Source organism: Cinclus cinclus, chromosome 1 (genome assembly GCF_963662255.1).
Source record: "Cinclus cinclus chromosome 1, bCinCin1.1, whole genome shotgun sequence".
Classification (NCBI taxonomy): Eukaryota; Metazoa; Chordata; class Aves; order Passeriformes; family Cinclidae; genus Cinclus; species Cinclus cinclus.
The window spans coordinates 112,429,351-112,573,529 of record NC_085046.1 but is presented as its reverse complement, the minus strand read 5'-3'; the positions used below and the strand labels follow the sequence as shown (position 1 = coordinate 112,573,529).

The 144,179-nt window shown below is 36.9% G+C and overlaps 1 protein-coding gene across 4 annotated transcripts; it reads left to right on the top strand.

The window, feature by feature from the left end:
• Positions 1–68,457: 68,457 nt before the first annotated feature.
• Positions 68,458–133,118, top strand: RB1CC1 (RB1 inducible coiled-coil 1). Of its 4 annotated transcripts, none has more exons than XM_062488959.1 (24): positions 68,458–68,617; positions 81,072–81,184; positions 83,061–83,188; positions 85,552–85,678; positions 85,943–86,113; positions 96,071–96,273; positions 97,389–97,824; positions 101,827–101,997; positions 103,805–103,989; positions 104,943–105,129; positions 105,211–105,292; positions 106,097–106,158; positions 107,159–107,262; positions 109,625–109,751; positions 114,810–116,725; positions 119,919–120,078; positions 122,287–122,395; positions 122,516–122,756; positions 124,352–124,403; positions 125,473–125,520; positions 128,244–128,302; positions 130,048–130,175; positions 131,734–131,804; positions 132,153–133,118. In XM_062488959.1, the coding sequence occupies exons 3-24, from the start codon at positions 83,118–83,120 to the stop codon at positions 132,228–132,230; spliced, it is 4,788 nt and encodes a 1,595-aa protein (XP_062344943.1). In that variant the 5' UTR covers positions 68,458–68,617; positions 81,072–81,184; positions 83,061–83,117; the 3' UTR covers positions 132,231–133,118. The 4 variants fall into 4 exon arrangements, with proteins under 4 accessions (XP_062344943.1, XP_062344935.1, XP_062344948.1 ...); XM_062488951.1 differs by having other exon boundaries at positions 130,048–130,184; XM_062488964.1 differs by lacking the exons at positions 68,458–68,617; positions 81,072–81,184; positions 83,061–83,188; positions 85,552–85,678 and adding an exon at positions 91,532–91,586 and having other exon boundaries at positions 85,985–86,113; positions 130,048–130,184.
• The last annotated feature ends 11,061 nt before the right edge of the window (positions 133,119–144,179 follow it).

The window sequence follows — 144,179 nt, the reverse complement described above, 5'->3', positions numbered from 1 at the left end:
AAAATCTTCCTTTCAGTTTATCATTGGTTGAACAGGGAACCTTCTCCCCAGAAAAAGATCCCCTAACTTTAGCAATAACTTTATTCCGTGGAGTGACTGTCTTGGGTTTTTTAACTGTGCAGGGTCAAAAATGCAATTCTAATAGAAATCTGACTAGGAAGAATCTGTGTTTTCTTTCTTTCCTGTACCTGAAGAAATAGATTTTGGGCCTAGTAAATCTCTGATGTGTTTATATGAACTGCTGTCATTACTGAGGGAATTGTCTGTTCAGCAAATATATATAAACAACTTGCCTCTATTATAAGGTGGTCATTGCTGATATTGGTGTAGCATTTGAAGGCATCAAAAGATATTGGGTCTCATACACAGCAGTTAAAGGAATTATTTTCCCCTTTTATAACATGAGTTTCTCAGAAAGGCAGTCAAAGGGTTTTATAAGTTTATAGCTGACTACTATTAACTTAGAAATTCTGTTTTTGTGTGGGTAGGTCCAAGCCACAGCATGTAACTCAATGTCCCAGCAGGTGCACAGACCATCTTCCGTTCAGCTGAAAGCAAAGAGAAATGAGAAGTGTTAGGAATAACCTGACAACTTATACAAGGTGAGGGTGTTTGGATTGGAAAGTTTAGACTGATAACCACAGCAGATTGTCTAGGAGCCACTAAAATCTGTAGGCCAATGCTCTTGGCCAATGAAGCATGACCCCATTACCTCTGGCAGAACTGTGCCTGCTGACAAACCAGATGGTCATTAGGCATGTTCACAGCATATGAGAAAATACTGATTTGTAATCATTCTCTGTGCATACAGAATATCTCTGACTGTGTTTCCTTCTGAATACTTTAAGCAGTTCATGATGTCCAGGTTAGAAGTCATATATAATTTTCTTTGAGCAGTTTAAGTCATAATTGATTCTTTGCTGTATTTCACTATCATTATCTGGTGACCTAGATGAGCAACAAAAGAGAAAATGACTTCATGAATTGCCACTAAGAGCTGAGATTTCACCATAATGAGCCTACAAGTCTTGTACCTTCTCTATTCAATTGATCCATATCTGAATTTCATAGTATATCCTTTCCTCCTGTGGTCTAAATCCATGTATGAAAATCCATTTTTTACTAAATCCATTTTAGTAGAGAACTGGGTCAGTTTTAAAGAACTTCCATCACGTCAAGTGGGGAAAAAAGCGGCATGTAATTCTGTTTTCAGGACAGCCTCATCAATCAGTACAGAAAATAGCTCAGCTGTGGAGCAAGGGTGCAGCTCTGCAATGCACTAATTTTCTACCTTTGGCACTGCCTTGTTTACCAACACAAAGTGCAGATGGGGAGGACTTAAAAAATATTTAATTGAGAGGCTCCTTCTGTGCTCCTCCTGCCCTTGAGGGAGCAAAGATGTTGAATTAATAGATCTATTTATTAGATGGATAGGAATAAACTTGTCAGGTGACATCAAGATCAGACTTCTCTACACCAGTCTTCACAAATTCTGTCAATCTTTTCAGTCTTGCATTAATTCTTTCAAATAACATCCAGTGATGGCAGAACCATGGCCTCTTCAGACAATTTGCCCAATAAAATCTGTACTTCAAACCATGACCTTTTGTAATGATTGTAAACCCTTTGGTTATTTCCCTGGCCCAAATGGAAGCTGGGAACAGAACATTTTCTGTCTATTGTGATGATCCATGTGTGAACACTGCAAGGTCTTCTCTCTAGAGCTGACAAAACAAGTTCTTACTATCTTTTCTTTTGCCATATCTGTTCAAGATCAGAAGACCACTTATTACCATTCAGTAAAATTTTTTTAATGTTTTTTTGGTGGTGTCTTCTATTAGGTTTTTTTGGTATTTGTTATCTGTCCTTTTTTGTGATAGTGTCAAAGCAAAGTTTCACATCAGTAAACAAGGCCTGTGGCAAAGCTTCAGGTTGTTTTGATTTAGCCAGGGTTTGCAGGTTTCTGTGAACTCAGTATTTGGAGAAGTAAAGAGTCCTGTGAGGTAGGACTGGAGGACAGTGTCTTTTGCACTGCATTACTCAGCAAGAAATCAACCTGTGTCTATCACATCTTACTGGTTTCAGTTCAAAATCACCCCAGTAAAATGAGATTGTGTCTCACAGAATGAACTAATCTCTCTGCCCTGTGCTCCCTGGGAGCAACTGAGCTCTGGCACAGCATCAGTGTGAATAAGTGTTAGACCTCAGTGTGCTGGATGGGCAGCTGAACCATGCAGGCCTTAGAATTCAATTCTAAGCTTTTTAAAAACATGATTAGTACCAGGAACTTTTTTTAAAACAAAAGAAGAGGCAGCTTTTCCAGCTTGGTCTAAAGCCAAGTACATATATATATATACATGTGCACATGTATATATGTATATATATATATGAAGTTAATTAGTACATTATGAGTGAAGTATAACAAGGGCAATTGAAGAGAAGCAAAAGCAGTAGCCGAATAATAAAAAAAATAAATTCAACAAGAAACCCTATGTGCATGTTTTTCTTGTCTTCAAGGTATGGATTTTTTGGTAATAAAAAAAAATCACCAAACTTCAATGTATTTATCACATTTATTGGTCTTTTTATTCCATTTGTGAAATAAACTGTCTGGCCTCATCAGTCTGATGAACTTAGCAATTTTTAAAATCCATTCATTTCAGTAGGTTCTTATAAAGGTTTTGGGCTTGTATTAGATTCTGTGCTTGCTATATTGGGAATTAGTTCCATAAATCCTTCATTTACTTTGCTATTCGAATATTTGAATTGCTAGGGGAAAGGAATCCACTTGCAAGACAAAAAATTAGCAACAGAACAGAAGTAACTGCAATACAAAATGCAGCTGTCCAAACTTGATCAGAACTTCTGAAAGACTTTAGTGCTCTTCAGCCTACAAAAGCTGAAATAAAAATGTCTGCTTTTTACCTCCCTTATTAAGCTCGCTAACTTATGTAGTTATTTTTCTCCAAGGCTTTTTTCTCCAATGCAAGATCTCCAAGATCTTTAATAAAAACATAACAAAACTGTGAGATATTTAAGAGCTTCTGGGTAAGCTCCAAAAATCTGGTTCAAAATTTTATCTTTGCCATGGTAAGACATTGTAGCCAATCCTAATTCTTACTGTTTTCAATACACAGTGAAGGTTTCCTGGGCGAGCTCTCTGACATTTAAAAACCATCATAGAGCACAATGAAGTTTCTTCTTATATACCTAGTCTGTCAGGGTGCATCACTCCTCCTCCTAGCTGATGGAAACACAGTCCAGTTAATTTGCTTTTTCCTTCTGTCAAATTTGAGATTGCATTCAAGCTCACACCCTTAAACTGTTTCTCATCTGCTGCTGGTTTTCTTAGCCCACTATTAAAGCTCTCAGATTACAGGACTGAATTAGCATGCAACTGTCACTTAAACTTTGTAATTCTCCTTAGAAGAGTTTTGTGACTGAAATGTGGAAGCTATCTGGTAAAATTACTCCAAAAATGTGATAAACCTGAAGATTCACTTCAGCAATTTTTGAAGCGCAGTTCAATAATTGATAGCATACCAGATCTTCTTTCTCAACAAGCTGCTTAAATTTCCATAGCACTTTGGTTTGTCTGTTATTATTCACAGCTGATGTCTTCAGTCTAGAGTGTCACATACATCTTTTTGAATTTTAAATTGGCTTTTATTCCACACATGTCCATATGAACTGAGTATATAATAAGGCACCAGGACCAAAAAAGTCAGTACATTGCATTAATGAAACCAGTGTGGTGTGTTTTGGATTCGTCTTTTCAAAAGCAATCTGCAAAAGTGGGGTGAAAGGTAATAAAATCTCCAGCTGTTAACCTTGGAATGATGATCAAACATAGATGATGGTACATCCTTTTATACATGGGTGCTACTACTACTACTAAGATTGCTCTAAGTTAATAAGTAATGAAAAGGAGTATGAAAACATGTGGGAGCAACCTCAGGTTCAAGAACATCCTTTCAGAGATAAAGCATTGAAGAATACATTCAGTGTAACCTTCGCAATATTTGGAATTTTATTATACAAATATACGATAAGAAACAAAGTTGTTTAGACTGGAATTGGAAAAAAAAATCCATATATACATATACATATACATATACATATACATATACATATACATATACATATACATATACATATACATATACAAATACATATACATATACATACATGTAAATCTTGCTAGAAAGAATAAATAGAATTTTGTTAGACCAAAAGAATGTAAGTGTGTCAAATGCAAATATTGTACCAGAGCAGGGAGGGGAGTAGCTAATGACTTTCTTATTTGTGGGAGAACTAAACTGGGAAATACCATTCTGAAACACCAACATGTTATGGAATGAGAAATAATTTGGCTGCAGTTACTGAGCTTGTCCACGTATTTTGGAAGCAGTTGTGTTATTAGGTTTACCACCTGTGTAAGCCCCATATTTCTGTACTTGCTGCATTTGATGTCTGTTTCCTTGATGAGTCCCCAAGCAGTCCAGTAGGTGCCAGCTTACATCCCCTGTCAGGGCTTGTTTGCTTTTCCAAGCAGGACATTTAAACCTCAGTTTCCTGTGGGACAAGTACACAGCTGCCTATGAGGAAAGGCCTTCATTCAAACTATCTAGAAACTCCCCATAAGTGTTTAAACAGTGTGTTCCTCTTTATATGGGGAAGATTGCACCCATGTCCATAGAGCTCTAAGCAGTGGTGCGTTATCTCAAGGTTCACAGTGTGCAGATGCTGCCTGCAGCACAAAAGCCAGCCTGGGAGGTCTGCAAGCTTTTCTCTTTTGTCCCAGTCAGTTCTGCAGATGTGGCTGTTTCTTTATCTTTTGGTTTTCCAGTAAGTGAAGTTCCCCACAGATTCCTACCACTGAGCTACATCATCTTTAAGGGCAAAAGCCTAAATTAGGCCTTTTTGGAGCTGTGGTGTCCAACTGCACACTAAGCAGAACTGTTGGTAAGCCTTTGCTCTTAACCATTGACTCACTACATTAAACATGATATATAGAAGGAGGGAGACATTAGTACTTCATATCTAAATAAGTAACTTTGCAGGAGAAAAGTTTTGTAATTGCTGACATTTATTTAAGAAATAGTGCAAATAATTAATAATATATTTTATATATACACATAAAAAGGAGATTCAAATGGGAAAAACCCCCCAAAGCATCAATGGGAATGCTTGGGGCTGAAGGTGAAGAAAAGCTTCCTGCTGCAGAAAAACTTGTTGAAATAAAAATCAGGGAGCTGGGCAGAGTAGCAAATACTGATTATTGGATATAAAGATGAAACTACATGGTAAGGGTTTTTCTCTTCACAGAATTCATCAGACCAAATGATCGGTCTCAGGGAGAGTGCTGGTTTTACTCTGGGGGGAGGGCACACTAGGAAGTTTTTCTCCATGAGAATTTCCTCTGTGGATTGATGGGACCAATTGGAGGCTGGTTTAGTTGAAGCCGGTTCGCTCCGTGAATCACATTTGAAGCAAGTAAAGCCTGGGAAAGCTGTCTTGCTTTTCTGGCCTCTCACAGTGGGCACTGGCCTAGCCCGGGTCCTTCTAGCAGGGCCCGGCCCAGGCAGAGGGCCAAGCTCCGGAGGCGGCTGGGCCCCGTCTTTAACCAGGGGCCCCAGTGGCCAAGAGGAGGAAAGGTCCATTGCTGGGATTCTCGCCTTTTCCTGGTGTGGCCCTCCCTGCCCTGCCCCGGCTCGGAGCAGCCCTGGGGTGGCCGAGCCCGCCCGGCCGCCCTCACGGGCTGGGGGGAGGCAGCCGGGCCCGGTTCGGGAGAGCCCCCAGGGCTTTGTGTGCTGGGCAGGGCAGAGGGAGAACCCCCGGGCTGCGGCTGGAGCTGGGGGCGGGCAGCGCCGGGGGAAAGCCATGGACACACGGCCTTGGCACCCATTTCTCCTCTGCGTGCACTTTGCAGTTTTCGTCCTGCCCCTCCAGCGTGGCCTGGGCACCCTGAGATCCTGACACAGCTCCGGCATGGCCTGGCACAGCCCCTGCAACTTCTGTGGGAGATTTTAACTTTTTTTTCCAGTGCTCAGATAAGACTTACAGACTTAAGTCTTTCCTTGGGTGAGAGGAAGAAGAACAGACAGGATACACCAAAGTCAATGAAGTAAAAGCTAAGTTTCTAGGCGGAAGGAGAATGAGGAGACGCCAGGAAGGTTGGCAGAAATATCTTTTTGTAAGTTATAAAGGTGGACTGTACTACCCGAAAAAATTCCTTTAAACCATGGAAAAATGGACACTGGGGGAAGTGGAGTGAAGTGTCAAGTGTTTGGAAAATCCTTTGCCCTGAGGAAAAGAGAGGGATCTCTGTTCCTGGGAATAATGTATGAACAGGGAGAGAAGTGAGCTAAAAAGAACTTTCGCCTTTGAGTAGCTCATCCTTAAAAGTAATACCCCATAACTTTTTAACATGGCCTGCAACTCAGTTCTGGAAAGGCTGTAAAGTGGGAGTTGTTAATCATGAAAAAGTGGAGTCAGGAGAGAACTGGTGATTTCCTCTCTTGGTGAAAGATCCTTATAGCTAAACAAAGAGAAACTCCTCTCCCTAAAGTGAACTGAAAAAGAATATTTAAGTAAGGAATTGACTGAAGTGTCCCTGTATGTTAAGCTGTAACAAAGGGGGAAAGAAGAACTGGTCTGAAAATCTGTTATGAATTTATTATTATTCTTTCTGTTGTTAAAGTTTTTTTTCTTTATTCCCTTTTTAAGTTTTAGGCCTGCTTTACTTTTACTCCTAATTCACAACTGAAGGTAAATATATTGGCAAACCCAAATTACAGAGGGACAGGTTTTCCTTCATACCTTTTCTATCCCACTGTTCTCCCTTAGTTAAGTGTTCCAGTAAAATGCTTCCAAGTGTTTTTTAGTCTGTGAACCACCAACATCTGGCACTTTGTGACTTGTTTTGTTCCCGTTCCTGAGGCAAAGACAGTCATCTGTGCTGGGGCAAAGCCAGCTCTGGTCTTGGGACTGCTGCTTGGCTTTCATTTCCCTTAACCACGATGTGTTTATCACCACAGTCAGGCTACAAAAAGCTTCCCCAGGATGAGAAACATTGTCAGAAAGCCCATGCTATTCAGATCATCACAAAGCATGAAGAACAACTTGTAAGGCAATGCTCTGGCAGTACAGTGTAGGTACAGAAGACAAAAAGCTCTTGTAGCCTTTTATCTAGAAAACCAACCTCAGAGATGCTTAAAAGAAATCCAGAGATTTCTTTTCTGGACCACCTCCCAAAGTAAAATACAATTTTTTAAAAACAACAAAAAATGCCGCAAAACAAACAAAAAACCTCCTCAAAAACCCCAATTCATAGGTGGAGAGGACTGGAAAAAAATGGAAGAAAACATGTCTATGAAGTTATCACATACGGCCTGATTTCTGTGGGGTGGGATAGACAGATGGTAGACTTTTCAAAAGACACCTACTAAGAAATAATTTTGAAGAGTGAAATAAATGAAGAAGCAGCACCTACGTCTTCCGCAAATGTAAAATAGGACAATAAATAAGGAAGGAAAGCATGCTGCTTTTATACATACATAGGGGGACACATACTCAGATTTAGTCCCCATTTCCTCCCTAGCTTACTGCTTAGATACTGGCTAATGAATGATTTCTGTATTTGAGCTGAAATACAAGGACTTCCTGGTGCTTCACTCAGAAAACGAAAATAATTTCTTCTAAACTCTTCATGTAACCTTTAAACTTTGTGCCACACAAATAACAAGCACACTACTTGTTTTATCATGCTTTGCTTGTGCATGAGCTGTGGATTACCTGTGTTTCCAAAACACTGAAGTTTTGGAATGCTATTACCTATTTTGTGATGAGTGTCCTTGACTGAAAATTTTTTGTTGCTTCTTGACTATAATTGTTTCTGTTGTCTGTCTGTGGCTTCAGCCAGGCAGTCCTAAGTTTGATTGCCATGGCAGGTGACTCATCTATCTGTGGCCTGAGGCCACTTTGTAACTAGGCTCACAATAGTTTTCACCTCTTTGACCACTTCTAGGTCTATGCCAAGCCTAGACACAGGCTGTTCTTCTTCAGCTTGCTATATATTCATAGGAACATTGACATTCTCTGCTGCTGGGGGCTAGGCCAATGCAGCCTTGTGTGCATGACAATGATTTTAGGCAAACTGTGGCTTATATGGGATACCTTTATCCCAATCTGCTGTTATTCCCACTTTGTGTAAACACAGAGCCATATGCTTGTTGATGGACTGATATACCTAAATAGCTGGAGTGCCCTAGCCCTGGAATCCTTCTATCCCCTCTGTCCTGGGACATTACCTGCCCTGTCATTTGAGCAACATGGAAGGTGTCCCTGCCCACAAGAAGCAGTTTGGAATTAGATGATCTGTATTTCCAATACAAACCATTCTGTAATTCTGTGTTTAATTTTAAGATGTGTTTTCTAGGAGAACAGATTATGTGACATAGGGATCAGGGATGCAGCTGTATAAGACAGGTGAACAACATTGAAGGAGAAGAAACATGGAATGCAGATGTGTATTTACCAGCCACAAAAGAGTGAAAGGGCACACAGGTATTATGCATGTGAGGGAAAAGAGTATAAAACATTGTACTGGGAAATGTGGAGGAATTTTGGGCCAGTGAGGCTGCGGAGAGCTTGCTTTGCAGTGTTGGGATAAATTGGGCTATTTTAGTGCTAGCAAAGGCATGCTGACCTTGGACTGAGAATAAGAAATAAACAGGTGGCAAGAGTGAGAAAGCAAGCCAGGATGTGTTAATTGCAAGAGCAAGAAAGTAGAACATAAACAAAAAATGCTGTAACCAATTAGTAGGGTAGTCGCGGCACATGAACAGTTACTTGTAGCCAATAAATATTAGTATTGGGTGCATGAGCGCATGCACGTACGTTGGAACTTTATAAAAGACAACAATAAAGTTGAGCATTCACCATAACTCTGAGCGTTGTGTCTGACTCCGGTCGCTCCTCGCAACATTTGGCGCCTGAACAGGGACGCAGCGCGGTTGGACGCCGTTTCCTCTGGAGACGCAAAAAGGCGTTGAAGCGGGTTCGCTAATCTTGCCACGGCGTGTGGTGAGGCAAAGTGGTAAAAGGAGCGAGGGACCGTCCCTAAAGGAGGTAGGAAGAATCGAGCGCTCTCTTCCCGGTCCTGATTAAAGGCAAGCATGGAAAGTGAATGTGCTGCCGGGTTGAAGCTACTGCTTGGTATACTCGCTAAGCGAGGGGAATCAGTAGCGGAGAAGACCCTCACCAAATTGGTGAAGTGGGCGCAAGAAAGCGGGTTTCTCGCTAGTCCGCCGCTTGTGTTTCAAGCAGAGGCTTGGCGTGCTCTCGGTGATCACATGCGGGACATGATGATCACGAGCAAGGACAGAGAAATGAAAGACTTCCGTACTACCTGGCGCACGGTTATTAACACCTTAAATTATATCAAAGCCGGGGTAAAGATAGTTGTTGCCGCTCTTGAGGCTCTTGCCCCGCCGGGGGGAGAGGCGAAACCCCCATTGCCGGTTAAAGGGCTCGGACTTTTTTAAACGCCTTTTTGGGACAACATGGGCAAGCACCAGTTAAAGATCTATCGGCCCCTCAATTCCCGACTGTATCTGATATGCTTAAACGAATGACGGCGGGGGATGTTTCCGCGGTACCGTCTGCCCCGCCGCTCCCGGAGCTACCCTCGGTCCCGCCGTTGTCTACGGCTTCCTCAAGTGCGTTTACTGAAAACAACTCCGGAATGGTTATTGATAGCTGTGCTGCAGAGTTGGGGGGTCCGAGCTGCCGATCGCCACCTCCCTACCCCCCCGCCGCCGTGCCGCTGCCCGAGGGCGATGACGATGCGGACTGGGAGGGCCCCTTAGAACCGGGTCCTAAAAAGCCTAGCCTAGCGCAGCTCGCCGAGCAAATGGCGAAACTAATGCAAAAAAATGGATGAACGCACCCAGTTGACCGCAGCAAAATTAGTAGATGTGGTGCAAGAGTTATAAGGGAACTAAAACGAAAGCGAGAACAAAAGCCAAACGAGGAAATAGCTGTACGACCCACCGTGAGCCCCGCCGTTCGGGGAGCCGCCCCCGGCTCCCGCAGCAGCGCTGAGCGCCGCATCCGCACCATCTACCCCAGGGCTCCCGGAGCCGTCCGAGCTCCGCCGCCTCAGCGCCCGCTGCCACCGTGTTGGCCCCGGCCCGCCCCCGGCCCCGCCATCGTCCGCAGTTTCCTCCTTGAGTTCGCAAAAGGGAACGTGTACCGACAGAAAGAAGAGAAAAAAAAAAGAGAGAAGGGCAGAGAAGCGAAAAGCAGGCAAAGAAGCGCGACGGGTCCCCGCGCAAGGATAGAAGTGGCCGGCCCAGTGCTATCCAACAGCTTCAACTCCCTGCCACAAGAGACAGTTTGGGAATCGACTTGGAAGCAGCAGTAGACATGACTCTGTTAGGTAATAAAAATCCCAACAGGAGTAACTGGACCTATTTATCATGAAGCCAGCGCTTTAGGTACCTTGCTATTAGGGTGATCTTCGACTAGTACAGCAGGACTCATTGTGCTGCCCGGGACCATATATGCTGATTACACTGGCGAAATCCAAATTATGACATATGCAATACAACCACATGAAAGGTGGACATGAATAGCACAGCTGCTGGTGTATCATAAAGAACCTTTAGAAAATTATATTTTTTGCAGGTGCCTGCCAAGACAGGATCAAGGATTTGGTTCCATGGGTGGAGCCATGGCCACTGTCTAAAGAGCGATTTCAAATCACACATGAATTAGTATAAGAACAGTTAAAAGTGGGCCAAATTAAGCCGTCTACCAGCCCCTGGAACACACCAATATTTGTAATTCCGAAGAAATCTGGAAAGTGGCGGCTCCTACATGATTTACGAAAAGTCAATGACCAAATGTGGGCTATGGGGGCCCTCCAAACAGGAATGCCTCTGGCAACTATGCTACCAGAAGGTCGGCACATCATAGTTATTGACCTTAAAGACTGTTTTTTCACCATTCCATTACAACCTCAAGACACAATGGCATCATCATCAAATTATTGGCTCTCAAGATGATTCCCTGCAAACCTTGGAATTGAAAGCTGTCCTTTGGGCACTGGGACAATGGAGACATCAGAACTTAAATATAGTGTCAGATTCCCTATGTGTAGTAGGAATCGTTCAAAGAATAGAAGATGCAGTGTTATGGCTGCCCACATGCAAAATCTTGGGGTGACTATTTTTACAGCTACAAAAGACTATTAATGAACGATCCACCCCCTGCTGCATTCTTCACATCAGAAGCTATCAAACAACCTTGGGACTTGGGGAAGGGAATGATAGAGCAGATCAGTTAGTTTCAATTGTGCACAAAGGCCCCATTGATTCTTTTGCCGCAGCAAAACAAAGTCGTAGCATGTTCCACCAGTCAGCAAAAATGTTAAAGAGACAGTTTCAGCTGTGGTAGGCAGATGCCCAGGGGATAGTAAAATCATGTGATCAGTGCAGTCATCATACAGGATCACTGGGGCTAGGAGTTCATCCCAGAGGTCTCCAAGCCTGTGAGCTATGGCAAATGGATGTTACACGTTGCTGAGTTTGGCAGGCAAAAATATGTGCATGTGACAGTTGATACCTTTTCTCACATGATTTGGGCCACAGCCCAGACAGGGGAGCATGCAACGCATGTTATATGACATTTATTAGCCTGCTTTGTGGTTTTGGGAATGCCCATACAAATAAAAACAGATAATGGTCCTGCCTATAAGGGTGAAAGAGTAGCAAAATTTTTTTGCAGAAATGGGGAATTGAGCATTTACTGGGAGTCCCTCATAATTCCACTGGCCAAGCAATAGTGGAACAGGCAAACAGGACCCTCAAAGAACAATTAGCCAAACAAAAATCATCAGAAGAATTGCTACCCCAGAATAGATTGCATAAGGTGTTATTTACACTAAATTTTTGAGTCTCTTGGTGAGGCTGAAATGCCCCCAGCATTAATGCATTATGGAAAATGTGATAAATTACAATGATCAGAGGTTTTAGTGTGTTATAAAAATCCTGCAGACGGTTCCTGGGAGGGCCCTGTACCCTTTTATTCACGGGAAGAGGGTATTCTTGAGTTTCCACAGGTGAAGGACCTCAGTGGATTCCAAGCAAATGGACTCGAGCTGCCAAGCGGACTGATAAGATCGACAATGAAGAGTGATAAATTCATTAATTAAGCACTATATAGACAACGTGTGTTTTGAGGGAACGTTGTACACCGCTTGTTATAGTTAGAACCCTGTGTTGTTTAGTTCAGATAGTGTAGTTGTGTTACAATAACCCGTATATACTCCACAGGATCACGGGGGTGAGGAAGCATTTAAATTGGCATATGCAATTGGGGCAATTAAAAGAGCAATATGACGGGCCCAAAAAGTAAAACAGGGAAAGGTGCTATCCGCATTTTTTTCCCTCTGCTCACAAGCATTGTCGCTTTGAGCTGGGAAGACCAGCATTGGGCAAATCAGTTAAATAAAAGAACCAATGTTTGACTTGATGGACGAAAAATGAAATTAATTTAACCAGTACCATTTTAGATGAATTATCCCAAAATGTTAGTAATATAAATCATGCAGTTCTGCAAAATTGGGCAGCAATAAAATTTTGTTAGCACATAATCATGGGTGTGAAGACTTTGAAGGTATGTGCTGCATGAACCTATCCCATCGTTCTGATTCAATTCATAAAAAAGTACAGAAACCAAGAGATCAATTAAACAGATGATCCTTTGAGAGATTGGGTTTCACAACTTGGTATTATGGGTTGGATTGAATTGTTGATTAAGCTGGGGCTTGGGATGCTTTAAACTATAGTTGTAATTTTGCTGCTTGCTAGCTACGCTATATCATATGTAAAATAATATGCTTTTTAGAAAAATTAATAATGCCCGGCTTGTGCAAAAAGGGGGAATTGTGGAGGAATTTTTTGGACCAGTGAGGCTGCAGAGAGCTTGCTTTGCAGTGTTGGGATAAATTGGGCTATTTTAGTGCTAGCAAAGGCATGCTGACCTTGGACTGAGAATAAGAAATAAACAGGTGGCAAGAGTGAGAAAGCAAGCCAGGATGTGCTAATTGCAAGAGCAAGAAAGTAGAACATAAACATAAAATGCTGTAACCAATTAGTAGGGTAGTCGCGGCACATGAACAGTTACTTGTAGCCAATAAATATTAGTATTGGGTGCATGAGCGCATGCACATACGTTGGAACTTTATAAAAGACAACAGCTTGTATAATAAAATTGAGCATTCACCATAACTCTATGAGTGTTACGTGTCTGACTCTGGTCACTCCTCACAACAGGGAAATAATAAAGTGCTGAAACCAAATGCTTGAAACCATTCTTGGTGTCAGTTGTGTGTCTGTTGTCAGTGCTTCTTCTTGTGTCATTTGTTTTAATGTTTAAATAAAGCTTAATAATTTTCAAGGCAGACTGGAGAGGCTTGCAATTGACTGAGAAAGCTGCAATAACGTAGAGAGCCAGAGGAGTAGATTTGAATTAGTATTTCACTCAGACAGCTTGAAGAGGAGGACCTGCCTCAGTGCCCCAGCCAACCTCCTGATACAGAAGCAGGAGCATGTTCAACTTGTATGTTGCCCTTTCTGCTGCTAACTCTTTTTATAGGATGACGAATGAGATGGTTCAAGCACTTCCATCTCTAATCATGGTAGCACTAACACAGATTGAGTTTCCCAAAATAATTTGTTTCTTTTTTTTCTATCTCAGTAAAAAAAAAAAAAAGAGAAATTCATTACATCCTCAACTCAATCTGGATAACACTAGGCAGCCAGAAACTCTCCTGGAAGGAATATCTCAGGCTAGCAGGCAAAGAATTGATTTAAATCTGTCCCTTGGACCCATAATGTTGCTAGTCAGTATAAAGAGGGAAAAAAGTCAGGCTTGTGGGCAAGACTGTGAAAAATGGGTACATCATGAACTATTCTGACTTGCAGTAAAACCTAGCATCCAACTATTTTTGCCTCATATTGAATACTCATGTATTGAATACTCATTTTTTACCCCTAAGTGCTAAATATTAAACTTTAAATTGCAAAATGCTATAATTGGAGTATTGCTGTATCTGGAGTTATTTATTACTTTTCAGACACTGAGGCCAGTAAGAATGAACAGTGAGCCTCCTTAGTGCTAAATCTGTCTCCAAATCTCTGGTTTGAGGGGTGCTGCCTGCTAAGAATGATTCTTGGCCTCTCCTGATCAGTGCCAGGGAATTGCTTTGGAAAAGTGACTGGCCCAAGTGGACAACACACCAGGGAAAATTCAGATTGAAAAAAAAAATTTGGTGGAACTATTTCACCTTCTAAAAGGAATAATTCACTTTGATGTGATTACGGTTTTCCTGGGTGCTGTTTATCTTATATGTCTATGTGTGTGTGGAGCCATAGGCCTGGAGTCAATGTCTGTCAGTAGTGAACCCAAGAGAAATCTGACAGTTCTGTCTCTTTGCCAGCAGAACTTTTTCCTTGCAAATACTTTTTGCTTTCAAATAAAAGTCACAGGGAATGGGATTCTTGTATGCCTGTAATATGTTCATGTCATACTTGAGCATTGCAAAATAGACAATATTAACTTTTCTTTCATTTTTCTGTGATGAACAACATAATAATTATATTACATCAATGGTGTATTGCTCAGTAAATTAATAGCAGAATGTTTTTTGAGGTTACTTGAGAATGCTTGTGTGAACAGCTTAAAAACAGCTTGAAAATTTTTTAGGGAGTAGCTAATGGGAGCAGCTTGAACTCTCAAGACCCAGGCTGGTCACAGTGTGGGAAGCAGTTGGGATTATGGAAGAGATGTTATGAAAAGTTTTGGTGTTTTTGTTGTTGTTGTTGTTGTTGTTGTTGCTGCTGCTGCTGCTGCAAATGAAGCAAGTTGAAGGCAGAAGAGGAGCCAGAGTGTCTCAGTGAGGGAGGTGGGGATATAGGCCAAGGAGGAACATGACTGAGAAGGAAAGAGTATTTATTCCAGGTCCTTCTCTCCAACATGTCCATGGCTGTTGTTCTTGGTCTCACCTTCTTTACCTGCTGTGTGAAACTTAAATCAAAGTCAGTGGGAAAACTAAGCTGAGTTTCTCTGTGAGTCTTGGAAATGCTTCCTTCACCTCATTTTAGCACATCTTTATTTATTTTTTTAATGTGTGTTCATGTATTCCATGTTACTGAGTCTCAAGTTTTTACATAATTTCTAGAACTTGGCTTCAGCCTCCACCAAGTGATCCTAAGGAGGCTATTCCCTACTCCACACCCTCAACATTGCCATAAGAAACTTCACATTTTCTCTGGCTGCTAAATCTGACCAGTAAGATTTACTTACAGTCTTTGGGGCTTCACCAGGAGCATAAGAGAACCCTGCAGACTTCTGAGATTTGTCTCAGAACAAGTGGAAGGATATAGTATACCTTCATAAATATTTAAAAAATCATTACTTTATTTCTGGCACTTTTCAGCCACATTCCAACAAGCCAGAGTTTTACAGGCATGTTCAGCTTTCAGTTCTGATGGAATTTGATGTGAAAATTCATAAAGAAGCCCTTTGTTGCTGTGTAGCTTTGGAGACATGGAAACAATACCCTGCCCAGAAGGGCTGTTGTGTTGGTCTGGCTGGTGCCCAGCATAGGGAGTGTCAGTGCTCTGATGCTGCAGGGTGTGATCTGTCCAATTTGGCAGCGCAGACAAAACTCTACCTTTGCACAGATGCTCATACCAAGTGCCTGTCCCACAGAGCTGCTCATAAACTGGCATGCTGTGAACTCAAGGAACTGAAGGAAGATGGCAGGGCACTTGGGTTAAGGTGTGGATGGAAAGTGGGGAATGTGTTCTGTTTAGTTGAAGCTGGGGATTTGTTTTTTAGAATAAATTAGGTCTTAGAAGGGAAAAATTAAGCTAAGATGGTAAATGCCAAGAAAGCTCTTCATTCCAAGATTATGTCTTTTTCCCATGGTCAGGATGCCAGTTCTCAAGGAATCTTCAAAAAGTATTGCTACTTAACATGTCCACTGGGGCATCATATGTATCATAAAGAAGCAGATGAAAAAAAATCCAGCATTTTTTCTTACTTTTTGGCAGATTCAATATGAAAAGACATCTGTCCCATTAGTACTGTTATCAGCCAGTACACATTTCATATGTTCACATTTGGCAGCTGCAGAATGAGAATACCAGTGAATAATCATTTTTGTTGCCTGAGTATGTCTATTGCATCTTAAATTTTAGATCCTTTGGAGAGTGTGAAGGTAGGGAGAAAAAATTTGTGTTTTTATTTAGTTTAGTGAAAAAAAAAATTACTAATGTCTGTGACTTCAGTGAGGCACAGATGAGCAGGTACAAGTATTTTCTCTGAGCTTCAGCAATGGGGAAAATTCCTTTTTTGTTTAATCTACCAACCAAGCCAGGGTTTCCAACACAGGCTTGTAGTGACTTTAGGGCCAACATAGACTCTTCCAGAGGACTTCTTGATGATAAATTATCAATTATGATAACAATAATAATAGCAATAATAAAAGTGTATTTGAAAAAAATAAGGCCATAAACAGCTGACAAAATAGTAATGAGCACTGGCCAGTATGCCTTCATACAAAAAGATTAATAATATGCTTTTTGAAGCTTAGTCCTAAAAGACTTCAGCAGTTCAAAGCTGTTTAAAAAGCTTACCCTGAATCTACTCTTACTTTTCTCAAGAACCCATTCTTACGCTTGCCAGTCTTTAGGAATGAATAGTAGAATAGGCTTATACAATCCTCAGTCAAGGGGAGAAAGGATGCAGCCTTTAAGACTTGTGGGATTATTGACTGGTGGTTAAAACATGACATTCTATTGTCTTATGATTTTGATCAAATAGTGTTATGAAATGCAGAAAGACAGTGGCTAAGAAATAAATCCACACAAATGTATTAATCTTTGTTTATAATACAGTAAAATGTTTTTTGAGATGGAACTGTTAAAGCTGTGATTTCTCTGGCTTAGAGTGCTCTACAGGTAGAAATATTAAACTGTGGGCCTATACATTGTCAGCTTCAGATATCACACTAATTCCAGATAACAGTTAATTTTTCTTAGGCAGACAAAATATTACAAACTGCTTGTTCCAAATATTTGTTTACATATTTGAATATATTTGCCAATTTCTGCATTCTGCAAGTCATAAATTTTAGTGCTTAGGGGAGAAAAATGGTGAGGCAAGTAAGAATAAGATACATCTGTGAACCCCCACTTTTATCAGTACCATTGCATGCTTGAGGACAGGGGAATGAACTGCAGTGCTGAAAAGGCCCAGGATGCAGCTCTTGTTTCTCTTAAACAACACCAGTTCCTAAGGTTAATAATAATGATAATGATACTGATACTGATAATAATAATAATAATAATAATAATAATAATAATACATACCTAACTGCACTAGGTGGTGAGCACATTTAATTTGGACTAGAAAATCCATGAGATTTCAGGAAATATGGGAATCCTGAAGAGCTGTGCAGTTGTGCAAATATTCTTACATTAGGAAACAGTGTACTATGCTGGCTCCTGTCAGTAAAATTTTGAAGGAAGACATCAGACCCCTTTAGCTTCATTAGCAAAACTACATCTCTTCTGAAGCTAGACTTTCTGTAAACTAATTAGACATTTCTTAGTAGTTCTGAAGGTATTGATTTTCACTTCTTAACCAAATCAAAACAAAAAGCCTTAACACCTCCAAAGGAGAAAGTATTTAAAAAATACCCTTTTAAGGGTGCAGTGACCATGAGCATTCTGTCACTGGCCATCCTTATCACCTTGCATTTGAACTGATGAAGTGTTTCCACAGTTGCCTCCCAGTACACTATTAATCCAGGATGAGAACAGCCAGATGCAATGTCCCTCATGGCAAGTGATTGATAGTGACATTTGTTTACCACATTACCAAGCCCCTTTTAACATTCTGCAATTTAATTTTCTGTGGGTTTTTTATTGTCTTCCACTCTGATTTATTAATTATTATTTTTATATATTCTCCTTGATGTTTGTCTTCCACAGAGGCAAATAAACAATGATGGAGACTTTTAGGTTTTCAATGTGTCTTGAGGAGGGTTAGCCTTAGATACAGATAGATACTTAGTATCAGAATGCCACTTTTTTTGGGTGGATTTCAGACTATGGCCCATTTATGTCTCATTCACCTTGCACAGATGCTGCACAAGTACAGTCTCTTTTCTACACCAAATGTGATGGAAATGAAGTCTGCCTGCCTTGGAATGCACTGTGATGTAAAAGACTGTGTACAGCTGGTAAAGCAGATAAGATGGCCTGTGTAAATCTGTCTGAATGTCACAGTTAACCATGCCATGCGTCCTGGGATTTGTATTTCCAGGACTGGAAGCAGCAAAAGACCTGGAATTAGCTAAGTCAATGTGTGTAAAAGCACATTGCAAAACTTGTCCTTGGTCCAAGGCAGCATGAGACTAACCTTTAAAAATTTACTTTTCAGTGTATTGTACCTCCTCTTGTTTTTAATACATCGGGGTTTTTTCCCCCCCTTTATGAATAAAATAGTGAGAGAATCATGGTATTAATCATGCCCAAACACAGTGCTGTTTGCTCACAAATAACAGGTTCTACTTTTTTTCATTTGGATAATTTATATTAGAAATAAATAATACTCATGTCCTGAAAAGATTGCAAAGGAAGCTCTCAGGTGCTAAACCCAACATTACTCTTTAGCAAGAAGCAAAGTAGTCCATAACTGCATACTGTTGCCTGGGACATGGGCAGGTTTGCTTTTATTCTTTTGGAATACTTTTTTCCTTCTGAAAAATTTTCTATGTCTCATATCCAACTATTTTAACATAAAATCACCCTTTTAAATGTAAAATATTATAGTCCACAAAAATATAGAGCTCTTCATAGGAAGTGTTTCTGTTTCTAGAACGTCTAGATTGACTTTATCCAAACGAAGCAACACTTAGTGTTAATTGGATAGAGCCAACAGTGAGTGCAACGATGAAAAAATGGATTCCCAAATTTTAAAGTTAGCATTTGATAAGTATAGAATAATCTTTACAGAGAGATCAGCTTGTGGGTGTATGGAATGGCTACTAAAAAAGCAGTCAAATTTAACAATAACATATTTTCACAGGTCCAATTCTTTCTGAAAGATACATGCTTCAACTCGGAATGACATTTTGGTAGTCTAGATCCTTAGGTTAAGACCCTCCAAAAACAAAACAAAAAACAAAACAAAACAAAACAAAACAAAACAAAACAAAACAAAACAACCTCCCCACCCCCCCCCAAACAAACAAAACCAAAACCAAAATAATATGACTAACAACAGCAAATCCCAAACAAGCAAACAAAAAAGCCAAAATAGAAACAAATTGCAGCTGACATTAACAGAGAGAAAAGGTTCCTGTTCCCATGAGTGCAAAGACCTCACAAGTCAGGTTGTTCAGACACCAGAAAACAAGAAACATTGATGGAACAGTCTAAGGTTCTGTTGGTAGCAATGTTTCAGACTTGTTTTCTTGCTGTACTTTATGTACAACAGCTTCAAATGCAGAGCCACTGTGTCATCTGGAACAGAGAGCTATCACTGGGGGATAATCAGATCCCCTGTTAATGCCACAGGCTTGTACTAGGAAGTCACTGGTTTATGCTGAGATTTTGTAAATCACACTGTAACAATGTATATTTTTAGTAAATCTTGCAAATTAATAGCAAGAATAATTTTGGCAAATGGAAATTTTTAATCTAAAAAAAAAAAAAGTAAAATTATTGAAAAGCCTTGAAATTCTACCCTCACCCTCATACATCTGGGTTTTGCCACTCACCATGTTGAGAAAAATAATTTATTCTTGAGGCTTCAGGAGATGTAATTTTTTTTTCCCCAAAGAAGAGGTAATTTATCAGGTAATTTACACTTTTTCCTCAAAGAAAGTATAATAAAAGTGACTGTATTATGAAAGGAGTAGGTATCCATGGTGATCAGCAATTTACCATCTTTTGTTCTGAACTTTCACTTAAAAGAAAGTGAAATAATGACTCACTGTTTTGCCTAATGGCTATTTTCTTCATAAAACAAGATAAACTGTAAAATGTTAGAGCAGGGTTATAAATTACTTGCTAAATTAGCTGAACTCATGTCTGTCAAACCAACATCTTCAATAGAATCATGTTATCGATAACATATTTTTGTTATTTGTTATTGATAACAAATAATATATTGATAATATTGATAACAAATATTATTCCAAAACTACAGAAGATGCTGCAAGTAAAATAGAGTGGTTTTCAATAGAAATTAAAATGACGTTTTATTTGATTTATTAATCCATGATTTAAAGAAATTTTTCTGTAAACTGAAAATGAAAATGTAAGGAACAAATACTGCTCCCCTTGATGAAGCCTAGGCATAGGACTGTGTTCTTGAGTCCAGTACTGCATTCTTGCAGGCTGGCCACTCTAAATTAATCAGCCTCCTAAGTACAAAAGGTAGAGTGCTGGAAAGAAAAGACTATTAAGTCTGTACTGTCTGGCTTACAACTCTGAATTCAATGTCTGCTTTTCGATAAATGGGACTACTGGAACTTAAAAAACTTTTTGCCACCCAGAGACATGTTTCTAGCGGAACATATTGGTAAATAAATTGCTTTTCAAATGAAATGACTAGTTTTCTCTCTCTAAAACAAAGATAAAAAGGTAAAGATTCGTAAAAGTCCAGACACCAGATTTTAGTGTACAATGTCTCTGTCTGCACTTAGATTACATTTTTTTTCTAGCCCTTTTGTTATAGGGTATTTCAGTGCAGTTTTGATTAAAAGCAATTTGCTTCCTTGCTCATTCTATCTGTGCAGCACATGAATGGTTCTCTGAGCATGTGAAAAGCAAGGAGAGCAAAGCTTTTCTTGAATGTTCTTTGTAGAGCCCATGGGAGTTCCACAGGCTGTAAGTTGTCAACACAGATTGGAGCTAAAGGGGAAACCTACCCCCTCTCACCCGTAGGCCATAGAGAACAATTGCCCATCAATGAACTGTGGATAATAAATATTTAAAATGGAAACCAGGTAAATAAAAAGGAGACTGCTCTATGGTTAAAAAGAAAACCCTTTCCTTTCAGGTTATTGTACTGTGATAGAACTTAAGCCAAGAGCAGTTTGTACAAAGTGTCATCATTTCAGTTTGCTTTTCTCCAGTCATGCAAAATGTCCTGAGTCCAACAGCAGCACCCAGAGTGGGGTTGCTGGAGGAAAGTTTTGCTTCCACAGCCTTACCTGCACATTGATGCAATATCTAGGCATTCAAGTGATGCTGGCAAATAAAGAAAGGAGTAATAATAAAGTCACTGAAAGGCTTTTTCCCAAAATATGTTGACAAAAAAAATGAGTCTTTTATCTGGTTTGATACTTCAGGGAAGAGTGTTGGGATGCCTAACATGAATGAATGGCATATTTCTGTACTCAGGCATCAGAACCAAAAAAATAAATCAATTGCTCATTTTTACAACAACAACTTGTCAGATATAGCCTTCCTATTGTGGAAACAAATTACTGATTTCTTACGTGATTAAAAATTAAAAACCTTTGCCGGAAAAGAATATTAATTTATTACACTTAATGCCAGAGCTTTAGAATGAGGAATAGTTCTGAGCCCTGTGAGGTAACCAATAGCAGATGTTTGCTAGCAGGAAGATGCTGAATTTCTCCTTCAGCTTCATCAGATTATTTGCCTGAGCTTTTTTTTTCTGAGAAGCATCATATCTGTAGCTAGGTGAATGCACAACCCAAGCACTCATATGGGAGTAGAAGAGCCTGAAAGTTTGGAATTTCTACAAGCAGTTATCTTAACTGGAGACTCCAGGCAGAGTCAGTAAGTCTGGCTGCCTTGGTGGGGCTGCAGCCAGACTTACACATAGAACCAGTCAATAAACCAGTGCTGCTGCTTTTGAGCTGGGATAGTTCATTGAGATCTTCCTGCATGTCCTGAATTCTCAGCGAGTATCCGTCATCAAAGTAGGCATTCTTCTGAATGTTAACACTACTTTTCTCAAGGGATCACCTGAGCTTTTCAGGATAAAATACCTGCAGTATTTTTGGCTGTGGCAAGAATATAACATCATAATTTACTCAGATACATATTGGTCTGTTACTACATGTGTGTGTCTTTCTAGTCTATTTATTGTTCAGCTATAAACTTTTATATTTACAATATTTCTTTGTATCAAAAATGACATTTAAAGGTACTTCCTGTGAAACAGAACACCTCACTGTAGCTAGGGCTTTCAGGGACATTCTGTCCTTTCTGTGGAATAATTCCTATAAACAGATTTTACAATATGACTTCCAGGAACAGGTTGGACTTTGTTGTTTGAGGAAAAAGTAAATTCTCTATTTAGAAACCAAAGTAGCTCATGGGATGAATTTAAAAGTTCTGTGAAAAGCATCATTGGGTGCTCTGCTAAGACCTATTGCACTCCCCTCAGCTAACCTGAAAGTTATGGTGAAATTCTCATCTCAGCACTCAGAGCTCAGGCGCCAAACCATCATTAGGTTTAATATCACCAGAGCCCCCATGTATCAGAGCCCACTGTAGGGATGCACAGCACAGCCACACCATCTCCTGCTCCATAGGTCAATAAAGTTACTGCCTACAGGCACTGATTTACCATGTTGTTATCCTTCACTAATTCAAAAGATTCAGTCATGTTCTCAAAGGCAAACAGATTTGTTGCCAGAGTTTGATATTGTTTTCTAAACCCTGTGCCCCTGCAAAGTATAAACTCAGCTCAGCTTTAAACATTTATACTTCAAGCCTTTCTCCCTTCTGGGACTAGACTGTCACTGGGGAGAGACTTGCACAGTTTTGAAATGGCAGGATGATACAAATTGGCATAAATTGAGCTAGTGGCTTGAAAGAAGTGTCTGTGAGTGATGTAGCATATTTTTCTCAGCATTTTAAAAGTTCTGGAGTGTTTCTTATTCTGAAACAAGAAATAGAAATACGTAATTTTCATGAGACTCAACTACTTTGGGGTCATTGTTGTGGGAGTAGTGGCATTAGAAATAACTTTTGTTTGTTATATGTCAATATTAAAATTCCAGAATAAGAATTACAAAGTATCTAATGGGACAAAAATTGGAATAACTTTCTCATTATTTCTATTTAATTATTTTTCCAATTTAGTCAAAATTTACATACAATAAATCTGAACAACTCATGTTAATATAATTTTCATCTTCTTACAGTATTGTGTCTATCTTTGTATCTAATATAGTCATATTTGACATAATAAGTACTTGGAGACTGTATATTACTGGTGATCTTTTGATCTAGGCTGTAGATACAATATAGCTTTATTGTCCATTCCCTTAAAATCTGAAATTTTGTATGTGTGTTAGCTTGCATGTTAGCTAGGCATATATCCCACATTTCTTGAGACTTGATTTCTATGGCTGGACATCAGGAGCCAAGACCTAATTCTCCCTGATCTATGCTGCACCATTAGTTGTACAGTAGTCTGTGAAATCAGTGTCACAGCAAAAGAAGTCCTTTACTGCATGTCAAAGAATCTTGTTAAAACTTAGGGAGGTTAGAGGGGCGTCTCAGGACCTTTGTCTACTTCTAGGCATCACAATCTGCTGGAGATCACAAAAGTAACACAATCTCTCTGAAGTCAAGCAGTCAACAATTGAAAAGCCTGTTTCAACTCACATCTCTCTTGCTGGTAGCTCCCCAATTCTGTGTGTATGATCCCACCAGGGAGCAAAAGGGGAAGCATGCATTTATCATCTGTGCCCTCAAAGCAGTTTTCTGGCTCTTTTCTCTCAATTTTCGTTAAAAAATTTCTCAACTCTTATGACAGGCTTAGCAGCATTAGAGCAGAGAGCCCTAAAGGGTTTTTGAATTTGGGACATCAGGAATTTCAGTCTCTTCAGTCAGCATTTTCAGAAATGGAGATTTCTGATGTGTGCAAGAAAAATATTTTGGAAATAAAAGAGGTCAATCACTGGAGCAGGTGATCAGAAAGATTGTACAGACTTCATCCATTTGGATGCTGAAACTTGGCTGGACATGGTCTTGAGCAACTTGATACAAGTTGTTTGTTTTCGTTATCCCTGTTTTGAATGGGGAGTTCTAGTGAAATCCTCATTTTTCTTTAATGAGGTGATCAACTTCTGCATTGAAACTCTCACAGTTCTGCAGCAAGTTTAGAAGAATATAATAGATTATTGAGAAATTATTATTGCATGCTCCATTTAGGTGACTTTGTATTTATATGGTACATTTAGAAAAATTTAACCTTTTGGTGTGTCCCAGTTTTCATAATTCCCACAGTAGAGGAGTAAATGCCAGTATATTGTCCTGTTATCCTTTTCAAAAAACCATAATATAAGGTCCAACTTTTTAATAAATGCAGTGTCTGGAAAATTCTGGGGCTCCACAAGTTCAAAGTTAATTCCTGTACCTAATAAGTGGGTCAGAGTTCTGTGGGATATCAGATGATTATGTCTGCCTGCTCTGCAATTCAGGTGGTCTGGTTTGTTTTCTGTTTTCCTCTGGGTTGATTTAATCATAGTGAAAATTCGCTTACACGTATGGCAGCACAAAACCAAAAGTAGAATTTAAAAACCAGAAACAAAAAACAGAATTTAAAAACCAGACTTTTTGACCTTAAATACTGATTCTTAATCCCACAACACTATTCAAGCATATAACTCACCCTTCTTTTAATAACAACTGAGAGTCTTCACTATACTGGCAGTACTTTCTGTAAAGAAAAATTATAGTATGAAAACAGAATCAGGAACATAACTGAAAATGGAAAATATGTATAAAGCACATTATGTACACAGTATGCTATAAAATATAAGGTTCTCACGAGGTTTTAGGTTAGTTTTTTCCTTGTTTGCTTTGGGGTTTTGATTTTGTTTTTGTTTGTTTGTTTGTTTGACTCTTTTTATTTCCCCATCCTGCCCCCCCTGAGCTAATTAACTGAATTCTAAGACAAGTACATTGAAAACCACTGAGGACATCTAGTACTTGATAAATCCAATGCATTAATCTGGAGACAGTGAGAACTGCAGACACACTCAGACAAAATGATAGTGGCAAACAGGCTTGGCCATCTCTTGTGGCTCAAGTTGGAATGTGGAAAGACCTAACGTGTAGTAAAAAGTTGCTAATTACTTTTCTTTATTTTTGACTAAAGGATGTAACTTTGAAGCAAAGTACATCCCTGGAGTCTTTACAAAGTTCTTTAGCTTCCAAAAAGGCCACTGGAGAGTCCATAGGAAGAATTTTGTATCTACACTATAATAAGCATTGATGAAAACTTTGAATTAAGATCATTAACAGCAAAAATAACATAATTGCCTTTGAATAATCCTTTTTTGATAGAGGGTAATAACTTTGACATTTATGCAGTTTCCTTACAGATTGAAATTCCATAAACCAGAGAGGGCTCCATGGTAAAAACAAGCAGGACTGCAGCTCTCACCTACTGTTTGGGTACCCACTGTAGAATGGGGAAAAAAAAAAAAAAAGTTTCAATGCTTTAACCAAGGGATAATTAGCATAATTTTTTAAAATTAAAAATATGTGAATGCATTGAGGAAAAAACTATGGATCCTGTGACGTCTCATGTTTTTAAATAGTTGGTCTTATTATTCAGCCTCTTAAGCAGCAGGTGCCACAGCAACAATGCCAGTATGCATAGCTTTGAATTCATAGAGGCAGAATTACGGGGCCAAGCTTTATTATGTTGATTTAAAAAAAGGTTTCTCAGTTCTGTTCCTGGCCTTGGGAGAGAAATTCTCTGCATCTGAACAAATTGCAGAACTATTCATTATTGATTTTACCCCTCTTTTTTTCTTCCCCCAGATATGAGGAGGTACCCAGTGTAGAAAAAAAAGTGCGCTTTTAATTTTCCTGTTGTGTAAGCCAGATATTCAGGCAATCAGTCATAGGTCTGAGCCTCAGAGGAGGACCACATTCAGGAAGAAGGATTATTTCAGGGAGAAGTAGGGATAACAGTACTTTTGAAGGCTAATCAAACACATTTGGAGGGAGGGAGCTTGGATGAGGGAGAAATGGAAAAAAAATCTGGAATACACAAAAGACTCTGTCTAATCTTTATGAAGTGAGATTTTAAGAACTTCTCCTAGGAGTGTGAACCGAACTGGTTAAAAGAGAGACTCAGCATTAAAGAAGCCATTGATTTTTTTGGCTGCATACAGATAAGGAATCAGATAAGGACACATGTAGTCAAGAGAAACGGAATTGCAGAAGATAGACAACCTTTTTGTTGTGGTTAAAAAAGATGTGATGTGTTTCATCACTTTGGACAATGCTCTTCACCTTTTCTCTCCTTCATCCACTTTTAATGTACTTTGTTACAAACAGGGAAACAAGTGCATGTGTTACAGCTCGATCAGCCTATGCCGTCTTCAGACATTTTCAGTCAGTTTTTACATTTGTTACTGTAATAATCTGTCACCTAAATAAAACAAGGAAGCTCTCATTCTGTCTGTGCTATGTCCAGAAGTAGAGATGGCTGGCTTCAGACACAGAAAATCACAAACTTAAGTAACCTTATTTTTCTCCTTTGTTTGTTTATACAAAGCATTTGCCAGGAAAATATCAGAAGAAATATTTTGAGGATATCCTTATTGTTGCTCACAGCTGTTATTAACATACAGATGACTTATTTCAGCTGTGTCAGTTTCTGTAGAAGAAAAATACACTGCACTACATTACACTACTAAGTCACTAATAACCTCCTATTATTACTGTTAAGTCACTACACCTTTTGTGAGCTCTGAAAGCACACATAACCCTTTGAAACAAGCTTAAATGAGAGAAGTATTGCATTCACTTTGACACCAAAGGTAAATATTACTCTTTCATTTTTTTAGCATGTGTTTATTTTGATTAGTAAATTATATCAAAGATTTTGAGCTAATAAACATTTTGTCTCTGTTCCAAGAAAAGTTAATATCTTGAGCAAATACTGGAAAGCTTGAATGGTAAATATTGACAAAATAGAATAAATTACTTGTGAAAAGTGGCATAATGCTGTAATCAACAGAAAACTGAGAGGTGTTTAAGAGGCCTGCTTGATGGAAAACAAATGTCCAGAAATTCTAATGGGAAGACTCATCTGTTCAATGACGAACCTCACTCTCAATATCTGAATACAACATTTGATATCTGAAGGACAATATTTATTTTACACTTTGAAACACAGAATCAAGTTTGAAGGTTTGAGTTTCAGCAACATGTAGTGTAGTCATATTAGCCTTGAAGGAAATAACTTTCAGATACAACTGTGTGGGAGATATAGATGTCTGCAGGACAGATGGAGAGATATTGCAGTTTGTCATTTTTAGATGAAGAAATGTGTTCAAATATTCTATTCTAATTGTATTTTTAAGGCTGTTACAGTAGATCACTTATAAAGGCACTTTCTGTATTTTGTCAGTCTAGCACAGCTTGATTTTACTGAGAAAAGTAGAGAAGGCATGAAGAAAGCTGTGATATCATTTAATATTTGTTGAATAAAGTGCCAGAAGGAAGATTTAACATCTTTCCATGTGTCTGTTTAAAAATGCAAAATCATTTTGTTAGCCATTGATTTCCAGAGGAGTTAAGAAGCTTAGTTAAAGAATATGAGGTCGGTTACTGAATGTAGAAGGAAATGTGAAAGTAAGAATGTAATAGGATAAAATGATTTGAAGTTCTGAATGGAATGACTGTGCCAGGTTGTCTCTGACTACTTGATAACAAAATTCTAGCTTACAGGCAAAAAAACAGATCTATTTTTTTACATCAGACACCTCTTTTCAAACCATTGGACTCTCAGTTGCATATCCAATTTTTTGTCTTCTAAGACTGTTGTGAAGTTGTCAAATGCCTATTACAGCTGTGGCACACTAAAGTGATTCCATATTGACCACAAACTTCAAAATGTGGATCAAGCTTTTGAATACTCTTGGTCCCAAATATTGATAACTTGGCTTTTTTTTTTTTTTTAAGAGGTGGTGAGATGGCATTTATTACAACTGCTGTCAGTGTGAGATCTGAATTTAAGTACTGGATTTTGAAGAAAACTTAAAGAATTTTTTTTTATTTGCAGTATTTCATAAGGCCTCCAGCTTTTCTGGTTTTTAAAAGCAAGTAAACAATTCTTAAACTTCCTTCCCTAAAATCTACAAGATGGGATTTCTTCATCAGAGGAACTTCTTTCAAGTGGAAAACTGTGTCATGTGTGCACAATTGAGGTCATACACATCTAATTGTTCGCTGCCTTGAATAATGAGTAAACATTATTGGGACCCCTGCTTGTGAAGGATAATTACCTTCATTTTGCTCTACTTGCACACCTTGGTAGTGTGGTTGTTCCTTAGATACTGACTTGCAAAATATGGTTTGTCTGGAAATTCAATTTGACCTTGGCTACAGCTCAGAAAAAAAAATTCAGCACTCGTAAAGGTTACTAATGATGAAGTTTTGATTTTATAAATTTCTCAATACTGTCTTACTAGATGGAAGTGCCATTTTTCCAGCGTAAAATAGTTTATATCATCTTGTAGGTAATTTAAACCTACAGGCTCACTGCTTCCTAGATAGATGAGATTGATTACCTGGGAGGCTTTTCTCAGAAAACAGAAAAAAAAATGTATTGGGTTGCCTTTTAATGTTGCTTTTAAAATGTCTTGTTAAATTTCTGCTTTCTCTCTGTCCATGGTAAATCCTAATATAGTTTTTCATTATTCTATCTGTGGGTATAATGAGTGCCTTTTTTAAAAATTATTTTTGTCTTTTTTTTTTCAAGTGGTTAAACATTCTGCAGTGTTTAAGGGATTTCCTTTATTGCTCTTAATGTGAATATTTCAACAAATAAAATGGTTATTGTTGTCTTTTATAACACTTCATACAGTAGTTTTTAACTTCATTTAGGCATATCAACTCAAAAGTACAAAGATTTAATGAGTTTTAAGAAGCACCTGATATAAAACCTATCCATTAAATTCAGAATACAATTACAGATATGCACAATGCAGGTCTGAGGCCTGGTTAAACTGATGTTGAACCTTCAATTGCTTAGATTTTAGCATTTGGACTGTCAATTAAATTATGTTAATTACTCTGCTTAAAATATTTTCCCCAGCTATTGTGATTGTTAAAGTCATAAAACCTAGTATCCTGTTGGTCAGCAGCCATTATTTCCAGACCAGGCTAATAGAGTATCAGTAGCAGCATTTGACACAGAACCTAAATCTGTTGCAGGACTCCAGAGTGTAAAACTGCTGTATGCAGCAGCAGCTTATCATGGACTTCCATACATCACGCTGTTTACTTAGAAGTTGATAAATGTGGCACTTCAGCTCTCTCTTCTGCAAGGTGTCCATCTTTCTCTCCTCCTCTTCCCTGCTTGGTACACCTTCATTCAACTACAGGATAAAACTCCTGCAGACTTGATCCCGAAATGAGCCACTCTGAATTAATTGCCATGATTTAAATGCAGCTCCTGAACATTTTGGTATTAAGAGTGAATGTCTTGATGGAAGATTTGGTTCAATAATTACAGCCTGTTGAAGTCAGTGGGATTTCTGATAGAGCAAAATCTTACTGAGCATTATGTAAATGAGCCCAAATCATTTTACAGTTATTAAGTGACTGTGTGCACCAGGAAGGAAGAAAAACCATTGGTGACATATGATTTTATAAATGCTTATAATTAAAACCGATGGAAAGAAATGGAGCAAAGGGTAATCTAGGCTGAATGCTAGAAAAAATGGTTAATGGTAAGGTCTATCAAACTATAAAAGTTCACTGACTAATGGAAGCAATTTTCAGTTATTACACTGAACTGGACAAAGAACTGAAATGTGTTCTAGGAAATTTTTCTGACATAGTGAGCTGAATAGTGACTTTTCAAAATATGTGAATAATTATTTTCTCTGAAAATCTTGTGAGCTAGGCTGTAGGTTTGGTCAGTAGCTTACTTACTGCTTGAAGATTTTGTATTCTGAGTTGCAGGTGTAGGGAAATATGTTACTTTCAAATATAGTTCTGGTTGTGTGACAGGTACAAATTTCCCATTTGCCTTTAGAAAACAAAAACAAGGGTTGTTCAGGACTTTCAGGAGAAATCTAGACTGAAACATTTCATGCAGAATTGAGAAATGGGAGAATGACCACAGGCTAGACAAAATTGTATTTAATTCTTTATTGTTTCCAACAATCACTGAATGATTGAGGTTGGAAGGGACCTCTAGAGAGCATCTGGTCCAATCAGCTTCTGATTCTCTCTAGGGATGGAATCTCCAAAACCTCCCTATCAACCTGTGATTCTCCTTGGACATCTCACAGTCAAAAAGTGGTTTTTGTTGTGCAGAAAGAACTTCCCAAGTTTCAGTTTATGTCTGCTGCCTCTAGACCTATCACTAGGAAAGCAAATTACCTGGTTACTAGCTAGTGGTGTTTTTTTGGATGATTTTTGCTAAAAATGGCCAAAACCTACCCACATTATTTTTTTCCCTTTATTTAATTCCAATTCCAATTGCCAGTAGAGAACTCTTTAAAAAAAAGAGAGTTAAGTCTGTAGCTGTGATTTCAAACTGTAATCATCTGGTCTGTGAGAAGTGAGAAAATGTAGATTGTGCATGGTTTTCATATTGTCTCTGTGAGGTGATGCAGTGAAGCTTGAGAAGAATTCTGAAAAAGTGGAATTTGTAGGCCTGAAGTCTGAGTTGCTCAATTGTGTTGTTCAGTCCTTAAGAAGCTGCAAAATACAATCCATCCCACCTTAAAAAACAGACTGGTTATACACAGTCTGCTACCTTCCTCTTTTATAATTAATGCTTAAATTGGAAGCATCCAACATTCCTCACTTAGATGGCAATGAAATGAACAAGAGGTTGGGATAAGAAATCTGCTACTACCCGAAGAGAATGCATGTCAGAAGAAGGTTTCACGTGACACTGTTATTAGTATAGACCTGACATATAGTCCTGTCTTAGGATTTTATGAGTATTTTTGCAGAAGATTCAGAAGAACAAGTTCAGTCCAGAATCTACACAGACATGCTTGTGTTCATTTGCAGTGCAAGAGACCTTGCATACATACTTTACCATAATTATCAAGATAAAAATTAATCACCACAGAAATACCCTGAGAAATTCAGTAGGCAATTATTTCATAGCAAGAATTTTATATATGAAGATAAATACTTATTTGTGAATAAATATGCAGAAACAATTTCCTATGAACTGATTTATTATTCATAACAAATAAAAGGACTTGACAGTAATTCAAACACAAAATAATACAGAATAACTTTTTTCAATATCAGTGACAGATGATTTTTAGCTTAAGGTGATATGAAATATTGGAACATGACTTGGGTAGCTAACACATAGCTGCTAAGATTTAATGTTGCTGAACAGCTTGCTTGGATGCCTTTGCAATGATTTGCAAAGCCTTTACAATTTCACAGTGATTAACTCTACCATATGCTTTTTTTCAAAGGCCAGTTTTGCCACACCATCAGTTTATATGCAGATTAAACTGGCAAGTGTGACCAAACTTTTAGAATCAAGTAAAGTAAATGTTAATTGCTTGCAACTACTTTTAGTTTTCTTATTGCAATTCGAAAGTTACAAAATGAGGAAGATAGAGAGGTAATAAATGAAATTCCCATTTTGGGATGACAGCTGGAGTAGAAGAAAATTATCCTGTTGTCATGGGCTATAGCGACCAGTTATTTTACATCTAAATCAGTTATTTCACTCATCTCTGGATGGCAGGATTTCTTGGCACCACCAATATTTGCAGTGGCTGATTCTCTAAGAGAAGGCTGAAAAACACCTTCCTTTCTCACTGCTTATGAATTATTTGTGTTTGGTACCAGAAAGAAGGCAGATTCTAAGTACACAGTAGAGGTTTTGGGCCCTGGAAATGGACAGAAAGAGGCAGGTATGAATAAATACACCATGAGATTAACTCAGTTGGTTAGAGCACAGAAATTACACCAGGACCAAGGGATTAATCCCTGTATGGGCCTGTCACAAGGATCTGATAATCCTTGCATGTCCCTTCCATCTAGAATATTCTGTGATTTAACTAGCAAGGAAGGTAGGTAGAGAAACTGTCTTTCTGCAGCACCCCAGAGTGCAACAAGAAGGTAACTGTTGTTTCTCTGGCCATAGACAATGAAATGAAACAGGAGAGATACTGGTTTGTAGGAAAATGTGAGGTGTCTGCCATAGTAAGCTTCAAACAAGGGTCAGGAATTCAGTAATCAAAAAATGCACTTTATTACCATTGTCCATAGCTCAATTTAAAAGTCCACACACAATCTCTCTCTCTCTCTCTCTCTCTCACACACACACACACACACATCTATCTATCTATCTATCTATCTATCTGCATGTAACATAGACTTACAATTTATAAATAGGTTGATGGATATTCTCCTGTTTTTGTCCTGAGATCCCAATCTCAATCTGCCAGGAACGAAAGAACATTTTGCTCTCAGAACAGTGATGAACTGCTTGTATCTGGTTATAGATGGCTTCACTTAGACAATATTGTTTTCTTAATTTATGGGTATGTGAGGAAGTTTTCCCAAGTAAAAAGTTAAATTCAAAGTCCTGACTGATTTCTGCTCTCAGAAATCTCAGTGCTATGGAAAGGGACAAGTCTAAAAAAAGTGCAAGGAGAGATTTAGGTTTAGAATTTACCTGTGCCCTTGGATTGCAGAACCCTTCAAGTGTGTCAGAACTAAGGTTTATGTAAGAGCAGACACACAGAGCTGAGCTTGTGGTTAGATGACAAGGGACGTAACTGTTAGATGACAAGAAGGGAGAGAACTGACACTGATACTGATGAAATCTGCAGCTTGTTTTATTTCTGTGAACCTGTTCATTAAACCTTTGTAACTTTATTGTCTAATTCTAGGCATGGAAATTAATTACTAATATTTGCTTACCCTATGTTCTTTGCAAACACTAAAGCACGTAGATAACTGCTTAATAAAACTTCCAAGGGTATTAAGGGAGAACAGATGCATGCTCTTGTTTAGAGGAACTAAAACATCCTGTACTTGTAATACAGCTTCTCTGTGGTGGGAACATCTTCATATGAACAGACTCTACAGTGACTCCCTGATGAAGGGAGAAATCACCAGAAATTCAGGGGTTTACAGAATGTTTGTAGATAACTTCCTGCTCTTTTAGACTGGAGATACCTAGAAGAGGTACTGAAAGCAATCCTGGTTTTGATTAATAGATCCTGGCACTAATTTTTAAGTTCCAGGAAAAGGTTTCTATGCTGAACAGGTAATGCACATTCAGAATTAGGGGAAGAATAATTTCATTCCCCTTAACCATATTAGTAGCTACCATGGTGAAAAAAGTTAGCGGGATCTTAAAAAAGCACCACAGGTATTCAGTAGGATGAAGTATTTTCTGGAGGGGAGATATGGGAAGTTCAAAGACTAAAACAGATACCATATCTTAGAGGGGTCAAAAATTTAAATTAGAGGAGCAAATGAACATGGAATAAGAAAGAGGAAATTAAGACGACAATTTAATGGATAGAAAGGAAATTGAAATATTAGCTATAATTAAACACTTATCAGGGGGAGACAGAAAATTAAGAAATACTGAAGTGAGGAAATAAGTGATTTACTAATCAAATCATCGAGGAAAAATCAATAAATGCATCAAGGTGGTACATCCTGGAAAGAAGAAACTGCTTCACCATGAATATAAATCACTCAATAAGAAAGACTATCCATAAATATCGAGAGTTGAAATAAACAGGAGGTAAATTATATGTCATTAAAGGACAGGTGTAGGAGTACTTGGAAATATTGCCCATACTGATCATTTGAGACAATATACACTTACCATGATACTGGTGAACAAAATCCATTAAGGAATGAAATTGGACACAGGGATGAACATTTCTCAATTTTTAAATCAGGTTAAATAATAAAATTAGAATAAGTTAGATGTCAGACCATGTTTAGAGGTATATATCTTAAAGAAGTAAGTAACCTAGTTAAAAGTTGTAGGCTTCATTTTGTCTTGAGAAAATATGCTGTAAAGTGTAAGAATTTGCCACACTTCAAGAACCTTTAAAGGACTGCATTTTTTATTTTTAAAGGTATTTTTTTCTTTGAGACCAATCCTAGGAAAAAAAAAGTTTAGTAGACTAAAATGGGTTATGAATAAATAATAAGAATATAATAAAATTAATAAAATATTTCAGCAATTCTTTCTTTGTTGGACCACAGAAGCTTTCTTGGGGTGACCAGAAGGTAGAGAAGGAAGGTTACTAACCCTGAAGAAACTTTTATTGTATGAAGGAGTTGACCAACAGAGAAGGAAGGTTTCCCAAAACTATTTTGTGGAGACAATATAGAAGAAACCATGAATGATGTGGGAAACTGAATTGCTGACCTCAAGATTTCCATTTTACTTACGATATCTGTCAAGTAAAATGGAAACGTTCTAAATCCTTTGGAAAGTTTTTTCCTTCCCGCTATGGATACACATGCATACAAAGACAAGACAAGACACTTGGAAATACAGTAGCAAGAAAAAAAATATATGTAGAAGAAAAATATATGTAACAAAATGCCAAGGCTCATGGACATAGTAAGGAAATAACTGAATTGCCTTTAATCAGTTTCATAATGTTAGCCCTTGTGTTAGAAAAATGTTTTAATGAATTTACTGAAATACTGCCTCTATTTTGGGTTGTCATCTTCAGAATAAGGGTTAGAAAATTCCCTTTGTTCCTGCCCCCTCTTCTCCCCACAGGAGAGGTAACCTGAAAGCACAATCTAATGCTTACTGTGTGCTTTTACAGGGATACACAGGAAAAAAATCTTCCATTCACACTGAGACCTGCTTTGGTGGAAAATGAGTCATGAATATAGAGCCTAGTGTAGCCCACACGAAATTTGTTGTCTGGTTGGTGTTGCATATTAATCTTAATCTAATCAGTCAGCATCTTGAAAAAGTGGATGTGTCTGAAATAAAATTCATGTAATACATTGATTGTAGACTAAATAACAGGAAGTCACTTAGTGTGACAAACACAAATAGTTAGATGAAAGGTACCTATTTTGCTGCTAACCCTATGAAGACAAGACAGGTGAGATTGCTAGAAAAAAAGAAGAACAATTTTGATTCACTTTAACATTGACCCTAAAAGTTTTGGTGATCTGGAGGTATGTTTATGAAAAAGCATCCTTATGATTTCTGATACCATGACATGTCAGGTGGGTCTTGATGTAGAAGTTAAAATCACATCTTCCTACTGCAAAACATGGAGATAATCTTCAAAACAGAAGCACAAATGTAGGGCTTCTCTATTTTGCATGCCCCAAATGGCTGAGGTTGGGAGGCAGCTCTGGAAACGAGTCCATCCAGGGCAGGATGCCCAGTACTACAGGTGGGCCCCTAAACCCAGAGCTTATAAACAATGTTGAATTTCTTTCTTCAAAGTTCCACAGTTGGAGATAGAACAGTGATGTGTTTTTAGGGAAATAACATATCATGTAACCACTTTGTTTATGTGCACACTGGAAATCTGGGAGGAGTAACAGTAATTAAGCAGAGGTGGTAAATAGACAATTTTTTGGATTATTTCTCCAACAAACATGTTAGAGCTTGAGGCCAGCTATTCTAGACAGAACCCCTCTGGGAGAGAAAAGATTCCCTTGTGGCTCTCCAGCTTGTTTAAATATGCTAGTTACTTGTTCAGCAATGTTATTGGTGGTTATTAATTCTGCATATATAGCAGAGAGGTATCTGTTGAACTTAGGAGGCAGACCCCCTCCCCCACTTCCAGCCTATTTTTATGGAATCAGAGGTTCCCCAGGGTGAGATATCAGCTGGATGGAGGTTTCTGGGGTTATTTTGGGATTCAGGGACAAAATTAAGTCACTCCCTTTCACTTTCAGTGCATTTTTAATTTGAGCTTGTTGCTGAAATACAGTTAGGTAGATGGCACCATAATCATCAATAAAGTCATTCTTTGCCACAGTGCAGCTTGCCACTCCAGCTGATTTGTGCATGATTTACTCAGAGACAATCTTCTGACATTTTCTAAGGGCCCTGAGAAATGTGTGGCTGAGCACCCAGCTGACCTCCCTGCTGCACTGGGTAAAGTACAGGTTGGCTGAATGATTTGTGATCCCACATCTCATTGCACTTCATTTAACTGCCTGCTCAATTAGTTGGCCACTGGTGAAAGGGAATGAAATGAAGCTGCTGAGCCATCAGCTAGGGAAGCAAGGCAGAAGCATATGTTCCCACTTCTTGTATCACTACAAGGATATTTCCTTAGGGATGGGACAGAGAAGATTTCTGTCATTCTTGAGTTGCTGAAGGAGATCTTGGATCACATATTTGTGTGCAGAATAAGAACAAGAATCAACTGGTAAAAATTTTATTTGCCTCTCTTGAAAGTAAAGGGATATTAGTACTGAAGGAAGGATCGGAGTTATTCCTGTTAGTGTATCAGGTCTGAAACGGAAAGATTCAGAAGTGTCAGTCCTTTCCTGCTGTTTTCTAGACTGGGTTAAGAGCCTTTGTTAGGGAGGAGGATGTGATGACCTGCAGACTCCTGCAGACCAAAGTAATAGGTGACAATCACAATGAGGTCAAAGTAAGCGAAGGTTCAGGGTGAGATTTGTTCAAACCCCTGGGTGCAGACTTCCATAGCTCAGTAACATGAGTGGTGCCTTTTGTTATGCGTTATCTTATCAGGCAATGGGCTGGAGGGAGGTAAGATAAAGAGCTGACTGATATGATTGTCCTGAAATCCCTGTGTGTGTGTGTGTGTGTGTGCAAATACATGAAGTATTATTCTTGTCAAGTATTCCTCTTCACTCAAAATAAAAGAGTATGTAATTTAAATGGAATATATTTTTTTTCTACTTTGCCACTGTTATAGGATGAAAAGAATGGAAACTGTAGAGCAGCAGTCAAATAGAAAATATGGAAATAGCACAAGGACGGAATGGTTTTAACTGCAAAGAGGAGAAATTTAGATTGGATGTTAGGAAGAAATTCTTTACTGTGAGGGTGGTGAAACACTGGCACAGGTTGCTCAGAGAAGCTGTGGATGCCCCAGCCCTGGAAGTGTTCAAGGCCAGTTTGGATTGGGCTTTAAGCAACCTGGTCTAGGGGCATCACTGCCCATAGCAGGGGAGTTAGAACTGGATGATTGTTAAAATCCCTTCCAACCCAAACATTCATTACTGTGATTTTATGAAATATTTTGATTCAAGCTGAAAAGAAGTTTCAACACAATTTGGGAGGAGGAAGGAAGGAAAAGAAACTCATTGATTTTTGGATAAATTTTGGTTTGGTTTAGGTATATTTGATAGAATCTACTGTCCTTTCAACTTGATAATTTGAAACTAAATTTTGAAAAGATTTTTCAATTCGAAAACAGCTTCCAAGCCCTTTTTCAACTACCTTTTCAGAAAAGCAAAATTCTGGTTTCATGGAAAAAAGTGATGTTCCAACTCTTGGTTTTCTTCCACAAGAAGAAGACTAAAATCAAGAATAAACTTTATTCAGAAGCAGCTGAAACCTGTTATTTAGACACAAGTTTAAGATCCCAAGCCTTTCCTGCTCTCAAATACTGCTTTCTGAACCAGAGAAAACATCTTCTTTCACTGCTGTTATTATTTCCATGATAGAAGTTCACAATAAGTCTGTTTAGAAATTTGATTTTTTAAATTACTGATGTAACCACCACATAAGTGCCATTGTAATATAGCATATGTTTTATTATGCCAGATATTTATGGAAATTCAATTTCCTGTTTTATTTGCCTATTTCTTACTCATGAACTTAACATATTTCAGAGCACAGCAGGACTGCATAAAATAAAAGGGCTGGGTATTGGTTAATATGGAAGGCTATCATTAGTGAAAATTGAATTAATTGTATTACTCATTATTTGCTGTCGGTTTTTTATGAAAATACTGGAACAAACCAGCAGGATTTCTTAAGAAGGGAAAAATCCTGTAAACAAAGCATCAAATATCTCACCAGGAAGCATTAAATTTCTGAGAACTAGAAAGAAATGAACCATAATTTCTAGCCTAATGGGAAGGTTAGAACCACAGTCTCTAAAATACTGTCTGTTCTTTCAGTTCACATCAATGACTTTGCTTTGTCTTTTTATCTCACTGCTGGCAAATTCAGGTAGTCTTATGAATAACTTGTTTCACACCACAGAAAGATTCTTCAAACTCTGGTCAGCTGGACAGGACTGGATCATTTTTAACCACAATGTCCATATTTGCCATTTACTTCATTTTGCTTGAGAAATTATTGAAAATTTTTAAAATCACTCTTTGTTTTCAAATGATAGAGAAATCTGCCAAACTAGATTGCAAAAATCTGGCAGAAGGAGTTGTTCTCCTCCATCCAGATTAACTTTTAAAATTTTCCTTTTTGTGACTGTGTGTGTAATTTTGTATTGATTACACTTATATTTAATTGATCCATGAACTTTTAGGAAGATAATTGCTGTGATATCTAGAATGTCCATTAAATAAACAGAGGTTAGTCAAGCTTGCTGTTATCCACCAAATATCCACAGACTCTGAAACATATCCCAGTTGGGTTTTTCAGTGTAAGGGCATAGATTTTGTGGATTACATTTGTGCAGTGCCAAAAAAGTCTTTTTAATTCATCGCCAGACCTTGCAGCCTGTTCTAATCTAGAGCCTGAAAGCTGCATTCAGCATAAATCTCCCCTGAGTATTTATAAATTCAGTTCTATTTTTAAAAGTTACCACAAGGAAAATTACCCCATATGAACACTTTTCCAAACAGTAGAGAGCCTGAAGCATGTATTCTTATTTTTTTTTTTTTTTTTGGTGAAGCCTTTAATCCAATATTGGTAGGTAATATTCACTAAAATGTCAAAGTGTAAGTATCTAGGCCGTATACAATGAGGTGTTTATTAAATAAAGTGGTCCTTAAGAAAATAGAAGTACTGCATTAATGCACTAATGTGTAACTGTTTGCTTGCTTAGCTAACTTCCTTGTTCTTTACAGGTGAGAATTCATGTAAACCAAAAATTTTATTTTAGTAATTTTTTTCACAGGTATTTAATTTGCTGCTTCACTACATTGCACTGCAGATCAGTATGAAACAAAATTTTATATTTTAATGGAATAATTAGATGAGCAAGAGTTGTTCAAGTGGAAAAACAAGCAGTTAGTTGGAGCAGAAACAGAGAACGACTCTGAGGAGTGGCAGTGATGCAGATAGAAAACAAGAATCTGTAAAACCAACCTTCTGACTTGCATCTGTGGAGTGAACTTGGAGTAAGAGCACTATCCAAGACACACTGCCTAATGTGATGAAAAGTAGGACAGCTGGCCAAGGGCTTAGTTTTTGTGTAGGGACTGATATTTCAAAGAAAGAAAAAAGAAAAAAAAAAGAAAAAAAGAGCCTTTTATAGAAACAGCCAAATCACTGACAAAATGTAGTTAGAAAGCTTTAAATCCCGTAGAATTCAATGAAATAGTTTGATTTTTAATTTTTTTTTCCCAGGTGGCTAAATTGAAACGAGAAAAGCAAAACTTCCAAAAGTAAAATGAAAATTATTACTTTGCTGGAATTTATGGTCACCAAGAGAGGTGCAACAATAAGTACCTTTAAAAGTTTTTGATTATTAGGTTTCTGGTGTTTGTGGGAGTGCTTTTAAAACTGTTTTGAGGCTGATGTAACACAGAAAAGTGGAGATGGGATGCTGTGCCACATGGTTTCTAGTGGTATCATAGATTAAAAAAGGAAAAAAACCACAAAACCTGACAAATCTTATATCTGTTTTTTATGGGTCTTTCTAGGGAAAAAAAAAATATTCAAATGAAATAATTCCTGCAATATCTGTTTCTTTCTGTTTCCTTAGATCCTGTTGAGCAGGATCAAGAGTGGCAAAGGTAGCATCTGAGTGAAACAAATGAGTAATAAATATCCCTTGTAAGGTTCAGAACTAAAACTGGTCTTTGAGAAGGGAAATGCTGGGGCATTTTCAGCATCTTCATAGGAACAATAGGACAGAGTAACACTACTTCAATAATATTAATTCAGACCCAGTGGGACCATTCCTTGCGGAGGATGGTAGGATGCTCTTGTGCACAGAAGCATGGACCTCTCAGACATCTTTGGTATTTTTCTCTCCCTTTCTTGCCATTGTAACTCTGATGTTTTGTCAGTATCCCTTATTTTGAATTTCATTAAGCTTTTGTCTTCACTACCATTTGTGACAGCTAATGACAGCACACAGGACATTTGCTTATCCTGTGAAAATTACGGTTTCTGCTGTGAAATGTAGATTTGGTGCTTCTGGTTTCATGCACTGGCTAGGGATTCTCACCTTGGCATTTCAGGCTTATCTAGCTTTCTTTAGGTGTGTTCAAAAACTCAGTGTATATGCTTTTATAACTACCCCACATACAGGCAAAGCTTGTGTATCTATACTGCCTTTGACAAATAACTTGATGTGCGTCCCTAATTTGCTCCCCCTAGAGGGATTTAATTTACAAAGCCTTTGCAAGAAAGAGACAAGATTCAGCCCAGAAACACTGCATGTGCTTCGGTGCACATGCCTTCCATGCCTAGCTCAAATAATAAAAGGCTGTGGCACTGTCTTGGAAAACACCTTGGACAAGGGTGTTTAAAGAAGGCAACAGTCACACAAAGGTTATTGTCACAGTATGCTTCTATTGCATTTCCATGCCAACACAAAGGTAATTTTATAAAACATTTTCATTACATTGAAGCATAATTTCATTTTGAAATTGCATCTTCTTTTGATTTTAATTCATGAAAACACAAATGCATTTACATTCAGCTTCCTTTATTATCTTTTGGGTAGATAGGAAAGGCTGGCTTGCCATTCCTTGTTTTTGGAGGCTGACTCTCTCCTCATGCTCATGGTGATAACACTACACTTACAGATATAATAGTACTTTACCAGATGGATGAAAACAGATGGGCTGGTTCTATTTCTTCTTTTTTTTCCTCCCTCTTAGTCTCAAAATAAGGCTATATTTCTTGCACCTAGTAAATTGCCCCTACTTTTGTACAGGAAAAATCAGATCTTTCATAAAGTAATTATTTAGCCATAATTAGCAATTCATGCCTGAAAATTAAAAAATACTCAGAAGGATGTTCATAAAAATATGCAAAATCCATAAGTCAATACAATTCCTCCACTGAACTGTAAGAAACAATTCAAATGCAAATTCTTTTATTATTAAACTTTTTTTAAACTTCTGGCTTACAGTATCACCAATGCATTTCAGAAATTCAAATGAGTACTTAATTTTATTAATTCTTAACAACACTGTTTAAAAGGTAGGTTGTACAAAACTGTGTGCAACCTAGCATTTTTGTTGCCTTTAAATTCAGGTTTGTGCCTATGAAAATATTCCTTGGTCTTCATTTTAATCTTCAGAAGGAAAATAAAATTAATAACTCCTTAATCAAAGACATTTCATGCACTAGTGAAAAGCTAACAAGGTATGTACAGTTTCAGACATATTAGCTGTCTGTTTCATAGGAAGTACCATCTTCTAAAGAGAAATTTGACTGATTGTCTGCTCCAGCCAGCCCAGACAACTGGTGTGATGTGCTTGGTACAGGGAAGATGAGGGCAGAGCTGCAGGGAAAGCAGTCACTGACCCAGGCTGCCTCTGCCACGGTCTCTCTGGGTGAAAATACAGTTCAGCTTCCTGTTGAATGAGACAGCTGAGCCTGAAACATCCGTGACCTCGGATAAATTCTGCCTAAAGAAATAACTAAGCACGCAAAAAGAAGCTTTCAGTAAGGAGGCTGAAGATAAACACAAACTGGGGTTTTTTTGGTTTTGATTTGTTTCTGTTTCAGCAACAGCATGTTTGCAACAAGCAGCAAAGCCTTGCAAAATAATGTGTAGAAAGGGTTTGTAGCTACAGAAAAATTCCATAGCAAGTAATTAAACCCAAAGCCTCTTGGGAAGATTTACAGAATCACAGAACGATTTGGGTTGAAAAGGACCTTTAGATATAATGTAGTCCGACCCCACTGCAATGAGTGAGGACATTAACTAGATCAGGTTGCTCAAAGCCTGTCCAACCTGACCTTGAAGTCTGCATTTATTGCCTCTAACGTGCTCTCTCTGGGAGAAGCACAGGGAACTTGTCAAGACTTGGATTTGGCAGGCACTTGTCACAGCTCTTCATTGAAGCAGGTGGACACATCTGGGCAGTCTCCTCCTGTAGACTGAGGATCTTGTCCCTCTTTGGGTGTCAGAAGCTACTGAGAGGAAGCAAAGAGGGCACATTTGCTGTGATATGTAGTGCTCCTCTCCAGGGAGGTTTTAGATCATCTGAAGCTATGACTGGAAGGTCAGTTCTGCTGAGAAGTATTTTAGAAAGGCTTGAAATGAAACTGAGCCTACTCAGGCCTTGCTGACAAGGTTTTTACGTTTTAATAATAATAATAATAATAAAGCCCCCCTACAATGAATCCTTCACTAACATTTTATTCTCTTGTTTTCTTTTGGAGAAACTCACAAAACATCAAATATGTCTTAATCATGGGACTTGGGAGGGTGACACTATGAATGAGACTAAGTTATAAATGAATACTGTTATGCAAAATCTACCTACCCATCAAAAACTGAATAATGGCTTTTGCTCATCCTTCCACTTGCCAATGGTGCATTTGAATTCTATTTTAAAAGTGTGGAGTTTTTTTGGCACAGGCAAGGGACATGTTCTGTGACTGCTCTTTGAGCTTTCCAAGTGTGAGATGGGTGTGGAATGATGCATCAGCACTATCATGAATTCAGCTTTCCCTGGGCCTTGTAAAACATGCCCATGTGAAACCTGTCCAAATTTCATAGATCTCTTAGAAAGTTATGGTGCCATCAACACGCATACTAATAAGATTTTATAAGTAATAGCGATTGAGAAAGAAAAAAGGTATGTTTCTCCAATTTTAGATTGAAAACAGCATGAATTGCAGGAAGGATTCTCTCATAAAAACACACACTATAACCTAAAATTGTACATAGGCATAAGGAAAGAGACAGTAAATACAGGAATTTTATTTTAAGGCCAAAGAAGAAATAGAAACCTCATAGCCATTTCATGACAGGAAAGCATCTGCTTAAGCTGCAGAAGACAATGAGTTTACTTCAGAAATGAAGGGGATAATAGAAGTTCTGGTTAATTTTGGGATTTTAATACCACTAGTAATTTTTGTTGCACAGCTATTTCTCTATTGCAGCCCTGTGTTTTCAGAAATACTCAGTTTTATCTTTCAAAAAGGTCTCTAGGAGTAAAATAGATCCTGATTCCTCTGACATATAGAGTCAATCTATTCCTGTTCCTATATTAAAATCCACAAACCCATGCTATAGGAAAAGCTCTTGTAGTCAGAAGCATTGCAAGAAAAATTTTCAAGGGTATACAAATATACAGCTCTGCCTTCACCTCTTTTCTCATACGTTTTAGAGTGTTCTGATTCCAGCCATGGCAGAATTAATTTTTGCAGCAGCCAGGATGTCTGGGACACAAAGGTTATTCTGCATCACTTCATGTTATTTTCCAGGATGGGGGAAGGGCTCCCTTCTGGGTCATGTAGTGTGGTGGAAGGGCAGTCCAGTATTATGGAGGTTTCTGTGAGAATCATTTGCTGTTCTTGTACCCTGCCATTAGTACTGCTGCTGTTACTGTTCGTTTTCTTATCCCATTTTTGTTTCCAGTAAATTGTTCTTAATCTCAACCCCTGATCTTTGTGCCTTCAATTCCCCTCTCCAGCCCATTTTGGGGAGAGAGGGAGGGGAAGTGGGTTGCAAGTGAGTGGTACATGGTTTGGAGAGTCTCAGTGGAAGCAGCAAACTGGGGAGAACCATTACTAAACCACAACAGCCTTATTTGAAAATTAACCCTGTCTTGGCTGGAACCAGGACAAAGAGCTATGCCAACCACCCTACATAAAGCTCCTGCTTTACACAAACGAAGCTGTGATGGGGCCAACTCTATTATACCTAGAGCTGGACTCTATTGTTGTTAAAATATTTTAAAAATGACTTTTTCTTAACCTTCCTGGGCATAATTTGCATGTATTCCTCTTTGTAACCATCAACTTCATTTGCATTTCACTGTTACCAGTTTGAATTTCTTGCCTCTATTTCCTGTGTGCTATGTATTGGAGTTTTCTTTTCTCACAGTTTTCTCAACAAGTACCAGGTTTCAATTAAAAGGGCTTTCCTTCTCTGGAACATGTTAACATATTTTAAAATAATTCTCCTTTTTAGTCACATTTATAAAATTTTATTTTCCTCCTCTTCAGTCTTGTATATATGCACTTCCACAGCAAATTAAAACAAAAAATCATTCACCTTGATTTGTCTTATCTTTCTAAGTTAAAAATTAAGCATCTTTTCACTTTTTACTGACCATATTAGAAACCAGTTTTCAGCTTCCAGGCCCAGCAGCAGCAGCATGTCAACATTTGGGTATTGGACTAATGGTGAGTGGTCATTAATTTTGTCATGAAAATATGCAGAACAATGTAAATAATTTTTTAGAAATGCAAAATATAAATCAGAGGGAGAGCTAAAGGATTAACCCATCTGTCTACAACTGTTAATAAAATTGCTTATCTGCTGCTTGCTCAGAAAATGAAAATCAGATCTGATTGATGGCAGCATTTTCTTCCCTACAATTTTCAGTGACAGACAAAAAATTACAGGGAAGCAAAGCCTACAACAATCCTAATTTGGTTTAGTGCATATTATTTATATCTCTATCCACACTCAATTAAACAGTATGGTATGAGGCTCATCTAATTTCCTTGTTCCAACACACAGACACCCACCACTGAAGTTAATGGGTTTTATATTATTTTATAGAGCTATTCTAAGTTAAATTAACAGCAGCATTTTATTTATTAAACTGCACAGTGTTTGCAGTGGATAGTCTCTTGCCATTCTCAGGGGCATTACAGTTTGGTTCACACAGAGGGTGTGTCTGGTTAAACACATCCATGCACTCATATGTGCTCAACACATGAACACAAACTGGCTGAATTGTACTGTATGATCAGAGCTCCAAGAAGCTTGAGTTAATGCCAATATTACCCTTCTTGCTATTTTCAACCTGCAGAATGAAATTACAACTGGAGCATTTGGAAAAACACGCATATTGTTAACCTTTGGAAACTTATGGATTGAGCACTGATAAATCTAAGGTTGAAATCATGACAGTTTCTTTAGGGTCTAGAAAACAACTATGAGCAACAGCTCAGGGAACTGGGGTTGTTTAGTCTGGAGAAGCAAAGGCTCAGGAATGACCTCATTGCTCTCTACAATCACTTGAACGGACATTGCTGTGAGGTGGGAATCAGCCTCCTCTGCCATACCTCAAGTGAAAGGATGGCAGGAAATGGCCTCAAATTGTCCCAGGAGAGGTTCAGATTACATATTAGAATAAAAGAAAATCACTGAAAGAGTCCTCAGGCATTGGAATAAGTTGTCCACGATGGTGGTGGAGTCACCATCTCTGCAGGCACCTGTGTGTGGTGCTTAGGAATATGGTTTTGAGATGATTATGGTGATGCTACGTTGACAGCTGGATTAGATGATCTTGAAGGCATCTCCCAACCTTGATGATTCTGTGATTCTGGAGTTCATGCCTTGCTGTACTTTCTCCAGCATGGAGGTGTAGTTTAATTCTTAACTGTACATTGTGAAACATTTGATGTTTATATTTTGGTATTTTTTAGGAACGTTACCTCAAACATCTTATTTTAATGTTCACTTGTTCACTAGGAGCTTTCTTGTGAGACCTCTTGCATTTTCCTGTATCACCTCCCATCAAAGATGAAGTAGAAGAGATAGAACAGAATTCCTTACTGAAAATAAAATTGACTTAAGCCTGCTTAGTCTGAAGTCTTAAGTTATTAACAAATAGCATTATATGTATATATCAACAGGCAAGTCTGTTTTGGTCCTCTGGAAATAACAGAATTACTATCTGCTATGTGTTCCTAGTCTTCTTCAAAAATTACACCATCATCAAAAATCACAGGAAATGTGATTGCATTAAATGCATTCAAAGAGTGTATTTTCACACTAACCACAAATAGAGAAAAAGTTCTTTACTTTCACACATAATACCCAAGATACCATCCCAAGAAGACAGAGACCGGTTCTTCATCATGGAGCAGGGGGAGTATGAGAGAGCACAGGCACAACATGAAACAAGAGAGATGCTGCCTGGACACACAGAAGATCTTTTTCCCATGAAGATATTGTCACTTATCCACTTATATCCACTTATTTGGATCTGATAAAGCATACCCTGTTCAGCTCCACCACAGTGGAAGTAACCACACACACTCAGCCTTGCTAATGGTTTATAGACATAAAATCTGGATAGGTAAAAATTCAAGCTGTCCTTTGGAGGGTGTCAATTCTTCCTGAAGAATTCTGAAAGATTTATAAGGGAAGTAGCTCAAACTCAAAAACACCTTAGTGATGCTTTAGATAGCTAAAGCAGTTGGAAGAGCCTGTGTGTGAATATTTTATTTAGGCACTTGGAAAGGCATTAAAAAAAATCCCTAATTTATTGCTCTAAACTGGTTGTCTAACAAGAAGAGGGAAAATTTCACTTCTCTTCTGTAAGATCTCTGCTAATTTCTTCACTTAATAATCTCTCCTCTTCATTAATAATAGCAATAAGGTTTCATATGGAAAAAAACAAACATGGGAGAGGTATTTTAGTGTAATTTCTCTTAAAAAATGATACAAATGTTGCATTGTGCCATCCAAAATGTAGTCTGAATTTTGTATTGTATCAATATTTATCAATATATCTAGGTCACTTGCTGTTGTATTTCATGAGAATTATTGTTCATTCACAGTTTCAGTTTTCCAAGAGATCAACTTACCTCAGCTTGCCAAGTATCTAAAATAGCTCCTCATTGTACCATGACCTTTTCCTTCTGGGTGAACTAGGGGAGGATTTGAATACAAGTAAAAGTAATTAATTTTGTAATTTTATGAAGGATGGGATTTCTGGTTTTCAGTTCCCTATAAACCCAGTCATTGTCTCCTCCATAATTCTCCCTGGTCATACTGTGAGAGGATAAAATAATGTGATCAAGTCGCACAGACAGATCTCAAGGGATGAAAAGTACTAGTGGAGAAAATTAGCAACCTGAAAGCATTTTAATCATGCTGCCAAGCTGAAGAATTGAAGCTGTGTTTCAAACAGGAATTTTCATGTCTTGTGCATTACAGATGCCAAATTGTGTCAGAACTCCAAGCAGAGTTACCAGCATATTAAGTTATTTCTTACAATAAAAGTATAGGCTTCTTCCAACCCCGATCCCTGCTTCGGTCCCATTGTCTTATTAATATATTGTGATCAACTGGAAGGGGAAATTCATGGCTGAAAATTAAACCAGTAGTGAAAACAGGCTATTTTTAACTTGTCCCTGTTCCTCGTCTATCAAACAGCTCCACAAACAATCATAGATGCAAATGAAGAAATGAACTGGAGCAATAGCTGACATGACTCTTTAAAGAAATAGAAGTATAAATTAATGATTTTCCTTCATCATGATGAGCTGGCTATAAGTGCTTGTGAGTCTTCTTTCTCCTTATAAAATGATCCTTTAAGAGCTGTGGACAGTGAACTAATTTTAATGAAATACCAACTCTGAAATGTAAAGATGTTAAGGTTCATGCTGCACATTGCTTTGTCACTGATCACCCTAGCAAAAGCAGAAAGTTAATGGGATCTTCTCCTGATTCTGCATCTCCATTTCAAATATTTGGAAACCAAATGTACATAAAATGCCAAACAAAATTACAAAAAAATTCTTAGATTCCTGTTCCCTCACTCTAATTCTTTCCAGACTTTACAGATGTATCTGTAACTAAACAACTGGAATTATGACTTTCCTAAATACATATATGTGGTGAAATAGATATTAATATTGGTTCATACGCTCTTCTTCTCTGAGCATATTTTTGTGCAAAGTTTAATATTGAGTAGATATTGTGCCATCTTTACTTCTCAGAGCTATGTGACTCGTAACAGCACTCTTTTCTCCTGTTTTAAGTTTTTCTTTGATTTAATCTTTTTTGCATGTTTCATTTTTCCTGCTGTTTGATATTATTATTGAATTGTCTTGAAGCCTGAATATCTCAAAATAACAGCAATCCCCTGGCACCCAGTAAAAGATGGACAAACAATCTAAGATGGTTTCTTTCTGCTCACATTAACATGCAGCTGTAAGGTCCTCTCAAGCCAGTAATGAAACATTCACTGAACATATTCACCAGACACTGAGAAAGCATGTGAATAACTCACTAAAATCATGTAGCATATCTTTCTGTTATGAAGGCATGTTTCTTATTAAAAAATGTAAATGCTATTACCTAAAGGAATCCTTAAATAATTCCACTGTGAAAAATAGTTCTACTTGTAAATGGATAAAATAAAGTTTTCAGTAGCCTTTTGTAACTCAAAAAGTCATTCAACTGAGTTTTTTTTTGTAGAATTTAAACTCAGATAAATGATCAGGTTTTTAACTCTTTTAGATCAAATATATACAGAAATAGGACTGCTGATTTTTAATTGGTTTTGGTTGACTAACTAGTTTTGAGGGAAAGAGGTCTGCTTTGCTCATACAAAATGTATGTGACCATAAATCTGTATGTAGTGATGACTTGTGAAAGTAGCAATACTCAGTTTATATTTCAGCCACAGCTATGCAGAGTAATGCTGTTTCTCCCATATTTGTCATTCCTGATTGTGGTCCTTTCTGCAAACTCTATGCTGCTATAGTATATTCCCCTTACTTCTCAAAAGTTATGTTCAATATAAGTGGGTTTTTTTATGTTTTTTTTTTTTTTTTTTTTTTTTTTAAAGTATAGGTTTGAAAGTACTGTTTGAGAACATTTATTTAGGCCTGGAATTTCAAGGAGTATAATTGGGGTTTTTGGTCATTAATCTTTAATAGCTAGAGATATTTAAATAAATATATCTTATTTAGTCTTCTAATAAGTCCCTTAAGAAATTTGGAAGAAGAAGCTATGAAAATAATTTTATCTATTAGTTAGCATCATCAAAGAAAGATTTTTTAAAATTAATTTTCACCCTTAAATTTTTTCTGTCTGTACCCCAATTCCCATTATGTATATGGGAAGACAAAATTTTTTTAGACAACTCTTTCTCAGATATCTCGTCTATCCCTTTGACATGATATTTTGACATCTCTAAATCAACTTGAGCATGACTTTCCATACTAAGAAGTTATTTTTTACTGAGCTGAACTCCATTCACCTTTATTAGCAGCAGGGTGAATTTCTGCAGGGGAGGAAAAACATACCTTTAAATAGATTTTGTACTCAGGAATGGAAAAATGAAGATAACAAGTTGTCACAGTTACAGTATAACTTTTTCATTTCTTATGATGTGGCTGCTTTTGAACCTGCAGGCCAGCTTTAGGTGCTTCCATGCAGGCATCAATTTGGAAAGAATTAGCTATGGGCTTCAGTGAATTTATTGGCTTGATACCAATAGAAAGAATTTCTAGTGAGTTTGCTCTAGCACCAAAACTCTTGCTGTTCCTTGTCAAAATTTTAGGAGTTTCAGTAACTCAAACAAATTTTTCAACTTTCACACTTTTTTGCCAAGTCAAAGCTATGGATCTAATCAGTGGAAGTGTCTTTCCTTTATATATGCACATTACATTTGTTGGTTTTCCATTACCATGGCCTCATCCCCTGCAGAAAAGCAGCTTTTTCTCGCTGACACAGTTCCAAGGGGTTGCTGTTTGAATGGAAGATTATTTGGGTTCCCAGACAATTGTTGCTATACCAACCCAACTGATGGCACAGTCTTTTGCTGCTGAGAAGCTGGCTTGATACTTACTGAGGTTTTACAAGCTAAACCACAAACACAAGGCTTGGTTCAAATAAATCTACAGCTCCTGAAATATGCCCTAACATATTTGCTGAACTAAAACTCTAAGTTTTCATTTAAATAGTGCAATTTCTATTCTCATGAAAAATAAGCTGTATTTATGAAATCTAGTTAATAGAATATAACTGTTCTGTAACAAAATTTCACTGATCTTCATGACACTGAAACTAAAATTAATTCAGTCAAGACACTGAAATTAAAATTAAGAGAATTTTCATGTATATAATCTGGAGAAAAGTCTGATTTGCTCTTGCAAAATTCTCTGCTCTTTTATCACCCAGGAAATTATTTGATAATGTCCCAGTATAAGAATGAGGTAGTATTTCAGAATCTCAATTAGAGCTGACTTACTTAAACAAATATTAATTTTTTAAAATTATCTTACAGGAGTAGAGGTTTGGCTCTGGCTGACTGCAGAAAATAGCCTAGGATGATGGCAGACAAGAATTTAGGTGAGGTTGCAGTGCTCCCCTGTAGTGATGGTGTGGCTGCATTACCAAGAGTGCATCAAGAAGTCAAGAGAAGTAATTACTGCTTTCTATTCAGTATTTGCAAGGGTAATTCTATCCTCTTCTGTGTCCTCCCCCTCCCCAGTACAAAAAAGAGTCTGAGACACTGGAAAAGTCCAGTGGAAAGGTTCTAATATGGCTGGGGTGCTGTAGTTTAACATATGAGGAAACACCAAAGAAGGTGGCTTTTTTCAGGCTGGAGAAGACTAAAAGTGCAACTGGTCTTCAGCTACACAAATGCAGGCTATAGAAGACTCTCACTCCAGCTTTACTATAGTGCACAGAATGACAGGCAGTACCCTCAAGTAGTAGCAGGGGAAATTCTGACAGGTACAAGGAAAAACAAAAAATAAAAATAGAGTGGTTAAACACTGGAACATGTTAACCAAAGATGTGAAATCTCCATCCTTGCAGGTATCTAAAAGATGACTGGACAAGCCAAAAAAATCCCTTCTGGAGTAAAATATTCTGTGATTCTAAGGTTAAGCAGAGAGGATATCTGTTCTTTCCCAGGAAAATAATAAATGGCTATATTTAATCACTCTGATAAGGTCAGCTAAAGCAATAAATGCTTCTCTAGAACTGCTGAAAATGGATTAAACATTCCTTTCAGCTAACCCAACATTAGAGCTATTACAATCTGTCTACTCTTTGCCACTCATTGTCCAGTGACACATTGTGGCAGTGGTGATTTATCAGATAAATGTATCAATTGCAGAGCTGAAATTTACTCTGTTTAGTGAAACTTCCCTGAACATCTCTATCATCTCATCAGCACGCCATGTACTGTGCTTACAATTAGTCTGCCTCAGAGATGAAAGGGTTTGTGTATCTTCTATCTTTCAAAAACTGTGACACAGGCACTACTGTACTGCATTACACTGACATTTATGAATACAGGTCTTCATAAAAATGTAATCTTTGCCTTATTGAAACAAGTGGCTAATCCCCACTAGTTGTATTAAGGAACGCACCTCCATCCCTCTTCATGGAAATGGTGCATGGGGAAGAGTCTGGAGAGAAACACCCACAATTATTTCCAACACCTAAAATAAGCAATGAGGGATGCTTTTCCCAGTCATTTAGTCAACAGTAGTAGCTGCAGCAGTTTTATAAATCAGACTCAGAATATCCCTCTGAAAATAGTCATAAAAAAGTGCCACTGGAGACTGTGCTATTTACTGCAAAAGTATAGAAATGAAAGGCTACATGCCCATGCAATAGGAAATTTCCTGTTCTGTCAAAAGATACTTTATGCTTTAAAAATGTTGCTTAAAAATTTTTGAGTTTAGAACTATTTCATGCATTATCTATTAAACATTTCCTTTTCTGTATGTAACTTGCTTCTACACCTACAGCATTATGTCAGGAATGCCTTCAATTTGAATCTTTTTCAAATGATGACACAAAACAGCTGGACTATATTTTCATTTCCCAGGAATATTTCCTGGCCCAAAGCATGACTCTGGTTAACAGTCCTATCTTTTTAAAGTCTGTGAAATAGAACTTGAGCAAAAGGTAATTACTCCCAGGAAGATATCCCTGACACATACTATTTACTATCCAGACAGTGACTGTGGCTGTCTGTAGCCCTGAAGCAATGTCATTTCACTATTTTCAGGTTACCTCTGAACACAGAAAGACTTTTGACTCTCCTTGAGAAGACTTCTGTAAAGACTCCTCACTGACTTGCAAAATAGTATGGGCCTTAGAAAGATATCTGTGTGTTTGTTTAGTTTCGCTTACTTTTCAGAGAGAAAAATGTGGGGCAACACTGGTTTAGCATGTTTCATCCTGCCTTAAAATTTCCTTGACTGAAAATAACCAGTCTTCAGTTTTTTGGGTTTTTTTAGCTGCCTTTTTAAATTAGCATTTTTATTAGCATTTACCATTAACCTTTCCTGAGTGTGACAGTAATGAAGCAATTCACCCACCACTTTTGGATTATTTGTTGGGCTATAGTAAGAACTGCTTGCCAGATATGAGGAGCTCTTTGTACTATCATGACAATCCATACTACTCTATTGTACTCAATATACTACTCCACTACCCTCAAAACAATTAAATCATGTGGTATGTTAAAAAAAAAGACATACTTTAATTCACATGTTGATTTGGATTCACTGAAGAAATCTAAGATAATTCTGTTTGTCATTTGCTCTAGACAAATGTTTCTATGTTTCATAAAAACCTTAATATTCTTGAAATGCATGTTGGGTGTAAATTTGCCACTTTTTAATAAGATAGAAAATAGTGTTTTCTAGTTCCCCCTCTACAATCTAGATCTGTCTCTCCAAAGGCAGTCAGGATCTCACATCAAAGCACTCTAAAATCTTCTGAGACCTGGAAAAGGCTTTGCAATCCAACCTCTGGAGAAGGTTCTCTTTTTCAATGCCAACTCTATGTCTGTAACAAAGATTGTTAACTAGTATTTCCAGTTAAACTTTCTAAAACATACTGTCTCCATTTACCAAAAGGCATCATGATTTTTAAATAAAGTTTTGGTAGGCTATCTCATCCATCTAAAATGCAGTGTCCCATTCTCAAAGATTCACATAACTTCTCCATTTTTATTGTAACAGCTTGCTTCTTTTCTGTCTGCCCTATTACTTTTTCTTGTTTTCCTTTGAAGCAGAAATGTGTTGCCAGTTCCTTGGCTTTGCCACATGTTAAACTATTCTGACTGTTTTTATTTTGCTCCTTCCAAAGATGCTTATTAAAAAGTGTGCTTTTATTCATCTATTATTACACTGGATTTATTATTGATAGTAGGAGCAGCTCAAGGCAGGAAAAAATTCAGATGAATGCTTTAGCAGACTGCAGAGTTTTCCCACATTTGAATTCACAGATAAAGTACCTGTTTTAATCTAGTTTTCCTAGTCCTTAATGACGGGACTGTCAGAGATGTAAAATTTTGTTTTCTTTCTTTACATACACAAGAGAACATTTTTTTATCAAATAAAGAATTTTAAAGCAAACTTTTACCAGAGTATACTTTACATTTATCTGGCTCTCTTAACTCTGGCTGTGAGCTGGATGCAGGAAAAAAGAAATTGGAAATGATGAAATAGTTCCTTAACAGAGGTAGACATAGACATTCAACACCTAAGATTTTGGATACTGGATTATTTTTCAGAGAGAGACAACTAGTTTTAAAATGACCCTGAGCCAAAGCACGAGATCACTTCACCCAGAAGCTGAGATTTTTCAGAAATAGTCATGGAGTATAAGAAAAAAATCTTTGGCCTTATCAAGATATGATAATTAGAAATAAAAATAATATTTCTTTATTGTCCATACAAGTTGTTTTGGGGTTTTTTTTTGTTTTTTTTTTTTCTGTTATCAACCTCTTCTTTCAAGTCTAATATGAAATGAAAGTACAGTATGTATCCTGTCCTTCTGTTGTACAAGTTCAGCTCTTAGCTGTATCACAAAACCAGTAATTCTGGTAAACATGCTACAACTTTCTAAGAAAATAAATAAAATTAGGTCATTAACATTCAAAATACTAACACAAAAACATATTTAAGCAAAGTGGACAACACTGACAATATTTCCTTGTGCATGCAAAATACCTATCACCATAAATAACACCAGTAATCATAGCAGATAACCTTACAGAATGTGTTTCCAATGATCAGTTATCAAAATTTTGTTTGCAATTACTGTCTTTCACTGTCATCTAGTGTACAAAAGTACTTTCTGCAAGTGCTTGATGAAGAAGAATGGAAGAATGCACAGAAGAATTACACGAATTTTTCCCAATTCAATGTAAAAACTTTTAATCAGAAAGTAATTCCTAAGGTTTGCTTCTGTCCATCTAGTTAGTCAACCTTGAAAAAATATACTGCTGAACATGCATGGTCAGCAAGGAAATATGAAATATGAAATGGAGAGGAAATACAGAGCTTTTAAAACCAATGCCATTACAGAATATAGTGGAGCAGGGATCTCAGGTCTCAGTTGTATCAGGGCTTTAAGGGCTACAAGAAAGTACAGTCAAAATATGTCTGTCAATTTCAAAAGAAGAAAGAAGTATCTAGTGAAGAAAACCATTAGAATATATTGATAAATAAAACCCCCAACCCCCCTCCCCAACTAAAAAAATAGTTGCCCAAACAAGAGCATGAAATGCATTAAATATATTTCGTATGTTCCTATGAATTGCTCATATTTTCTACATAAAGTAGTAAGAAAGAAAACATGGCAGGTTTGAGTCAAGCTCTCTTAGGGAACTTGTGAGGTATTTCAGTGAGGAGTGTTTCAGTTTGCACAGTGAAGAACAGAGCCATACTCATACCTTATATGTTTGAGCCTTACTCTTCACAAACACCCATGTTTCTAATTTTAATTAGCAATATTGCACTGAAAGTATCTGATCACCTTCTCAAGGAAATATTTATTAAGTTTCAAAATGAAAGACCATGCAAAATTATTGTTTCTACCTACATGTTCTTGCCACAGCCATATGACCAAATTCAGTTTTCGTTTCACAACATTCAAATACTGCACAAGTTATTCTGAGTAAAGTGAGGACTATATTCACACATGCAAAAGGAAACAGGATTGAAAAATAAATATGGATAACCTGAAATGATGTTAATCTATTTAGTCCTGGTAAAACTGGCCTCAAGGAACCATGACACCAGATACTTAAAAAGACAAACAATGCAGAGCATTAATATCTGTTCTTGACTGTAAGTTTGGTGCCAAATATTTATTACCTGTTCACTTCATAAATGTTACTCAAAGAGCAAAAGGAAATGTTACTCAAAGCACTTTGTTACTCAAAGCTTAGTGAAGCTAAGTAACCCAAAATTACACAAGGGCAATTGATTAACATGAAAAATATTAATAAAAGGGTGATTTTAAAAAATCATATCTAAAAAATTACCTTTGCAACAAAAAAGCCAACCTAGAAACCAAAAAACAGCAAAACTCCACTAATTATTCTTTGAATAATAGTAATATTAATAATGATAATTGAAGATCAGGAAAAGTTGCACTGATTCAGAATTTTATAAAAAATGTATTCATATTCATCTTCTCATCCTTGCAAAGTGGCAGAAATACTATTACAGGTTCAGCTGAAGGAATCTGGACTGGTGATCATACAATTTAAGATGGGGGAAAAAAAGTCCTCAAAAAAATTCATTTTAAAATAATTTGGCAGTTAGTGGAAGAGTAATGTAAACTTAACATTTTTGATTAAGGTAGATACTGAACTTAAAAAAGTAAGGAAAATAATGGTTTCAGCCTATTTAATATCACTTTCCCTAATTAATTTTTTCCTGTATTTACTATTTTAGAAATAACCAATGACACTGACCAGTTTTCAGTAAGCAAGAAAACACTGCTTCTATTTCTTCACTTATTAACTAACAAAATTTCATTAGCTCAAGGTTCTGAAAGTATTTTAACTCATTTTCTGTAAAGAAAACAATTTCTTCTATAAAGTTGAAGTGTCATTTCCTTGCATTTTTTTGCTATAGCTATCTTTGAATTATGAACATGTTGGAACATAACTTGGAATCCAGTAAGCATTTCAAAAAATCTTCAATCCTTTGTGAAATTAAGTACATGTATCTAGTAAAATATCTCTAGTAAAATATCTCTTTATTAGCACTTAAACATTTGATGTCACACATTGGAATTCTAAATTTCTGCTTGCTGTTTATTAGTGCATTAGAAATATTCAAGGATATAAATTTCAGAAATAGTAAAAGACCTTCAGACAATTTTGCAACCATTCAACTGTAAAAGAAATAGAATAAAGTTAAAATAGCTTTTTGAAAACTCTCCTTGTGTCACAAAGGATTCTACATATTCTGCATTGGAATGCAGTAGATATTTCTAATGTTGTCCTTTAATGAAAAATATAAAAAAACTAAATCCATTCTTGCTAAACGAGAGTTTGGAAAAATACTTAAGAACAAGTTAGAGAGAAATACATAAATTGCACAGGACTGGCATGCAGGTTGCTAAGACCATTGTGCTTTTTAATGTATATATTTTCTTGTCTCCTCTGGGATGGCTATCTCTTTAAAAAAATAAAATAACTATTTTAAAAATATTTCTTTAAAAATCCAAAAGGGAGTGTGAAAACTTATGAAACCATACATCACAAGTGGATATTAATCCCAGACATACTCCACACCGTGCATGTTTAAAGAATTTTAAAAAGCAATTCCAATCACCAAACTGAGAGCTCCCAACACTTGCTTTCAGACAGATTAAAAATGTAAAGTCTAGCAATGACCTCTAGTGTTGTGGTTTCAGTACTGCAAAATACTTTTGCTAGCAATAAACCACAGCATCCATGGAGCATCCAGGGAATTTTAGACTATATTATTTAGATATTAGTGCAGCACACAAGAAGCTCCTTTAAAGAAGAGAAAATGTTTTTTCTGTTACCTAAATCTAACAGTAGCAGGAACACTCTGCTATTTCTCCAGTTAAAAAAGAAAAAAAAAAAAAAAGCAGTTTACTGTTTGGGTTGACTGTGTCTGTATCTGATGATACAGTGGGTAACTTTCTGTACTCCTCTTTGCACCTGTTTCAAGAACAAGGATTATGTATCAGCTGAGATCCCACTCTGGCTGGCTTTTAAGCCTAGGGCAAGTAGGATAGGGGGAGCAGGAGAAAATGAATGAAATTCCAAGAGGAAGAGTAAATAAGAAGGCATTATATTTCATACTGTTGCTTGACACACGTATTTTGAAGCACTTGCAGAGACGTGACAAAGTAGCATTGCTTTCTGAGATGACCTTCATGCCATTACTGTTCCCTTCACAAGCAAATGTCCACGTTGCATATTGGTTTTATTAGCCAAGAGAGTGAACAGAAAAAGCCTAGATACACAGATCTTATTATAAAATGACAAAATGACAGTACTGGGATGTAAACCAATTTCCCATTCAGGCTTGAGAGGAAATGCACTACCTGTCTTTGGTAACACTACAGAATTCTTGGCCTTTCTCTTACAGCTCAGACCTTGCCTTTAGGGTTTTTTTGCACTTATTTAAGAAGTAGGATTTTTTTTTTTTCTCTACTACATATTGAACAAAAAAGTCTACAGCTTCAGTGAAATATGAAAAATTCTCTCTACGAACAAATTGCCATAGCAGAATGGTTAAAAAGATTATATGAAATTTGCTGTGAAATCCTTGTGTGGGTTTCCTGACGATTGAGGGCTACTCCCCAAACATAGCTGAACTGAAATTACAAAGTGATCATCTGAGGTTTCCCAGGACTTCCTCTTGTCACCAAGCACTGAAGAGAATAATGTTTATGTGTCTAATTCCACTTTTGAATCTTGCTTACTCTCACTGGTGCCTCATTTTTTTCCTTCTGAATACTTCCCTTTTTTTTTTTGTCTCTAACAACGTTAAGCACATTGTTGAGTTGTTCACTACAGTAAGAGTTTTTATGTGCTCTTATCACTTTGGTTTTGTTCAAATGCCTCCATTTTACTGCTACTTTCTATATCAATGTGAATATGTTGTTTTTTTCAGAGTACACGTGCAATACTCTAGCCAATCTTTATCTGCGATTTGAGATTATTTTTATGACACTTTCAGAAATGTAATCCTGTAGTTAGCCACCATAAAACCCCCTGCCACAGGTTTGACTCTGCTAGCTGTAAATTGGTAGCAGCACTGTGGTGCCATAGCTGCAAGAACACAGAGCTCCGGCTGGGTTGGCCCATTGTGGATTTCCCTTGGCTGGCTCTGCAGCCTTGCCTGAGCTACACAATGATTCCTACTGCTGTGCAAAGCAAGTTCTCCTCTGCTTTGATGGTCTGAGGATCCCATACGGAGCACTAGCAACATGTGCTCATCATTAGATTAGCTGCCAGCAGTAAAATCACAAAACACCACCCTTCATGCCCAGAACACACTTCACAAAAAACAGGCACAATGACCTCAAAGCTGTGTGGGGAAAAAAAAAAAAAAAAAAAAAAAGGCTTTTTGAGATGGTAGTCTGGAGAATTTCTGATTATAGATAATTTAATTAAATCCTTGAGTTTCTATATGGCATTGGGGAGCATGATGCAAACACAAATTTAGGCAAGCTCAGTTTATAGGAGTATTTGGGACAGATAAAGGTTTCTCCTCTTCTGCATCCTAAGCAAACTCATAAACTGAGTTAGCATGCAGAAAAATAATAAAAAAATTTATGACAGTTTCTCCAGACCTGTCTTTAAAAAATAACTTCATAACTAAGCTGGAAAAAAACACCAAAAAGTTCTTCTTTAGATAAATCTAGTTAATGGAGTCTTTGTGACAGTTCAGTGACCACCAACAGTTTTTTACTTTCTATTCAAAACATATATATTTTGTTAAGATTAAAGGACATACATAAACTTGGCAATTACTTTTTGCTAACTTTCCAGAGATCAAATTACTAAGAAAAATGAATTGAAAACACACATGCAAATTAAAATGTAGATGAAAATTGAGTATCTTAAGATTTTAATAAGAAGATAAAAATCCCAAATTTCACACTCTAGAGAGAGCTACTACTAAGAGCTTTTCCAGATTCACCACTAATATAGAAATGCAGTTTGAAATTTAACAACAGCAGTAACAAAACTAATCAGTATTATGTAACAAAACAGAGGAAAAGAAGAACTGATAGGAGTAATGTGAACTCGAAGCCATGAAACATGGTCCATAGCAGTCAAGGCAGGGGTCAGTTGCTCTTTTTTCCCTCAGAGACCTAGAACTAAACATTAAGCCTACAACAAAGTGCTGAAACTGTTAATGACATGAAAATTATCTGCTGCTAACTAAGAAAGTGACTGAACAGAGATGGAATTTAAGTAAGTTGAGCTAGCTTGGGGTTTTATTCTGTGGTCCACTAAAGTTAGTATTAATAAAAATGTGAAAATCAGGGAAACTTAAGAAGACTAGAAGTATTAATATTGCAGCAATATTCATAAAGGGCAAAGAAATAAAACTGTTTAATCTGTAGTCTGATCTGATGTCTACAACACACTTTTTCTTTTTGCTGCCAAAGGTGCAATTCAGTTAATACAGCTAGAAGAATTAAGAACAGTAAATATTGCTCAGAAAGGTTTTGTGAAAATGGACTCCAACAAGTAAATTTTAATTGACTGTAATTATGCATTTGAGTAAAGCACATACTGCTACTGAAGTTAATTTCTTCCTTGTTAAATAAGAAGCAATGCTAACCTTTATCTACAAATCTGATTTTGTACCCAGAGTGTAAAAAAAAAAAAAAAGGAAATCAAAATCAGCCTTCAAAGAAGCAGGAATATTGTGCCAGGAGCAGGGATTTTGAGCACCTCCAGCTGAAACCTCAAGCCACAAGCCAGCCAACATCGCAGCAGTCAGCCTGGAAATGTACATCACCAGGCCCTCCAGTGAGCCAGACTTGGCATTACAGTTTTGACACAATTTTTCCTGCTTTCCTGTGCTCAAATAACTAGGCAGGCATTGATCTCTATTACCTCTAGCTTTTTTTCAGTAGAAGACAGTAATTACTAGAGATTTGCATGTGTCAGTTTCTGTTTGGTTGTCCTTCATACACTGGCATAAAAATGTGCTAGATGAGATAATTTTAGAAATTTATTTTAGAAAGAGGTGAATTTAAAAGCCTTGGTATTTCTAACTGCAAAATAGCCTACCACAATCTCCATCTATCTAAAGAATTCCCTGTCTACAGAGATTTGAACAATCCATACATGTTTTTAAAATGCATGGGAAACATAAATGATGCAATCAAATCATCTGAGCTGCTGTATTGGAAAGCTCAAGGGAAGAGCAGATTCCAGAGCTGCAAAGCTCTGAAAGAGGACTCTACCAGCACCCACGCCTGATCTCATCAATGAATATAAAAAAGCTCCTAAGAATGAGTAATGAATGCAAGTGCACTCAGAATAGTCAGGGGTTTTTTGCTTTCTTTTTTGGAAATGATTTAAAACCTAGTTTAAATTAGTCTACTCCTACAGTATCTTTTAAAATAATGTAGCCAGGTATTTAGGAATATTTTAAAGGTATAGTCTCTTCTGGAAATGCAGAGAATCACCATTTCAGTGTACCCAGTTCATCATTTCAGTTTACTCTGTTAATTGAGGTCAGTGACTAATTCTTTGAATTGAGACCCTGGGAACTGTAAAAAAAGGAAGATGGTTTTGTTTCTATTCCATTCAGAAATACGACTGAGCATGTAAGTTACCAGAACATAGGACAAATAGTATTCAATATGTTAATAGATGATATTTTCAGTTAGCAATTCATTTTTATGTAAGTACATAGTGGGTTTTATTTATTTGGTTTAAGGCTCTTTGTAGTTTATTTAAATATATTAATAAAATATATTAAACAAAGAGTTTTGGTATCACAAATTTCTAGTTTGTATTACTAGAAAGGTTGGGAATGAGAGAAGAATTTAGATGCTTACTTTAAAAAGGCAATTAGTACTTATTAACAAAACGGGAAAAAACACAAATGTCTAAATTAGTGACTCAGATTAAATATAACCATGCTTTTCCAGCCTCTAAAAATAGACTGCACATTAAAAGCTGAATATAGAAAGAGTGGACATAGTCTAGAAGCATTTGAGTTTAACTCTCTGGAGTGCCTAATAAGGTACATTTCTGGGCCAGCTGCTGTGATGCTGGCTGGCTTGTGGCCTGTGGTTGAAGCTGGAGATGCCTAAAAATCCCTTCTCCTGACACGACACTGCCATTTGGATCTGGATTCCCACACTGTTCCACAGGTTATAATGAGACACAAGTCTACTGGTGTCCAGGGCAAAGGGAGAAGCTGAAGCTTGTATCCCTTGGTTTACAGATTGTCTTTATGGTTACCAAACCAGGAGAGTGAGTGATGCAAATGATGAATGGACCAGAGTATGTCATCTGTGAACAGAAAGATCATTAGAATGCTATTTTGTAAATGGGGACAGGATAGTTTTTTCATGACTGTAAAAAGAAAAATACATCAAGTTTCTAGCAGTACAGGCCAAACAAATTTCTGGTATAACTTCTTCAACTGAAATATCTGAATGTGTAATTAATTATTTTTACAAATTAAACTTAAATTTTAAAAGTACGATTTTATATGTGAACAAGGAGATTTGCATGGATTAACAAGAAGCTCCAGGACAAAAGCAAAAAAGGGAAGCCTACAGAGGGTGGAAGTGAGGCAACCTAGAAGGAATACTGACAAATTGTTCCAGCAACCAGGTATCAGGTTAGGACAACTAAAGCCCTGTAGGAATTAAACCTACCTAGGGATCTCAATGACAACAGTAAAAGCTTCTATTAGTACATAAGTAGTAAAAGGAACACTACAGAAAATGTTGGTCCTCTCCAGAAGGGAACAGGAGAGTTGGTTACCCAGGATATGGAGAAGGTTGAGGTACTCAATTATTTTTTTTGCCTCACTCTTCACTGGTAAGTGCTCCAGCCACACCACCTGAGTTGCAGAAGGTAAAGGCAGGGACTGGAAGTATGAAGAACTGCCCATTGTAGCAGAAGAGCAGGTTTGAGGCCATCTAAGGAACCTGAAGGTACACAAATCCGTGGGACCTGACAAGTTGCATCCGTGAGTCCTGAAGGAACCAGCACAGAAACCGGCTGAGCTACTTTCCATCATATTTGAGAAACGGCAGTCCAGTGAAGTTCCCACTGACTGGAAATGAGGGAGAAAATCCCTTTAAACGGGGAAAAAATGGGATCCAGGCCTATGACTAATGCCAATTTGCTCACTAGCATCTCCCCAACTCCAGTCCCTTGTAAAGCTCTAAGATATAAGAAAGAATTTTTTTACAATGAAGGTTTTAATATGATGGAATAGCCTGCCTGAGAGGTGGTGGATGCTCCATACCCGGAAATATCCAAGGCCAGGTTGGATGGAACTCTGAGTAACCTGGTCAGGTTGAAGGTGTTCCTGCATATGGCAGGAGGATTGGAAGTAGATTATCTTTAAGGTGCCTTCCAATCCAAACCATTCTATGGTTTTATGAACATTACTTCAGTGCTTTAATATAAAAAACCAAAGCTGATAGACAGTAAAGAATGGGAATTCTATTCTCAGTAACCCTAAATATTCAGTAATGCTTACACAGCTATAACTTTCTATCAATACTACTACTAACAATATTACTGCTGTTCTATGTAGTCTGCACTGTAATGCTTGTTTGACTTTGCTCTGTACTCATTCTCATCTGAGTGCTGAGGAGAAGTGGTGGTACACAGATGGAGCCTCTTAAATAAAAATGCACAACAAGAGATTTTTACAGGATTATTCAGGCTGCTGTTTTCTCTTGAGAGTTTCTGTCCTTTACCACTTCTGAAGGTATGTCCATTCTGACTTTTAAATCTAAGATTTAAATGTCCTTTGCATATTTCTGCACAGAACTAAGACCTGACCTTGTGACCTAGATGTTAAATTGAACCTAACTATTCCCTTCCTGCAAGGAGCTCTGTCAGCAAATAAGAAAAATCATTTATGAATTCAAAACTTGTGTAGTTGGAACTACTGAAACATTGGGAAGCCACACGATGTTAAAATCACTGGTTAGGAATGATACATAATGAGGTCAGAGGGAGTGGCATGCTTTCAAAATAGCATCAGCTGTTCTTGAGTCACTGACCATTCAAAAACAAACTGGTGATTTCTTATGGACCAGACAGCGCTCTCAAAAAGAAGCAATAGATGAGATATGATTTGGTGCTTGCCATGGACTGCCAGGCTACATTAAAGGATAACTGAAGTTCTTGAAGTCTCTCTCAAAACACGCAGGAGCACTTGTGCCGTTGAAGACTGGTGTTCACTTTGCATATTTCAGGTCAGAACAGTACTTTGTCCTTTAAAAAAATATTGGTTTCTGAAATGGTTGTTTAGTTGGAGGAAGACTTAAATTGAAAACAAATACTTGCTGAAGATTACTCAGCAAGATGCCACAAAGCATCAACAGAGAAGGAAGGAACTTGGTTTTAAAGCATCAGCCTGACCTAGCCAAGGAACAAATATTGCTGTTTCCAGTATTTGAAAAAGGGGAAAAAGAAAAAAAAAAACAAACATCCCCCCAAACCCCCCCCCCCCCCCCCCCCCCAAAAAAAAGCAAGGGAAATTTATGAAGGCAGCAATGTGTTTGGATTTAACTGGGGCAGAGTTTATTTTCCTCTTAGTATCTGGTACAGTCTGGTACAATCTGGTACAATCTGGTACAGAATTATGTTGATAACACACTGATAGCTTAGTTGTTGCTAAGCAGGGCTTATCCCAAGTCAAGGACTTTTCAGTTTTCCATGCTCTGGCAGCGAGCGGGTGCACAAGAAGCCAGGAGGGAATGGCTGGGACAGCTGACCTGCTTCGTACATAAACTGGGGGGAGTTGCAGCTGGGAGGGGCTGATCGCTGCTCAAAAGGCAGGGCTGGGCATCTGTCAGTGGGTGGAGAGCAACTGATTTTTGCATCACTTGTCTATTTCAGGTTTTATTTCTCTTTTTGTTGTTGTTGTTGTTATTACCTTATTTGAATTATTAAACTGTTTCTATCTCAACCCATGTGTTTTACAATTATTTCCTGCTTCTCCTCCACATCTCACAGCAGAAGGGAGCTGTGTGAGCAAGCAGCTTTGTGGTACTTGGTGGCTGCCTGGGGTTAAACCAAGAGACAGCAGTAAGGGAAGCAGAAGTATACAGGGCAAATTTCTGGCAAGCAGAGCTAAAGAAAATAGGAAGATGTGGGTTTTGAAGTACATTTGGAACTAAATAAATACTGACAATATTGGTCTGTTACTGACATGCAGATAACAATTGTACAGAAAAACTGTTACCAGACCTCACTGATACTGTGGGACTGTGCCCCTTGTTCATGACAGTGTCCCTTGCTGCCAGCCTCGGCTCCCACTTTGCTTTCCCAAAAAAGAGCAGGCTGCTCTTCTTGCTCTCTGACTACAGCTGCACAAATATGTAGTTTAAGAGATACATTCTTTGGTAAGCCAAATTTAGCACCCAAAATCAAAAGCACACAGTGAAAAACCCCTTCATGCTTCTTGGTTATTTTTCGGAATGTGAAAAAATATAAATATGGATCCTAAACAGTATATCGAAAGAATAATAACCTACATTTTGTACAGCACTTTGAAAATGTGAAGAATTCTCAGTAAACCTGATTCAATGCGTTCTTTTCTTATATCCTAGAGCAAGAACTTCTTCATAAAATGCTTTTTTTGGATAAAAGTGCTAGATATAATCTTAAATTTTAGGTTTTGTTCAGACAGGCTCATGAAAAAAAACCTGTAATTAGTTGTTTGGCATGAAGTGGCTCTGGAACACTTTGAGAGGAAGCAACATAATGAAATGTTACAAGAACAAGCCAGAACAACCTGCTCTGCTAGCAGCACTTTGCTTACTCCCCAGAACTGAAGTTCCTGCTTCACTCCTGCCTGAGCTGCCTCTCAAATCAATCAACTGTCCCACACGTGCTGTAAAAACCAGAACTATGCTTAAGTGCCTGAAGCCTCATTTTATGCAATTGTTGAAAGCCTGACTGGCAGAGGTGCTTTGCCAGAAAACTACAATACGTGTTGGCACTGTTGCTTCAGTGTTTGAAGAGATGCTGCTGCTTCTCTTGCCAGTGTCTCAGCTTCTCAAACTTCAGGAGGTCACTCTCAGTAGTTTCTCCTCAAGAGAATTTTAATGAGACTTATTCATGCTTCAGGCTTACCAAACATCAAGGGGTTTTTTTTGTTTTTGTTTTGTTTTGTTTTGTTTTTTACTTCTGATAATACCATGCATGCCACTTGTTCTGTCAAGTTCCATCTGGATATTATTACTTTCACACTAAAGGTTAGTCCTTCATCACAATAAAAAAATTTATGAAGAAGATGGCCATTTCAGGAGATGTTAAAAGCAGAAGTTGACATCTGTATAACTAAAATAACACAGCTTTGACATAATCAGTGTTATATGACAGAAAGCTGCCTTGAATTGCTTTGATAGAAACTTGTATTATACTTCCCCATTACATTACATCTGATTGACTACTGATGTCTTCCCAGCTCCGTTTATTGTTGTAGTCTGAAGTGCCAAAGGTGTCTTTCAGAATTTGGACACACCCCTCAACAAGCTGCAGAGTTGGGGAGTACTTGTTTGTGGGGTGCCACAAGGTGGCAAGTGGGGGCTTTCTTTAAAAGGCCAAGCAATTCCTGTCTGGACAGGCTGTGGCTATTCAACATAGCCTTTAATGTATGGAACAGGCAGGAAGCTCTCCAACACAGTAGAGGTGACTACTACAAGTTTACTGTTAAAACCATAAGCCCAGTCCAGTTTGGGAAAAATACCTTAAGGTACTGGAATGATGCAATTAGGTCACCCAGAAGCCTTTTCTTTTCTGGCATGAGCAAAGCAAATTCTCTCAGCTTTTCCTTATAGGAAAGATCCTCTGTCCCTCTACTCAACCTGGTGGCCTCCTCTGAACTCTTTCCAGCATGTCAGTGTCTTTCCTGTGCTTGGGATCGTGGCATGCTTGCATTCTTTTTTTTTTTTTTTTTTTTTTTTGCAATCCTCCTCTGATGTGCAGAGTATATTCTATATCTGAATATACCCTGGCCACAACATTATGCTTTGCCACGACCTGCTGCCTACAGCGTATGTTACGGAAGGAGAAGTGAAGGTAGGCAGTGGAGAAAGTACAATCCAACTCTATGGCGTTCTCAAGGGATCTTAGCTAGAGGATGTCCTTAATGCCAGCATTGCAATCCTCTCCTGCATCTCCAAGTCAAATATGCCTCTTACTCATATTCCTCTCAAATTCACTCTTCTCTGATTTATGTGGAAACGTCCTCATCAAAGAAAAGTTCTGTGGGCTAAGCCTTTAAAGACAGATTGTAATAATACAGAAACCAAAAGTGACATGTGTGAGGTTTACTTTTGTTTTCTCAGACAGGAATAAGAGGTCGGTTCCCACCCTGCAGCTCCTTTATGTCAAAAACTCTCTGAGGGCCCATCCTGGGGGATGAGAATTCGGCTTGGACAGTCAGTGCATCTGGGGCCACCCTCACTTGTTGGCACAGGGATTAATTGAACATTTGCTAAATTCTGCCTAGCAACTGGGAATGCAAACAGCCATCATCTTAAATGCTGAAATAACAGTCAATGCCTATAGCAGGAAAAAGAATAAAGTGACAGACAGCCCTTCATTCCCATGCTGTGAATCCTTCTTTTTATTTCTTTCCAGCTTATCCTTGCTAGGTCTCAACTTTTAGTCTTAAAAAAAAAATCCTGTGTGTTTGGGAAATAGACAATTTTGGTTGGATCTCACTTTCTTTAAGTGACAGGTGATACCTAGAAGTTTGGTAGGAACTGGTATCCCTTTAGCTGTTTGTTACATTTCACAGCAAAAGTGTTTAATCTTCTCTAGTAAAAACTGATATTTTTCTGTTTGTGCAGAGTGTAAGAAAGTTTTGCGAGTCATCTAAAAACATCTCTTTTGAAAATTTCCTTTTTTTTTATAATTTCCAAATGTCAATTAAGCACGTGAGTTATTTCAGTATAGTTCTTGACAATAAAACTCAAAACATACTGGATAGATTTCGATTTCCTAAACTCTTGATCTCTTTGTCATCTCAGATTAAAATGAAACTGAATAAACCAAAGGCCTGACTAGCAAAAGCCAGTTGTGTCCTGGGCTGGATCAAAAGCAGCAAAGCAAGGGAGGGAATTCTGCCCCGCTGCTCTGCTCTGTGAGACCTCACCTGCAGCGCTGCATCCAGCTCTGGGGTCCCAGCACAGCAGGGACACGGACCTCTTGGGAGGGAGTCCAGAGGAAGCCGTGAAATTGCCCAGAAAAGGGATGGGGCACTGCTCCAGTGAGGAAAGGCTGAAAGGATTTGGTTTGTTCGGCCTGGGAAAGAGAAGGCTTTGGAGTGACCTGGTTGCGGCCCAGCAGTACCTTAAGGGTACTTGGAGAAAACATGGGCCAAGACTATTTGCAAGGGCATGCAGGGATTTGAATGTGTTTAAACTGAGTAAGAGTAGGTTTAGATTCGATACTAGGAAAAAATTCTTTAGCGCGACGGTGAAGAAATGGAACTGGCTGCCCAGAGAGGTACGGCGGGACGATCTCGACCACATCCCTGGTAGATATTCAGGGCCAGGGCGGATCGCTCTCTGAGAAACCTGGGCTGGTGGACGGTGCCCCTGCCGTGGGCACAGGGGGCTGGAACCACAAGCCTTGAGGGGCCCCTCCACGCCAGACCACTCCACCACCGCTCCCGCCCGAGCCCTCGCGCCGCCGCCGCCGCCGCTTCCGCCGCTCGGTCCCTCCCGCGGGCCGCCCCCTCCCGGCAGCCCTCGCGCCGGAAGCGGCTGACGACAACAACAAACACCGGCGGCGGCGGCGGCCGCCCCAGGCAGGGCTCCCCCGGTCCCCGCGGCCCCCGGCCCGCCCCGCCGAGCCGCCTCTCCCGGCCCGCCGCCTCTCCCCGCTCGTCCGCGGGCCCCGCCGAAGCGCCGCGCGCCCCCGCAGAGCCGCCGGGCCCGGCCGCGCGGCGCAGGGGGGACGCGCCGCCACCGCCGCAGGATGAGCGGCGCTGCCCGCGCGGGACCCGGGGGTGAGTGCCGAGCGCTGCCCGGGGACGTGCGGGCTCCCCCCGGTGCCCCGCTCAGCCCCTCCCAGCCCGCGGGGAAGGCGGAGACTCCGGTACCGGGAGGGCGGCCTTGGCGAGGGGCGGCGGTCCCGGCGCTGGGCGCTGGGCTGTACCCGTGGGGCGGGCGACAAAGAAGTGGGAGGCGGCGGAGCGGAGGTCGAGGAGGACCGGGATCCCGCGGCTGGAGCCGGTCCCGGGCGACGGGGTGACCCCGGCGCAGCTGCTGGGGGGGTGTGGGGGAGGCGGTGGCTGCCAGCCCTCGGAGGGGAGCAGCGCCGGGCGGGCCGGGCTGCTCCCTCCCTGCCCAGGGCTCCGCTGCCAGGGCGAGGGATTCGCGGTGAAGTTACTACAAGGAATGACTCAGCCTGGCAGCGCCTCCGTGCTCGCCGTCGGCGGCGGTCGGGTGAGAGCCGTGCAGAAGCGTTGTGTGTTTACAAACGTTGTTCTGCCTCTCCCTCGGTTGTTTACTTGGTCCTGCTCCCGAGGAAGCGTGTGTCCTGTAGTGAATGTTCCCTTCGGTTTCTCCTTACGGCTCTTTAGTGGACTTTCAGGCAGTTGTGTGGATCAGTGCTCGCTTTTCTTTCTCACTGACCCTCCGAAGTACTGGCTGCTAGTGATCCAGAGGTAGAAATATGAATGCTGGGAGAATGACATGAGCTGACCTTTGTAACGTTCATGTTTCTTACTTAGCATCATCTAGACATGAAGTAAAAAGTCATGTTTTGTCCTGAGAAACCCAGAAATTTTAGTTCAGACCTCATATAACCATAGCTTTTTTTTTTTTCCTGTGTCATTTGTTTTTGTCTGAAGTAATTACATGGTATGTCCTGGCCATGAGCCATTTCTTGTGGTTCATATTTTGAGCTTTCACCTTTATTTCTTTATGGGAAGCAATGAGGAGGTCGAAGTGTTTTTTTTTGGTTTTTTTTTTTTTTCTCCCTTGTATTCACATATATGTGTGTCAGAAGTAGTTTGTGCTGTTGGGTTTATGGAAAGACTTACACTTTTGGGTGTGTGTGTTTAACTGTAGGGTAAAAGGTACCTCAGTAATGCTGGAGAAACAAGAATGGAAAAACATGTTTCAGACAGTTGAATTTTATACAACTGAAAAGTACTGTGAGGAACAATACTATAAATAGAATTAGAATTATAGAATGGCCTGGGTTGGAAGGCACCTTAAAGATCATCTAGTTCCAACCTTTCTGGGGGGGGAAGGGGCACCCTCCACTGGACCTGGTTGCTCAAAACCCTGTCCAGCCTGTCTATGAACACTTCCAGGGATGGGACATCCACAGGTTTTCTGGGTAACCTGTTCTACTGTCTCACCATCTTCACAGTAAGGAATTTCTTATATTCATTCTGAACTGATAATATAAAGCTGTTGCTCCTTGTCTTCTCCCATACACACCCTTCTATAAAGTTCATCTCCATCATGGAGGTACTGCATAATAATAATAATAATAATAATAATAATAATGAAAATGTGAACTCCCATGGTATACTTAAGTTGTGAATTTTAAGTATTTAGTATGTTTAGTATGTTCTAGTGTTTAGAATATTTAGTAGCTAGTACCTTGGGAAATTTTTGAAAGCTGTTGCACATGAAGAAATGACCTTGCTCTTATCTCATGGTCTAATACAAACTTTTGTGCCAAGAAGCAAATATTAACAAGAAAGAATTTAGATATTCTAGCATCATTAAGTTTAGGTCAAAGTATGCAGAGGATATATTGGTACTTACTCCGAATGATGTCTGGAACTCAAAATGGCTTAATTTTATTATGTTGAGAGTAGTAATGAAAATTACTTGCTGAAGAACACGTGGTAAGGGACTTCAGCTGTGCCAGTTTTAGCGCTGGAAGTACAAAGGGGATCTTTTGGGATAGTGGATTGTTGTAAGATAGACCTAATTGCACTTTGGAAGTATGTTATTATCGTCCACTCTGTTCAAGTAGCTGTGTGTTTTGTAGATTGTAAAATAGCAATCTATCTTAGCTGCAATTGTGTTGCTCTAGGCTTGTGCTCAGCACAGATTTGGGTTAGTAGTTTCTGAGATCGTATTCAAGGGGCTGTCTCTCTCTCCCCATGTCAGGTTACTCTATTTATAATTAGAAGTGTATGCAGCAGACTTGTACTCTGACTGGAGAAGAGGGCAAGGGTTATTTCGAGGTCTTTTGTGGTGTCTGGTGTGTCCCTACATGTTGTTTGAACACAGCTGTTACAAAGCCTTGCAGGAACTACGGTGGAAAACATAACTTCTAAACTGAACTTCAGTTATTTTGGTTAAATAGGGGACAGTGTATGTTGGAGATAAGAGAGTAGTGCCTGTTGATTTGTTTTTGATAAGAGTGGCTGTTACAATGGAATCACTGGAAAGAATTCTTCTGTCTGTTATCAGTGTGTCCTTAAGTCTTCATTTACTTTTAAACTAGCAGTTACTTTCTGTGAAAGACTGGGTTAGAGTGGTGTGAGGGTCTTGAGACTTAAATTGGACAGGGGGAGTTCATTAGCATGTTGAGGTAAAGTGAAAACAACTTAAAATGAAAAAACTATAGTGTGTGTACCCAGTTGTTACATGAGCCACTTCAGTCATTTGGATAGTGCCCAAGCAGTCATATGTCTCCTTCTGCATTTGCAATAATGCTCAAGAAAGTTAGGGTACTGATTTTTGGTCCACAGCTCAATGCCTTTATATAAACTGTTTCTGAAGATGAGGAGGGGACAAAAAAAAAACAAAACAAAACAACAAACCTTAATACTTTCAGTGAGCCTATTAATAGTTAGCATTCTGATGCAAAGTTGTTAATCAGTATTACCGAGTAGCAAACACTTGATTACAAGATGCCAACTTACATAATAATATTGTATTATACTGCAGGATGTGATTGAATGCAGTCATACCAAACAGGCAAAAAAAAGAGAATCATTAATATGTAAATTACTAATCCAATTGCAAGAATTTCAGAGTGTCTGTAGCTGATTTGCCGGACTAATGATTTTGATGTACAAGTTGGAAGATCCTCACATAAATTGGGTTGTGAAAGCCTATAACACAATTCATGATGATAAAGAAATTGCTAGCAATTATTTTTGTGAGCTAATTGACATTCTCTGGTTGCTGAGAAAGTCACTTTTTGTCTATTTATGAGTTAATTCATACTGCAAATTCACTCTTTATTTAGTTTTAATTTAAATTTTAGTTTTTTTAATGTAATTCAGTTGGAAGACATCATAGCCGTGTACCAACACTTTCTATCTTTTCAGTTTGTAAGCAGGGTTGGAACTGGATATACTTTTTGTTTTCTTATAGGATTCATGCATAACTATATTGTTAATAATCCATGAATGATATTTCAATCCTGGTTGTTGGAAGTTGTCAATAGAAATATCAAAACAAATGTGTTGATTCGTAGATTGAGACGGGGCTGTCAGGGTAATTCTTGCTTTGGTCTCCAGGTGTGTATTTTCCTTTTGTTGTTCAGGTTTGCGGTCCGTGGTTCAGCAGGGTTCTGAGCTCATGCTACCAGCTCAAGCAACATCTCAGTGTAGCTTTTTATGTCCATCTGAGATGTTGACAGTTCGTTTTGGAAACAGATTTTGCAGCTGGGCCTGCTGTCTTTATAACATCAAGGTGAAATAATGATGGTGTGCTGTATATAAAGCTCTAGTAGTTTGTGCATCTGGAAAATAAGCTGTGGTAGACTGTTTTCTTTGAATTAGTACAAATAAGTGCAAAAAAAGCCTTGTTTGAATGCTGTATGAATTTCATTCTGAACTGTGTTAATTACTTGTTAATGGACTGTAAAATGTAAAACTGCTTTGTTGACTAGTTGTCCTAGTCAAATGTCCTGTATCTGTCTTGCTGTGTAATGCTATGGGATCAATGAGAAGGATGGTGTGTGAATATTTGAGAGGCAGCTCTGCCTAAGTAATGATCTAATGGGTTTTCAACTGACTTCAGAACATGGACTTATTTTCTCTTTATAAAATAGTTCATGTTTTCTTACCTCTTAAGACTTTCTTTTAAAACAGTATCTTTGCTTTTTCAGGAGAGTAGGGAAGCTGTGGGGCGATAGTGAAATAGTGTTTCCAGTATTTCGATTGCATATTGCTTTTATTTGAAGGGATTAGGTAGATCTAGTATCTGTCTGGTATATCAATCTTCATTGTTTTTCTTGAAGATGTATTTGACAGGCCAGCATGCTGTTTTCATTTTGAACAGATTGAAAATGATATGTATTTCAGAGGTAGAATGCAGTATTGAAGAACTAATTATAGGAAGAGTTTTACTTACATCATTGATTCAAAAAGTCATACCACCCTTAGCAAAACAAAAATATAAATTCTGTAGGAATTGCACTTTGCTGAGGTCTGATTTTTGAATGTTTGAAGTAGCTGTTTCTAAGTTCCTAAATTCTATTTTGATTTAGGTCTGTGATTGAACATGTTGTGCTCTTTTGTGTTGTAGTTGTAACTGCAGTACTTTTTGCTCTTTATCATTTGAATGGTGGTTTTTTTTCCTGATAATGCAGGGAGTTTCAGTGTCGGTGGTTTATCTTAAATTGAGTTTTTTGATGCCAGGTAGCTGTGCTAGTACATCAAAAGTGTGAAAGTTTGACCCTTACTTATTGTAGTTGGCTTAGGATAAACAGTTCATACTGACAAAACGGTGCTTTGATTTAGACAATTTTTCTTCCCTCCTCCTCAGTGTGTATTTTTCTTAAATTCAGATGAAGATTCTTACATAAGAATATATTGTGTAACAGGACTAGAAGCTGTCTTCTTATACATTGTGCTTATGCTATATTGTAAGTGTTCTTCTAGTAAATTCATGCTGACTTCTGTATTTAAAAATACTCTTTACAAGTACATGTGTTGTCTACTGATTGAAAGAGACTTGATTCTCACCCAGTGAATGGTTTGAAAATGTGACTCAAAATTCTCAGTTCTGTCTGAAGGGGGGGGAGGGGTAGTGCGTAAACTTTCCTTTTTATATTAAAGGCTTGGTGGTAAAATACCTATACATTCCAAAAAGAAAATGTATTGTCACAACATTTTCACAGTGCTCTACATCATTTTCGCATGCATCTGTCTTCACATGTCAGGGTTGAATAAGGCAGGAATATAGTTGTAATACCTCAGTCATTCTAAATTGTGTTTTTCTGTAGTTTTCTTGGAGTTTCCTTGGTGGTTGTATAGTTCGTAAGTTGGTAAAACTGCATAAAAAATCTATTGGTGCACGTAGTTAGCTATTATAAGCTACCAAAGATTTATGTTCCAGAAGGGTAAAGAAGGGCACATGAAAATTAGAAAACACCTTCTTGAGATTAGAGACAATTTAATATTCTGAGAACTATCCTATCTTTTCTCATTTCTCACCACATTGCTGTTATCTTCTTTCATATGTTGCCAATAAAGATCTGAAGGTGATTTGTAAATTATGATATCCAAGAAGAGTTATAAACTGATCTGAGAAGAAGCTAGACATTTCTGAGTATGTATTCCTGGGGACTAGGGGTTCTATCAGCTCTTCATCTTGCTGATGGTCATTTACTTTCAGATACCACTGAAAAGAAAAGAAGTTTGATGAATAGGAGGAGGTTGGTAGGTGACATGTGAGTTACAACTTAGAATTTATCACATTTCTTTTTTATCTTTAGATCATGACAGTTCAAATACTAATTTTATAATTAATAAAAGATAAGAAGAATTTGAAACAAGTTTGAGGGGTGTAAACCAGTTAAAGAGTTTACTAAGATGGTAGTGGATTTCCTTATTACTAGAAAACTTTATTATTTTTTTAAAATCTTATTGCTTATGAATAGACATTAAGGAAGAACCTGTGACTTTTATGTAGGTTGTTAGACTAAATCACAAGGATCTTTACTTGCCTTACATTGCATTGTTGTCAATCTTTGACTTTCTTTTCCATCTGTAGTGTTCTAATTCCTGTGAAGTAAATGCCATTTAATCAGTCTTATGTTCTGTATTTTTGTCTTTTAAGTAGTTCTGGCCAAGATTTTTTTCTTTTCTACATAAAAGAAAAAAAAAATTGTAGTATTAGTACTGTGTATCTGAAGAGGGAAGAAGTGGGGAAATGGCCTCCTAGACTGTATTTTGAGAGACTGTCCTTGGTTGCATCTGTAGTAATTGAAAATTTTAAAGTTATCTTAAGTTATCTTATCTGCTTTTTAAGAGGTTACTGGTTTGGGTTTTTTATTAAGTTTCCAAGATGTGATCTATTAGAACTGAGGATGGCACTGGCAGTTAGAAATGTGAATGATGCCTTCAGAAGATTTTCACTTGTCTTCTTGAATGATGATTCTGATGTTGAGTATCCTCTATATTCCATGGCCTCTTTCCAGCCTCAGTTGAGGTGTAGTTTATGGAGTTATGTAATGAACCAGACCGTGGAACTGATTTGAACTATCAGTATCCTGGAGAAGTGTGCTGTTTCTGACTTGTTATATCCAGTTTATTCCACAGACATATGGGTAGTTGCACCGCTGAAAGTTGGTGCAGGGAAAGGAGCAGAAGAACTGGCTGAGGAAAGGGATTCATAAATCTGGTGCTCTTTCTGTTGCCAGAGTTTGTGGTCTTGGTTGATCAGAGAGAGTTTAGTGGAGGAAGTGTTGGTGCTGTCTTGTCTGAGTTGAGTATAAAAAACAATGGGATTTTTGTTGTCTGTTTCTTGCAGAACTATTTGCAAGCACTGGAAGGTTTTACATGCTAATTATTTTAAAGAGTATATACCTACAGGAAGAACTTCCCCCCAGTATGGAGTCAATCAGTAACTTGAATAAAACCACCTGAATCTCCATGCACCCGAGAGTACCAATCTTTGCAAGGAGAATGTATTAATCTCTGTAATTCGTGGGAGGCTTGTACTCCACAAATGCTTTGAAATGGCAAAATTACACATTAAAAAAAAAGAAAAATCTGACAAAGCCTTCAGTTAACTTAGTCAAAAACTGAGGTGCAGACAGCTGTGCAAAGACTTCTTTCCATCAATTAAAAACAAAAAAAAAAAAAAAAGAAGGAAAAGGGATACTTCTATACTTCTACAGGTTGTGGGCTGTTTCCTAGCAATAAGATTGTCAGAAATCCTAGGTTTGTTTTCTGCCTTGTTCCTGTTAACTGAGGTACAGAAGTTTCACTTTCTGTCATGTAAGAGATGTGAGGTTTAGAAAAATGGGGCAAAATTGTGCTTACTATTGGAAGAGAACTTTTGTCTGATGTATTATACAGACTGTGTCTTGGCGGCTCCTCAGATTAGTGGAAACCAGTATAAATAGATGCTAACAATCACATTTGAAGCTTTATAGTCACGTCCACATGGAACCATGACACAGTGCCTGATAATGTGCTTGTTGCCTCATGAACATGTTTGAAACTATTGCATTCCTAGAATTCATTGTATAAGTTTTGTCTGAACTGGTGAGAAGCTGCATTGTTTTGGGCCACACCAATTTCAAAGGCGCTCTTTAATGTGCAGCATTTGTTTGCCTGCCCAGATTTGCTTTTGATCTGCTCTTTCACCCTTGATGTTGCTGAGGGCCTCTGAAGGCTTTGCAACACCTCCTTAGCTGAATGAGGAGCTTCCGTGTAATTCAGAGCTGTAGGAGCAACTCTGAATATGATGGCCATATGTAACTGAAGTGTTAGGTTAGTAATATGTAAAATGATTCATCTTGAAGGAGGGGAACAGGGGAGGAAACATCTTGGACTATGAAATACTGAATTACTGACTTCTGAAATTTCTCTTTAGTGAATTGGGAAGTAGGTGTTTAGAAGCATGTCCTGGTTGCCCTGTAGGATTGCAGCTTGGGTCTTGGGTTTAGTGGCAAAGACTTGCTTTGCTGACCAGCAGCTGAGTTTGGGAGCTGTTAAGAACACAGTGACTGTTGGAGTTGCTGTAATTAAGTAACCGCCTCTGTGCCTGATGCACATCTCAACATAAATAGAGCTCCAGATGGCACCTTACAGATGTCAGGGATTGACAGCCTTTCTTTGAGACTGCAGTGTGGCTTGAGCATGAGGTTTCTAGGCTTTGATATAAGGTGGTAATGGAGATAGGATCTCCACCCTCAGTAATATATATCTCAGTGATTAAATGTGGTCTTGTTAAATTTACTTTGGAGGAGTAGGAGAATTAAATTATTCTCTGCAGCTAGGTCAGGATGAGCCCTACTACTTATTCATCACACATCTTAGGGTTTTGGGTTTTTATTTTTCTTAGTTTTTCTTTTAAGTGCCTTTTGAAACATGTTTCTTTCAACAGTTGGCTATCTAGAAAATGATATGCATTTGCACTGTGTTTTAGAAACATAGCCATTTCTGTCTCATAAAGCATTACTAAAGAATGTGTGCCCTCGCAATGAGGTCATTCTTTCTATTCTTCTGGTGGTGGTAGTAGTAATGTTCTAAGTTAAAGTAAAGCAAAGTTAAGGTATTTCTGGTTAGATGCATTAGGTTGCAGTATTGAAGAAAGATCCTTGAAGCCTTCTGTTAGAGAGGTTTTTAAAACTGACATTAAGAAAGGTATCTGTTGCATTAAATTTAGTTTCAGTTTCTATTTTCATTTTCCTTTGAGTTGTGTGCTATAAAATACTCTGCATCTGGGGTCTGCAAGTTGGAGTAAGAGCATTTTTTGAGAAGGCCACTTGGAAAAAAAAAACAAACAAAGGAAATGGAGGTGGAAGGCAGGTTTATTGAAGAAAAGAAAATAAATTTTAAGTACATTCTGTGCTGGTCTCGTACCTTTGCTTATTATAGAGTTGCTTAAGTCGAGGTGAAGCAGGAAATCCTGCTCTGAAAGGTGAAATTCCAGGAACTGTAGCATCTGAGAGGCAAACTTTAAGATTTGTGGTATGGAAATGAAGTGTAATTTAATAACATGCTAACGTGCTCCAAAGTGTACTCCAACTCTAGGAGTAATAAAGGTATATTGGCCTTGAGGGGAGATAGATGTTACCCAGATAAGGTATTTACTGACTGAGGAATAGCACTTGATTCTTTTTAAGCATGTCACAAACTTGTCAGCCTTTGGCTCAGATGAATTGCCGTTTTGACAGGCAGAAATTGTGTGGTGGTGTCCTATGAGGCTCCTGACCCTGGCAATTTGGGCTAACATTAACGACTCATAGGAGACACTGTTACCTGTAGTGTAGCCTCTGCACTTCTGCAGTAAGGGAAGAGAAACTTCTTTATCAGCAGCACACAGATGGTGTTCACACAGAAGTATGTGAATGTAGAATAGCAATGTGGAAATGCAGGCACTGTGTGAACAGTCTTGCCTTGTTCAGGTAATTCAACTAGTTCTGTCTGCTTTCAGGCTTGAGCCCATTTTGACCTGGAGATATATACTGGGGAAAAAGTTTGGGCCTCTTGGTTCTGTCTGACCTGGCAGATGAAGCATTGATAAGTGCCACACTTAGCATACAGATGTGAAGCAGCACTTCCCTGCTCTTCCCTGGGAACAAAAGCAAGATATGTTATACTGGTTGTATGCTGCTGTTGTGGATGGAATTTTACATCTCTGGGTTTAAAGGAAAGACATGGCTTGGCATAATTCTGTTTAAATTTTATGGTGTTAAAGAAAAATTTGTCAGTATCTCTGTTTGCTCAAGGTTAGTTTGTAATCTGGATTACACAAGGAAGTATGGGACATGAGATGTCAGAAGCATGAGCGTGAACAATTAAGATAATACAGACTGAACTGAATCACTAAAGTGAAGTTGATTAATGTCCCATTAAACCCAAATAGCATAAATACTGATTTCTGTCTTTGTCCTGCTCTGAATGCCGTGGTTCAGTGTTCGAGTTTGTGAAGTTGGAAGGAATTGTACCATGAAACAGTGAGCACTGGGTACCTAGAAGCAGGGATTCTGCATTTAAGGGCAAAAATTAGTGGGTAATGTAGCCATAGGATTATTTGTAGGGTGCTGTGAAACCTGTGATGCCTGTGCTGTAATGACAAAAAGTCACTAAACAGACATTAATTTCCTTTCAGAGATGTAACAATGAGCAGGTTCTGAACTGAGCTACATCTCAGTAGTTGTAAACAGCATGTGTTGAAGGGTGTTGCTCAATACTGACTTCAAAAGTAATTGGTTGTTGAAGAGTTTATATTATATAGGAAAAGACTGCAGTAATTGCATTGCAATGTAAATGAAGTGTAGAGCTGTGAAATCTGTTACAACCAGCACAGTACATTCATGGCTGGTTTTGGTGCTTTATTACCTAATGTGGCAATATACATATTTTCAGTTAATTATGGAAACTTTTTATACTTTCTGCCATTCTTACATGTTTGTCATCTCATCTGTTTTCTTATATATGCCTACCATATTCTGTCTGGTTTTGCAGCTGCTACAGAAAATTTCAAATGTTCAACTATTTTTTTAATGGTATTACTGATAATTCATGGCAGTTGGTCATACAGACATCTATCCCATAGTGTGAAGGATCTAGTTTATATGATAGCGTGAATCTAATGCTGCAAATCATACAGCAAATAATAAGTAATAACAAATAATCTAGGTGGATTAGTCATTTGTGATTTTATTACGTAGGTAGCAGCTCTATCTTCAGTAGCTTTCAAATTGTGTAGTTGTTTAACTGTTACAACAGATTAATTATCTATTAAAACAAAAATAATTCCAGCAACATAACACTAAAAGCCTTAAAACTTGTAACACTAAGTAAGAGTTTAGAGCTAAAAATAAATAAATAAAGCCTGATACTCTCCTAATGGCCTGTTGTGGTAATGCAAACAGAAAAAGAACAAAATATGTACCGATATATTCTGTTGATGCTTGGTGGTCTGACTTTCACCCCAAGATTATGTTAAGAACTTGTGTTACTGCTGAATGATGACAATATTCTGGAATATTGGGAACAAACCTGAAGGCTAATTTGTGATATGTGGCTGACCTTGCCTGTAATAGTTGCAATAACCTGACCTTTGAAAGAAAAGGAGCTTGGGCAACTGCGGTAGGTTTTCATGCATACCCTCTGTAACTTTGAACACAGGCAGATACTGTCCAGAGATGCAAGACTACGGAGAGCTCTCAAAATTAATTTTCTTCTGGTGTTATAGAGGCAGCTGGAGACAAGCTCTTGACATAGTTAGATCCTGCTGAAGGGAGGAAGGGCTGCAGCGTGTCTTTGTTGAACATCAGTTAATCTTCAGGAGAGGTTGCTGTTTAAGGCATGTGTTCTCTGGAGCCTTTCTTTACATCGTTCTCCTGGTCCTGAAAGTGGTCACTGAAATTTGTAACAACCTTGAGAGTGGGTAAATTCTGTGGAATTTTGTGATGTGTACGGTGGTTTTTTTTTGTTTTTTTGTTTTTTTTTTTTTTTTTTAGGGTAATTTAATACAAATGTGTCCTACCTGCATTAGTGTAGTTCTTTCCCCCCATCATTGTTTGATGAAATGTTGGGTGAAGAAAGAGCACTTGTTTTTTTTTTTTGTCTTAGTGGCTGTAAAAAATAAGACCAGAGATTGTTGTTCTTAATTTGTGGCAGAAGTATTTCAGTAGTTTCATGTTAATGTGAATTACTTTGACCTAAAGTAAGTATTCATAAATCCATTTTGCTTAAGTGCAGCTACTGACTGCTGATAGCTGAATGGGAGGAAGACACTTCAATTGCAATTTTTTTAATGGTGGCACTTAAACACACTGGTTATGTCCATTTTTACTGTACCTTTGTTTCTGATAAAATGTCATGTGTGCATTCTGAATAGAATTGCTGAGGGAGTGGACAAGAGGTAGAGAATTCTTCTGTTTCATGACCATAAAATGTTTTTTTCCTTTAATAAAGTTTTCAAATGTGGGACGGAGTGTTTTTGATTTGTCTGTGGTAGCCTAGGTTGTGTAAAATGGTTTACATGTTCTAATGGTTTTCAGGCTCCAGCAAGCCTATTTTTAGTAATGGATTATCACCCTTTATAGTGCCTGATCATCTTCTCAGAAAGCTTGCCTAGGGCATTAACATGATAGAAATAATGTTTGTTTGCAGTTAGGAGTTTCTGCACTTGCTTCACTGCCCTGAGCCCCATGACATGTTATTTGCCAAGGCTCCTTCTCCTTTGGCACTGCTACTTAACTGAACACAGTTAAAATGAACTAGGGTAGCCTAAAAAGGTCACCTTTGCTGATCTGGCTCATTTTGGTTGTTGTATTTTCCACTGTAGTTTAAAAAGCAGTTCTGGGAGAGGAACCCCTGGCCAATTTGCAGTGACAAGCTGCTGGGAGTGGTAACATCTTCAGTTTATTAAAAAAAAGAAATACAAGGAATAAACCTAACACATGTTTTGAAAGTAGGTGAATGGCTTATTCAGGTCTTTTTTTGTTGCCTTTCAGGTAAGGAGGGTGATACTGATTCCTGAAGGAATCTGTGGGAGACAGCTGCTGGATAAGATTGTTTATTCAACAGCAGTAGCATGTATGCCTTTTAATGCTGGGTTTGCTTAGGTAAATTGCATTGTTAAGACTTTCTCTATTGCTCTCAGCATCACTGTATCAGCATTCCACACCAGTTCTGAAAAATAATTTTAGTTAGTGAAAAAGCAAGCAGTTCTTTATAATGAACTAAATTTCTCTCCTTGTTAACACTCAAAAGTATGATTAACAGTTATTTTAAACAAAAATGATGAGCAGAATTATTCAGATGTGTAGTAGATCTGGGCAGACTTGTGACTGGATAGCATTGTTAATTAACAAAACCCCAAACAACTACCACATAATTATTCTTCTGGCATTAGCATACATTGATTTCTGTATTAGATATAATTATGATCATAAAATCCTGATATTTTAATAGTAATTGCGTTCTGAATCTTTTCTTTGCAGATCTCTGGCTTTGAACAGCCATGCTACTCTATTGCCAAAAATCAAGTGAAGCAAATGTGTGCTGTTACTCTCCTGAAACTGAAGAAGGTGGTAGCTCTGTGTAATGCCTGAAGGTAATTCTTTCTTTAGCTGAAGTTAAAAAGTTAGAGACTCCTGATGTGTGGCAGATGCTGTCATAAATATTGTTGATCTTAATAATGTTTCTTCTTTCTGTGTTTTAGTTAGGTTTAATGTTATGGAATGGGTGGGTAAATGGTGGATTCAAATTTTGCTTTTTGTGTGTCTTGGACAGATTCTCTCAAGTATTACTTTAGGTTGGGTAGTAATGTTCATATGAAAACTAGGTACTATACAAGCCTTTTACTATGCTTAGATGGAAAAGAGTTTCTTTTTTGTGTCTTTTTCAAATGCTTGTTTTTAATTTTACCTGGATTACAGTTAGGAATACCCTTTGGAAAACCAAGGGTCTGTGCATGAGACCAATCAATTCGGAAACCTAGTCTGAAGAATTTATTAATAGCAAAATGAACTTTGAGCTAGTTCTTGGTATTCAGCAGTTTTTACCTGTCTAATAACTTGGTTTATAGAGTATGTTGTTCTTTTTCTGGTTAAAAGTGAAGCTGGTGCCAGTGAGTACAGTAGAGGTCAGGTGTAAGGACAACAAAACTCTCTTCGGATCAAATTATTTAACTGGTCCTTTTTTATTTGATGTGCCTCTGTTTCTGAAGCCTTGTTGTGAAAATGCACGTTTTAACTGGGATTATAATTAATGCTTGAAAAGTGTGAGGATAGCTGCAGTCTTGTAAGCAAACTCTTATGATTTTCTGGAATAAATATTCTGATAAAACCGCTCCCCCCTCCTCATATTAATGGCATGTTTATTATTTTTCCCTGTGGTTTGTCAATTTTCTTATGTGTAGGCCAAGAAGTAAATGTAAATTCAGACTAATTTTCAAGTCATATGATTAGCTGCTTGGACCCTGTATGTGTGTCCTATTAATATTTCAAGGGAAAAGGGATGGCTTATATTACCTGTGCAGTAATTTAATCCAAAAAGTATTTTTTATAATGATACAAAGATATTGCTTAGTGGCTAAAACATACAGCTTTACTTTCTGTAATTCCTTCAGCAAAAAATCTCAGGTCATGAGTGACTGCTGTGCTGTATTTCTGCAGCAGCTTTGGTAGTGTGGTGGAAATTTACTCGTAAGATTCCTAGCTCCTAAAGAGAAGAGAAAAAAAGTATGAAGTACTTCAGTAATAGAATCTCAGTGTTTTATGAGGCAGGTTAAATTTTTTATCTGTCACACACACTGGATAAACATGTGCATGGGATTACTCATCCAGGTTCTTGTAGGGCACAGGACTGAAAATGTGTGTTGACCTGCACTGTCTTGCTTGAATACTTCATGTTTGCTATGAGTAACCAAGAAAGAAGCTACAGATTTAGCTTATGCTGATAACAGAATTTTTTTTATTTTTTTTTTTTTTTTTTTTTTTTGCAAATCCTTCAATTTCTGAGGGAAAAAGTGTGGATAGGGAGAGCAGTGAGCAGGTAGATTTAGTAGCTGTAAATTGAGGAATTATTAGATTGTGCTGCTGTTTTTAAAAATCTAGAAAAGATGTCTGAAAGTTACTGTCTGGGGCTTTAAAAAGGTATTTAATAATTGAGAAAAGCCAGGTAATGATCTGGTATATGATGGGTTCCCGAAACTGGAAGTCATATTTTCTTATTTATTTTCTAATTTACTTTCTTTTATTCTTCTCAGTGTGTATTTTTGTGTTCTCCTTGCTGCCTGTATGTACAGAGACTTACCTTGCCTGTGTTTCTGGCTAGAGGAGCAACATCTGTCTTTGGTAGTGAATAAAGAACTGTGGAATGTGAGCACTGATGTATTCACACGCTATATATCTGAAAGAGTGTTTTTGAAAGCATCTGTGTCTTTTTCATAACTCCTGTGAAACTAACACTTGACATTTTTGTTTCAGTTTCTAAATGATTTTAGCAGTGGAAGTAATAAACTTCAGAGACCTAAAGAAATCATCATGAAGCTATATGTATTTTTGGTCAACACTGGAACTACCCTTACATTTGATACTGAACTTGCTGTACAAAAGTAAGAGTAAATTAATTGTGTATTGTTTACTTGAAATTAAAAAGTGTGCATACTTTCATATACTAAGTATTTGGCAGATGATGATTAGGTTGTATTTTTTAGTATGTCATTGTAGTTTTCCTCTATGTTTTCTGATATTTGAGTGAATTTTGGTGTTTTTTTACTTCATTTTTTTTTGTAGTTAGCATTTTGAATGCCTTGCCAGGTGGTTGTGTGTGTGATTCCATGAAAGAGCAGAGAAGTTATTTACTTTCTGGGACAGTGGCAGAGGCTGACCTGGTCCTCACTGAGTGTGATATTGTGTTTGGTGCTTTTTGAAAAAAGCTGTCAGAATGATTTCTGGTCTTTTGTCCCTTTTTTGAATAGTATTTTTATTTGTGTTTTCTCTATAGAAGGCTTATTTTTTACTGTCTGGCATCATAGAGGGAGTTCTGCAGATTGTTCTTTCCCTTGTCAGTGTCAGTATACTCATCCTGAAGAAAATGTGTGCTCTGGAATGTTTTTAGATAAGATGCTAAAGAATTGGCATGAAGGTTTTTTTTGTCTCATGGCTAGATGAATAAAAGTTGGTTCTGTGCTATGTTGTAAGGCTCCAAACTATTTTGCATTATTTTATATGTAAGTAATGAACTTCTGAATTTCCAACTGCCTGAAGCGTGATCAGTATTAGAGGAAGTCCCAGCAGATTTACTGTTTGTATTTTTTTCACTGTGTACTAAAAGCATCTTGCAGATGTATAGATGTTTTTTAGAGAGGTTTGTATTGTATCCTTTTTCACTGTTCTCATGTGCAAGACACCTTGGGGGTAGCAAGAGCCAAGCTCACCTGCTGTCTTCATATTCTGTCAGTGATGAATGTGTTGCAAGTAATTGGGCGAGAAAGATTTATAACATGCTTTTTTTGTCCTAATTCATTGTTTCCTTTCTCCTGAATTCCTATTTGTAATTTTCTGAAACAAGACTATTTAGACTGTTATTGTATGCTCTTCTCTAAAGCTAACTGATAGTCAGGCTGTTACTGACCATGAAATAGTGTTTCAGCCATTCTCTTTTTACTGGGTCATTTACAGATGTGCCCTGTAAGCTGTCTAATACATTTAGACATTGCATTTCTGAATCGTGGTGAGTGAGGTGCAGTATTAAAGCTGCCATGCAAGGCTCTTAATAATTTGTTACGGGCCCACTTTTTGCTCAGTTGGATTGTTCTTTGAGAAGGCTTTCCAACAACTGAACCACACAAAATCAAAGACTCTTCAGTTGAGCAGTGTAACTGCTCATTCTCTGTATCTGTATGTGTAGACTTGCTCTTTTTAGTAAGACTAGTGTTCTTGGGTTCTTCACCTGTCTCCTTGTACATGGACAAGTCAAGTTATCTTCCTAAAGACCATGGAGATGATAGGTGACTACTGTAACACAAACTTGTGCTCATGAGAGATTTGTAATGAATTTATGATGTCATGGTGAATAATCATTGTTTTAAATAATGGATCTTTATGATCTTTTTCAAGTAACAGTTTATACTGTTGTTTCTGACATTTATATCAAACTGTGCCAGTTATTATGCACTTCATACTCTGAAGCTTTTTTATACCTTTGCACAGGTGCTGCCACAGTGTGTTATGTTAGCTGGGGTCAGTAACTGTATCAGATTAGCAAATTCTTGTTTACTTTGCTGTTTATAAGTCTTAATGACAAAGTCTAGAACTGTCTTTAAAATATGCAGTAATGCTGAGATGTCATCAGCTAGAATGAAATGTGGGAGGCTGGTGAATTAAATCCAGAAATGGTGTATTGATATACTGTTTCTGTGTTAAAGTCAGTGATGTTTATATTACTTTGTTGTATATATATCAATTGTTAAATTTCCTGTTATTGTTAAGTGCTTTATGGTACTTCGTGTACAGTAAATCAGAGTTTATTAGGTGGAATTGTGGTTATGTTGTGAATAATGAAGTGTTGACAGTCTTGACTTCTAGGGCTTTAGGAAGTCAGCTGTTTGGTCATAAAACATAAATTCAAGGAACACAATATGACTTTTACAGCTGTTGTCCTCAGTGCTTGGTGTGACTTAATCCAGACTTTCAGCATGCTAGCTGATCTTGGAAAAAATATTGCTGGTGACTTATCAGCAATGCAGAGCCTGTTTTCTTCTAGCTGGTAGCTTATTAGCTGGATATCCAGAGTGCAACACATCACAGCACTTACAGAACTTAGAAGTACGTCATTGTGCACAATAAAAATACTTATTTTAAAAATGGTCTTCTTTGACACAGACAACTCACCTGCATCCCTTACAGAAATATGTAAAATTAGAGATGTAAGTAATCTGATAACATAATCTTCTCTTACAATTTCTTTTTTCAGTGTGGCAGATCTGAAACATGCAATTCAAACCAAGTACAAGATAGCCATTCAGCACCAAGTACTGGTTGTCAATGGTGGAGAGTGTATGGCACCAGACAGAAGAGTGTGTAGTTACAGTGCTGGAACAGTAAGTGCATGCTGCATTCATAGCCTGGAGTTTCATTTAGAAGGGAAGAAAAATATTTATTATTAAGGGATTTTTAAGTATTTTTATGAAGTATGTTGTTTGCTGGATTTCTTTGATCTGAGAAACAGGTGTTTATGTATTCAGCGTCTAAGTGTAGATTTTAACTTGTTTTCAATATATGTTATCCATATGAGGAAATAATTGATGATTCAGCCATAAGTTGCATTTACTCAGTGTTTGGTCTTGTTTTCTTTTTGAGTGTAGGACACCAACCCAATTTTTTTATTCAACAAAGAAATGATCTTGTGTGAACGTCCACCAGCTATCCCCAAAACCACATTTTCAGCAGAGAATGAGATGGAATTGAAAGTAGAAGAATCTCTTATGATGCCTGCAGTGTTTCATACAGTAGCATCACGAACACAGCTTGCTGTGGTAAGTGGATTGTTACTGGATTTGCACAACCAAAGGAAAATATGTCAGAGGGAAAGCTTGATGTAAAATATGAAATAGTTTCTTTAAAAGGCAGTAAGAATAGTGTATCATTGTATTCTTCAGGGCCTTTGTCTCAGAGTTTCAAGGTAAGTATTGAAATGTGCTTGCTTCTCAGCATGTTCAGAGCTTCTTTCAAAACTGTAGTGTAAGACCTTTTGGATGTGTACGTTTGCAGAATTTGCAAAAACAAAAGTGATTGATCAGGTTGCTTTGGACCATGCCTTAATGCACTGTCTTGTTTTCAGTGTCTTCAGTCTATCTCAACCTGAAATGAGAAAAGTAACTTCGGAAGCATTGCTAACTCAAGTAGAAAATTAACACTATCATTTTTGAAAGCATCTTGCCAAGCTTCTTTTCCATGTATTATGTATAAACAGCTGGTGAGGAGTTAATAAAACTAGGCTTTTTCCCAAAATTCAGGTTGCTTATTACTGAGTACTTCATTTTACTTGCATATTGCATATATTTACTTGCAAACTGGTCAGAAGTCCAATTTGATTATTTCTGTGTTGTTTTGATAGGGAAAAGTCACTCCCTGCAACATGGTCACTAAGATACCAAGTGTGCATGCAGTAGAAACCAGCTGCATGCTCAAGACACTGACACAATGCCTTTAGTAGCTGGACTGATTATGCTTCTGTATTAAAAACTGATCTCATTTTCTTCGTAAATTTTGCATTGACATGGATTAAATATTTTTCATATCTCTAAATATTATTTAAGCTTCCAGTGGCTGGCAGCCGGAGAATAGTTATGTGGAGCACTTCACACAAAATGAATACTGATGTTTTTTGTATTGGTAATAACATTTCTTTATTTCAGTGACAGCTTTAACGCAGTCGAGAACATTTAATACTTGAGGCAGCTGGGGTTTAATACTGTACAGCAGAATATAGAGAAAAGGTGTTAATTGTTGCATGTAGAACAGGGATTTTGGTTTCACCCTTGGCATCCTGGCCTTTCAGGAGGGGGAAAGTTCTCCTGAATAATGTGAAGTAATGTGACCTTGACATGCTGTCTGATTTGAGGCAAAGATTGAGTTCAGTAGACTCTTTTTCTCTCCCCCACCTGTTGGCAGAGCTGACTTTGTAAATAGGACCTTGAGTTATTAGGTATCTGTGAGTCATATGACTGTCATAGAGCAGAGTGGATATTGATGTGAGTTCAGCTAAGGAGTAGGAGGTTTGCAGTTGTGCTCTGTGAAGAGTGTGAGGGTTCTGGTTTTACCAGCTGAAACTGGAAGTGCTTTAAAACTGTTTTCTGTGAAGCATTAAGAGGAGGTTATGAAAGTAAGCAAGGCTGATAGCTTCTAAGTACTAAAAACATTGATTTGATCTGAGGGGAGGCTGTAGTAATTGCTACAGTATTTGTGTTTATGTTTTATTGAGGGTAGTGGAAGTGAAAAGTGATAAACTCAGTGTGATGTTTCTCACTGTTTTATTTGGTTTCTGTATTCTGTGCCCTGTTTTCTGCTCTTAGATTCTTAATTTGGCTTTCAGTTTGGTAAAATTACAACAACGGAACAGCTTTAGTTCCTCTGGAGTAAGCTTTTTTTATTCCAAGATTTTATAAAAAATACCCCTATTTAGACTTGAAAATAATTGTTGGTGCTGTTTAATATTCTGCCTTTGATTCTGAAGAATGTATTAATATGCAGTGCATGCAAGATTATTGCAGTATTTATGCCTTTAAATACGTTATTTAGATCTTTACTGGCTCATCCTGGTGGCAGACATGTAATACTATTAATATTTAGCTACAGACTGGAAAGTTTATATAGAGAAAGTGATCATGAGTTGATTTGCAAGGAGAAAATAAATCTTTCCATACTTAGTGTCACCTATTAGTAGTGTTGCAGGATGGGGGGGGGGGGGAGGACTTGTCTTTAAACGTGGATCCAAGTAGAGTGGAGGTGTTATTTTTAGCCTGCTGATTTATTTTCAGGAAGATTATTATTTGTTGCCCACTTTTGACAGGTCTTCCATGCTTATAAAATGGTTATAGTGATAGTATTTTTTTCTCATTAAAAACTTGGAAATTTAGTTAAAGATTAAATAGGTAGTAGTATTCTTAAATCTGATTCACCTTTACATCCACAGTTAATTCTAGCCAAGATTTTAAGTGTTCTAAAGCCATAGGCTCTGTGTTAGGCTGTGAAAATGAATCGAGTACTTCTCTGGGATGTCATGGGACTGACAAATCTGTCATCTGGGATAGAAGATTAGTAAGTAGTCTGCTGTGATTTTTAGACGCTCCAGAGTGTGAAAACTGGATAAAGAAGTATTGTGCTCAAGTAGTTTTTCATTATGCCTGCTTGAAGAATATTGAACAGTAATTTAGAAGAAACTGAGGGAGGACTGGGAATGTGGTTAGAGCATTAATCTTCTTGAAGGTTCACCATAAGCCTCTTGCCTGGGAGGAAGAAGGAACATGGTATATTAATCCTTCTCAAAATTGATTAAGATCTGAGGAGAGCTAGAAAGGCTCTGAACCTCTCTGTCTGACTGATGCACCCAAAGCCACACTGAGAGTTCTGTATGGGAGAATTCCTGCAAAACAGACATGAAAAATCCAAGCTTTGTCTTTTTGTTGATTCTAAAGAAAGGGTAACCTGCTTTACCAGAAAAGCAGAATGGCAGTACTTGGTGATGGAGAGGTTTTTGCCTGTTGTAATTATTTATAGCATTTTAATTACTAAATTTGATGAATTAATATTTACTACTAGTACGGGTGCTATTACATGATGATAATACAGTATGTAGGAGGAAAATAAAGGTTGCAGTCTAAATTATTGCTCATTAAAAAGTCTTACCTGTTCTTGTCAACAAGAAGCAGTGATGTGTGAATATTAAAAGAAGGGGAGAATATTTGATAGCTACTTGCTTCTATTTAATCTGGTATCTGCTCTGCCCAGAGACTGTAGGATATGATCTTTAAAATCAGACTTGATATGAGGTTGCAAACATAGTGATGTATGGCCTCTAATTTTTTTCCTCTCAATAAAAGTCATTCTAGAGTCTCCTTTAATGAGTGTTTTTATGAATCCATGCCATTATGGCCTCCATCATTTTTTCTATTTCTATAATTGACCATTGTTGGCTTAAATTTTGTTTTTTGCATTCATAGTGGATGTCCTGACATTCTTACAGCCTGTTGCTGTAGAAATCCTATATTTGTAGGATATAAGTATATGTAAAAGCAGCCATTTCCCCTCCCCCCCCCACCAGTTAACACTATTTTCTTTGAGTTACATGTAGACTTCTTTTAAATTTCATAACTCTTAACCAAAACTTGCTCCTGTGGGGGAAACTTATCCTGCATTTGGTTTTCCGTGGTATTGTGTTTGTCATATCAAGATACATCCATGTTCTGTTTGTTTTTGTGACTTTAACATCTATTACAGATTTTCTTAAGTTCACGTTCATTACCTGTGATGTCATTATGTAGAATTCACAGCATAAAGATTAGGTAGCTTTAAAGAAGCTACATCTGTTCCCTTGGTACTTTGCCATTTAAACTGAAAATCTTGCAACAGGTTTCGTCATTTGCAATATGATGTCTTTGCTTATTTTTTTTTTTTTAAAAAACTCAGTTAAGTCGACATTCTAAACCTGTTTTCATTTTATGTCTTGGCATTTTGGTTTCTCCTGGGCTAAAAACTTCTATTTGAGATGTCTCTGCCTGAAGCATTCAAGGTTGCGTTTCTTACAACTAGCCTGGTATCCCACCTTTCTCGCAGTTGATGTGTTCTTGCCTTCAGCTGCAGTATATAGACAGTGAGGTGCACACGGTGTTTGCAAAAAGTTATGTGCACACTAGCTGAGAAGACAAGCTGTTCTCTACACAGTATGTTGTGCAATAGGCTGTGTTGTGTCAATCTTGTGGTCTTTTAACACCACTGCTTAAAATAATTTCTGGTAGCTTAGCCTTTTGGAAGGATTTTTTTTCTTTTTTTTAGTGATCCAACTGAAGTTCCCATGTCATTTGTCTGAGAAGGATATTGAACTTTTTTTGAGTGGATATATTTCACATTTCATGGGATGCTGCTGCTGTCATGATCAAACTGTCAATTCCTGTCAGCTCTTCCTTGAGAAGTGGAAATGAGGATGAGAAACTGTGTGGTCATTTCATTTGGTTGCGTAAAACCGCAGCTGTAATCATAGTGCATAGTCATAGATCATTCTCAGTTTAGTTGCAAACACATCAGCTATTTGAGCCAAGAAGTACAGTCATTCTTCCTGAAAGCTGTGGATCTACTATTTAGAGAAATGTGTTTTCTACTAGAAAATTTCTTTGAGATTCTCTGGAAACAATGACAGTAAAATATTAATTTTCTTCAAGGTGTATAGTATTTGAAATAATTGTGTAGCCAGATTAATTTTGGTTAAATTATTTGTCTAATCGACACACTTCTGGCTCCTCCTAAAAAGTCCAGATTTCTCTGTAACTCAGATTAGTGATCAGTCTCAATCTTCTAAAGTAATTGAGCAGGGTGAGGTAAAATGTGTTTTAGTTTATGCTAAGGTATAATGGAAGATTTACTTTAAGGTAGATCTCTGTAAATGCTACTCTAGCATTTTATTTTTTTTTTTAACCTTTGTAACCAAAACTTTCGATCAGGCTTTTTGAAAATCAATCAGAAGGAAATGAGTTGGGTGACTTGGAATCAAGCGAGTGGAAGTTAACATTTACCTTGTACCATGGTTTGACTCCCTGACTGTGGTTGTTTGTCACTTCTCAGTGTGGTTTTTGATGGTAAATTCTGTCACTTGTCTTCTCCAAACCTGCTTATAATATCAAAGAGCACAGGTGAAAGCAGTACTGAGGAAAGTTATTAATCTGACTTACAAAAAACTTCTTTGTGCTATGCTGGTGAAGTAAGTACTTTCTGAGTAGGAAATAAGTCATGTCAGGAAATAAGACAAATGTCAAAAAGATGCAGTCAACAAAAATAACCAATATTAAAGGAGAATGGAATAATCAGCTGTCTACTGAAAGTGTAGAGGTTGCCACGAAATATCAGTCTCCCTCACACTGAAGTTAACTGCTCCAATTATAGGTTTTAAAAACTGAAATCTTAAAGTGTATCTTAATCTAGTAGATTCACTGATGTTATGGCTGTGTATGTATTAGATAAGGGTCTTGGTTACTAATTTTGGTCAACAAGGTAACAGTTCCTTGTTGTGAAATTGTTTATCTGTTGTTACAGCCTATGAGTTTATGGAATTTTACTTTCAAGGATCAGTTTTATCGGTCTGAAGTTAATTTTTGTGGTGATTGAAACCTGTAAGGAGTCCCTTTTACAGGGTTTTAGACACATGGCAATAGAGGACTTTGACTTATTTCCTTCTGCCACAGGGTTTTAGAGAATGGAAAGAACCCTGCATTTCCTGAGAACCTTGGTTCTTGAGAGGTAAGTCCAAAGAGCACTTAAGACAAACAGACCTTTGTCAGATTTTGCTCATTCAGATGAGCAGATTTATGACAGTAGGATGCAGAAACAGTCTTGGAATTGATCCTAAACGCTTCTCCAGTTAATTTCTGCTTTAGATAAAACATACTTTGTTGCTTCTACTAATTTCTTGTTGAAACCTAGAAACAGAATTCATCATAATCAGAAGAATCACCTAAATTTAAATTGTGATTCTCAAAGGTAATAATTCAACTAAACACTGTGTTACAGCACGCACCGAAGATTAAATGCATTCTGGTGGCCCTGTGGATTTATTGAAAAATCGGGTAGTGAAGATGTCTTTATTTGCTCTTCAGCATAACAGCACATGGGGATTGGTCTGGGTCTCAGCACTCATGTTCTGGTAGTGGTGCTGTTTTAGGTCCTCATTCCAGTGGTGCAGCGAGGCAGTTGGTGTTCTGGATATGCTGCTGTAGCCCAGTAGGATGAATGTAGCCCTACAAGGCAACTGAAGTTAACTTTTGTGCTCTGTGAAGCACTGGGTGTCTGCCAGTAAGGCTTGAGTGTGTCTGTGAACAGTCAATGACAAAAGCAAGCCTGTTGGTAGGCAGGCTTCATTTTCTGTGCTGGAGCTGGCAGCCTTACTGAGAAGCATTAAAACATTGGATTGCAGGCCTTTACTTCTGTGCCTGATATGATTCAGTTTTCAGACTTTATTCACTTAGCAAAGAGCTGCTTAATTCTTTCTTGCATAGAGCCATATAGTTATATAAAAGAAATTGGTCTCGATCCTTCTAAAGTAGCCTGAGATCTCTCACAATAAAGTTGTCTATGGAGGTAGACAACAGGTGGGAATAACAAGCCACATCACCTGAAGGTTTATTTCAGAAGTGATGACAAGATACAAAAGGTACATCTGTGTAGCTTTTAATTTCATAACTTAAAGCAAGTAGTTGTTACATAGATACTCTGAAGGAATCAAAACAACTTGTCTGCTTTGTTTTCATATTTTGAAAGCAGGATTGACTAAAAATAAATAAAATACTGGTTTAACATAGTGTTCTTGTATGCACTGGTGTCAGCTTAGTATAGTCTAAGACTAAAACAGTTCTGGCATGTGGACAGATAGTTACTCCATGTTGTTTGACCTTCATTAGAACCATCTGTTTGAAACCTCCTGAATTCAGAGTAATATACTATACAAATGTAGTGAGTTTATTTCATTATATGGCTTAAGAAAAAGCATCAAAAGCAGTACTGTGTTTCTGTGGACTCTTAACTGCATTCCAGTTCATCTGTGCTGACGGAATACTCGTTTGCCTCCCACCACCTAGACAGAATTCCTCTGGCATGTGTAATAATAACTTTGAGAGGATGATAATAGGGAATGCTGTTGTAATACCTTGCATATGTGCCCTGAAACATGTCTGTTCATTTGTACAATCTAATTTGTAGTCTGTTAGCATATGGCTAACTTTGAAAGCATGTTACTTGAAAAAAACTTAACTAATGAATTTTGATCTCAGAGTTAGCTCAAAAAAAGTCTTTTGTCTCTGAGAGGTAGTATGTCTCAATGTTTATGATTGAGATGCTTTATGAGCAATATTTATTACAGCTTTCATAAGTGGATTTTTATTTTAACGTCCACATCTCCTGTGTATACATGAAGAAGCTGAAGCTCATCTGACAGTGAATACCTGGTTGAATACTATGATGGTGTTGGGGTATTTTTATCTAATAGTTCCTTTGGGCATGTGTCTCTTCGCATGAGAGATTCTGACACTTATTAGAATGTCCTTCTGTTACAAGGTTTCTGAAAAATAAATATTAATTAGCTACTCTGGGAAATACTGTTTGTCCTTGCTTTTCTAGGAGCCAGATTGCTGCGATAGGAGCTCTTGGTTTGGTTAAATTTAAGCCAATTGCCAGAGGTTAGACTCTTAGATGGAGTGTCAGTACTGGTTTTCAGTTGAGTAACAAGACATCTCAATTGTGAGGATTTTTTTTTTTTCTGTTTGTAACTTCTGTTTGTGTTTGAAAGTGTTTTGGGAAAACATGCTTGTTAAAACCAGGAGTATCAATAGTGACATACAGTAAAGCTTCATAGGGCAGCTCTAACATGTAACTTTTGACTTCTGTTGTGATCACAGTAAATGGATCTAGCTGAGAAAGCAAACATCGGCCATTAGTTAAGAATATGTCTCAGGGTGGAAAGTTTGGTCATATGAAGCCTAGTGCATACTTTAATGTGTTAAACATTTGAGCTGTGCTGTGGTGAGTTTGTCCAAAGGAAAAATAGAACTGGCAAAAACCTCTATTCAGGGCTTTAAAGAAACAGCTGAGTCCAGTCTTTACTTTGACAGGTTGATACTCTCTTGGAGGAACTGCATAAAAAGACTTTATGATTAGTTTTGATTTTGTAGGTGGCTTATGTTGTTTTATACTGTTTGAAACTAATGTGTGTTTTTGTATTTGCTCTCATTTCTGGAACTGTGGCTCGTAGTGGTTTGGAGTGGTATGGCTCCTTATTTGGAGGAAGGTTGTCTTTGAGAGAGAAGAATTTTAGTGAGCTGAAAGTAAAATGTTTGTGTACATTTCCAGGATGTATATTAGAATGCAGCAGAGACATTCAGTTACACTAAAAAAAGTATACCAAGAATATGAAACTGAAAATGTATCTTAGGGTAAAACAGCCTGTTCTTTTGGTTCTTAATATAACTGAGGAAGCAATAATTCTGCTTTTTTATATGCTGTGCAATTTGCCTTTGGGTATCTTGTATACAAAGTGAGTTTAAGACAGTAAAAAAATGTTCAAAAGTTCAAGTCAGTATTGCAATAGTAAGCTTATGTACATTTAAATTGTATAGCCAAACTGGGGGTAGTCTGGAGAAAATGACTTGGGGATTTCATCATTGTCTGGAATGGTAATTCCAGTTGTGTTATTGGTTGATTTTTTGACTTAGGAAGCAAGAGTTCCTTCAGCAATTAAAATAACCATTCTTTTCAAACCAGAAATCATTATTCTCACATGCTCAGGAAAAGTTGAGCAAAGAGAAATGCAATCTTTACTACAAAGTGATAGGATTTTGTAATAACAGCTTTGGATTTTGTTGGAGTTGCAGATATAACTATTTTGAATATTCATTGTTCATCTGCTGATAGCTTAGCTATCAGTGATTTGAAGGACAGTAGAATTTTGTCATGCTGCTTGAAACAAGGCTTGGACTTCTGAAACATGGAGGATGATCATAATTTTCAGGTTTTGTCAATATGAATTGTGAAATGTTTGTTCAAAATGCTGTGCAGTTCTGTGGTTTATTTCAGAATGTAAATGTTGTTGGTCCCTAAATTTTTGAGTGCGCATATGTGCTGTTAACCATGTTAAGTTAGCAGCAAATGCATTCTGAAATGTATGGATGTGTTAGGTTTTTTGCACTGCTTTCTCACTGTATTTTGTATAACTTGTATTTCCATGCATGGCTTTTTTCACTTATATGATAGTACAGGAGAGTTGTGTTCAGTCCTGGTTTAACAGCATGCTCAACCTGCAAGAAGTAGAAAGACATTTTTCTTGTAGGTTAGATAGATACTGAAATCTAAGGTACAGGTGTGCACAGGAAGGTGTTTTCCAAGGAGGCTGTTACTGGTGGAGTTTTGAAGGATTTATTTTATGACTTTTTTTACTGCTTTTTGATGTTTTAGTAGGCCCTTTGAGGGGAACATACTTTTTTTTTAAATTCATAAACTTAAAATAGTTTCTTTTCCTACTAGTTGAAACTTTGGAATTAATTATAATGGGTACTGCTGTTAGCATACTTTTACTAAGATCTGGTAGTTGCCATATGAAGATCTCTGTTTTCACTTTGCCAAGTGGGGCAGTAAATTCTCACCCTCTTAGGGCAGTAAAATGTCTCTGTGTCACCCAGTGCTTTAACAGAAAAACTTCCACATTGGTTTGCAGATGCTAGGTTTCAGGGCATGTTTTAGAGTTTCATGGACACTGTACTGCTGCTTGTCATGTTGAATCTGGTTTATTAATCAGTTAAAGACTTAAATGTTTTTGCCCTGCTTTTTGCTGACTTGCTTATTGTTTTGTGCTGAGCTTCTGCTTGGCTCATCAAAGTGTTCTTCTTATTGGACCTTGATTGCCAGTTTTTTCTATCATAGTATTAGTACAAGGGTTATTATTCATGTGTGTGTGCCCTGAGTATTTTCTATTATCAGCATTTAATTAATTTTATAGGTGGTTTTGGAACTACAGTTTTCACCTCTGTTATGAAGATACTTCTGAGTAAAAAGTACACACTGTTTTGTCATCTAATTAACTTCCTTTATTCTTAAATTTTAAGAAAATGTTATTTTTTATGCAGTTTTAAGGAGTACAACTTTTTAGCTTTCTAAATTTCATACTTTTGTGTTAATATTTTCAATAAAGTTACAACAGTAGCTTGATTTGTATTTTGTTGATTTTTTTTTTTTTTCAGGAGATGTATGAGGTTGCCAAGAAGCTTTGCTCCTTTTGTGAAGGTCTTGTACATGATGAACATCTACAGCACCAAGGCTGGGCTGCCATAATGGCCAACTTGGAAGATTGTACATACTCTTACCAAAAGTTGCTTTACAAGTTTGAAAATGTGTATTCAAGCTATTTGCAGTCCATAGATGATATCAAGTTGAAACTTACACAGTAGGTTTGCTATTAAATTAATTCTCAATGTCCAAATTTATTTTACTTTAAATTTAGTTTTTTTTAATGTTTTATATCTGGTGCTTATTCTGATTAACCAAGCATGTATTTGTTTGATTATGTGTCATGGAGAGCATTTTTTTGTTCTGTGCTAATGACTGTTTTAACTGGCATTTTTCCTCATATCTGTCAGTACAAAGAAACCTGTATTGAATTATGTGGAAGACAAATTTGTTAATGAACAGCTGCTTAAGAGCTGGAATCATTCCAAGTCTCCACTACAAAAAGCTGGATAACAAATTTACACATTAACATTTTAAAATATCTATTTAAACTTTTGAACTAATTGTTTTATAATATCTTGAACTGATCTTTGGCATTTTAGTCTGTGTTGGAAGTATGAAGTAATAACACAAAGTTTGAGTGCATTTGTGTACCTTTGAAAGGGATGGGGGGGCACATGTGTAGATAGATATATGTATTGTTTGTGTGTGTCTTGGTACTTGTGTCCTGCATACTCTGGGTGATATTTCAAAGAAAATATTTTACATTTTTGTAGCCACTGCAATCTTATGATATTTCTATTAGTACGTTGCTTAATGGGATATAAATGGATATTGGATCCTTAAAAAAATGATCATATAAATACGTTTTATCTTAAAAAAAAAGAAAAGGTGGGCTTCATAGGTTTTACCAAATAGAAACTATTCAAACTCTGCAAAATGGTCAGACGGGACACTCAAAGCTCTGGTAGAAAGCACTGATATCCATGCAGATAGTAAACCTAAGTTCCAGTTGTGTGTTTAAACAAAGAAGTAAGTGTGTGTCTCTCAGTTTATCAAACTGTCTTTTTTTCATTCAGTATAAGCTTGGAAGTGTAGATGTCGTCATATTCAGCAGTGGAAGAGAGCAAAAACTCACTTCTTCAGCTGTCCTTCCATGATGTTGATATTCAGCACAGAAGTTGTAAAGAGTAGTTGCAAAATAATTTTGAAATCTGCTTCAATTCTAAAATGAATAGCAGTTCACAGTGTGGGTGATTTTTATCTCAGATTGCATGTCATGTTGGCTTTTAGATACTGATGTATATTTTTCTTTTCACTTTTTAAAAAAAGCTTGGGTTCTGCTGTTTCTATCATGGCCAAGATACCACTGCTGGAGTGCCTAACAAGACATAGTTACAGAGAGTGTTTAGGAAGACTGGAGTCTTCACCTGAACATGGAGGACCAGAAAGTGAAGAAACTGAGGATGGGAAAGCTGCTGAATTGGTGCTTTATCCTGATGTATCTAAAGTGAACAGTAAATCAATGTTAGCATCATTTTGCAAGTCAGTTGCACGTTCAGCTTTGGAAGGCACAGGTCCTGAAAATGTAAAAGACGATAAGGAATCTGGTCAAAATGCTACTGTTCAAGACAATGAAATGTCAGTAGAATTGAAAGATGATGATCAGCCTTCCTTCAATGTGTCTTTATTAGACTGGATAAATGTTCAAGATAGACCTAATGATGTTGAATCCCTGGTCAGAAAATGTTTTGATTCCATGAGCAGGGTAAGTTAATAATTTTTTAAAAATCAAATTGCATTGCATTGAATGGTGCTGCTTTTTTTCCAGATGCAGGTGCTTTTGAAGTGAACTGACTCAGGTCTTCTGTAACTTGTTTCTTGCATAACTTTCTGAATGAAAGCCAAAGCATAGACTGGGGTGGGATTAGTGTGAGGAAAGTATTTTATGAGTTTGAATGTTAAGTATTTGATCTTTTGGAAGATGTATAGTTTTATGAATGCTTGTTATCTTGCTTATTTTGCAAATAGGCATTTCTTTTGGAAAGCCAAAAGCTTCTTGTAGCAAATAAGCAAAGTGGCACTACTATTATTTTTTTGCCTTTTCCATTGAAACTACATCTGTAGTAAAAATAAAGATTTTCCTGGACCAAAATTAATATTCTTTGAGTTCAAAATAGAATTATTGCCTTTATTAAAATATAGAAAAAATTATATGGTTAATCGGGATAAATTTATATTCTGTATCTCTGCATTCTTTATTAGCTGATACAGAGGTGCTCAGAAGGGCTCAGTTGGTCAGTTTGTATTTTTGCTGCTGTAAGAATACAACAGTGCTCACTTTACTTTCCAAATTGATATTTTAATCAGTGAGCATTATAACCCTTTAAAATTCTTTTGTTTATAATTTTCCTTCTCTCTTTGCTTTCCCTGTAGTTGGTATTTCTTACATTGTCTAGCCTCGTTTGCATAGGTATAATATGCTATCAAAATACAACATACCTTGAACAAAGAAAACAATTTCTGTTGTCTTTGACACTTTATTTCCTCTCTAAGATAGGACTGGAAGACTGAATCAGTGATTTCTAAAACCCATCTGCTGTAGGGAGCATCATGGTGTGGTTTGTTCTGTACATTAATGTTTTGATTCTGTCTTAAATTAATTGGAGAATTTGGCTTTATTTTAAGGGCTGAGATTTTAGTAGTGCAGAAAAGGCTAAGGAAAAGATTGGACATGACAAGTTTGTTTTTTTCTTTAGCAGAAACAAGAATTGATTTTGTCTTTGTTAAAAAAAAAAAGTCTTTGTAAAGAGTTCCTGTTGGCTGAAATCTGAGGCAGTCCTCTGTCCTGTTTATTTAGTAACACTGTAAGGTACTTTCTGCTATTTTAAAACAAGAGTAACAGAACCCACTGGATGGGTTGTGAGACAATAAATTCAATTTCTATTTAATATTAACAGAACACAAATGTATGTTTTAAAAATCAGTATTTGAGGAGGTGGATGTTAAATAATTGCTTCCAAATAAATAATAGAGATCCAAGAGACACAAAAATGCAAACACGTTGCTTAAGTATATACTCTACCTCATTTGATTAGCTTGTAGTCTTATCTGACATATATCACATATTTTAGAGGTGTGGTCTTGTCTTTTCTGTCCTTGTCTTGTCTAAGATTAGGCAGAAATCTTTTATTTTGACTACTGTAATTGTTTTTTAACTGCAATCAATTTTTATGGGGAAAAAAATTGTGATTGAACCCACAAGTAATTTAGTTTCTTTTTGTATTGTTGGCATAAGCAGAATTGACAGGTAGGGGAGGTAGGTGCTTCAGTCGGAGTATTCTGACCACCACCAGAGCAACTGTGATTGATCAGTCCTGATCCACTTTGGTTCACGAAAAAAACCTCAAAGCTTTGAAGTAATGCATTCCTGATTCTCCTTAGAAAAACATTACTCTGTTTTGATAGTACCACAGAAAGGATTGAATATTTGCTTACTAATGATTTAGAATTAGTTGAAAACAGAAGTGGCCTGCAGCTGAAAAGGAAAAGAAAATCCTAAATAAATATCTTGCAACATTATTTTTTCTTTTAATATTCATTTGAGGTGACAGTTTAATATAAAAAAATAGAGTAACAGAATAAAACGGCACTAACTTTTTAAAGTTGTTTTGCCTGCATTCTCCCCATGACCTTTTTTTCTTGGAAGTATTAACCGTGCAAATGGTTTGTGATTGCAATTCTTATTTCAAAAACTGAATTCAGGTAAGATTTTCCTGAAAGCTTAAAGCACCAGAGTAATAGCTTTATGCATTTGGTGCTGGTAGTCTCGAGTGGTGTCAAGTAAGTGGTGGGTTGCACAGAGTGTTGATAACTTTCTGATGGTTCTAGCCTCTGGATGTTTCTACAACATGGTACTTCTAATTACAGAAACTTTGGCTGCAGTAAAAGCACTGGGTAAGTAGGAGCTAACCAGATGGTTTTGTTAAGTGCTGTTGCAACAACTTAAATAAGAGACTGGAAATGGAAGATACCTTTAAAAGGTGAAAAGAGCAATATTATCTACCAGTGAATGTAGAACTGAATCCTACCGATGCAGTTAGGTTAAAGATGAGATGAAAAGAGTGGATGGAGGAAATAGGTAAGAAAAGAATGAGAGGAATAGCCATTCTTTGTAAAAAGAGATAAAATACCATTGGTTTAAAAAAGTAAAAAGAGCGAAAACCCACCATACTGTTCCTTAGTATTCTGTTTGTTAAGAAACAAAGTCCTCTTCTGGATGCTGCAATGGACTAATTCAGGATGTCAAAGAGAGTAATCCAGAATAGAATGTCAATGAAGATGATCCTGTGAATCAGTCTGGTAAAATACTTCTGTTTCTTGAAGATGGACAAGTGACTTGAGAAAACATCAAGATTCATAAGACATCACATACAAAAAAATTACCTTTGTTTTCAGAGAATTTGAATGTATTTTGTCACATTAATAACAGCACCAGTTGTTTATTGTAAGAAGTTTTGGGCTAATTTCTAGGTTTTGTTACTTTCCCATGAAGTTTTTGGTTGGCTAGTTGGTTTTGTTTTTGAAGTAAATGGGATGACTGTTCTTTATAGTTGATCCTTAATTTTTAATGCTTCTGCTCTCCAGATTCCTCTATCTGTCCCCCAAAAGTTGTTTCCATAATGAAATGCTGTGTGTGAGACAACTTAGTTAAAAAGTAGATTGAGGGGAAAATACACTTTTACTTATGTTACTATGAAGTCAAATAAATGTTTGGGTTTTTTGAGGGTGGGGATTGGTTTGTGTGCTCTTTAAGTGGCATAAACCCTGTGTTGATGAAAGAAACCAGTGCTGTGATGGTCAATGTGAGCTCACAAATTATATCCTTTTCACTGGATGCATTGTAAGAGATGGCATACCCATGTCGAAATTTTTCCAAAATGGTTAAATTTGTTAATTCTCTGCTATCACCTGAAGATTTTTTTCTATGTTCTTAACAGATACATTTCAGTTTTACACTGAACTCTGACCTTCACAAGAAGTAGCAATTACCTATGTGGTTTCTAGAACTCTTATTTTAATTTACTGCTCTTAGAGTGAAGCATGAAGAGTCACCCTTAATATCTGTGGACATTGGTAGACTCTTAATGTTTCAAATACTTTTTTTTTTTTTTTCTGAATAATGGTGTGTGAAGAAATAGGATGAAATAGCTTTTAAAATGTGTTTCCTTTAGGAAGAAAACACTCTAACTAAAATTATGTCAAATATACTATTTTTTACTTTTTTTCCATGGGGTCTTTTCCAGTTGCTTAGGAATTATCTGCTTTTTTAAGTCAATTAAAACACTCCTTAAATGGGAAAGGATTGATGGTTCTTGCAGCTTTTTCTCACTACTTCTGCACTTTCCATTGAGCCACATTCATGATTGGTTTTGATTGTAGCTGTATGGACTCTGTCACAGGTCAGACTGTCCATTAGCAAGGCACTGCCTCTTACCTCTGCACCTCAGCTGTCCCCTCAACCAGTGTCCCTTCTTTTTATAAGGATCCAGATTGCTATGATGGTCTGCTTGGAATATTTCAGAAAAAGTCATGCTGTAGTATAGAATCCACAGACTCATTTACTCAGAATTCTGAAACAGATAATAGATGTAGTCATACATTAAATTAAAAAAAAAAAGAAAATAAGAAATATTGAGGTCAAAAGCCTCATTTAGCTAACTTAAATCACCTTTCAGTGTGCCAACTACTAATAAATTTCTTTTTTTAGCTTGATCCAAGGATCATCCAACCCTTTCTGGCAGAATGTCGCCAAACTATCGCCAAACTAGATAATCAGAACATGAAGGCTATTAAAGGTCTTGAGGATAGACTCTATGCATTGGATCAGATGATAGCAAGCTGCAGCAGACTGGTGAATGAACAAAAAGAACTTGCTCAGGTAATACACAGTTGTGTGTTGAACATTGGAAAATAGTAGGTTTTTGATTTGTGTATACTGTTAAAATTACAATGAACCGATTGTGCATCTTTACGCAAGATATTTTTCAACATACCACACTGGGGTTGATCAGTAAGGTGCTATTTTGTAATAATTTGATATTTAAATATTGGCAGTTTTTACATCTTGTCATGTTTTCACATGGTTTAAAGCTACAGCTAGAAAATCAGAGCTTCAGTTAGAGATATGGAATAAGAGTTAAGTAGATCAGTTTTAATTTTGAAGGGAAATACTGGGTCCTTGGTAATTTGCACTCGGTGATACAGGATGAAGGGGTAGGTTAATGGTTCATCATCAGTATAGTATTAAAGAGGAAAAGTATTGTGCCTTCACTGGACAGTATCATTTTAAGTGATAAGAAATTTAGTTAAAGACTCTTAAATATAAAATATGTAGCTCCTATTTTTAAAAGACACTCCAGTATAATATGAAAGTTATTTTATTAAATAAGCTTCTGTAAAGAGTTTCATTTAATTAGGATTGTCCTTATTCAGATATTTAGGCTTGTCCTTTAATGTCTTGTTTGCTACTGAAAGTAAGTAACAGTCTGTGTGGCAGTATATGATGTTTAGATTTTTACCATGACCTTGGAGTTGGAACTCTGAAAAAAGGCATGAGTTCCTTACTCCTGATGGATACTAATATATTATTAGGAATAAATGAACAATCTTGCCTCCCTGTTTTGAGGGGGTTAGAGGTGCCTTTTGAGGAGGGCGGTGCTGGGATGAGAGTTGTGGAGGACCATGCTCCCTGTTGCCTGTTTGATCTGGTATATGGGGATGGATACAACCAGTATTTCTGGCAGCACTGTTAAAAAGTGGAGCCTGTCTCCAGATAAGTTGAGTGAGTAAATTTAGGAGCAAATTTGTGCTAAATCTCAGTCTTGTGGTGTTTTTATTGTAGGCTAGTGCTAAGCCCAAGTGAATTTCATGTGATGGCTGAGCTAGTTTTCTCTCCCTCTAGGGCTTGGTTGCTCTGTATTATGAGTGGTGCTTTTAGCTATTTTTTCCTTCTTCACTTGGAAGAAGAGCCTACCTCAAGTTTACAAATCCCACTTGGGAGTGAGAAGCCTAGCAGTCAGCTGGAAAGAGCCTTTGTCATCTTGTTTAAATGCTACTGTAAATTTAGCATTTGTACCTTTTCAAGACTTGGCAGAGACTTAAACATTCAAATCTTCATCCTTGCTATTCATTTATTTTCAAAAATTGTCTCTTCCTTTACTTAGGATGTGAGGGTGCATTCCGCATGCAAAATAAGGTGTGTGGCTCTTGGGGAGAATTAGTTTCATGTATAAATTTTTTTAGGTGAGATATATAAATTCTTTAGCCCACAGTAGTATTGAACATGCTCTTAGTTGTTAAATCTTTCAAATGCCTGAAATTAAGACAATATTTGTTAAGAGACCTTAGAATGATGGTTGATCCCTTCCATCCTAGTGATTGTGTTTCTGCTGCATTAAGTTTTGTGGTCCTTTACTGGTGTTGGTTAGTTGTGTAAAGTTCTGTTACGGTTGTGTTGGTGGCTGTTCGGGAGTGAAATATGAAGAGATTGATTTGGACTGGAGGACAGAATGGAAAGAAAGCAACTTTGGTACTTGCTTTCTTCATGTATCATTCTGTTATACTTCTCAGTGGTTACAGTAAGTTTGTTAAAATTCTTGCATTCTTATCAAAGATGTATCACTTTCACACTTTTTGATTGTCACCAATCTTGTGTAACAAATGTCTCTCTGTCTCTCTTCTTCTAGGGATTTTTGGCTAATCAGAAGAGAGCTGAGAACTTGAAAGATCCTTCTGTGCTGCCTGATTTGTGTTTGAGTCATGCAAATCAGCTGATGATTATGTTAACTAATCACAGAAAACTGTTGGATATTAAACAGAAATGTACCACTGCCAAACAGGAGCTTGCAAATAATCTGCAAGTCAGACTGAAGTAAGTTAAACCTTTACAACTTTATATTACTTCCACTTGCTGAAAGTGGAAGGAAGGAATGTTTAAGGAATGTGTGTCTTAAGGAAATCGTTACTATGAAAGTGTTAAGAGTGCATATCTTGTAGTGTCTCTGTTAGTACACTTTCCTAATTGCCCTCTGTTAGTATATATTCCTGATTGTTTAATGTTGACTAGTTTGTATTTGTTGGTTCACTTTCCCTTCAGTTCTTCAATTTAAAGTAATTTAATTGTTTTTATTATTTGTTGGATATACCTCCACCTTTAGGTTTCTCTGGTGGTGAAGTTGCTATAATGTTTCATCTCAAGCACACCAGTTGATCACCTTCTCAGTAGTTATCCTGTGGTTTAATTATATTGGTGTCTGTGCTTGAAATTTTTCTGTTGATTGTATGATTATGGGAATTGAAGATGTGGTTGCAAGACATGAGAATTTGTTACAGGGACTATTGCATGTAGTGTGTGAGTACATCGTCTGAACTTAGTTCCCAGTGTTGTGTTCTTATTTCTTTGACAGCATTCCAAACTTAAATATCTCTTGCTAAAGCTTGTCAATAAGTGTTTTTACTAAAAACAAAAATTAGTAATTTTTTTTTCAGGATGTATCAGTTTTCTTTTAATTTTACTGGAGAAAGTGGCATTACTACTCCTAAGGTTATATGTGCTAAGAACTTGTTAAAATCAATGTCTTAGCAGAAAATTGTGATAGATGTTCATTTTTGATCATGAATGTGGATATTCTGTTGTGAGAAATGAATAGGAAACTGCAAGGTGACTGCTTAATTCTGAATAGCTTGGTAGTTTCAATTAGCCTGTTGTTGTCCCATGTGAAACGATGTCATTTTTCATTTCATCCAAATGTGTTGTTAGTCTAATTTAAATGAAAAAAAAAATTGCTAAGATGTGGTCTTCTAAAGTGCAATTTACTTTTGCAGATGGTGTTGTTTTGTAATGCTTCATGCTGACCAAGATGGAGAGAAACTACAAGCACTGCTTCGTCTTGTAACAGAGCTCCTAGAAAGGGTCAAAGTTGTAGAGGCTCTCAGCACTGTTCCTCAGATGTACTGTTTAGCTGTTGTTGAGGTTGTGAGGAGAAAAATGTTCATAAAACACTACAGGGAGGTAAGTAAATAAAACTTTGAGACTAAACCTTTGCATTGGCATATAAATTAACAACTAACTACATATTTTCCCCTTTCACAGTGGGCAGGTGCTTTAATAAAAGATGGAAAACATCTATATGAAGCTGAAAAGGCAAAAAGGGAATCTTTTGGTAAACTCTTTAGTAAGTAGTTTCTCTTCTGGGAAGTCAGATTGTGTTAAAGTGTATCTCTGTCTTTGTAGTTAAAATAATTTTTATAACATTCTAATTTCAATGCCTGAAAATTTTCTTTTAGTTAAATAGGAAGCGCATGCTGGTCCTATTGCAGAGAAAGTATTTTTCTGTTAATCAAATCAATTAGCTATTTCATATAGATTATCCAAAATAACATGAAAGTTGGTTTCTCATTATCACATTTAAATGCAATTTGTGCTTAAACATGCTTTGTGAGCTTTATTGTTCTTTTAACACTTCTAAAACTGTTGCTGAATATTTGGGTACTGCTATGACTTCCTCTGTACTACTCCAGAAGACTCCAAGAACCATATCTATACCCATGTCTAACCCATATCTAAAGATCTGCACCAGAAGTTTTAAAAAAATAATTAAAAGAATTTTGATTACTTTTTCTGCAAAGTCTGCAACTTATTTTCTGAATGGATAGCTAAAAGAACAAAATTTCGTAAAAGTTTATCAAATTTTCTTTTAAAGGAGATAAGGAAGATTACAGTGAAAATTTCGAAAATAAGTAGGGGCTTTTGCCTGTGTGAACATTAAGCAAAAAGAGGCTTCAATGTAGGGAGTTCTGCTTGAATGGTGGGTTTTGCCTGATGGTCTGTGGTCATTTGCAATTTTCTGTAGTCATCAATATAAATAGTAATGCTTCCAAAAGTAGTTCAGCTATTAAACTGCAGTAACTTCAGTTGATTTCTCGAGGTGTTGCATTTCTTCCTTTAAATAAGTTGTTTGTTTGGGTTTTTTCTTCAGGGAAGTCTTTTCTAAGGAATCGTTTGTTTAGAGGACTTGACTCCTGGCCTCCATCCTTTTGTGTATGTACTCATATCTTTGGGTTTATTTAATTTCTATATGGTTTCCTAAATTAAAAACCTGGGCTTAATTCATTGAAGCTATATGCCTTTTGCATTGCTGTGACAGATGAAAAAGCTGGGAGCTACTGTTCTCTACCATTTCAAGTGACCTATATTGACATTGGTTTGTAAGTTGAAGTGCAGTGGGAGATGAAATGTCAATTCTCCTTTTTAGCAGTCATTTTTAGTCTGTGGTATTGAAAAAAATTACTCTTGATGGTCAGAAAAAAAGAAGCCAGGAGGAATAATTTGATCATCTAATTGTCTTGTGAATAATAGAGCAATAAAATTAATTGGTTGATAAAAGCAAGTAAAAGTTTTCCATGTAATCACTGGATGAGTGGAAAAGCATTTTTGCTTCTTAATTGGCTGATAACATGAGGGCATTGTAATTAAGCATTGCCTGTTAGCTTTGATTTCATACAGCTTGGTTAATTGAAGTAAGCTAATTCCCTGATTCTAATGTTGCCATTGCACTTTACCTTTTTAACATTTTCGGCTTCTCCTTTTAAGCTTTTTTTTTGGTTGTTGTTTAAAGGATACTTGGAAAATAAGAATGCTACTCATTTAAATGTTTCAAATACTGAACTGAATTAATATTGGTATGCGTAGCAGCACAATAAATAAAGCATCACTGCTGTCTCTTATCTTTTAACTTCTAAACACATCCATAATATTTATGAAGCTTGGTAATGGGGAAGAAGTTGGACTAGATGCTCATTGTAGGTCCCTTCCAACTGGAATATTCTATTCTACTGCTGCCCAAGCACTGGATTGTTAATCATTAAAATGGTAAGGGACTTTTTTAGGGGCACAGGACCAGACATGGTTTCCTAAAAATTAAAAATATTTTGAGTAAGAGATCAGTTTACTGCTAACTTTTCTGTGTTGTTAAGCTCTTTTAAGTCCTTCTTTAGTAACCTGATATTTCACAGCAATGTATAAATTACCTTTTTTACAGACACGAAAACCTCGCAGATTTGACAGTGAGCTTCCAGATATCTCATTGAGTGACTTGCAGTTTTTGCAGTCTTTCTGCCCTTCAGAAGTACAGCCATTACTCAGGTAAGGCACCTTTTTATACCTTATGTGTTATGGAAATGGCTTTCCTGGGGGTCCCATCCCCATCAGTTTTCCACTTCTTTAGGTAATTTTCCATAATGAACAAACACGGATATTTTCTGATCTATTACTTTTCTTAAGCAATGACCTTCACTGACTTAATGCAGATACATATGTACTCAAGCTCTGATAGTTTGAACATGTCTATTTTGTATCGAGATGCAAAGGATTTTGGGTGTTCCTTTGATCTGCCTCAGAGCTAAAAAACAAGAAAAGAATTGCTATCAGTTTTAAACTGAAATAAACTCATAACTGTTTCGTCAGATCAGAATGAGGTTTGATCCTTTTTTCTTTTGTTCTTTGTTGTGTGGTATTCTGGAGGAAATAAAATAAATGTCTTAAGCTCAGCATAAGATCATAGAGATCACCTGTATTCAGTTTTTACTTTTTCTCCAATTTTATTGAACTGATTTTACTAAAAAGTGTATTCTCTTAAGTGCCTCTGCTGTCCATGGAAATCCATCATTTTGAGTAGAACCTCTGTTTCTCTTTCATACTTCCCAACAATGAGGCAGACATGCATATGTAGACAGGAAGGCTGCTGGTTTGTCTCACAAGCAATTTACGGTATTAGTTCCTTATCTAAAACTTGGAGATGTCTTTGTGAAGAAGATGACTGCTAGTGTGAGCTTCCAAAGTCAGAGCAGTCAATGTGGAGAAGTGCCAACCAAGACAGTGGGCTAGAAATGGGCAGTAGCAAGTTCTATGTAAGGTTCTGCCTAGGAGAAAATCTGTCAGTATGACTACATTCAGATGTTGCATGTATCATCACCCTCCTAAAAGAGATCTGCAGTTAGAGATTTGAGATTTTGCTCTTTTGATTCTTCTTTTTTTGTTTTTGTTTTTTTTTTTTTCTTTTTTGTTTTAAGCCCCCAGGCCACAGTTCCACAAAGCTGGGATTGCATTTGCAAAGGCAAATGGAAGAGGAGGATGATTCACTGCCATCTGTCAGGTTCACCAGCAGTGTCAGCCTAATAATACCTGTTACTGCTGCATAAGGCAGGAGCTGAATTCACTGCTTTTGTTCACCTGTATTTTGGACTGGCATTCTTTTTGATTCAGAATTTCTGACTATCTTTATGGTGGTGTTGGACGAGTTAATAAGTGCAGTGATCTTAGTCAGCTTGACAGTGGATTTGCTGTAGGTTATTTAGCTGATGCACCCTTTTAATTTCTCTTGTTCTGCTCCTTGGCTTGCTCCTCAGCAATTTTGCGGGGTAAAAAGTGCAACAGTCATATATCCCTAATGCCTGATGTTTTTAATTTGTGAGAATTTTACAGCCTTCCTGGAAGTTAATACTGAGTTCAGGAAGAATTTTGCTCTGCTACTGTCAGAAAACCAATCACTGACTTAAGATGTTTTAGTTGGTTTTAATTGTAGTGACATAGCTTTCCACTTGATGGCAATAGAGGTGGGATTATGTTATTCCTCCTGGTTTCTAGGCTCGGGATTGCATTTGGTGAAAAATACAAAGGATAGTGGTGAACTTGTAACTTGAGTGGGCAAAAGCTGTGTCACACCTTGGGTAGATACTGATTTTCAAAGGAAACTTGAGAGCGGTACTTTGTTTGGTGTTTTCATTTAACATGTAAAGAGCAAGCACCAAGTCCTTTTCTATCAGCACTGAACCTCTCAGCTGCGTAACTAAAATGATGTTTTAATTTACGTACAGTGCTTCAGTCTTCTGAAATTGTGTTTGGGCAATTATTGAAATATTAATTCTGAAAAAATGCGCTTGATGCCACTTGCCCTATATATTGAATAGAGAATGCAGAATGCATTGAAGTGTAATCTGCTTTTACTATATTGTTAGTCTAAATAAACTCCTGCTTTGTGTTTTCAGCTTATCTTGCAACACTTGAAATTTGATCATTTGGTTACCTGTCATGAAAAGAGAATAGTAGAGAATTAATTGCTTCTTCAAAGGAAGCTGGATTGAAGCAGATCCAACTGTAGACAACATACAGTCATTTGCAAACACGAGTGCTTCAATGAGAGATCTAATCACTTCTGTTGCTGTCATTTGATCTCTAGGTACTACTGGCAAATGTTTTCCTTGGGAGGAAAGACTGGAATTACTTGCTCATCACTGTTTATTGTGATGACTCCTTAAAAGTGCCCAATTAATTTTAAACAAAAGTACCAGGGAGTCTTAGTAGACTTTTTCCATATAAAAGAGATTAAGAGAGTATGGACCTTACGCAGAGGGAAGCCTAGTGTTGGTGACATATACATATAACAATTTAATAGATTGGAGTATTAAACTAACAGTGTGGAAAAAAGTAATCCTGTACTGTTTTTAAGGGTTCCCATACTTTGTGACTTTGAACCTCTTCACCAGCATGTACGTGCTCTACATAACCTAGTCAAGGCAGCACAGAGTTTGGATGAAATGTCACAAACCATTACAGACCTGCTGAATGAACAAAAGGTATTCTTGCTTTTCTTTATCAATAAAAAAGAGAATATTATATTTTAAAAAGTAGAATATTTTCATAATATTGTTATAGCTAACACCTTAGAATACATCTTTGTTTTTCCCGATATAAAGATTAACTGCATAAGTTTCCTTTCTAATCATGAACTTGTAAATATTCTGAGAATATTTAACAGATGTTTGTATTCCATGCAAGTTGTAGAATTGCACTGTTTGTATTTTTTTCTGTCCTTTTCAAGTCTTTTGTGTGCAGAATGTGTTCATTCTGCCTTCACTGCTTTAGTTTGTATTCAGTGAATTTATTACTTCTCTAGATTTCAGCATTGTTACTTCTCTGGATTTCTGCATTGTTTCTTGGGTTCTTCTGCCACAAGCAGTTAAAGGAGATTTTAGGGTCTTGGTTGGCTGTTGTGCAGTCTTTTTCCTTTGAGTATAGGAGGAGCAGATGGTAAAAAGTTTTCTTCCTAGCTTTACTCTGCCTGTCAAAAAGATTGCTTCCCCTAGAAACTGTATTTCAGCCAATCACTTTTGCTTCTGTGCATGCAACCTCTAACTTTCATAATATCCCCAACAAGTTCCTTTTACTTTCTGACTGTGGCCTTTCTCAGGGAAACGCTGGGTGAAATTAGCAATGCTTAAGATGTTTGTGAAGTTGTCTACTTCAAACTGGGCTTCTTTTGCTGTTGAAAATCAGTAGGTTTTTCCAGGGGCTGTGTTATTGTCTGCAGTGTAAATTCTTGTATGCACTTGGCATACTGGAAGCATCTTATATAACAGATAAGTCTATGGGCATGTTTAATTTTGAGTAGTAATTTTCTGCTTAAACCCAGTGACATGAAGTTCTCTGTCTTTTTATTTCTCTGGGATTTGGACAGGAGATTTATTAGAAATCTTCTATTTGTGTAAAATATGAAATCTGGGCTGCTCTTTGTTCTGTAATATAGAAAAGGTAATTTTCACTTAAGTAATTTCTCAGATATTTTCTCTCTTTATGAAGATTGCTTCTCAAATGAACAGTCATTAAGAATAAAAATATTAGGGCCTGAACACTAACAGCCATTGTAATTGCTGGAACTGAAATTCTGTGAACTTCTGATATTTTCTGAATATGCCCTTGCAACAGACCTTGCTCTAAAATACAGAAGTTCACTCCCAATATGGAACATCCAGAAATTTATCTTGTAAGAAACCAGGATAGTGATATTTGTTCTAATAGATGATTTTTTTCACTAAGGCTTGCTGTGTCAGAAGAATGTGAAGTTTAGGTTTCAATTCAAAATATGCATAATAACAGTGGAAAGATAAGCAGGAAACGTGCTTGAATTTTTGAAGTCTTTGTAGTTTCCCATTCTTTGCTCTGATATGCTTATCTGAAGAATTTTTATCAGTGTCTGGCTGTACTGAAAAAGATGTTTGCCAGATCAAGAATGTACACTTTTCTTTTGCTTTTGTTTGACTAATCTGGATTCTTCACTCACACAGAAATGTCAGGTGCTTAGACATATTTGGATAATTGTCTCTTTCCTTAGAGTAAATTGCATTGCACAGTCAGAGCTGGACCATTCATGATGTCATCTTGAAAATTCCCATCTCTGTGTGTCATTTCAGTGATTCATTGGAACTGTTTTTGTAACTGAAAGAAACAGATTTGTCAGAGTTTTTTCTTTTCAAAGGCAATGTTCTTGTTGCTACTTAATGAAGGACACAAGGTCTTTCTCTGTTATTTTGCTCTGCAGATAATATAGAAGTGTGTTGTTTTTTTTTTTTTTTAATTATACTACTTTTGCCTATGTAGAATTAATGAAGTAAATTTTATGGTGCTCCTTTTTATATCTTCAGTATTGCTGGGTATTCACAGTAAATAATTAGAATAATTGTCCCGAAGATGCCTACATCTTCATGCATCCACTTGTGGTAGTGGTGAACTGTCCCAGCTTGGTGCAGAGCTGGCAATAACTGTGCAGGTGTTGAGCATTGCCCATATTATTACTCTCATACTCTACCAAGGAGACATATTTGACCCCTTTCCATACTAGTGGCAGCAGAAGCTTGGTTCTTCAAATTTGACTGGGATTGTTTCCCTGGATTGTTGGTAGTGCAGCAGTTGAATTCTGAGTGAAATAGAAGTTCATCCTACTGCGTCAGCCACAGCTACTGTCTTTTAGTAGATGCTTTAGGCAGGAGGAAAAAGTTGTGACTGCAGATAAGTGAAACAGCAAGTCAGAGGAAATACATAAGAATACCTTACTGGTGGTGTTGAGAGTATTTCTTTTCAAGTGTCTCCATAGCTCTTACTGTTTCAAGTTCATGGAACATCAGTGATAATTTTTTACTTTAGTATTGTGTCGGAGTAGTTAAAGGACATTTTCGTGAATAGTTGTTTAATTTGTTAATAAATGAAAACAGATTTTGAATTTTTAGACCTTCTGCTTATTCACTGTAATTTAATAACCTCACATGGAAGATATTGCTGTGCCCTCTTATTTCCATAATGCAGAGTTTAAGCAGATCAGCAGATGGGTTAAAGATGTCTAGGAAGAGCTAAGGTGCTCATGGGTAAGATGATTAAGGTGTCTTCTCTATGGTTAGTAGTTAGTTAACATATGCAATCCTTCGGTATTAAAAGTTTTTCTTATAAGAGAAGCTGGCTTTTCAAATCAGATAATAAATCTACCATTTCTTCTAGGTGAGTTTGGAATTGAAACACCGCTTGTAGTCTGAGAATTGCACCATTTTCTGACTACTGTTTTTTGTAGTAACATAATTAGAATAAGGCATGTAATCCTGCAGTAACTGAGAACTTGGAAATTAATTCTGCTTTTCTGTCTCTGTTTTTTTTTTATTGTTTGCTCTTGACTCCTCTTCCTTTGTCATTACAAAAATTGGTGTCTGACACCTGCATACACTGCTGCCTGTGGACTGTAAACAGACTAGAGGGCAGGCATGGGCTTCTCAGTAAACAAAGCCTTTGTATACTTTCAGCTACTCAAAGTGTGAGGCTTAACTCTTCTCTAAGCAGTAGTTGGGTGCTCTCATTAGACACCCAGCTCACAGCAGCTGCTGCTGAGGCATGTAGTGTGTTACAGGCCCAGGTCGTGAGGAAACAGAGTTCATTATTGTTCTACAGAGTGCTTTTTTTTTCTCCCTTATGCTATATCCTTACTCTTAACCTTCTAGAATGATTCTGCAGGGTTGCCAAACAATGATTCTCAACCATTCCTTTGCATGTGGATTTCTGTAGGGCTTTCCCATATTCAGTCTTTGAAGTGCTTTTTTTAGTGTGTGCTTGATATGTGTGATGCTAGTTTTTGTTATTGTTAAAGCTCTGGTTTATCAATGGTAGATATTTGTCACTTCAAACCTGCTTTGAACCCAAGCATATATCAGCATACACAGTACCCTTCAACACCTGTATTTCTAACTTTTTATAGATAAACTACAAGCTGAAGTTAAATCCAAGGGAAGTTTTTAACCCTGGGCTAATAGAATAATTTAAAAGGAGCATTTCCTTTTCATTTTTTTTGTCTCCTGTCCTGTTCAGTTTTCATAAATACAATATTCTGTATGCAATGACCACAAGGGTTTTTTCACAATGTATTTAAAAATCATTGTATGATTTAGATTTATAAAGATACAAAAACTGAGGGAGCTGAGTTGCAAACTCTGCTAAATAGATGAGCATTGCAACTGGAAATAGAATCACAGCTGGGCATTGTTAAACACACTGCATCTCCATTACGAGAACATTTGGTTGATACAGAGGAAGATAGGGTCCCTTTTTGAGTAACTATCATTTGTACAAGATTGAGAAAGTAAAAAATGGCTATTTATATGGCAACAGATCAATATTTGTCACTTCTGTGATTTTTGGATTACTGTTGCTGCACATTTATTGCCAAGATCCACTAACTGTTGCCAGTCAAGTATCAATGGATGGCATAAGTTTATTTAATAATAGCTAACATAGTGAAGAACACCAGACATGCATTTTAGGTGCACTGAGGCACTGGGGATGGTTTGGGAAAAAGGCATGAGCAGGATCACAGAATTATCAGCTGGAGGCAGTACTGGCTTTTTGAAGAAGAGCACCACCAGATTTCCAGCACTTTGAGACTGAACATCTTATAGGAATTTTCTACTGGAAAAATTCCCCTGAGTTTTTCTTCAGGAGCTATTTTTTTTCAGGGTGGTTACATTTCTTAGATGAATAAAATCAAGCAAGTTGTTAGTGATGAAGGATGGAAGAGCAAGGTAATGGTCGAGCTATGGTGTTGCAGAGAATAAATCTGGGATCTTTCAGAGCACCGGTATGTTCAGAAAACTTTGCATCTCTTCCAGTTCGTGATCCTGATGATTCTGTACATACCCTTTAATTCTGTCTCACAGCTACTTGCCTTATGTATTTTAACTGTGTCTGTTTCATTGTAATTTTCCTAGGAAAAATTGCTTTGCTATCCATCCTATTACAAACTTTTTCAGGAATGCGTCCTTGGTGGATACTGAGGCTGTACATTGCTTTTTGGCTTACACTGGAATGTGTTCTGCACTTGCTGAAGCTTAAGGTTTATATTTTTGTCTTAAGAATCTACAGATGTATCACTGGCATTATGGATTCCGCATTATCTGTTGTATATGATAGTTAATAGCAGAAGGTACTAAAGGAATTTTTAATAACAGTATTGGTGATAATAGAATAAAAATATTTTAGTAACAAAATTATTAGGAAATCTGAAATGAGTAGGCGGTAAGAACCAAAGCCTATTTCTGACTGGTAAGATACAGTTGAGTATGTTCAAATAGGACTTTTGGCTAGGTGAATGTTTCGTATTTATGTGTTTAAAAATGATGCTTTTCTGAAACTTAATAGAAGATCACCTTGACTTTCTGCAATTTTTGCTTAAGTTTTAGTCATACATACTTTGGATTGTTACAAATAATAAGGCTGATTTTTTAAAGTTCTTGCTTTACATGGTGGTTTTGAATTAATTTTTAATATTAACAGTTCTGCTTATCACTTTGTGATAATTTATGTTTATTTGTTATAACTTGTAGGCCTCCAATAGCCAAGCATCGCCACAATCTGCTACCACACCAAGGATGGAAAGTGCTACAGGAACTGCAATTGCTACCTCTTCAAGAACTCCTCCATCACTCAGTCTTCAGGGTCCCCTGTGTCCTCCTGTGTGTCCCCCAGCTCCATTAGAAGAATTGTCTCCAGACAGCATTGATGCTCACACATTTGATTTTGAAACTATTGCCCATCCGAATTTAGAGCAAGCTCTTAAGCAAGGATCATTAGACTTGGATTCATTAGCAGAGAGTCCAGAATCTGACTTTATGTCAGCGGTGAATGAATTTGTAATAGAAGAAAATCCAGTGTCTCCTAATGTAATAAGTGACCCACAAAGCCCGGAAATGATGGTGGAATCTCTTTATTCTTCAGTTATCAATGCAATAGACAGTAGACGTATGCAAGATACAAGTTCTTGTGTAAAGGATGTTTCAGTAGAAAATGCTTCTCTCAATGTTTGTGTGGAGAAGTGTAGGGTTATTGCTCAAGACTCAAAGGTACATTTAAGAGGTATAAAAGAAGATCTTTGTCATTTCAGAACACTTGTACAAAGAGAACAGTGTGACTTTTCTAATTCTTTAAAATGTACTTCCTTAGAAATAGTAAATACGATTGAAAAGGTAAAACTTTCACTTGAAAAAACACTAAATGATAAACATCAAAATGAATTGCAGTCTTTAAAAAGTGAGTATGAAACTAAAATTAGTAAATTATTGGAGGATGGTGAAGAGAATAAAAAGAAAATCAAAAAGTTAAAAGGGGATCTGTTAGGCCTTGAGGAAGTTCTTCAGAATAAGAATGATGAATTTGCAATAGTAAAGAATGAGAAAGAAGCTGTAGTTTGCCTTCAGAATGAAAAGGACCAGAAATTACTTGAATTGGAATGCCAAATGGAGACACAGAATTCTGAAATCAAGGAACTGAGGCAGTCACGTGAAATAGTACTTGAAGACTTGAAAAAACTTCATGTTGAAAACAACGAGAAACTACAACTCCTGAGGGCAGAACTTGAGAGTTTAGAGCAAAGCCATTTAAAAGAACTGGAAAGCAACCTACAAGCCAGGCATTTAAAGGAATTTGAGAAGGTCCTGGCTGAGCACAAGGACAGTTTGGATAAATTAAATAAAGAGAACCAGCATAGACTTGAACAAATGCAGGAATCTCATGAAGTAGTTATGCAAGAGAAACAACAACAAGTAGAAGAGTTGCAACTCAGAGTTTCAGATCTGTCTGAATTGAGGTGCAAACTAGAAGTTGAACTTGCCCTGAAAGAGGCAGAAACTGATGAAATGAAGCTCCTTTTGGAAGAAAGCAGAAACCAGCAACAAGAGACTTTAAGATCTCAAATTGACAAGGAAACTGAAAGCTTAAGAAAGGAGATAGATAAATTAAACAATAAAATACAAATCAGCAGTGATGAATATCAAGTGGGCTTATCAGAACTAAGGACTCTGATGACAATTGAGAAAGATCAGTGTATTTCTGAGCTAGTAAATAGATATGAAGAAGAATCAAATTTGCTTAGAACTGAATTAAATGAAGTAAATCTTCTTCATCAAAAAACTGCTGAGGCAGAAAAAAGACTTTCAGAGCAAGTAACAGAACTGCAAAATAAGTTAGAGTTGGAAACAAGTGCCCTAGAGAAGGAAAAAACAGAAAAATTATCTCTCTGTGAGCAGCAGGAAAAATATGAAGCTATTATCCATAAGCTAAAGGAAGAGAAAGAACTGTTAGTATCTAACCACGAACAAGACAGGCAGTTGCTCATTCAGAAGCTCAATTGTGAAAAAGAGGATGCAGTACAAACTGCTTGTAAAGAGTTGGAACTGCAGAGGGAAGCTGCTGAAAAAGGGCTTTTGGAAAAAATACTACAACTTGAGATGCAAGTGAATCAGAGGTACTGTAAGAATTAAGTTACCGTGTTTTCCTAGTATTTTAATCAATATGGTATATCCATGACACACTGCAGTAACTAAAATTGTTGTATTTGTAATAGTATTTATCTGTATTGGTTTCTATATTCACATTTGAAGTTGCTTCCTTTTTGTAAGTAGTCATGTTCTCATGTCTGTAATTAATCTCAAAGATTGTAAAATATGTTCTACAGAATGATTTCAAGACAGCAATGAAGGTTTTATATTTCAGTCATGTTGAAGGAGTGTTTCCACAGTAGTAAGTTACTTGGAATTCAGATTCTGATGGTCTCAGTCCCTCTCTCTTTTCCCATCTTTGCTCTGCTAGCACTGTGAGAATATGCAATGGCTGGCTTTTAGGTTAGCCTGATAACTTCCTTTATTAGCTAACTGTGCACCAGGTTGGTGATAATGGTGGCATGAAAACTTGTGTTGGAATTTTTACAGGATGGGCTGAGAGCTGTTCCATGGCCACATGGACTTCACTGAATTTTGCTGCCCCATTTGCATATTTCAGGGTCTTCAATTTGAGTTTCATAATGAAACGCAAAGACGCAACATAGTAATAAAGAACATCCTAACATCACTGTTTCGCTTTGTTAATTTCTGCAGAGATTTTCCATTTTAAAAATATATTTTTTCCCTTGCCAAGGATGCATAGAATTATTCTTTCTGGCTTTTTGTATCTTATGCACTTACGAGTTCATAATGCCTGCCCGTAGCCTAGATTATGTTGTTATAGAACAGAAGCAGTAGAATTTTTCAGTGTGACTAAAGCTTAGCAACAGTATTTTTGTAAATGCTAGCATTTGTCATTTATGTTCTTACAGTGTGAATCAATGCAGCAGATAGATCTCATAGTAGAGGAAATTTTTTCCCAGGTATTAGGCTATACCAAGTATGTGAAATGGGCAGGGTCAATAAAATTGACAGAATGGACATAAAAGCAAGAATACTGCAAAAAATCAGTACAGACTTAAGTTAGCTTTTAATTTTTGTGTGTCAATGTACTGTTAAAAAGAAAAAAAAGGTAGGAGAGGAGAGGTCATGCAGAGTCCAACAGCATAGTCCAAGGGAAATCTCTTCACTGGAGTTGTCAGTGTATTAGTGCCTATGTTTGCTTGTCAGTGTGTAAAGAAATGCATCAAGATAATGTTGCTTCTTTGAATTAAGATTTGGATATAATGGAACTTAAGAACAGCCCTTCTTAATTGAAGAAAATATTCTCTTAATGAAATACAGTGAAATGAGAAGAAAAATAATACATTTTGCATTCTTTTCCTTTTCTGTGTATTAATGCATTGTAGAAATTGGAAGAACTTGACTCAGCAGGAAAAAGATGTAGCTGTGTCATCAGGCTTTTTAAAAATCCACCTACACTTAAATTTGAACTTGCAAGCACAGCTGTGTGTCGTCTTATCCAAACTGGATAAAACAGATAATGTATTTCAAAGAAATATCTGCTTTTATCTAAAGAAATGCTGTTAGTTTGTTTTAAGTTCTGTCAGATAATTTTTAGTGTGACATTGAACTACATTTTGCCTCCTAAGGCTTCTCTTTATGCTTTTGGTGTGCTGTTAGTTTTTTTTCTCTGGGAATCAAGATGTGTTTTATCCCCAAAAGTGCATATATCTTAAGTAAATATGTCCTAATACTTCAAAGTCACTATTTAGTTTTTTGATTTTTGAATTCCTAAAACCCCAAGCTGTGTTAGTAACTCAAGCTGATTTGTTACCCTCACTAATTGTTTAGCAGGTGGCTTGTAATGGTAGAAAACAACTTTTATTTAGCATGTGAGTGTTTGTTATTTCTTCAATAGTAATGTCACATTAGCCATTCAGAAGGCACAGACAGAGAGGGATTGTTGGGTTTGACCTGAGTATTGCACTGGTGTCAGGAGTTAGTTTTTGACCTTTCTTGAAAATGAATAAAAATATTTAGAGGCAACAAAGAAATGTTTGCTATCCATGCATTACCACAGTGTAAAAATTAACGTGTTTTGGTGCGTCTGAAAATCTAGTCATTTCAATTGGGAAGGATAATAAAACTGCAAGACATTTGCAGTTCCATTTACCCTTTCTGCACTATGTAGTAGTGTAAAACAGTAGAGAAAACAACAGTATCTTTAATGATTTGTTGTTAAACATTTGGAAACCATTTTCTGGTTAGTTAAAATATCTATAACGCAGTAAAGAATGTTAAAAGTAGAGTAGGAATCCCAAATGCTTTGCGGATGGAATTACTGCTTTGGTATCTTCCAGTCTTGGTATTGTCCAGTTACTTCTGTCAGACCACCACAGAGCACATGTCCTCTCTCTCCTTTAGCAGATGAGTCCTGGTTTGGTTTAGTTCATATAAGGGCTTTGGGTTTAAATATGATTAATTTTAGTATCAATATGGTTTAAATACAATTCTGATGCAGGTGAATAATAGAAATTTAAAATAATAAAATTCTTCACAATTGTTGCCCAATGAAGGGGTTTCTCTGTTCTAGAGTTCTTTGGGAGGTTCTTGATAATTCAGGCCAAAACACAGAAGGGTGTAGTTAGTTTTTGCTTCAGTGGTGAAAAAACTTGGCATATGTACCATTGTTTCAAAAGCCATTTAATGTTATCCTTAAGCCATTATCCTTCCTGCCTTTTTGACTGTTCGTGGTTTCCTTCCTTTATGGTCGTTACTGCTATCCTCCAGATTCTGTAATCCAGAGTTTTGAATTTCACATCTGGATTCCCAAGCATTAGATTTACTGTTGAATTGTTTTCCTTACTTGGTATTTCTGAAGGCTTTGCATTTTGACATACATTCACAAAGATACAAGTATCTTTGTGAAGTTGATAGTTGTTAGCTCTTTTTACTACTTTTCCCCACCTTCTGTTACATTAGTAAAAGTATAAACAAAAGTCCAAACAAAAGTCCTCCCCCACAACAAAACTTGAAAGTTAGAGCCAAGGTGCTGCAGTAAAAGCACATATTACTCAAGAGTAATAATTGGTGAAATGCTCCTGATTAAAAGTAGAATTGAAATCAGTAATGGCTTAATTATAATAAAGTATTTATTAAATAGCTCAGAAATAATGTCTCAAACTGAACGTCTGACATTTTTTGTGTGTGCTTATTTCGTGTATTGTGGGGTTTGGTATATGCTGCACATTTAAAGCCTGAACATTTTCTTTTAAGTCCTCCTGCTGAATCATCTGCTGAATCCAACTTAGTCGCTGAACTTCAGGAGAAGCTTCAGGAAGAAAAAATGAAGTTCTTAGAGCAACTTGAAGAACAAGAGAAAAGAAAGAATGAAGAAATGCAGAACATCAGAACATCACTCACTGCTGAGCAGCAGGTAAAGCTGATATTTTTTTAAAATTATTTTGGCTCCTATGACAGTTTGTGTTTTTTCGCTGCTTTGAAGTTAGAGTATGGTTTTCTCTTTTACTCTGTAACACTTCCACATTTTAAACTTGTGTGATTATCTGAAACCAGGATAGGATGTGTTAATAGAATCAAATGTTTAAGCATTAAAAAAAAACCCAACAAAAACCCCAAGTGAACAAAAAAAGCCCCTCTGGAAAAAAAAAAAAAAAGACCGAAAGGCCAAACCAATCACCAAACAACTGGCAATCCAGATTCAGTTTTGGTGACTTCTTTAGCATGCTTGGAATTGATATTAATTCATCTCTTTAACTGCGGAAAGATATCAGGTATTATAAAATTTGTGGACAACACTAATTATTTTAAATAGTAATTGTTTTGGAATGCTGCTTACAGGTTTTTAAAGTTTATTACCGTGGGCAGGTTCTGTTCTGAGGTTCAAAGCAGCAATGTATTGTATTTTGATGTTCAAACAAAGTATGTTGCATTTTACATAATATACTTTAAGCCACTATGTGCTCCTTATCTTGATAAAAAAAAAAAATCATGTTGCACTGGAGTAATATTTTACATCTGTATCCCCACATTTTTTCCTTTCAAAACATCTTGAGCCTCTTAGTTTCTGTAGATGAGTCTCAAGTTCTTAAATTAATAGCTGTTACTAATGGAGACTTATCTGCAGATTTGTTGCATTTAAACACTGAGAAAGGATTTTCTGTTTTTCACTTCTCCTTACTGTAGCTGTGTTAGGATCAAATAAGGACAGAGAGACATGGGTGGTGATCAGCCAGCTTAGTGAATGAATGCTATGAATCACTTTTGGTGCGGGGAACACAGAATTGCAGATGGCTATAAAGAAAGGAATATTATTTCAGTTGGGCTGCAAGCATTAATACTGAAGTTAGTCTTACATAGAAATCTAATAGGAAATTTTTCCTACTGTGGTAATCATTAGATTCATTTTATCAATATTTCGTAGTATTCCATTTTCCTCATTATCTAATAGTATTCTTCATTTTTGCAGCAGAACATGGAAGGGAAGGTTCTGAGGCTTTGACAGCAAATTCTAGGGAAAGCTGGAACTTTTTTAAAACACAACAAGAACAACCTGCCTCCCCCCCCCAAAAAAGACCCCAACCAAAGTAGACAAATACCCCAAACCCAGAAAAACGGTGCATCAGTCAGTGCTGACATTTTGCTTCCCTGGCTCTGCTGATTACTGAATATTTTGGGTATTTAGCCTTGCCTTTTGTCTTTTTTTTGAGTTCTGTTTTCTTTCCTCTGGAAGTTTCCTTAGAGGTGTCACTTATGCTTGTGGTGTGAGTTTTGTTATGCAGACATAGACTAAAACCTGCCTTGTGTAAGTTGTGTAGCCAACCAAATAGTTTACATTTTAAGACTGTGAGTTGATAGGCATATATGAAGACAAGTCTTCAGTTTCAAAGAAAAATTTCAAGTTAATTTAAAATATCCTTTTAATAGATGGTTGTTGGTAGGTTTTGTCTGTCTCTTCATCAGCACCCTAAGAGTAAAAGGGCACAATGGTCAATAGAGGGATTAAAGAAGTGGAAAGATCTGTCAGACTAGTGCTGAAGGCTATGCTGGCCTCTTTTTATGTTCACGTATTCAAGCTATTAACCAGGAGTCCTGTGTATCTTTTGCAATAATGAATTGTTCACTGAAGAATTAATGAATTAAATAATTTAAATGTATTTTAAATAAAGTTTATAGTGTATTGATGATGATATTTTTATTTTTCATTCTATGTAAAGTATCTGATGTAGTTCAGCTTTATCTTAATAATTTGGACCCTTCAAGTAACTCTTTTAAATACAGAATTTTGACTACTTTACATTAACTGGAAAGAAAGTATTCTATTTAAAGAAAAAAAAAAAGATTTAAAAATTTATTTCTTTATTATTGTACTACTTGTATGTATCAGGCTTGAGGGAATGAGGGGATTAAAAATAAAATTAATTACAAAAAGAATTTACAGACAAACATAAAAATAAACCGTACAGGTATTTTATCTCGTCACCAAAGCAACAAGTAAAAAAGTTTTAACTACTTGTTTAATTATAATGTAGAAAACTGAAATGCATGCTGTCTTCTGTGCTATATTGCATTATATTTTTACAGTACATTGCTTATTTCAGTAATACTTCCTTTCTGTTTTCAGACCAACTTTAACACTGTTCTGGCAAGAGAGAAAATGAAAAAAGAAAACATAATTAATGATCTAAGTGACAAATTAAAAGTGCTTACACAACAGCAAGAAAAAGATAAGGGTAAGCAAAGTTCTGAAGAAGTACTCATCTTTTCTAAAAGGACTATTCCATTCTTTGCAGTTTGGTTTTGATCCTTAGTGCTGCTGTAATTAAAAGCAATTCTTTTTATTTGTGTCATAGATTTGATTGAAACACTTTCTGAAGATCGAGCTCGCTTACTTGAAGAGAAGAAGAAGCTTGAAGAAGAAGTTAATAAACTGAGAAGTAGTAATTTTTCTCAATCAACCTACTTGGCAGCAGTGTCAGAAGCTTGTGGAGCTTGTGCAGCTGATGTGCCCACTGACACAGACAGATTGGTTGCTGACTTGGGGGCTGAAGGGAGAATGGACTCCACGATGGAAACCAGTATGATGGCTGTGCAGTAAGTATGGGGCATTAGGGTAGAAATACACAAAGTGTGCTCTCATTCTGGAAAGGTGTGTTCTTGGGTGGTGTGAAGTACGGGTGTATAAAGCGTATTTAACTCTCCCCCTGCCTTTGATGCTCTACCTGAAAATATTCTTTTAAAAATACATGTGCATACAATTGTGGTGTCACAATCACTAGGAATATGTGGGTTTGATGACTTTGAAGATTGCAGCTTGAAGGTGAAACTTGGCCCCCCCCCAATCATGACATAAAAGAATATTCCTAAGTACACAAAATGTAAGTCAAACAGAATGAGAACTGTAATGGTGAATGAGCTGGGAGGCTGCATGTTACTGACACCTCTTTGGAGCAATGTCTCAGTTTCATGTCACTAGCATTTTAAAGAATCCCTGGCTTCTCTTCCCTACCTTTCACAGAATAAACCTGACTGGGAACCTCATTAAGAGGAGCAAGGTTTTTACCAGGGGAGCAAGAATGGAGTAGTTAGATGGACTTACATTGATTTTAGTCTGTCCATCACAACTGATGCTGCTTAACCTAGAATCACATACCCAGAGCACTAAACAGCTTTGTGGAAGTGAAGATGAAAACAGTTGGTCCTTGCCGAACTAAACTTGCACTGATAATAAAACAAGGAGCTACCCTGTCTTTAGCAAAATAACTGTTTCTTAAAGTAATCATTCTAGTCCTGCTCTCTCAAATGTACAAAAAAATTTAAAGTGAGCTTGTGACTAAAAAAATTATGGCTCAGTGTATGATTAGACAGAAACTTGTACAGGTTTCCTGTTGATTATTCTGTTGACTCTCTCTTACATGAGCGTTAAACAGCCTTTTAACTGAAATGAAGTAATGATTAGTATGGTTTAATTATAATCTGTTAGCTTTTCTTAGTATTTTGATTGGATTGGTATCAGGTTTCATCCCAAAACTTGTCCATTTTCTCAACCAAATCAGTTTGGACTAGGAAATACGTTGTTTCATCCCTATTTAAGCTGCTTTTAAAGTATTTTATAACTGTTTTAGAAATTACTGTTTATGGTTTTAAGAAAATATTTGGGATGTTAGCATTATTTTATTTTGCCCCAGTGCTCATTTTATCCCATAGATGAATGGCAAGAAGTAGCAATTTCACAATAGTTTCTCTACCAGAGAGTACCAGGATACTTCAGACTACTTCCCAGTAGCCTTTGAGGTACAGCCTAGGAGAATGGGACATAATAGAGCTGAATTGCAATATCAGGGGTTAGCTGTCAAAGTATGTGGGGCTGTATCTCTCATCCTGGTGTCTTTAAAACAATGCAAAATACCAAGAAATGGCCCCATCTAGCTTGAACTAATCAGTGGCTGAAAATTCACTGTCTTGTTGCAACCAAAGAACCTTCTTGGTTTGAAGAGAGGAAAAATATTCTTAAACACTAGCCAGAAGTATCGATGCTGATTCCTAATGTCTTTCTATGCTGTCCCTCTGTGCTAGCAAATATATAACACTCTTCACTGAGTGAGGATGGCAGGTGGGTGTGGAATAGACAATTTTTGATTATTAAAAAAAAACTGGTTTTTAACCTGTCCATTTTCTTCCTCTTTTAGTGAAAATGTTCATATGTCTGAAGAAAAGCAGAGGATAATGTTGTTAGAAAGGGTGAGTAGATTGTTTGTAAGATTAAGTGTTACAACTAAGTACTTTAAAATATGTACGTGTGAAGTTGTGCTGTGGTCAGTGATATGCTCTGATGCAATATAGTGTCTGGAAGAATTATAAATATTATTTCAGAGGATGTTTTTTCCTTGTACTCTTGGGTCACTTGAGTCATTGTAACTTTTTCGTTGTCACTCTTGGGTCTTGAAATAATTCAAGATAACTATTAAAACATTACTCTTGGCCTATCCTTTTTTTGTTCATATAGGCTTTAGTATGAATGACTCGTGTAATACCTCTTCTTAGGAGTGACAGATCATTGATTCAGAGAATTTCTGTAGAAGTTACAATTTCTTTCTCTAATGAAGCTGTACAAAACAGCTGGACAGGATTTGAGATTGATTTACCAGTTTTTCATGAAAATGGGTAATTTCTCCTCATAGGCTGTGTTCTTGGTAAAATGTGAGATTAATACCTAGTAGTTACACTGGAGTATTTCAGATTCTAGTAATTTTTAACTGTCCAGTCATATCCAACTTCGTTTCAGTTGTCTTTTTAAAGTTGGCTTTTTTTTAAAAAAAAGGTGTCATTAGCTTCCAGCTTTCTAGGATCACTTGGACTAAAATCTGTGACCAAATAAAGAACAGAAATGCTTTCTGTTAATGGATTGTAGCACTCTGTGTTGCAGCTTCCTGGATGTTCCTGACTATGAGCACGTACGTGCTTTTTTCCGTCATCTGATTGCAAGGGATTTGTCATGGCTAGAAGTTATAACATAGTAATATATTACATTTCTTTTTCTGTTCTATCAATGTGTTTTTGTAACTGAAAGAGAAGTATGAGTATGGAGGTAAAATCTTACCAGTGGGGTTTGTAGCACTAGGATAATTACTAGACTTCAAGGGGGGTTTTGCATGTCTTTGTTCAAAATATATTTTAATAATTGGTTTAGAACTGAAAGATGTAGTATTGTACAAGTAGTTGGGCTCTAGTCATATCAGAACTTTTAAAAAAAATGTTTGTACTGGATAAAGTGTAATATCCAATTAATCAGATTAATATTTTCTTGTAGACTTTGCAGTTGAAAGAAGAGGAAAATAAGAGATTAAATCAAAGACTGGTAAGTATTTGTGCAATCCATTTTTAAGCCTCATGAAAAAATAAGAAAAACTTAAAAATGTTAAGTTTCCTGAAATCTAAGAATGTTCTTTTATTAATTTTAAAAATACTTTTAAGGGTTAAACAAGTGGTAAATAGATAACCTGATAACCTTCCAGAGGTACCTGAGCTTAGCCTTCTCATGGAAAAAGATTCACAGGACTGGAGAGTGACTTCTTCCCAAAGAGCACAGACCATCCCGAGTTGGGGTTTAGGGGGTGTTATTTTCCTGGGCACCATGACTTGGTTTTCAGCAGCAGTAGCTTGAAGGCCAGTTACAAGTATATAACTATGCCTTCACTTCAAGCATAATTGGGAGTGTTAACAATAACTTACGGATGGTTTTGGGAAAACTGCACCTGCCAGCTTGGTAAGGTGTGGAACTGTAATGCTGCCTAGTCGCTGGAAATGCAGGCAAGCCACCATTTGAAATACTCAAATACAGTAAATGCTTATGGAAGGAAAAAAAAAATAGTGATAGAGAGCCCTTGATTCCTGCACTAAAAATTCTTCTCCTTTTTATTTATTCCCACTTTATCCTTGCTAGCAGGTCTCAGTTTAAAGTCTTAAAGAAATTCTTGTATGTGTAGGAAACAGGCACATCCTTCGGTTTTGTAAACCTCTCTGTAGATTTCCTGAATCAAACTCTTGATCTGTCACATTACACATGGAAGAAACACTTGTGTACAAGACAAATAGAAGATTATTCTTGTTATGATAAATACAAAGCCATGTAGGAGAAATTGGCAGTTCATTGGTCTCTAAACCAATTCAAATTTGATTTCTAAATGGGCATAGGAACTTCATATCTTTTCAATTTCTTACTTATAAAAAGAGTTTTTACATAGATAAGTTTATTATATGTCTCTTCATCCTTCTTTCCCCCTCCTTTTTAATGCACTTCTAAAATTGAAATATACAGCAACACTTAAATACCAATTTATTTCTATTGAGGTACTTCAGATGAGGAGCTCAGAAGGCATTCTGTGTGAAAAAGTACATCTTCCTAGGTCACTGACTTTTGCAGAAGAACTTGTGGGTTACTTCTATAGTGAACATAAAGGAGCTCCTTTTACTACTTGGAATGTTATTACGAGATTTTTTTTTTTTGCAGTAAATGAATTACTGAGAAAGGGAACCATTTTTCTTTTTAAAAGCTATTATGATTGTATTCATAAAACATTCTTTACTTGATTTTATTGTAATTATTCTCAACACTCTAATTTGTTCTGCTTTTCTTGAAGTTAGAAATTAAGGAAAAATGCAGAAATCAAGTTATTTTGTATTTTCATTTAACACTTGTTCTAGTTTGAAAAAATAGCAAAAAATTATCTGCTCTGGGTATTTGAGGCGAACTCTCAAACACTTTTGTGAACAGTCCAAGCAAATTTGACAAATTTCATGCTAGCTGCAACTTTTTTAAGAAAGAAAGGTAGCCTTAAAAAAAAAATAAAATCTGAAGTTGGATCCTGTAAGAAAACTGCCGAAAGTGTCATCAGAATTTGAGTGGTTTCTGTGATGTACAGCATTCGATTTGGACCCATTCTTTAAAGAAATTAAGAAAATGAGCTGTGAATAGGCTTCAAGCTCATACGAAGACAGAGGCTGGTACTGCCTCTGGGGAAGGCAGGGGGCAACATTGACAATAGGAACGAAATTCACTGGAGGGAACGATATTTGAGTTACAGCTGAAAAGTCACATGCTAAACTTCAAGTGTGAGCAATCTAGATTTGAATAGCATATATAAATGGTCCAGGAAGTTGGAAGGGATGGAAAATCTGCAGGACCTCTAGTCAGAGTTTCTGTGGAGCAGTTATGAATTGTCTTTTGTAAGTAGGTTACCAGAGGGTAATGGACCTGATACGTTTACATCTAAACAGCTTGCCCAGTTGCTTGACAGTATTCCTTTAGAGTTAGAAGCAGCCTTTACTACCCATTGTCATTTCTTGTTATCACAGTTGTTATAGAAACTTTGTGTGCACTTACTTTTATTTTTAGGTCTTGCTTGTCTTATTGAAGTTAATCTATGTGCCAGTATGCTATTAATTTAAACAGAATTAAAGGCAAATATACATGTAAGAGATAATTCGTATGTCCAAAACCTTACAGAATTGAACCTTTGTTCTTAGTAAATCTGACTTCAGTTTTGTTCCAGGGAGTGCTGCCCTGTTGATTACAATGAACTTCAGATTGTGACAGTTTGTGGAAAAATTGAGAGATTATGTTGAGATCAAGATCTAGAGTTTAAATGTAATAAATATTTAATCTCTGGTGTCCTACCACCAGCCTTTTCTAGTGCCAGTGACTTCTCTGTTAGAATGGGCGGTTTTGTCATAGGTCTTGTGTATGCCCAGAATAAATCTTCATTGGCACTGATATGAAAAGCCCATCCCAGTTTTAAATAATGAGGGAGAAGTTAGTTATGCAGGAACTTTTATAATCAAGGGTAGTTATTTTTCAAAAAGTACAATAATGAAAACTAGAACCAAATTGCAAACAACCAAACTTGCTAAGAATGGAGTGACAAAAGTATGGTGGGTTTTCTGAGTGAATGTAAAATCTGCAAGACTAGGCACTGTTTGAAATCAACGAAAAGTCATCTTGATGTAGTCATACCTGTAAGGTACATTTCATCATAACTTGCCAGTACTTTATAGCTTTTCTCTCTTTTTTTTTTTTTTCAGATGTCCCAAAGCATGTCGTCAGTATCCTCGAGACACTCTGAAAAAATAGCAATTAGAGAGTAAGTACATGCTAATTTTCATATAAACAGATGGATATGTTTTCAATGAAATAAGTGCATAGTTAATGCTACAGTTCTTCTTCTTCTGTGGTGAAAAGATGCATAAATCATTATAATTTAGCCATCAGCTATTGAACAATCCCAGCTGAGTATAAATCAAATTTTATAAAGCCTTTTTATAAACAATAAAATGGCCTTTTTTAATTCTCTCAGTGACTTTCTTGAATTCTGTACTTCGTGGGATTTCAAGAATTCTGAAGGTTTTCTTTAGATTATTTTTTTATCTTTAACCTTGAAGTCATGCTAAGAAAAAAGAAATCTATTCATCCTGAATGTGCATAGTGCTGTATTATATTTCAAGAGAAGTCTTACCTTCCTGAAGTTTTTGAAATTCTTGTCTTACTCTAACAGAATGAAATAAAATTAACTCGAACATTTGTTTTATCATATACAAACATTTTGTATTATCAATCTGTTAGCAGCTGCATGTAGAATTGTTGCTGGAAAAAGTATTCTTGTAAAATGTGAAAGCTACAGACAACTTCTTAATTAATATTAGGCTTATAAATTATTTGAGTAATAGAAAAAATCTTTTGAGAAAGAAAACCTGTACAGATTTTTCTATTAATGTTTTCTGAATTGCTCCTATTTCCATTTTTGCTGTAACAAGATCGATCAGCAGGTGAAGAATCATTTTTTCCCCTGTAGCATCTGAAAATCCTTGCCAGTGTCTTGGTAGTTTTGAGAAGGAAAATGGTGTGAAAGAAGAATTCATCTGTCCAGTAGAGATGATTTTAAGTCAATATAGCCTGTCTTCATAGTAAGTTCAGGCAGAGAAGTTTGGAGTGTTGTTTATTTAATCCAAAAATGAACTTTAAAGATGACAATCTAAATTTCTGCAGTTGACTGACTGTGTATCTGTAGTCTCCTCCTATGGAGAAGTTTTTTATTTTCTTTGCATTTCCTCCCTCGTTCCCAGAGGAGTAGTAATGTTTATTAGAGCTTCCTCATGATCTAATTTATAGCTGTTATAGACTTCATTTCATACATGGGCAAATAATTGACTTCCAACACTTTTTACACCATGGAACAAGAAGTTTGGAGACAGTTCTTTGAATTCTGTTACTGAAATAAGTAGTGAAAACTGGGCTTCTTATGTTGGCTTCCATGATGTGGGGAAGAAGAAGTGTTTTAAAACTTCTTTTTTGCACAGTTGCCACAATGTTTCTTTAGTCTTTCATCATTTGATTAAAGATGAAGACTTCATTCCTTCTTTGTTTTATGTGCTTAAAATTTTAAGATTGAAAGCCACATAAATGTTTTTGCTGTTTTTCTGTGTTCGAATTTGCTTCAGTTTAAAACAACAAAAAATGTTTGTAAACACTACTACACAGTGATGGTTGCTCTAAGTATTGGTGAATAAAAAGAATACAAAATTGAAACCTTAGCATTTAGTTAGGTACATCTGATTATCTTTTAAAGCAAAACTGACAGTTCTTTTGAGAAAAATAATTTGAGCTGATGGGTGTAGAACATTTCAAAAACACCTTTTGAAGATAGCCTGCTTTTATTGACTTCAGAAAATCGATGTATATGAGTTGACGTAGCAAATTGAAATGTCTGCTGCTATTCAACTTTGTCTCATGCAATACATGGGGGGGAAATGTAGTGTAATTAATGTAATTTCAAGATTCTGTGGGGTTCTTTTAGTTAACTTCTGTGGTTTTATTTTTTTTCCCCTCCAGTTTTCAGGTTGGTGATTTGGTTCTCATTATCTTGGATGAAAGGCATGACAACTACGTGTTGTTTACTGTTAGTCCAACCTTGTATTTCTTGCACTCTGAGTCCCTTGCTGCATTGGATCTCAAACCAGGTGAGTGTGGTAAGTGTCACATTTTTTTCTAATTTTTATCTTCTCTTACAAATAACACTCTTAACTTTCTAACACCAAATTATTTTTTAAGCATGGATGTGATAAATACAAGAAGTATGTAATGGTTGTCAGCTATCTTTGTAGCTTTTGCTGCTTGTTCTGGTGCAAAATATTTTCCAAAACAGAGCTTTTTAAATGAAAAATTTATGTAGATGTTAATCTTGAAAAACTGGGGAGAAATATCTGCATCTTCAAAGTAAGCTGTAAAAAAACCAAAAAGGAGAATATGCCAATTTAGTACACACAGAGTATGTTAATATTCCCATCAGGCTACTTTATTATTTATGCTGAGTAGTTAGATAAAAAAATGTATACAACAGTATATGGGAATTTGCAAGCAATATTTTTGCTCATACTTTTCCCACCAAATTAAAATGGTATTTATTATAAATTTTTGGAGAAGACTTTTTGTATTTCTTTGTTGATGTTCAAGTTGATGGCACATTTACTTTTTTTCTCACTTAATTTTCAAGGCTGTTTGTTGGCTTTTTTTGTTTTTGGCAGCAATCTAAACTTAGCTAAATTGAAGTATTTTTAAATGTGGAAAAATAACTATACTCTCCATTAAACCCTGAACTAAATGAAATGGATTCATGGAAGTGCCTTTAAACTGTCACAGTTTTTTGTAAACCCACCTGTGCTCCCAACTTTGTAAAAACATTTTAAGAATATGCATCAAAAGAAAATGTGAATTAATTCTAACTTATTGGTGAAAGTTTCTGTGGTATTGCATGTCACAAGCTGCCAAATAATTTCCCTGCGCAGACTCGCTTGTAGATTGCAGTTATGATAAAAGATGATAGAGCTTGTGTAGCCTCCAGAAGACCATTAAGCCCCAACTGGATTCTGAGTTTGCTGAAGGATCTGTGCCATGTGTCATCTGTGAAACATAAGGGGAAAATTACTGTCTTGATTCCAGGTGTAATATATTCTCAACTATGGAATTAGTAGTGCATGCATAGCTGTGTGAAATACAGTAGACTTTTCTTACTGGTTTTTTACATCTGTAAGGTAAAAGCCATGTCATTTTGTATCTTACTGGGAGTACTTAATTCACTGACCTGTCTGTTTTCAAATGGACTTAGCTTGCTCTGGTCCTTACCAATTGCTGAACAGTTAATCTCAAATCTGAGAAAACTGCACATAAAACGAACATAAAGGCTTACCAATTGCGTGAGGGACTCGTTTGTCTCTGTCTCACTGCTTCAGGAAACCATGTCTTGATTCTACTCCTGCATCAGGGAAGTGGGGAAAATGAAATTCAGAACAGTAGTTGTATTTGTGATAGGTTAAAATTGATATTGGCCTAGCTACTGCAGATTATTGTTCTAATGGCCTCCAAAATATTGCATTTAAACATGACCTTACTTAATGTTTGTTCATTTATTCAAACTGAGTTTTTTTGGTTTTTTTAAATTCTGCTTTTAATGAAAAAATAATGCAATGTCCTGGTACCTCTAATTACTTATCCAAAATATTAAATATATTTTCTCTTTAGCATCAGGTGCATCAAGGAGACCCTGGGTGCTAGGAAAAGTGATGGAAAAGGAATATTGCCAGGCAAAAAAGGTAAGAAAATAGTAATGAGAAATCATCTGTGATTAATAGAGAAGAGAGTTTTAGTATTTTTTGGAGTTGTGAAAAATTCTCTCTGCAGAAGATGTTAGATAAAAATTGCCCTAAGTTCTGCTATTCCTGCTTTAGAGTCAGTGAATAGCAAGAGTAGGGGAACCAGAAGAGCTGAGTGAGCAGCGGGTTGGGTATTTGCATCCATGCTGTCCAGAGCCTTGCCAGACTCATAAGGGTCTCCTGAATACTGAGATACTGAGTAGTGGGAATCAGTTTGAGCTTAAAAATGCAAAAATCAGTAGAATAATTCCACTTTTTTTTTCTTTTTTTTTTTTTTTTTTTTTGTAGGCACAAAACAGATTCAAAGTTCCTTTGGGTACAAAATTCTACAGAGTGAAAGCAGTACCATGGAACAAGAAAGTATAACACAACAAAGTTTTAGTTCATTCTGTCTCTATTGTTTTTTGACTTGTCCTTCAGTGCTCGTTCATCGCTCCAAATATCAGGCCATCTTTTTATACTGAGCTCATGTGACAAGATATGTCATCTATATACTGCTTTTACTTTTTAACAGGTGACATTTTAGAAGTTCATCAGAAACTCTGGCCCTAACTGCTTCGATTTTTTTACCCAGATAACTTTTGAGTGTGGACCAAATGAGTTCATTTTCTCGAAGGGCAACCACATGAAACATGGTTTGTTTGCCATGTTAATTGCCTGTTAAATATCCATTAGCTTGTATTTAGATGTTAAATGTTAGTTACCATTATTACCAGCATATGTCCTTTTGTGAAATCATTATCAAAGTACTTGCACTCTTTAACAGATTCTTTATATGTGTAAAATTCATCAACTATTTAAAGAAGGTGTTCATTGCATGCAGATAATCATATAATTTTTCTTCAACATGAGTTTGCCTCAGTAGATGAATAAAGATAACTACTGCAGCTTGTTTCATTACATGAAAATGCTCTTTAATGTTAAAAAACCCTTGTAATTTGGTGGACTGATTTTGAAAATCAGTCACAGTTACATCTGCAATCTTCAAAAGCACTTTCGATGGATTGATCACACAGATTCTGAAGGGAAGACACCTGTGCTGTTTATTCAAGGTGAAGCACTTGTTCTTCCCAAGAAAACAGAAGTCTTGTATTAATCTATTTAGAAAAATCATATTGATGAAATTGTATTTCATGGTTGAGTTTCAGGAAAAAACTCATTGTACATTAACCATACAAGAGTCATTTAAGTAACAAATTATTGTAATTGTAAAAGACATGTAGAATTTTAAAACAATAAAGATTTGAAACTGTATGTGTTGGAAGTATTTGTGTGCCTTTTAAATACTATCTCTAATATTTATTTCATGTTAGTCTGTTGCATCTTCTCTGTGATTTCTCCAGCTGTTTCATTACATAGAAATACCCAGATTTTCTATGAGAGGTAGTAATTTTCAAAAACATTTGGGAATTACAAGAATTACCTTGTAATCATAAAAATGAATTTAAGTAGACAGAAGTTTTCATTTTGCCAGCATATAGAATGGATGAAGGACATTTTTAGTAGTGATACTGCCTACATTTTTAAAATGTAGTCTTATTTATTTTTAATAACATTATAAAAGGGATGTATTATAAATATGTAGCCAGTGGGAAGTAAAATTTTGAGTTCAGCTATGAGTTTATGCCTAGGATTCAATGCATAGTTATTCAGCTGTGATTTATCTTCACGTGTGGAGTGAAAGAGGAAGAAAAAAAGAAACGACCACTGAAAATCTCAGTGTTTCTGCTCATGTGTTGCAAATATTTCTCTAGACTTATTAGTCCAAAATATCCAGAAACATCTGTATATGCTTTATTTAAAATTTTGTTCCATAAAAATTTTAAGTTCAGATTTTTATGAAATGCATGGGCTTGTAACTGTATCATATCTTTGATTAAATAAATCTGAGACAATTTATATGTGGAAAATAATGTCATTTCATCAAGTTGCGTTCTTACCTGGTTGTTTAATTTACTAGTTGATGTACTGTCTTTTTAAATTTAGTTTTCAAATGTGCATTGAATGGTATTATATTCAAGAATGGTATTACCATGGCTGAGTACTGTCCAGTGTCAAATGTGTAAATAGTATAGATCTGTAGGACATGTTTAATGCATAAAAAAGGCAAGCAAAAGAAACAACCCATCGTGCAATTTTTTAAAATAATTGAATTTTTTGCATTCAGCTAATTGGGAATTCAGTTCTGTCTGCAGTTTGGTGCAGTCTTGTTCCTTAAGTCAACTGAGTCACAAGTGGTTTAAAAAGTTGCATACATAGCATAATTAATTTTTTTTGATATGACTGATGTTTAGAAGCCTTGATGCCTTTTAGCCATTGACAAAACTTTCCCAGCCTCAGATACTACTGCTGTGAATACTATAGGTCTTCCAGGGCTTAGTTATCTCTTGGAAGCTATCAGGCTTTGCTAAGAGGCACTGAATCGTTCTGTTTCTTGGAGGGCAGTTACTCCTTGAGTAGCAGCAATGAAACTGTGTAGTAAAAGGCAGTCCAGTGCTATAACATAAGACCCCACTCTTTTGCTATTGAGTAGTCTACTTCAAAGATAACTAAAATGTTGCCTAAAGTTATCTCCATGGAGGAAAGGACATGTTGTCAATCAAGTTCTTATAAGTTGGATAAAAGTGCTAATTTGACGATGGCCCTACAAGCAAGCGGCACCCCTTTTAGGGCATACAAAAATAAGCATTTCTCTTATACTGAGAGTCATTAAGCACTAAGGTTTATGTGTCTTTCTGCTTTGTGTTGATGACATACCATGAAGTGCATATGTTGTAGGTTCTGAGATGGTGCCCAGAGTGCTGAAGTAAGGTGAGTACAGAACTCGTGCTCAGAATTGACCTCCTCGCCAAAAAACCTCAGAAATTTCTTCATCTTTGTCTATAAAAACAGCTAAGCTTTCTAGTCTTATTTTACTGTTGCCTAGATTAAAAATACATACTTTTGAGCTTATATATGGACAGTAGCAGTGATGATTTATGATACTGTGAAAGTTGGCTTGATTTCTAGTTTAAGATAAAAAGACATGACTGAGGTTTATATAACTCAGTAACACATGAACAATATATGAAAGTGAACTTGGGAAGCACCTAAATAAATTGATTAAAATAAAGTGCTGTAATGCAAACTATAAGGGAAGAAAAACTCCTTCCCTGCTGATATCTGCCACTTAAAAGGATGCCAGGATGTATCTGTTATTGTTACATGACATCATATTTTTAAAATATAAATAAACAGCAGTGGCTTTGGGTTTTATGAATATTTGTCATGTGTTTCATTTTATAATCTTTATGTATATTCAAAATGGAAATTCTGTCAAACAAACTCCTAATGTATTCAGTAATGATTCTGAACAGTCATTGAGAAAAATGTAGTTTACATATTTTTTGTATGTCACAGCCTTACTAGTTCTTGAAAGTATGTTTGTTATGTACCACCTATGTGCTTCATCTTGCTCCATAATAAAACGTTGTGTATAGCTATATAATTTGGATGAGGAGCATGGTCAGGAGGGATGGGGAAAAGTTCGAGGATAAATATGATGATCTCAAATTTCTCTAATTCTTTTGTGGAGCAGCGTGCTGAAAACTTAGTGAATACTAAAAAGAAAAGCCTCTTTTGCTACTGCTAATACATGTTTATTCAAAGTCTGGCTTTAGAGAGAGGAAACTTAGTTTTCTGAACTGCAGAAAGGAAAATGAATGGTAGAGGAAGTTGATTGAAAGCAAATGCTGTCCTGCAGAGTTAACACAGAAGGGATGTGATAATTTAAAAGGGAATTTTTTTCCCCCATATTCCTGGAAAGCTATATCCATTTGCATACTGAGAAGCATATCAGTTTTTGCACCGCTCTGCAGTCAGTCTCCTGTCAGGACCTTGTGCTGTTTGGAATTCAGGTGTGTTGCATTTGAATCTTAAGATGGTCTGAGTAGGACCATTTTTACACTGAAGTATGCACTTTTCCCTGTTACCTGTGTTGCATTGTAGAACTGGGACGTCTGCCCTCTGCAGAATTTCACGTGCCTTTTTACAGTGCCGGTTTTCTTTGTGACCTACATTGCACCCTTGTTTCATGGAGTTTAGCTAGAAGCCAGATTGGCTGTAAGCAGCTATGGCAAGAATAGATTAGTACTTTGGAGTGCTGTTCCATTCCTATATTTTTTTTCATTAATAGATTGTAACGCAGGGAATTACTGCTTAGTGGCAAATGACTAATTCCAGAAGTGGCGCGTTCTCTGTACGAGCTTCCTTGCCTTCTCAAGCCTTTTAAACTTTGGTGGTGGGTCTCAGCTCTGCATTTTAAGGTCACTGATGTCTTTAGCTCACTTTGCAAGCCATTCTGCAGTCCTGAAGCAGCGATGATAAGTGATAAACAGTTACTTTCTTTAGCATGCACTCATTAACACTCATTCATATTAACAACATCCACATAAAATGCTGAGTAGCATGGGAAAGTCTAGTCCCTAGACCCCAAATACTGGCTGAGAATTGAGTTCAGTGTTGATGCTCTCAAGTAGCATCAGATTTTGAGAACAGTTGAGGTTGTAAGGAGCCTCCTGAGGTTGTGTTGTCCAGCTCTCTGCTGTGGCTGGAGTCCTGGGACGTTTTAAATAAAGGTCTTCAGTTTGCAATTAATTTAGCAATTGAATGTTACAAAGATTCAATTTAGTCCTTTGTTTCAAGGCCTGAATTGAAGCTACTGTTTAATTTGAGTAATTTTTAAATTCTCCTGTATTTCTGGCTCAATTTTTCTGAAGTTAATCATGGGCAGTATCCTTGCTTTCCTTTTCTTGGTTTGTGCTTCTTGGACTTAAATTCACTGTCTGACATTTTAGGCAAAATTACTTAGTAGCAGGTTTTTTTTTTTTTTTGGTGCTATGGGAAGAGAGAGTTTCTTACCTCCTGGTCAGAAGTTTGTACTGTTTGCAAAAGGGTGCAAGGATCAGGTTAATAAGTTGGGTTTCTGCCCCAGATCTCTACATGAGATCTACCTGTTCTGAACAAATGGATGCAAGCTTATGCACACAGCTTTAGCAAATACTGCAACAAGCAGCAGCTTTGGGCCTGTTTACCTGTGCTAGGAGTATTACAGGTGCAGAAAAAATTGATAAATAATGCCTCATTTTTATTTTCTAATGAAGATTGGGTGCGGAGCTATGAGTTACATATAGCCAAAACATTCTGCTGTGTTGGAATTCAAATAGTAGAAAAAGGTTATATTAAATACACTGCTAAATACTATAAACAAGTGATAATTTTGTAGACAATAGTATGGCCTTTTAAGCTTCAGAAGAGACCTTTATTTTATATAACTATACAGAAGGAAAATATTTATTTTCAGTTGAAATCAGCTGACTAAAACCAACTGTCTGCTTTTAAAAGGCTGTAAGTTATAAATAGCCTTTTTTGGTATATACTACAATTTCTTGAATTGGAGTGGAGTAATTTTTCCGAGATTGTATTTCTAAAAGTATTTGATCAACAAAACAGCTAAGCAGTAAGATATTCTTTTAATTTTTGTCCATGTAATTCCTTATGTTTATAGCTCTTACTTACAAGTGAATTTTTGAAAGTTCAAATAATTTGCACCAGATACGATAAATGCAGTTAGATATGCTTCTGTTGAAAAAAGTTTCCATTTTAACAGTAGAATAACAGTAGAACAGTTGCTACTCTGGAACAGCAGATCCCTAGGTATATGATAGGGTGACTGGTAATAGTTTTAAACTAAAAGAGAGTAGATTGAAACCAGATAAAAACAATTTTTTATAATGAGGATGGTGGAACACTGGGACAGGTTGCCCACTGAATGCAAACATTCAGTGTCAGACTGGATGGGGCTCTGAGCAACCTGATCTAGGTGAAGATGTCCACTTGTGTGGGGTACCCTTTAGAAAGGCCTTTTCAATCCAGAATATTCCACAAATACATGCACGATTACAGTATGTGTGTATATATGTACTGTGATGGCATATGCTTCAATTTGGCAGGTTCTAAGCACTGAAAAACTGAGAAATGTCAGCTTATGACTGTTTGTCAAACTTGGATTTTATATGCCTGAGGATGCACTTTTCAATTAGTTAATTAGGTGCTCTTTTCCTGTACTTGTGCTTCCACATCTGTTCTCAGTTACGCATTAGAACCTTGCCTTGAACATATGATTACATTCTTGTCCTTTCTATGGTGGTAATTTCTGAGCAGAATGCTTGCTATGTGTCTCTTACGTAAGATCTGAGTTTCTCCAGATAATTTACTTATTTTTGGTACTTGACAACCAGGGAGACCAATTTGAGATACTTGGGCTGCTCTTTCAGACCATAGCAGTTTTATATCTTCACATCCTGTGCTCTCACCAATTTGCCCTCTCCATTACATAAGTGAGAAGGTAAAGCAGTGTGTTCAAAGGCATGTGACATTTCAAGTAAAACTTATAGCCTTGCTTCTCTGCCATGTTTGATATGTGGGATTCTCAGGCACCTCTGGAAACTGTGTGTTGGTATCCATGTGGGTCAGTTCCTACTCTATTAACCTGTTTTCCAGATTAATACAACACACACAGCTGTAACACGGTCTCTGTGCTAAATCACATCCTTAGTACTTTTCTTTGACTCAGACCTAATACACACACAAAAATTAAACTTTTTGCAATTGTGTACCTGAAAATGGTGATGTATTTTCAGTAGACTTTTATTTGATTTCTGTCTAGAGTTCTACATTAATCAGCTTTTTATTAGACTTCCATAATGTATTTTTTAAAAAGTAAAGGGAAAAAAAGAAATCAATCTTGGTGCTTCTCCATCTGCCAGATTATCTCTTCTGTGCTACAAGTATCATCTTGAACTTTCAGTTTTTGTTCCTATTGTCATCTAAAAATCATCTTGAGAAAATCTGTTGAAGTTATCACCCAGTACTGCACAGGAAACAGGATGAGCCATAATTCTTACATGGTGTCTTTGGGCTGTCTATTTTAATCATTCCTTTTCTACCTTTTTAGTGTTGCTTGTCCTTTTCCCAGCACTTCAGTGAGTTCAGAAAGAGGAACTTATAGTTGACAGCTCAAGTCCACTCCCTGTAACCCTGTATGGCTAAATGAAGCAAATGTGTTAGTCTCATCGTGTAGATGAATCACACTTTCCATTGCACATAAGTAATTTAACCTATTCACTGGTGACAAAAAAAAAAAAAAAAAAAAGTTGTGCAGAAGCCTTGATGTGCTGGTGCTGGAGCTGGTTGGTTCGTGTGTAATACAAAGTTCTTTTTTGGAAAATCTCAACTCTTAGGAGCTGGAAAAGTTCCATAGATGTACATGGAAGCTACTGTGAGTAGAGATGCTTCAGTGTGGTCTGGCATGAAAAGGGCTATCTTGCTGTTGAGGAAGACACCTCACTTCTGACTACTGGGCCATTGATTATATAGCTTTCTCTAAGGGGTCTTGGTTTTTGGGGTTTGGTTGGGGTTTTTGGGTTTTTTCTCCTTAACTGCAAAAATTAACCATCAAAATGGCAATGCTTTCTGTGCAGAGGAATAGCTGTTTAGTAGGCATTGGTAGCACCACTCTCTTGCCTACAAAACATAACAAATATTTTAGTGGATATGTTAAGAAACCATGAAAAGGGGAGATACTAAAATGGTTTCATTTTCTGTAACTATTAAAAAATAGTGTATTTTAAACTTTTTTACCAACTTATTTTATTATGCTGTGTTCCTTTATCCATTAGACAGGGACTTATTTATTGTTTGTGTTTCTCAAGGAACTGAAATCAATATATCTGTTATATCATTTGTTTTAAACAACAGGCTGTAACAGTTTATTCTGCAGGAACATCTTGGGATGCCACAGACTCTCAGCCTAGCTTAGATAATTCTATAATTTCACTGGCAATCAAATTTTGAGACAAAAATCAACATTTTAGAGATGGCATTGTCTATTCCCTCCTTGCTTCCTATGATGGCTGTAGAGGATGAAATCATAAATCGATTCAGGTGTTCAGTACATAATTTGATTTATTTCCTAACTATAAAAATTTTTGTTCAAGCATCCTCAGTATTGTTATAGAGAACCTAAATTATACTAGGAAGTATTATTTTTATTGTAAGGAAAATAAATCTGAAAAGTATGTCTTGTACTTCCAAGTATAAATTAATACGAATAGGAAGGGAATGTAAAGAAAGGGGTTGTTTGGTCATTGCCCAGTAGATGTTCTTGGAAACTTGATTTATAAGATGAGGTGAGAAAAATTGCTAATCTGCTGTGTTGGGTTAATGGCTGGATTTCTCATTTGCTGAACTTTACATGTTGACCAGTGGAAGAAGAATATCCTTTAGAGTTTGGTAACCATCTTCACTGGTGACTTTTTCCTTTCTGCTTGCTACAGAATTTACATCACCTTTCATAAGTACTCTTCACCTGCCTGACATATTTTCAGTTGCTCCACGTTTGTTATATTTAACTTGTTTAATTATTTCTCTGAGTTGGTGGGATTTTTTTTTTCCCCCCCCTTTGGGGGATTTCTGCAGAAACGGAATTGCTTTGCAATGGGCTGGATGTTGTTTTCCTTTATGGTTGTACTTAGCATGTTCAGTAAATGTGGCACAAAGAAAGGAGTGGATGTTGGATGTGTGCTCAGGAGCAGTGGACCTCGGTGGGATCAGAGCTCTGATGCTGACAGTGGCCTGTGATCATGCTCACAGCACAGGGTCACAGGCAGGTTCTTTAGGATGCTGATTTGCTGCAGGTCTTTTCTTGCATTGATCCAGGCTTCTGTGGCTGTTCTGACCCTGAATGTAGCGGGGAAGAAGACAACATTAGGAACAGGAGGGGGTTGAAATAGCTGTGCCAGAAGCTTCCTGTGATTCCTCTGAATCCCAGAAATTGGTACCCACTTGGAAAAAAAAAACATTTTAGCACAGTTTTTAGAGCCTTGGCAAGGGGAACTAAAAGTAATTTCTGAAACTGTTCTTGAAGTTTAACCCTGAAGCATGCCTTCTGCAGGATCACTGGTAAAGCAGTTCTGCACATGTGCTGGAAGAAATCAAACCCAGGACACTGTTGAAAGCTCACTCCTTTTCATACAAAGTATGATGCTGCAAGAGGTCAAGATTTATGAGCCCCCTCAAAAATGCAGTCAGCTGCTCTACGAGCTCTGACATTTCCCAACCACAAAATATTCAGTTCCAGTGACTTACGGTTTTGGCATTTCCATATCCTTAACACACCTCCAGAAGGTACAGTCTCCATATTTTTAACGTCCGAAAATAGCTGAATAGTTTCAACAGGATGAAGTCTGTCACTGTTGCATAACCTCTGTTGAGTTCTTTCCGAGAGTATTTTTTTAAAGTCTACCAACACAGTTATTAGATAAATGACAGAGCAATAGTAGCACTTCCATTTCTGCAGACTTAGTTGCTCCTTTTGCAACAAGCATGTGATTATGCTTCCATGTGAAAGTGGAAGGAGTTGATTTAGTAGTTGTTTTCATTTGAAAACCTTTCTAGATATGGAAAAAAAAACCAGGGAATTCCAACTCAGGGGAGGTCTATTATTAAATTTTTAAATTTTTGAATGCAGAAATGAATTGTGGTAAGTTACTGTTTTAAATCCCAAGAATCCAGGAGTCTTTGTATAATGCAAAACCTGTGGGTTACTTCAATGAAAAACAAACAAAAAAAGCATACTATTATTCTCATGCAATTCTTTGACATAATGCTTAAATTAATTTTAAAATAAATAGAATTAGGTGCTTTCTTATTTTAAAACCAGATTTTTAAAAATAAAGTTCTCATTTTTTGAACTGAATCCAATTATGTATGCAGGTTAGTTAAACAGTTGTTTTGTGGGTTTGAGACAATTTCTGGTTTTGGTGATCAGTAAAAATAGAGAGCAAATGTGGAAGCCCCTTCAATGGAATTCCCTGCTTTCTTCCTTCTGTGCTTCATTCTTTGACTGAGGCAATATGCCTGATCCTGCCTCTAACATATGTTTCTATATAAGTTATGTAGCATGAAAAGAGCAGTGCTGTGTGGATAGCTGTGTTACTTTGTGATTTTTTGAATGGGTTTAATGTAAAGCTGATAATTCCTCTTGTCTGTTTCAGTCTGACTTGAGATTAGTCCTTTCATTAGACCAACTTCCTCTAGGCCTGCTTTTAAAAGCTGCGTGTGTTGAAGACAGATAATAAAAATGGTAATTTCCTGCAAGGAATTGATTTAGTCCCTGTTTCCTCTCTTTCCACCAAGTTCTAATTCTGACTTGTGAGTGAAAATATATTATGTTTAAGAAGGTATGTAAAAAGAATTATGAGGGGAGCATGGCTCTACACACTCTTTGTACTTTGGAAGGAGCAAAACTCATAGCTTTTTGAGAAATTCAAGTTTTGGAGCAAATCCCAAGGGGAGAACTTGCTGGCTCTTGCACTAGAAAATATTTTTGCAATGATTAACAATATTTTACTAAACTTAAAGGATACTTTCTGAAGTATAAGTAACTCTGTTTTACTGTACTGTAGTTTCACTTCTTAAGAGCTGTTACTCATAATTCCAAGCACTTCTCTGTATCCCTTTTTGCTAGGTGGAAATAAGGGTCTCAGCTGAGTTGCTTCTCCAGGTCCCTGTTTCGTATAAACCAGGCCTTACAAGTCTGCAGATGCTCAACATATTTTCCCTATTCTCTATTTGAGATTTTTTTCCACCTTCTTAGGCTTCATTTTTTCCCTTGTCTCCTGATTTCTCATCTCTGTTATTTAATTCTGTGAGAGAATATATATTGATTTTTTTTTTTTTTTTTTTTTTTTTTTTTTTTTTTTTTTTTTTTGCCTTGAAGAAATTATATCACTTTCTACCCCAAAGTGCTGAACTGTGAAAGAAGGAAACAACCAGTGACCTGCCAGGCAACTAAGGTCATCTGCTGATGGTTTGCTTCTGTCCTGAAGACTTTACACTTTGAGTGACTCTCTAATGGCAAATTTAAGGAGAAAAGGGCTGCTTGCATTTCAGGAAAATATTAAAACTATCTTTTAATAGAGGCAAGGGAAAAAAAATGTCTTCAGGGTAAATTGAAAATTGATTGTTCATGGCATTATCTACTTGGAAAAGCTGCAGTACTTGTGAGAAATGCCAGAGTGGAAATTATGCTATTCAGGTTTGAGATGAACATTAGGAATGTGATACAGATTCTAGAATGATCCTGGAAGCTCACAGATGAGATATTTTAACTTCGAAGGAGGAAGGAAATTCTCATTCATTTTGCCAAAAGGAGAATCAGGGAAAGGTGGCTGGGTTCAGACTGCTGGGGGAAGTGAGGGCAGTGGTGACTGGGACCCCAAGGTGAGCCAGTGGAACTCCAGGGACTGGGTGACATCTGCTGCAGTGTGCTTCCACAGGGGTGGAAAGATGACCTCCTGGGCATATTAGCCATGTATGCAACTCTAGCACTGCTCAGTGCAGGCTGTGCTGCTTTTTGCCTGTGCTGAAGATGAGGGATGTTTTCTGAAGGCTCCCAGGTGCTTCAGTGTGTATTCCCGTGGGTCCCCATTTTCCCAGCATCTCTGGTTTTCTAGCATGGAAGAAGGTTCCCATAATCCTCACTGTTCCTAAGGTAAAAATATACGGAGTAGTTAATAAAGACATCTGAGCCTGCATGGGGCTGTATTTCCAGAGCAGAATGACGTTCTCTCGTGTGTTACATGAAGATACATTAAAATAATACATGGAAGTCTCTGACCTGTTCAGAGACTGTTTGCAGGGCTCTTCCCAAATACAGCCTTGGCTAGACATCCTGAAGAAATGCTCAAGGTTCTGCTTTATATGTTAAAAATAAAGATCAAGACAAGCAAGAAAACCCCAGGCTGGTGGTTTAGGAAAGATCAAAGTTATGCTGACTGGTTTGTGGGGGAAAAACAGGCCCTTGCCTTACACTTTGATTTCTTGTATGTTACCCTTGTTTAGGCTTTGGTGCAGCGTTACCTACTGCAGAGAAACATCACAAGGACTTCAGATGAAGGATAGTCAAATGTTTGTTATGAGTCACAGTTTGAACATGAAGTACAGGGCTTTGCAGAGAAATTCAGGCTTAGATACATGATTCATTTGGGATTTCTCATCCCAAAGCAATGGGGGAAAGAAAATTTCTGAAGTCTTTGAAGATCTAGGATCTGTACCCTCAAGGGTTTTTGCTGTTTCCTAATTTGTTTAAAGGAAAATTCAGAATTACTGTGTTAGAAACCTACCCATCTGCAGGTCCTCTAACACTTGAAATGTCAAAACACTTTTTTAAAAAAAGGACCAATCAATCCTTGGTTTTCTTAGAATGCCAGCAGC

Bases quoted from the DNA above. Each gene is read 5' to 3' on its own strand.
- RB1CC1 (XM_062488951.1), top strand. From the start codon at position 83,118: ATGAAGCTATATGTATTTTTGGTCAACACTGGAACTACCCTTACATTT. The intron at 125,521-128,243 runs GTAAGTATTTGT...TTTTTTTTTCAG, and splicing joins AGAGATTAAATCAAAGACTG to ATGTCCCAAAGCATGTCGTC. The intron at 130,185-131,733 runs GTAAGTGTCACA...TTTTCTCTTTAG, and splicing joins TCTCAAACCAGGTGAGTGTG to CATCAGGTGCATCAAGGAGA.